The 144179-nt window shown below is 37.1% G+C and overlaps 4 protein-coding genes across 4 annotated transcripts; 1 reads left to right on the top strand and 3 right to left on the bottom strand.

The window, feature by feature from the left end:
* Window positions 1-3344: 3344 nt before the first annotated feature.
* On the bottom strand, window positions 3345-32611 carry LOC140152314 (uncharacterized). Its single transcript, XM_072174616.1, has 16 exons — window positions 32581-32611; window positions 31099-31145; window positions 30751-30852; window positions 16345-16404; window positions 15511-15609; window positions 14989-15048; window positions 12356-12519; window positions 11447-11570; window positions 10571-10636; window positions 9870-9938; window positions 9445-9555; window positions 7934-8009; window positions 7543-7697; window positions 6459-6538; window positions 4091-4150; window positions 3345-3503 (listed from the first exon to the last, which is right to left on the bottom strand). The coding sequence occupies exons 1-16, from the start codon at window positions 32609-32611 to the stop codon at window positions 3455-3457; spliced, it is 1353 nt and encodes a 450-aa protein (XP_072030717.1). The 3' UTR covers window positions 3345-3454.
* A 23315-nt stretch (window positions 32612-55926) lies between these two features.
* On the bottom strand, window positions 55927-90520 carry LOC140153493 (ras-related protein ORAB-1). Its single transcript, XM_072176257.1, has 7 exons — window positions 90348-90520; window positions 75355-75427; window positions 70225-70272; window positions 68610-68657; window positions 67130-67225; window positions 65641-65772; window positions 55927-64409 (listed from the first exon to the last, which is right to left on the bottom strand). Exons 1-7 carry the CDS (start codon window positions 90368-90370, stop codon window positions 64209-64211), a joined length of 621 nt encoding a protein of 206 aa, XP_072032358.1. The 5' UTR covers window positions 90371-90520; the 3' UTR covers window positions 55927-64208.
* A 4900-nt stretch (window positions 90521-95420) lies between these two features.
* Window positions 95421-117965, top strand: LOC140153491 (adenylate kinase 7-like). Its single transcript, XM_072176255.1, is given in 20 exon segments — window positions 95421-95572; window positions 99100-99270; window positions 100345-100453; window positions 102243-102337; window positions 104296-104406; window positions 105653-105736; window positions 106545-106633; window positions 107386-107476; window positions 108406-108483; window positions 110052-110201; window positions 111222-111350; window positions 111846-111957; window positions 112193-112321; window positions 114481-114586; window positions 114588-114617; window positions 114619-114737; window positions 115106-115228; window positions 115231-115334; window positions 115774-115932; window positions 117574-117965. Coding segments are annotated over 20 exon segments (2124 nt in total). The 5' UTR covers window positions 95421-95476; the 3' UTR covers window positions 117613-117965.
* A 13458-nt stretch (window positions 117966-131423) lies between these two features.
* Window positions 131424-141207, bottom strand: LOC140151929 (UDP-galactose transporter senju-like). The gene is given in 6 exon segments (XM_072174238.1): window positions 131424-131655; window positions 131658-132144; window positions 135092-135231; window positions 137350-137396; window positions 139579-139699; window positions 141103-141207. Coding segments are annotated over 6 exon segments (1047 nt in total). The 5' UTR covers window positions 141173-141207; the 3' UTR covers window positions 131424-131473.
* Between the last annotated feature and the right edge of the window lie 2972 nt (window positions 141208-144179).

Here is a 144179-nt window from a genome sequence, read left to right as displayed (position 1 = left end):
AAAAATTGGGGTATTCGGTTTCCCTCGGAAATGCGCTCAAGGCAATGCAAGCAAGACATGGATGATAGGCGCATTTGAGAGATGCACAGAGATGCGACCTGCACGCGATACCAAGACGCTAATGATGAGACGCAGACATTGTTTTCGTTCGTCTCCGCGCACCGTTGGCAAGGACCCGAATAGCCCCAATTTTCTCCCCATGGCTGATGGCATGATTGTACGTGGTGGTATAGTGAGTCCCGGTTCTCCTTCTCTAATTCTGTGGTAAATTCACATACATGCATTATGCCAATAACACATTACGCAAAGCACAACTTGCATAGGCGCTGCGCCCAAATGTATCTTGCCATTCCATTTATAAGACAAACAAAGAATACACATTTAGTTCAAATTCAGCGCTACATGAATACTACTTGGATTTTATGATAAAAACATAGCCACCATGAAATCCTTTATCATACAGCTTTATTTTGATATTGCACCTATTTTTACAGCAACACTGAGTGGTGTAGCAAAGGGCACCCCCCCATGGTTACACCATTGTACAGCAATACTTACATTTTAAAGACATCAGACTCAAATGCTGCTTCACGAGGCACATTTGTCTTAGTTTTAGTTTGGTATGCACTGTGTTTGGGAAAGCGATGTGGTGGAGACAAGCCCATTCTGATAAACACATCACTTGTTCCTGATACAGAAAATAGAATGCGGGGATAAACAGTGATTTAATTGGTAAGACAGTACACCTCTAAATTCAAATAGACTGATTTTAACATTTTTGGAAGAAATGTCAAAGGTGAAAGGAACTAAGTTACAAATAGAGATATCATCAAAGGAACTCATGTAGACAAAAGTGAAAGCAAAAATATTTAAAAAATTATAAAAAAAAAAAGTTCCAAGGGTCTTTATCAAATGCAATTTACCGCTTAAAATGTGTGTAAATTCACTAAAAAAACACATTGCCAACCGCCCTACTCTAATTTTATGTCATGTTACCCCAATCAAACAGTTTTTTAGGCCCAATTAAAATTACTGGTCAATAGTCTGGGGGGGGGGTCATTAGTTTTAACCTAATCCTAAACTTCACCCTAACTCTAGCCTAAGCCTTAAACCCAGTGGCGTAGCTAGAGGTTGTGGCTCCCGGGTCCAAGAAACTCGAGCCTAAGTCCTAAGCCCAGTGGTGTAGCTAGAGGTTGTGGCTCCCGGGTCCAAGAAACTCGAGCCTAAGTCCTAAACCCAGTGGTGTAGCTAGAGGTTGTGGCTCCCGGGTCCAAGAAACTCGAGCCTAAGTCCTAAACCCAGTGGTGTAGCTAGAGGTTGTGGCTCCCGGGTCCAAGAAACTCGAGCCTAAGTCCTAAACCCAGTGGCGTAGCTAGAGGTTGTGGCTCCCGGGTCCAAGAAACTCGAGCCTAAGTCCTAAACCCAGTGGTGTAGCTAGAGGTTGTGGCTCCCGGGCCAAGAAACTCTAGCCTAATCCCTAAACCCAGTGGTGTAGCTAGAGGTTGTGGCTCCCGGGGCCAAAGCCTAAGCCCAGTGGTGTAGCTAGAGGTTGTGGCTCCCGGGTCCAAGAAACTCGAGCCTAAGTCCTAAACCCAGTGGCGTAGCTAGAGGTTGTGGCTCCCGGGTCCAAGAAACTCGAGCCTAAGTCCTAAACCCAGTGGCGTAGCTAGAGGTTGTGGCTCCCGGGTCCAAGAAACTCGAGCCTAAGTCCTAAACCCAGTGGTGTAGCTAGAGGTTGTGGCTCCCAGGGCCAAGAAACTCTAGCCTAAGCCCTAAACCCAGTGGCGTAGCTAGAGGTTGTGGCTCCCGGGGCCAAGGATACATAATGCCCCCCCCCTGCCATTCTTGAAACAATTACTTGCAGAGTGCATGGAAATTTGCACAAATTCCACTAAGTAATTTTGGTTATAGGCCTAATGCCACTGCGGTTCTTACCATCATTATACATTTGCAGTACATTTTCACAGCTAAGGTGTGATACTTGTAAATTCTTAGTATCTTCGTGATAGCTAATCTGAGCCGTTACCATCCCACAGGACATCTCATTATTACCCTGTGTAGGAAACAAAATTGATCAACTTGGAAAAAGAAAATGTAAAGAGCACCTAAAGACAGAACATTGTAGTTCATTTAAGGGGGTACTACACCCCTGCCCAATTTTGTGCCCATTTTTGCATTTTTCTCAAAAAATATAGCACATTGGGGACAAGTAACATATGTATATTATAGGGTCAAGGACTACAACTACTACATGTACACTGGAAATTTTGTTTCAGCACAGACAACAGTTGTGGAGTTACAGTCAAAAATGAGGGAAAACCAATATTTGATCAATAAATCAATAACTACTTGCTTTGAGTTGCTGAATTTTCAGTACAGTAGTTATAGTCCTTGCCCCTATTATATACATATCTTACTTGTCACCAATGTGCTATAATTTTTGAGAAAAATGCAAAAATAGGCACACAATTGGGCAGGGGTGTAGTACCCCCTTAAGACATACCAAATGGAGATTAAGGTGAGGTCCACTACCCTGAATCTTTATGGCCTCTAAGGCCCCCCCAAAGATGTTTGCTTGCCCTCAACCGATGGCATTACTCTGAAAGCCCCTCTGAGTCCCCCGCAGGAACAGATCCTGGACACGCCGGTGCTACTGGTAGGATGGATAAGACGTGCAAGAATTCATAGGAATGTCCAAGTATGAAAGAGACACAGGCAGTGGCGGCACCAAGAATTTTTTTCGGGGTGTGCAAAGTGAATTTCAGGGGAGCAAAATCAACAAATTTTATGCATAAAATTGCTGCAAAAGTATAAATTTACGTAATTTTTTGGGTTTTGCCTCAAAAGTGTGGGGGAACTGGGGGATCAAGAAAAATATTTTTGGAGGGGGAAATGCTCGTAGCACAGCCACTGGACACAAGGAATGTACCCCACCTCAAAATATTGTGACAAAATCAGGGGGCAGATTTAGAGGGGGTGCACCCGGCACGTCCCCCAATTTTTGCAGAGCGATGCCTGACTGTGTATTGTTGCAGAACGGCGCCTGACTTTGTGCGGGCGCCGAGCCGACGTGACAGCGGTGGTGGCTCGGCACCCCCCTATTGAAAATTCCTGGATCCGCCACTGAAAATGGACCAATATTTGCATTATGCATCTTCCTTTATCCCTCTGTTTAGACCAACATTAATCTCTTCCCTAAAATGGCAACTTTTCATGCACTTAGTATTTTCTCCATTGAGGTCATTATAAAGGCAAGTCAGCGGAACACAGTATTGCTCCCATCTGCCATCAAGTAAACTTCCACAAATTTGGTGGACAAAAAATCATACCTGCACATCTATTTTGTGATCCATGTACTTGTTAATTACATCATCAGTTGAAAATTGATGAATATCTATTAACCATAAGATATGCTCTCTCTGACTGCAATGTTTGACATCCACAGCGTGTAGTTCTACTGCACTCTTGCTGCTCCATTGAAAGTCAAAACAGTCTTCACATCTCTTAAATGAGAACATTGATTTTGGCACAAGTTATTTTACTCAGCAGTTCCCAACCAAGAATGGTGCCACTGGGGGGGGTAGGAGGGGATGTCTCCCCCTCCCACACAAGCTGCAGAAGCCCTGAGCTATTGACTCAAAAAACACCTGCTTTTTATGGGCACACATGCCCAGTGTGCCTATGTCTAAATCCAAGCCTGACTAGGCACGCCATACATGCCATGTAACTAAAAAGCATCATTCTGGGTCGCCCTACTATTATACAGGTGCACAACCCTAATTAGCCGATCTAATTAATAATCATTGTAACACTACAGAAGCATTTCTTACATTTGCTTCTAAACTAAGACAATATGAAGAGTTCAGAACATAATCAGGCCCATACGCAGGATTTCATTTGGGGGGTGCTGATTTTGAAAAAGTGGACTTTTTTCCAAGGGGGTGCGATTTTGTGCACAATATTTGGACCTTTTTTTTGCTCCCTACGCTCGTAAATTCTGAAATTTTGGGACTTTTTGTATACTTTTCCAAATTTGGGGGGGGGACACCCCCTGCGTACGGGCCTGGTTATAATGCAATCTCATACTGACCTTGAGCAATTCTTTATAATGTTCTTTGGCTTCTGCAGCATCTCCTTTGATTCTATGCACCTGAAAGTCCAACAAATGAAACATGATGGAAATATTAGTTGAACGTGTACGCAATGTTTATAAAACAGTACCTACAGTACATGGTGTGCGGGTAGTCGAAACATATCAAAAGAACCGACTGGCTCACGTTCAAAGGAGTGGCTCACGTGGAGTGGCTCGCATTGGTGCATTGGTGACATTATGCGCTGGTATTAAATAGCAATTTTCTTTGGATTTTCTCATCTGTTTGGGCCAAAAAGAAAAGAGGATATGGTCGAATCCAACCAAAAGTGTCCACGGGCCAAAAATAAAAGTCCGAAATAAAATGTCTCCACAATTTTTTTTTTTTTTTTATTGATTGATGACATATTGGCCTTATATGAACCAAAAGTGCCATTACTAATCTTGAAAAATAAATCCAGGACGTGTGATAGTAAATGTGATATCGAAACCCAATGTTACCTACTGAATACCACTAGGATGCTTTCACTATCGCAATACTAATCAACCTAAAACAAATGGAATATTCCCATTAACGCTTTTTTTCGTGTAATGTAGACCACAGGGTGTCAGGGAAATGCTAGCTCAACCAGAAAATATTTGTTTTTATTTTTATAACGCGATCAATATGATCTTAGTCAATTTATGCTAGTTTATTTTTGAAAATGAAGTTTAGGTCAGTTTCTGTATTTTATTTATCAAATGAGTATGAATCAATTTACACATTGTATAAGAACGAGTAGGATATATGTTTTCAAGAATATTAGGAATTATACGCATACACCTAACGCTTTATACAATGAAAAGGTGAAGAAACCGGTATTCGTAGGTATCATGAGCGATTTAACAATATCTATATTGAGTTTAGAGGTTTAAATTTTTCTATTATGGTAATGAATTAATAAAATGGTAGTTTTTAGATCTCTTTCAGATGGTACGTCCAAATGAATAAATGCTATTACCTTAGATCAAAAATTTTTGATGCTTTTAGCAAGATTTTGACCACTTCATTTTGATATACAAGTAGTTAATCAGCAATTTTACATAATAAATAATTGTTGAATGAATCCGTATATGGGTAACAGGCCTCGAAATAAGCCAGAATTTCTGAGGGCCATTTGGGCCCTTGATCTTAAATATTTGAGGGCCCTCACAAATTTTTGTGGGCCCAAATTTGGGTCATTGGTTTTAACCTATGAACCCCACAAAAAAGTGAGCAAATTGCCACAAATTTTGCGGGCCATTTGGGCCCGCCGGATGTGTCTTTTGTGGGCCCTCACTGATTTTCGGGGGCCGAGGGCCCTTGGGCCCTCCTTAATTCGAGCCCTGATGGGTAATAATAGTGTCCTGGGGTACCGCTTAAAGTTTTTGACAATTAATTTCCATAGGTAGGGACACTTCATTACACATGTCATGTATTATGCTGTATTCGTAAGTAACATTTCAGTATTTGTAGGTAAGAATTAGACTTTTGGTGGATATCGCAATCAAAACTTCATTTTATAAAGCACTTTGAATGTATTATTTTCTTTATGTAAGTTTATTGATACTTTAGACCCTATCATGTATTAATAATGTCGGTTCACAGCGGTTGAAAGAGGATTGAAGTAAGAAACAAAGGCACTAAAGTGACTTTAATTTGCTTAATTGCACACAAATCACTTAAAACCGTTATTGCAGACTTGTGAAGTCCATCTTGGAGTCAGTTACGTCTTGTGGCCTTTCGTTTGAGGGCAACTACAATTAGCTTTATACCAGGGTCCATCACTGTGTTGTCTAGATCATGAGACAATGAGAACAGTCGTTTTTTCCATGGTATTCGTAGGTAACCTTAGCGAAAACGTCAAAAGTTACCTTCGTTACCATCGTTTTATTCAAAATCTCGGATTTTGACAAAACTACAACACCTAGAGTCTTGATTTTTGCAGGGTATATTGGTTTAATAAAGTACAATATAATCGTGTAAAAAAAATGAATTTTAAAAATCAGTGAGGCGTCCTCCTCAGCAAATGTTATAATATGGCTTTAACTATTAACTGAGAACTTGTTAGAAAAAAAAAGTTATTGTTTAAATAATATACAACTAAACTACCTCTTGAAATGTCTTACCTTCATTTCTTGCTTGACTAAGACTATTAAATATTTCATGACTATATCCCTAATACTCCCTAGCAACCTATAGGTAACAGAAATGGACAAAATCAACAACATTCCAATGAAACATCTTAGAGTGATAGTTCTTACAGTTTAGATGATGATTCTATCAATTTTGACCCAACTATTAAACACTATTTTACCATGTACTTTCAAGACTGACCAAATCTTTTACCTTTTCTGGTTTTCTAGGTTTATCATGCTAACAACTCTATCAATATCACCCAAGAGGTAGTTAGTGAAGTCATCAAATGCCTGCAAACATTTCAAACACAAATTAACTCTGTCAGGCAAACACAAAGTATACGGTTTATAAATTAGTGGAAATATTTCATTATGTGTATAAAAAGTTTTGAAATTTTTGAGCACCTCAAGTTTATTTTGACTGAGTTTAAGTCTGGGTGAAAAACAGGAAAAAAGGAGAGAAATGAAGCTCTTTGCATTCAGGATTTAAAAACTATGCCAGCTCTTGAGGCATACTATTTTTGTTGGGCATTATAATTATCAATTAAAGGAGCATTTACGTGATCCTAGCATCCTCTTTTTATGACATTTTCAGTAGATATCCACGAAAAAGTTCATTCCAAAAATTTCAGTTGATTCCGATTTTGCGTTTGCGAGTTATGCATGATTATGTGTATTACACTGCTCCATAGACAATGTGTTGTAATTTCGTTCTGGTATACCCATGGACGAAAGAGTAACAGACCGCGTACAACCAGTCAAAGTCCCCGTGTATTGTATGCTACCAGTTCTCGCATATTCATGAGGGCCGATTTAGTTCGTTTATTCGCGCCTGACCATCACGCCAGCGTTGCGTGCCTTCGTATATCTGCGATAGAGCGTTGCGTGCTTTTCGCGATTCTGCGATAGACCGTGAAAATCGCGGTAATTGCCTAGCAGTCTCGCCTGGCGCATTTCATGGAACAATCGGCCCTCATTATCGGATGAGGCGGAGACTTTGACTGGTGGTACGCGCTCTGTCTTATCTTACTCCTCTGTGGGTATACCAGAACGAAATTCAAATGTCACGATATCTTTGCTACACGAATTAATCTTGTACATAATTTTAAATTTTTTGTACATTATGTACCCAGAGGTTTCCAGTGATATAAAAATCTCAACTTTTTTTGAGAAAAGTGGGGGGATGAGGTTGTGGATCACGAAATGCCCTTTTAAATAGAAATTATTTTGTGTGGTGATTTAGAGTAAATTCAAGTACTAATCATTTTGAAAAATGCATGAACTGTCCTACTCACACATGACATATCATTTTTGAGATTGTGTGGAACAGCTGTAAGTTTTTTTTCCAGATGTGTTCTCATGTTGTTTGCTACTGTATTAGCAATATCTGCTATCTGGTTCTCAATGTCATCCTCCATTGCTAACACTATGGCACCAGGGTCTGGTAATCCTACAGACGGGTAAAACAACATGCATAACAATAAAAGCTGTTTTCCATTTTTCCCATTATACTTCTGATTCCAAAATATACAGCACTAATTTTTTGGAATTAAAAAAATATTATTTTGTTTTGCCAAATGAAACATAAAATATAGCCTCCCATCGAGTCAAGTCATAGTTTATTTTGCTCTTCAGTTTGCTGTCTTGTTTGCTACTTAGTTCAATTTGAATAGGGAGGCTTCTTACCTAGATATTTCTTCATTTTGATGATATTATGTAGATGATGATTCATTCTCTCAATGTCATTGATTACAAAACATACCTGCAATCAAAAAAACGTAATTCACACATTATTTTAACTAGGATCATATTGAAAACAGGCTTCTGTTATATTTCCACTATTTTTGTTGCATGATACATGCATAATTATACGTTTTGATAAGATACAACCATGAGTTGTCCATAAATTGTAAATTATATAATTATGAAAATGTAGTATGCAAATAAGCTCATTAATATTCATAAATATGCAAATAACATGACACAAAACTATATAGCACATCAGACCACCATATCCAATTACCATACCAAGTTTGAAGTTGATTGGTTATTGCGTTGGCGCTTCACAGTGGATTAATGAATTCCGAACAGACAAACCAAACAATCAAAGAAACAAAGAAGCAACCATTTGGATAAAACATATTATGTGGCGGCCAAAAATGCAGCAATTTTGATGAATGAATTTTGACGAATTTTAGGGTGTTCTGGTTCAGCCCATGGCCTTTAATTCAAGAAAAATAGGCTTTTGGCAATATGGTCCATTATCTGGTGACACTTCATATAAGATGTTAAATGTGTTTCCTGCAAATTGTAAGTAGGCCTATTCTATTTTAAAACAAATCCAATGATAACATTCTGTTTTTAAATATACCTAATAACACATTATTTTTGTTTGTTTGTTTTTGCTTGTTTCTTTGTTTGTTTGTTTTTTATCCAAAAATGAAAAAACAAAATTGAATAAAAGCACTGCACAACTCTAAAACAACACATTTAGTCTTATGGTAATTTACTAAAACATGCACAGTTCTCTATGTTTGTATTTCCCCCTCTTTCTTTCATTTCATACACTCTAAGAACACTAGGTATTTTTTACCCAAATTGGGTATTACTGAACCACTGGGTACCATATGAATAACCTTTGTCGGTTAGGTAAGGTTTTTTTACCAAAAGTTGGGTGATATTTTATCCAACATTTGGTAAATTACTGAAAATAACCCAATGTTTGGTTAAATGTTCCACCAAACAGTTTTTTACTCAGTGTTTTAACAGTGTATTGTAATAATTTCATACACTCCTATATCAAAGCAGCCAATCAGAAAAGCTGTTAGAAAAGTATGAAACATGCATTGATTGTGTATATTGTGCACTCCGCGTACTATGCGCAGTGTTTCGCGCGCGTAGGATTGATTCATTTTTCAGGCGGGTTGATGCATTTATATTTGGTTCTGTTTTCCAACATTTTTAGTGATAATTTGTTATATAAAAAAGTAAAAATCACATGTTTTTTTCTTCTCGTGTATGAAATAGATTAATAAACTTGTATTACTTATTGCTCGAGAAATTAGACAAAATAATGCTTGTGCATTAGACGCATCAACATCAGCGCACATGCATTATTTTGTCTAATTTCTCTCCCAATAAATGTCTACGCGTTCATTAACCTATAAACATATGCCTATAGATCAAATATTGCTTACTTTGTCTGTGAAATCATACTCTTCTGTAATCTTTCTCTCTGATTCAAAGTCTTTGGGTTGCAAACAATCATGAAGTGCGTGTGAATAAAAATCTGCTAACTCTGCAAACTCCTGTATGTGAATGAAATGCAAATTATAGTACCATGTAAGAACTCAACATCATTGTGTCTACTTAGTTTCATACTTTGATATTGACCAAAAAAGGCTTAAGCTATATTTTGTTTAGCTTATAATTGGCAAAAAAGAGACTACATTGTGTATTGATATAGAAAATCATGTATGCTGTTAAGGTCAGCGTTTCACTAGTTGCACGTTGCGTAATGTGTGACTTGCCTTTTATTTTGTTATTCTGTGTCTAAATGATGGTAGAAAAATTTCTGGTAAAAGCTTAAAAGATTTGCTGGTGAGCAAGAAGGACGACTTACGATGGCAAGACGAATACAATATTGCACACTAACTTGCTGCCACTGCAGGGATCTCCACTCCATGGCTGTCTGCATCGAAACAAAAACATGAAGGTGATGAAAAAAAAGTAAAAAAAGTAAAAGATGTTCTTTGTTTTACCTCACTCATTTAATTTTGTTTGGCTCAAAATGAAAACGGGACCAGTGGTGTAGCGTCAAAGGGCATGTGCCCCCAATCGATTTGAAAATTGAGAAAATTCCATAGGAAAAGTTCCAAAACTGGTTTGTGCCTCTAATCAGGCCTGGTGCCCCCAATCACAGTCGGTGCCCCCCAGGATGAATGACTCATGCTACCTTCTGAAGGGGACATATCTGACAGTGAAATCTATTATTTTGTTGGAAAGAAAATACAAATCTATTTTTTATGGAAATGTTACCATATTGCTACAAGATACTTACATAGTCCCTATGCTACACCATATCATTGGCAGTTGCGTATGCTACACCATATCATTGGCAGTTGCGTGCGTGGGTCATCATATTGGGGGGGGCACTGACCATGATTGGGGGGGACCATCAATTTTCCTATGGAATTTTCTAAATTTTGCAATCGAGGGGAGCATGTGGCCCCCTCCCTGTGCCCCTATGACGCTACCCCACTGATCATTGGAATCTGAATTAAGGTAAACATTCTTTTTTTCATATTTGTCCAAGTTACTCACCATCATAAATGACTGGGCTACATCCACCACCGATGTTGTAATGTGAGTTCCTGGAATGGGTTCAAACTAAAATAGAAAGAAACAATTTATTGGTCAATGGTGAGAACATTGATCACAAAATGATAAATCATGTAACCAAACAGTTAAATAAAACTACCACGCAGTTGTAAAATATATGTGACATGATCAAGGGGAATGAGTCGGATGTCGATTCTTTTGTTTTATATTGTTTTCAGCCATTGATAAATTGCTCATAACTCGGTAACCAAATGTCCGATTTTGATGGGTAGCATTTGTAAACTGCCAGAAAGTGATGTAAAAAACTGCTATTGAAAATTGCCGACATGTGACTCATCCCCCTTGATCATGTCACATATGTATTAAAAGTTACATCAATCCGAATGCAGATCCATTTATTTATTTATTTTTATTGAATTATACAAAAATTCATTTATACAAGATTTCCAGTTTCTAGTTTGTATACTAAAAAAAGTCACAGTAATAAGATAGGGAGCATGGTGGCCTAGCGGAACGGGTACTGACTCATAATCGGAAGGTTGCGGTTCGAGCCTCGGCGACGCAATCGTGTTGTGCCCTTGAGTAAGGCACTTTATCTCGATTACTCCTCTCCACCCAGGTGTTTAAATGTGTACCGGCATTCTTAAATGCTGGGAAGGTAACAGACTCGCTGTAGAGGAGGTGTAGCGACCCCCCTATAGCAACATTACATGGAGGAGTCGGCCCAATCGCCAATGAAGAGAGATGGGCACTCCGATCATTGTTTATACAGTATCGTCTCCTTAACTACTTTTTACCTTTTTTTACTTTTTTTTACCTTTACCTTTACTTTTAATAAGAACAGAAAATTAGTCTTACTCGATCCAACTCAACAGCTTTACTTATTCTGAGGTATTCTTCTTCCTTATAAGCTATCAACCAGGCATCAACAGCGGGGTCTACTATATCCCTCAGGATTTCACTATCACTGTATCCATCTTGCCTATAATAAGAAATGCAAATTTATTTAAATTCATTAATAAATTCATTATTGAATTGGAGCAAAATTGCTATTTATGACAGCAAGTACTCAAAGTAGCACACCATTGGAAGTAGCCTACACAATCATGACAATTGTTGTATTCCACAATCAACAGTTGATACAAATTAAGAGTTTGATGACTATGCATAGGATGTTTTGTGGGTATTGTGAAAATAAAAAAATTGGTTATAAAACCCATGGGCGCTCCAAGCGGGAGGAGAGGGGGGGGGCAAATTTTGCCGTCCCTCTATCAACAGCCCGAAAAGTTTGACCCAAATATTTTTTTGATTGTTTAAAAAAGTGAAGAGTGTGAGAGAAATAAAGGATTATAGGCCTAAAAGCAAAAAGTTTTTATGTTTGGTAATATTGGTGTCACAAATTTTAAACCTTTTTCATAATTTTTCCACCCTTTTTTCTTTAATAATTCTTTTTGCCACCCCTTCTTCTCCTGCTGCCTCTTCTTTTTTGCAGCCCCCTGCTTTTACCCCATGGGACTCATGCCCCCAAAGCGCACCCCCCCCCAAATATGTGCATGAAACCATAGGAGATAGCATAGAGACACATCACAGGATATCCATCATTTCTATTTTTTTTTTCAGAACCCCCTCTGTAAATCCTAAAATCAGAAAGTTTTCAGAAATTGAGTACCTCTAACCATGGAAGAAAGAGATTTATCCATGCTCCAACTTTCAAAAATAGAGGTAGCATTATATCTACAATTCTTTCATATATAGTAACATACATACCTAGTACTTCTACTGCGTTGTTTTATATATTGCCTTGCAAATTGCATAATCTTGGCACTGTGCGTCAACCTCTTGGATCTCTCATGATATGATAATGTGTTCACTGGCACACCTTCAATCTCTTCATGGTATTTGTCCAGAGCAGATTTTAAATTGTTTACATCCTTTAAAAATCATTGATAAGAAAGTAGTAAATGTTGTTCTGTTTTTACGATGTTAAAACTAAATATTGTTAAATATTGATACGGCTCAAATAAGATTTTGAATATAAATATTAAACTTATAATTAAGTAGACTTTAACTAAATAATAGATAATAAGTTCATTTAACAATAGAATAATAACTGCATTATATATAGGCCTAGAACTGCAAATTCCTACATAGTGGTAATAAAATGAGAATAATTTTAAATTAAACTTTAATAATTTAAAAATTAGATAGCCGTTACCAAGAAAAACATCAGAGCATTGCCTGATAATGAGCAAGTTCCTCAAAAGTGCTCCTGGTAAGCGCAATAATCAAGAAGTGTTACATTATGTTCTTCAAACGATATGTGCATGTAAATAGGCCTATATCTTAATACTAATTACGGCGTGTCCGTCCGTCCGTCCTCTGTCCGCCCGCTATCGCGTTCGCGTGTTTCGCGTTCACGCGGTGCACTATCGCGTGCTTTCAAGCGCTGCACTATCGCGTGCTCGCGATGCGCTATCGCGGAGTATCAGCGGGAGTGTCGCGGAGTACAGTCCACGCATCGGAAAAGCATTACAGTGTGACTAACAGGTGCATCTCATCGGACCAATAATTATTGACCAAACACGTGCATGTAGGCCTATTTTTATGAGAACATGACTATTTCCGGAAGGCCTATGAACCGTTTTTGCGTTCACGTTTCTCGCGATTGATTTCATTACTTTAGTAACGGCCTATATCCACGTCCAGATACTAATTTCGGTTTCTCTAAATGTGGTAACAGGGCATGGCTTGGAAGAAGCGAATGATTGGTTTCAGATTATGGGTAGGCCTACGAGTAAGCATCACACCTTTAAAACAAACAGAGTTGATTAAGTTGTGTCTTGGGTCTTGATCATTGAGAGACGCATTTCTTAGTAGTTTAAAAAGTCAGGGCAGGTATATGGGTAACGGGTTTGGGTAATTAGAAATAGGCCTATCACGAGAAGCGCCCGACCCGAGAACATGCGAAATCTAGTTAGCTTATATTTGTACATAATAGACTACCTAGGCGAAATGTCAACCGTGCTAGCATGGTCAACCATGGTCAAAACATGGTTGACCATGGTTAACTATGGTCAGCGATGATCAGCCATGGTGGCTTGACCATGGTCAACCATGGTTGCCATGGTCACCATGGTATACCATGGTCGACCATGCTTTAGCATGGCCGAGCATGGTCAGCCATGGTCTTCACCTCACTTGACCATGGTTGACCATGGTCACTTTTAAGTATACCATGGTCAACCATGCTTTATCATGGGTGAGCATGGTCAGCCATGTTCATCACCTCACTTGACCATGGTTGACCATGGTCACTTCAAGTATACCATGGTCAATCCTGCTTTAGCATGGGTGAGCATGGTCAGCCATGGTCATCACCTCACCTGACCATGGTCACTTCAAGTATACCATGGTCAACCATGCTTTAGCATGTGTGAGCATGGTCAGCCATGGTCATCACCTCACCTGACCATGGTTGACCATGGTTACTTCAAGTATACCATGGTCGACCATGCTTTAGCATGGCTGAGCATTGTCAGCCATGGTCATCACCTCACCTGACCATGGTTGACTCTGGGTAGTGAATGAGAAAAAAGCGCCTCTGTTGTTATTAATCGTATTTAATGCGTATTTACAACGTTGTGAATAAATATTTGACACCATAGAATATAAAAACTAGTAATTTGATAAGTTAAAATAAGATTTTTAACGGAATAAATCTAAATAATATGATTATGCAGTTTATTCCGTTAAATATTTACCCCATAATTTCCCTCATTCTTCAGGCCCTGCCCTCTATTGGGTGCTAATTTAAAGTTTAAGCTTGATTGCTATTGTTTCTTTCTATTGTTTCTTCCTTGATTGCTATTGTTTCTTAACCATGGTCAAACATGCACATTTTTGACCATGGTTGACCATGGTCACTTTAGATAGACCATGGTTGACCATGGTCTCTGGCCATGGTGCCATTTTTCAAAAACATGGTTGACCATGGTTGACCATGGTCAAAACATGGTTGACCATGGTCAAAAACATGGTTGACCATGGTCAAAAACATGGTTGACCATGGTCAAAAACATGGTTGACCATGGTCAAAACCCTGGTTGTTGAACTATGGTTGACAATGGTTCAACCATGGTCAAACATGCTAAGTTTTATGGTTTTTATGGTTGACCATGGTCTCTGGCCGTGGTGCCATTTTTCAAAAGCATGGTTGACCATGGTTTGACCATGGTCAAAACCCATGGTTGAACCATGGTTGACCATGGTTAACCATAGTTCAACCATGCCATTTTCGCATAGGTATTATATATAAACATGATCAAGGTAGTCCTTGACTTGTACGAATCCGTATTTGTTATTTTTTGCTTATTTAGTTATCTGTAAGTTGCCATACTCACAATTGATTTTGTTGTGATATCTGCTGCTGAAGAAATGGACATTGTGTCATCATCTTCTTCCTGTGATTTCAAACAGATTCATCAATAGACTTAAACAAAGCAGATTTTTCCCAAATTTCCTTTGCATACAAACACACTCCACCCACACACCCCTACACACACCCCCACACAATTTTCAAGCGGGCAAGGCATAAAGTTAATACAACTGCAGCAGTGGCGGCGCCAGGAATTTTTTTTCGGGGACATTAGGGGCAACGGAATTTCAGGGGGCAAAACAAACAAATTTTATGCAAAATTACCACAAAAAGGGAAGTTTGGTTTTTTTCGGGGGGGCAACAGGGGGCAAGAGTTCTGACTGGGTGTGCATTTTCCCCCCATGCCCCCCGTGGTGCCGTCACTGAACTGCAGTCTTGGGCATGTTGGCCCCAAAAATGCCAATTTCCTAGATTTCTTGTTGTGACTGGGGATGCAAATGGAGAGGGAAACCCTAGATTGGCCTCCCAGCACTGTCACTGCACTTACCTGAGACTTTTTGGGCATGATGACTGGTCCTTTCAACACAGGAGTTGTTATCCTCTCTCCTACATATACAGAAGTATGCATTGCCCTAAACGATGTATGCTGATAAAGATAAAAACAAAAATGGTCAAATCAAATTTACACACAAAGCAACTTAACAATAGAACAACTACATTAATGTAATTTTCTTTCAAACAATTATGTGAACATGAAGCTATGTATGCATTCACCATCGTAATGTGACATCAAAATCAATTGTTGCTAGGTCAACTGGTACACACTATCTGTGTCCAGAACCACAATCAAAATGATCACAACACAAAGTCAATGGGTTGCCAACAGGTGTGCAAACTAAGCATTAGGTATGACATTCACTACAATGGTGAATAACCATGATAAAAGTAGAACGTGTACTAAAGTTAATTTTTTATTACTTCCGTGGTCTGAGCTGTGCGCTAAGCGTAGACGAGCGTACACAGAAGAAATAAACAATCACGCTGATTGGCTGATCAACGCACTTGACAACAAGCCGGTTGACTCATTGGTAATCGGCGCGGCGCGTAGTAGGCGACCTTGTCACTTGTACGCGATCGCAATTCACCAGCGCGTACCCGGACCACGGAAGTAATAAAAAATTAACTTTATTCAATAATAATTTGTTATTTCAGCCTGTTTTTAGTGCACCCTCCCCCGCTGATGCTGGCTGCAGTGATTTGTTGGAATTGATTGTTGATTTTCGTCTAATCTTGCCCCCTTTAAGGTTACCTCGCCCCCGCCTTGCCCCCTCTATCATCCATGCTTATTTTGTTATCAAATTCATTTTACTGTCATACTTACAGTTGATTTTGTTTTGATATCTGCTGCTGAAGAAATGGGTGCTGTATCATCATCATCTTTCTGTGGATTTATAAAAATTGCAGTCCAGTAATTTAGAATTTTTATAGGCAATAGAAATCATATATTTCTTTTTCAAGTTGCTTAGTCGCATACACACCCCCACCCCACACAACCACACACACCCCCAGAAACACCCTTTCCATGTGGATAAAGGACAAAACTAAGCGAAGGTTCCAAAAACCTGGCTGTGGCACTGTTGATATTGGCATTGATAAAGTATCAACTGCTGATGACAGTATAGATGAAGTAGATATAAACTGCTGATATTGGTAATGATAAATTAGCCTTACTTACTTCTGGCATTGGCATTGATAAAGTAGCTATCTACTGCTGATGTTGGTATTGATGAAGTAACTATGACAAGCTATCTACTTTTGATCTTGGCATTGATAAAGTAGCTATCTACTGCTGATGTTGGTATTGATGAAGTAGCTATCTACTGCTGATGTTGGTATTGATGAAGTAGCTATGACAAGCTATCTACTTTTGATCTTGGTATTGATAAAGTAGCTATCTACTGCTGATGTTGGTATTGATGAAGTAGCTATGACAAGCTATCTACTTTTGATCTTGGTATTGATAAAGTAGCTATCTACTGCTGATGTTGGTATTGATGAAGTAGCTATGACAAGCTATCTACTTTTGATCTTGGTATTGATAAAGTAGCTATCTACTGCTGGTGTTGGTATTGATGAAGTAGCTATCTACTGCTGATGTTGGTATTGATGAAGTAGCTATGACAAGCTATCTACTTTTGATCTTGGTATTGATAAAGTAGCTATCTACTGCTGATGTTGGTATTGATGAAGTAGCTATCTACTGCTGATGTTGGTATTGATGAAGTAGCTATGACAAGCTATCTACTTTTGATCTTGGTATTGATAAAGCAGCTATCTACTGCTGATGTTGGTATTGATGAAGTAGCTATCTACTGCTGATGTTGGTATTGATAAAGTAACTATGACAAGCTATCTACTTTTGATCTTGGTATTGATAAAGTAGCTATCTACTGCTGATGTTGGTATTGATGAAGTAACTATCTACTCCTGATGATGGTGTACTGCTGATGTTGGTATTGATGAAATAGCTATCTGCTGTTAATATTGGAAATGATAAAGTAGCTATCTACTACTGATCTTGGTATTGATAAAGTAGCTATACCTACTGCTGATATTGGCATTGATAAAGTATAACTATTTACTTTTTATGTTGGTATTGATAAAGTAGCTATAACTACTACTGGTATTGGCATTGATAAAGTAACTATCTACTGCTGATGTCGGTATTGATGAAGTAGCTATCTACTGCTGATGTTGGCATTGATGAAGTAGCTATCTGCTGCTGATATTGGCATTGATTAAGTAGCTATCTACTGCTAATGTTGGTATTGATGAAGTAGCTATCTGCCATTGTTATCTACTGCTGATATTGGCATTGATAAAATAACTATCTACTGATGATGTTGGCATTGATAAAGTAGCTATCTACTGCTGATGCAGACATTGATGAAGTAGCTGACTACGTTTGATCTTGGTATTGATAAAGTAACTGTACCCACTGCTGGTATTGGCATTGATCAAGTAACTATCTACTGCTGATGTTGGTTTTGATGAAGTAAATATCTACTGCTGATGATGGTGTACTGCTGATGTTGGTATTGCTAAAGTAGAGCTCTATCTACTGTTAATATTGGAAATGATAAAGTAGCTATCTACTACTGATCTTGGTATTGATAAAGTAGCTATACCTACTGCTGATATTGGCATTGATAAAGTAACTATTTACTTTTTATGTTGGTATTGATAAAGTAGCTATAACTACTGCTGGTATTGGCATTGATAAAGTAACTATCTACTGCTGATGTCGGTATTGATGAAGTAGCTATCTACTGCTGATGTTGGCATTGATGAAGTAGCTATCTGCTGCTGATATTGGCATTGATTAAGTAGCTATCTACTGCTAATGTTGGTATTGATGAAGTAGCTATCTACTTTTGATATAGGTGTTGATGAAGTAGCTGCCATTCACCATCGTAATGTGACATCAAAATCAATTGTTGCTAGGTCAACTGGTACACACTATCTGTGTCCAGAACCACAATCAAAATGATCACAACACAAAGTCAATGGGTTGCCAACAGGTGTGCAAACTAAGCATTAGGTATGACATTCACTACAATGGTGAATAACCATGATAAAAGTAGAACGTGTACTAAAGTTAATTTTTTATTACTTCCGTGGTCTGAGCTGTGCGCTAAGCGTAGACGAGCGTACACACAGAAGAAATAAACAATCACGCTGATTGGCTGATCAACGCACTTGACAACAAGCGGTTGACTCATTGGTAATCGGCGCGCGGTAGTAGGCGACCTTGTCACTTGTACGCGAAGTAGCTGCCATTGTTATCTACTGCTGATATTGGCATTGATAAAGTAACTATCTACTGATGATGTTGGCATTGATAAAGCAGTAGCTATCTACTGCTGATGCAGACATTGATGAGTAGCTGACTACGTTTGATCTTGGTATTGATAAAGTAACTGTACCCACTGCTGGTATTGGCATTGATAAAGTAGCTATCTACTGCTGATGTTGGTATTGATGAAGTAAATATCTACTGCTGATGATGGTGTACTGCTGATGTTGGTATTGATAAAGTAGAGCTCTATCTACTGTTAATATTGGAAATGATAAAGTAGCTATCTACTACTGATCTTGGTATTGATAAAGTAGCTATACCTACTGCTGATATTGGCAATGATAAAGTAACTATCTACTGCTGATGTCGGTATTGATGAAGTAGCTGTCTACTGCTGATGTTGGCATTGATGAAGTAGCTATCTACCCAGCAAACAAGAAAACGTTGTTAAAACGTTTTAAATAAGTTATATTTTGGGTTTTGGTTTAGGTAAAAACGTTTTAATAACATTAAAATGTCGGGTTATATAAAGGTCATGAAATCGTTTTAAAACGTTTTGTATGAAAACACACTACAACAATATTTTTCAAATGTTTTCGAAATGTCATTGTAAACTATTTTTGCAAACATTTTTGGCCAAATATTTTGTCAACACATAAATAACATTATGTTAAAATATTTGCACCCAGCAAACGCAGAAATGTTCTTAAAATGTTTTTTACAAAACGTTTTAATAACATTTAAATGTCGGGTTATATAAAGGTCGTGAAAACATTTTAAAAACGTTATTGTAAATATTTTGGGCAAACCTTTTTTTCAAAATATTTTTTCAACCCCAAAATAACATTCTGTTTAGAATGATTTGTACCAAGTTTTCAAAAATGTTTTTGGAATGTTATTAAAACGTTTTTATACCCTTTATATAACCCGACATTTAAATGTTTTCTGTAAAACATTTGTGTTTGCTGTGCAGTAAATTACCAACAAATGTTATTTAATGTTATGAAAACGTTTTATACCATTAATGTACCATTTATATAACCCGACATTTAAACGTTTTCTGACAACCTTTTATAACCTTTTGCGAATGATGTCGAAAACGTTTTGTGTTTGCTGGGTACTGCTGATATTGGCATTGATTAAGTAGCTATCTAATGCTAATGTTGGCATTGATAAAGTAGCTATCTACTTTTGTTGTAGGTGTTAATGAAGTAGCTATCTGCCATTGTTGTCTACTGCTGATATTGGCATTGATAAAGTAACTATCTACTGATGATGTTGGCATTGATAAAGTAGCTATCTACTGCTGATGCAGACATTAATGAAGTAGCTGTCTACATTTGATCTTGGTATTGATAAAGTAACTGTACCTACTGCTGGTATTGGCATTGATAAAGTAGCTTAGCTATCTACTGCTGATGTTGGTATTGATGAAGTAGCTATCTGCCATTGTTGTCTAATGCTGATATTGGCATTGATAGAGCAACTACAGGGTGAGTCAAAAAAACTGCAATAGTGCAAAGAATCAATATTTATGTAAGAACCAAGTCGAACTTTCAAATTATTGAAAGATTCTATAAATACTACACTCAATGTGCACCTTCTGTGAAAATATGAAGTGCATCGCGACTACCGTTTAATTTTTATGAGTCATTTTGCTGCGATACCCAATTTCGTTATTTGTCCACGAGGTACCATGTATTTTGAATGAGAGCACACAGTGCACGGTAAAGACACCAGATCTGAAACTGACTTTAACTTAAATGAGGTTGTTTTTGCGTTATTTTATTTTCTTTTTCTCTGTTCAAACAAACTTTCTAACATTTCTTTAAGTCCTTCATACCTCACTCGACTCCAACACCAGTTTTTTTAAATCCCAATACGTCCAACTTTTTGGATATTTTGAAATTCACTACACTTCAATTTGCGCGCATTTCATTTTGACATTTGAAAAACCCGCCTACAAATTTGTATCTTTTTGATAGAGAATAAACATCTTTAAAGTAAAGGTAAAATGAAAATAACAACAAAATAATAATGTTTCTTGTACTTAAACAAGACCAAGGGCATTAACACTTTGGGTGCTCTATTTTATTTTAATGCCAATGAGGTTAAGAAAATGGCAGTTGTTTCAAATCTACCTAACACAAAGTGGGCTGACATTCAAATTTTAGATGTCTCTTGGACAAACATTAAAATTGGGTAGCACTATAAAATGTGTCATAAAAACAAAACGGTAAATGCTAATTCCTTACTTTTTTCACACAATGTTACTGATGGATATACCATATATAAAATGTTTTAAAACCTTAAAAGTTCAACTGGGTTCTGAAATAAACATGGATTCGTTTCTCTATTGCACTTTTTTTGACTCACCCTGTATCTACTTTTTATGTTGGTATTAATGAAGTAGCTATCTACAGCTGATATTGATAAAGTAGATATCTAACTGCTGATGTTGGTATTGATGAAATAGCTATCTACTGCTGATATTGGCATTGATAAAGTAACTATCTACTGCTGATATTGGTATTGATAAAGTAGCTATCTACTGCTGATGTAGGTGTCGATGAAGTAGCTATCTGCTGCTGATTTTGGTATTGATGAAGTAACTATCTACAGCTGATGTTGGTGTTGATGAAGTAGCTATCTACTGCTGATGTAGGTGTTGATGAAGTAGCTACCTACTGCTGATTTTGGTATTGATGAAGTAACTATCTACTTTTGGTGTTGATGAATCAGTTGTCTACTGCTGATACCGGTATTGATGAAAAAGTTATCTACTTCTGTTAGTATTGATAAAGTAGCTATCTACTGTTGATATACTACTACTGATCTTGGTATTGATAAAGTAGCTATACCTATACTGGTGGTATTGGCATTAATAAAGTAGCTATGTATTGCTGATGCCTTAGTATTGATGAAGTAGCTATCTACTGCTGATATTGGCATTGATAAAGTAACTATCTACTGCTGATGTTGGCATTGATGAAGTAGCTATCTACTGCTGATATTGGCATTGATTAAGTAGCTATCTAGGCCTACTGCTAATGTTGGTATTTATAAAGTAGCTATCTACTTTTGCTGTAGGTGTTAATGAAGTAGCTATCTGCCATTGTTGTCTACTGCTGATATTGGCATAGATAAAGTAACTATCTACTGATGATGTTGGCATTGATAAAGTAGCTATCTACTGCTGATGCAGGCATTGATGAAGTAGCTGTCTACATTTGATCTTGGTATTGATAAAGTAACTGTACCTACTGCTGGTATTGGCATTGATAAAGTAGCTTAGCTATCTACTGCTGATGTTGGTATTGATGAAGTAGCTATCTGCCATTGTTGTCTAATGCTGATATTGGCATTGATAGAGCAACTATCTACTTTTTTATGTTGGTATTAATGAAGTAGCTATCTACAGCTGATATTGATAAAGTAGCTATCTAACTGCTGATGTTGGTATTGATGAAATAGCTATCTTACGGTGTCTGATCTCCGCCAAACTCCCCCTTTTATAATTCATCTCCCCAAATTTTCAGTTTTCCCCTTTTGCGAAATGCTTTCCCCTTTTTCAAATATTTCCCCTTTTAACTTTCCCCTTTTCAAATAGTTCCCCCCTTTTCGACTTTCCCCTTTTCAAATAGTTCCCCTTTTCGACTTTCCCCTTTTCAAATAGTTCCCCCCTTTCGAATTTCCCCCTTTTCATATAGTTTCCCCATTTTCGAATTTCCTCCTTTTCATATAGTTTCCCCCTTTTCGAATTTCCCCCTTTTCATATAGTTCCCCCTTTTCGAATTTCCCCCCTTTCATATAGTTTCCCCCTTTCGAATTTCCCCTTTTCATATAGTTCCCCTTTTCGAATTTCCCCCCTTTTCATATAGTATCCCCTTTTCGAATTTCCCCTTTTCATATAGTTTCCCCCTTTTCATATAGTTTCCCTTTTCGAATTTTCTTTTCACCTTTTACATAATACCATTTTACAGATTTTTCCCCCATTAAAATAGTTTCTCCCTTATTTTTTATTCCTTTTTTTTTACTCCCTTTTTTTTTATTCCCCTTTTCACGATGCGTAGGCTTTACCAGTAGGCACGGACCATCTATAGTACCGTGCATTCACGTCCCATGTACTTCGATATTGAAATAGGTCCGGCCTACACGTTGAAAGCACGTGATTGTCTGATACAAATTCTTGAGCTAAATAAAATGAATAAAATGATACTTATTATGTAATTTATGAATTCTATAGGATATAGATCTACATTTAAGAAAAATCATAATCTGAATTATATCATGCAACTAAATAAAGACCCAGGAAAAGGCCAGGAGATTGGAATTCGAATCAATTAGATTGGCTTATTAATCGTTATTATTTTGGACTTGTCTCGACTTTAAAAAAAGACTAGGCTTAAGGGGTACTACACCCCTGTCCAATTTTGCGCCTATTTTTGCAATTTTCTCAAAAATTATAGCACATTGGTGACAAGTAAGATATGTATATTATAGGGGCAAGGACTACAACTACTGTTTTGAGAATACAGCAACACAAAGCAAGTAGTTATTGATTCATTGATCAAATATTGGTTTTCCCTTATTTTTGACTGTAACTCCACAACTGTTGGCTGTGCTGAAATAAAATTTCCAGTGCAGTAGTTGTAGTCCTTGCCCCTATAATATACATATCTTACTTGTCCCCAATGCGCCATAATTTTTGAGAAAAATGCAAAAATAGGCACACAATTGGGCAGGTGTAGTACCCCTTAATTGCTACTTAATTCTTCATCTAACATATAGGGCCTACTAATTCTTTTAGGATTTTTGAGGCGTGCACCACTGACCGAAGTCCCTGGTTCATTTGTCTGGTTAATTGAATAGATGCCATAGAGCCTTTGATTAGAAAGCACATTTTTATTGTTAACTGGATTGTTGACAAACAAAGAATAGAGAAAATTACTCGGAACTGGCTTAAAAATAAAGTTGCATAAAATCACACAGCCACACTTGTCATAAATATGCAATGCCCATTTTGTCCAGGCCCGTTTTATAAATGTATGCTTTTATTGTCATTTCACTGTTAAGACCGCTTGTTTTAAACTTTGGTGCTAACTTTAAAAAAAACTTTTGAATAATTATATAGCACAAACAATTCTTATTATCTAGGCTTCTGTAACAATGGCATGGCAGCCAGTTGTTTGTTGTCTCTGACATATATCCAAGTTATAGACAAGTTCTTCACAGACTTTCAAACATCATTGCTATGAATTTGACCAGCATAAATATTTATGCATGCCATTTCACCCGTTTAACATTCTGAACATCATTTGGTTTATCAATCATATCGGATTTGCTCTTTGTACAGCCCCTCTATAAACGTGCATAAAAGTTGACGGATCCCTAATCCATTGAATTTAGCGGCGCTTGCACAACAGGCTATAAATCTACCTACGTTGGTATCCAAATTCATGTAGAACGCCTTTCCAATAATGGATGTAGCGAAATGAGCTCTAGTGAGTGCACGGTACTCTCCAGGGTCCAGGCTTACTGGTAAAGCCTACGCACGGAAAACGGGGAGTACCCAAACAAAAAGGGAGAAAAAAAAAAAAAAAGGGAGTAGGCTATTATTTAAAAAGGCAGAAACTATTTAAAATGGGAACCTATTTGTGAAAAGCGGAGGAAAGTTAAAAGGGATTATTTGTAAAAGGGGAACTATTAATTTTACAAAATGGGTGAAAATAAAAAGGGGTAATATTTGTAAAGGGGTAATTTGAAAACGGGGAAACTATTTGAAAAGGGAAATTAAAAAAGGGGGAAACTAGTGAAAAGGGGGGATTCGAAAAGGGGGAAACTATATGAAAAGGGGAAAGTTGAAAAGGGGAAACTATTTGAAAAGGGGGAAAGTCGAAAAGGGAGAAACTATTTGAAAAGGGGAAAAGTCGAAAAGGGGGAAACTATTTGAAAAGGGGTAAGTCGAAAAGGGGAAACTATTTGAAAAGGGGAAAGTCGAAAAGGAGAAACTATTTGAAAAGGGGGCAAGTCGAAAAGGGGTAAAGTCGAAAAGGGGGAAACTATTTGAAAAGGGGTAAGTCGAAAAGGGGGAAAGTCGAAAAGGGGAAACTATTTGAAAACGGGGAAAGTTAAAAGGGGGAAATATTTGAAAAAGGGGAAAGCATTTCGCAAAAGGGGAAAACTAAAAATTTGGGCGGGATATGAATTATAAAAGGGGGAGTTTGGCGGAGATCAGACACCGTACTATCTACTGCTGATATTGGCATTGATAAAGTAACTATCTACTGCTGATATTGGTATTGATGAAGTAGCTATCTACTGCTGATGTTGGTGTTGATGAAGTAGCTATCTGCTGCTGATATTGGTATTGATGAAGTAGCTATCTACTGCTGATGTTGGTGTTGATGAATTAGCTATCTGCTGCTGATTTTGGTATTGATAAAGTAACTATCTACTGCTGATATTGGTATTGATGAAGTAGCTATCTACTGCTGATGTTGTGTTGATGAAGTAGCTATCTACTGCTGATGTTGGTATTGATGAAATAGCTATCTACTGCTGATATTGGCATTGATAAAGTAACTATCTACTGCTGATATTGGTATTGATGAAGTAGCTATCTACTGCTGATGTTGGTGTTGATGAAGTAGCTATCTACTGCTGATGTTGGTGTTGATGAAGTAGCTATCTACTGCTGATTTTGGTATTGATGAAGTAACTATCTACTTTTGGTGTTGATGAATCAGTTGTCTACTGCTGATACCGGTATTGATGAAAAAGTTATCTACTTCTGTTAGTATTGATATAAGTAGCCATCTACTGTTGATATACTACTACTGATCTTGGTATGGATAAAGTAGCTATACCTATACTGGTGGTATTGGCATTAATAAACCCAGCAAACACGTTATATTTTGGCTTTTGGTTTAGGTAAAAACGTTTTAATAACATTAAAATGTCGGGTTATATAATGGTCATGATAACGTTTTAAAACGTTTTGTATGAAAACACACTACAGCAATATTTTTAAATGTTTTCAAAAAATGTTATTGTAAACTATTTTTGCAAACATTTTTGCCAAATATTTTGTCAATACTTCAATAACATTATGTTAAAATATTTGAACCCAGCAAACACAGAAATGTTCTTAAAATGTTTTTTTCAAAACATTTTAATAACATTTAAATGTCGGGTTATATAAAGGTCATGAAAACGTTTTAAAACGTTATTGCAAATATTTTGGGCAAACATTTTTCGCAAAATATTTTATCAACCCCAAAATAACATTCTGTTTAGAATGTTTTGTATCAAGTTTTCAAAATGTTTTTGGAATGTTATCAAAACGTTTTTATACCCTTTATATAACCCGACATATAAACGTTTTCTGTAAAACATTTTTGTTTGCTGAGCAGTAGATTATCAAAAAATGGTTTTTTTAAGGTTATGAAACCGTTTTATACTCTTAATATACCCTTTATATAACCCGACATTTAAACGTTTTCTGGCAACCTTTTATAACCTTTTGCGAATGATGTCGAAAACGTTTTGTGTTTGCTGGGAAGTAGCTTTGTATTGCTGATGTTAGTATTGAGGAAGTAGCTATCTACTGCTGATATTGGCATTGATAAAGTAACTATCTACTGCTGATGTTGGCATTGATGAAGAAGCTATCTTCTTTTAATGTTGGTATTGATGAAGTAAATATCTACTGCTGATGATGGTGTACTGCTGATGTTGGTATTGCTAAAGTAGAGCTCTATCTACTGTTAATATTGGAAATGATAAAGTAGTTATCTACTACTGATCTTGGTATTGATAAAGTAGCTATACCTACTGCTGATATTGGCATTGATAAAGTAACTATCAACTGCTGATGTCGGTATTGATGAAGTAGCTGTCTACTGCTGATGTTGGCATTGATGATGTAGCTATCTACTGCTGATATTGGCATTGATTAAGTAGCTATCTACTGCTAATGTTGGTATTTACAAAGTAGCTATCTACTTTTGTTGTAGGTGTTAATGAAGTAGCTATCTGCCATTGTTGTCTACTGCTGATATTGGAATAGATAAAGTAACTATCTACTGATGATGTTGGCATTGATAAAGTAGCTATCTACTGCTGATGCAGACATTGATGAAGTAGCTGTCTACATTTGATCTTGGTATTGATAAAGTAACTGTACCTACTGCTGGTATTGGCATTGATAAAGTAGCTCAACTATCTACTGCTGATGTTGGTATTGATGAAGTAGCTATCTGCCATTGTTGTCTAATGCTGATATTGGCATTGATAGAGCAACTATCTACTTTTTATGGTGGTATTAATGAAGTAGCTATCTACAGCTGATATTGATAAAGTAGCTATCTAACTGCTGGTGTTGGTATTGATGAAATAGCTATCTACTGCTGATATTGGCATTGATAAAGTAACTATCTACTGCTGATATTGGTATTGATGAAGTAGCTATCTACTGCTGATGTTGGTGTTGATGAAGTAGCTATCTGCTGCTGATTTTGGTATTGATGAAGTAACTATCTACTGCTGATGTTGGTATTGATGAAGTAGCTATCTACTGCTGATTTTGGTGTTGATGAAGTAACTATCTACTGCTGATGTTGGTATTCATGAAGTAGCTATCTACTGCTGATTTTGGCATTGATAAAGTAACTATCTACTGCTGATGTTGGTATTGATAAAGTAGCTATCTACTGCTGATGTTGGTATTGATGAAGTAGCTATCTACTGCTGATGTTGGTGTTGATGAAGTAGCTATCTACTGCTGATGTTGGTGTTGATGAAGTAGCTATCTACTGCTGATTTTGGTATTGATGAAGTAACTGTCTACTTTTGGTGTTGATGAATCAGTTGTCTACTGCTGATACCGGTATTGATGAAAAAGTTATCTACTTCTGTTAGTATTGATAAAGTAGCTATCTACTGTTGATATACTACTACTGATCTTGGTATGGATAAAGTAGCTATACCTATACTGCTGGTATTGGCATTAATAAAGTAGCTATGTATTGCTGATGTTAGTATTGATGAAGTAGCTATCTACTGCTGATATTGGCATTGATAAAGTAACTATCTACTGCTGATGTTGGCATTGATGAAGAAGCTATCTTCTTTTAATGTTGGTATTGATGAAGTAAATATCTACTGCTGATGATGGTGTACTGCTGATGTTGGTATTGATAAAGTAGAGCTCTATCTACTGTTAATATTGGAAATGATAAAGTAGCTATCTACTACTGATCTTGGTATTGATAAAGTAGCTATACCTACTGCTGATGTCGGTATTGATGAAGTAGCTGTCTACTGCTGATGTTGGCATTGATGAAGTAGCTATCTACTGCTGATATTGGCATTGATTAAGTAGTTTAAGTAGCTATCTACTGCTAATGTTGGTATTTATAAAGTAGCTATCTACTTTTGTTGTAAGTGTTAATGAAGTAGCTATCTGCCATTGTTGTCTACTGCTGATATTGGCATAAAGTAACTATCTACTGATGGTGATGGTGCTGGCATTGATAAAGTAGCTATCTACCGCTGATGCAGACATTGATGAAGTAGCTGTCTACATTTGATCTTGGTATTGATAAAGTAACTGTACCTACTGTTGGTATTGGCATTGATAAAGTAGCTTAGCTATCTACTGCTGATGTTGGTATTGATGAAGTAGCTATCTGCCATTGTTGTCTAATGCTGATATTGGCATTGATAGAGCAACTATCTACTTTTTATGTTGGTATTAATGAAGTAGCTATCTATAGCTGATGTTGGTATTGATGAAGTAGCTATCTACTGCTAATGTTGGTATTTATAAAGTAGCTATCTACTTTTGTTGTAACTGTTAATGAAGTAGCTATCTGCCATTGTTGTCTACTGCTGATATTGGCATAAAGTAACTATCTACTGATGATGTTGGCATTGATAAAGTAGCTATCTACCGCTGATCCAGACATTGATGAAGTAGCTGTCTACATTTGATCTTGGTATTGATAAAGTAACTGTACCTACTGCTGGTATTGGCATTGATAAAGTAGCTTAGCTATCTACTGCTGATGTTGGTATTGATGAAGTAGCTATCTGCCATTGTTGTCTAATGCTGATATTGGCATTGATAGAGCAACTATCTACTTTTTATGTTGGTATTAATGAAGTAGCTATCTACAGCTGATATTGATAAAGTAGCTATCTAACTGCTGATGTTGGTATTGATGAAATAGCTATCTACTGCTGATATTGGCATTGATAAAGTAACTATCTACTGCTGATATTGGTATTGATGAAGAAGCTATCTACTGCTGATGTTGGTGTTGATGAAGTAGCTATCTACAGCTGATATTGGTATTGATAAAGTAACTGTACCTACTGCTGGTATTGGCATTGATAAAGTAGCTTAGCTATCTACTGCTGATGCTGGTATTGATGAAGTAGCTATCTACTGCTGATGTTGGTATTGATGAAGTAGCTATCTACTGCTGATGTTGGTGTTGATGAAGTAGCTATCTACTGCTGATGTAGGTGTTGATGAAGTAGCTACCTACTGCTGATTTTGGTATTGATGAAGTAACTATCTACTTTTGGTGTTGATGAATCAGTTGTCTACTGCTGATACCGGTATTGATGAAAAAGTTATCTACTTCTGTTAGTATTGATAAAGTAGCCATCTACTGTTGATATACTACTACTGATCTTGGTATTGATAAAGTAGCTATACCTATACTGCTGGTATTGGCATTAATAAAGTAGCTATGTATTGCTGATGTTAGTATTGATGAAGTAGCTATCTACTGCTGATATTGGCATTGATAAAGAACTATCTACTGCTGATGTTGGCATTGAGGAAGAAGCTATCTTCTTTTAATATTGGTGTTGATGAAGTAGCTATCTTCTTTTAATGTTGGTGTTGATGAAGTAGCTATCTAGTTGTTGTCTAATGCTGATATTGGCATTGATAGAGCAACTATCTACTTTTTATGTTGGTATTAATGAAGTAGCTATCTATAGCTGATATTGATATTGATAAAGTACGGTAGCTATCTAACTGCTGATGCTGGTATTGATGAAATAGTTATCTACTGCTGATATTGGCATTGATAAAGTAACTATCTACTGCTGATGGTGGTATTGATGAAGTAGCTATCTACTGCTGATGCTGGTATTGATGAAGTAGCTATCTACAGCTGATATTGGTATTGATAAAGTAACTATATCTACTGCTGATGTTGGTATTGATGAAGTAGCTATCTACTGCTGATATTGGTATTGATAAAGTAACTATCTACTGCTGATGTTGGTATTGATAAAGCAGCTATCTACTGCTGATATTGGTATGAATAAAGTAGCTATCTACTGCTGATGCAGACATTAATGAAGTAGCTAACTACTGATGAAGTATAGCTTTCTACTGCTGATATTGGAAATGATGAAGTACGGTACAGTAGCTTTCCAGTGCTGATATTGGTATTGACAAAGTAGCTTTTTACCGATGATAGTGGCATTGATAAAGTAGCTATCTGCTGTTGATGCAGGCATTGATGAAGTAGCTATCTACTGCTGATGAAGCAGCTTTCTAATGCTGATATTTGTATTGAAAAAGTAGCTTTCTTCTGCTAATATGGTGCACCTGGTAGTCCATGCCAAATACATAGGCCTCTTACCATGGAAGTTTTCTATCATTATTTTAAACATTTTTTTTCACAAATGACACAAACACACTCAAATAAGTAATAAGAACACCTCCATCCAAAAACAGAAAAAATAGAGAAGATAATAAAAAGTGTAGATACTAAAGTCCAATATGATTTTTGGCCTGAAATGTGTAAATAACTAGATTCCTAATTTTGACTGGGATGCAAATGGAGGGGAAAACCCAGGATTGGGGCCCCAGCCCCAGCACCCTGGCCCCGAACTTACCTCCGACTTTTTCGGCATGACGGCTGGATGTTTCAACACAGGAGTTGTTATCCTCTCTCCTACATGTACTGAAGAAGTATGTGTTGCCCTAAACCATGTATGCTGATGAAGATATATAAAAATGGTGTTAAACTTTGTTTTATACTTTCTAGGCCCTATCAATCAATCAATGAATCAACATTTTAGACACTTTATTTCAATAATCAAATATTTGATTGATGAAGAATTAGTAATAAATACATTTATTTAATTTCGTCATTAAATACCACATGACTATTGCATGACTTATATACGCAATATATCTAGGTGTCTGAGTATACTTTCCATTACTTTGAACTGTAAACTTACAGTTACGTGCTCCGTCATCTTTGATTTACTTTCAGCCTCGGGAGAACCTAAAATGAAGATAAATTATACATTATATCTTGTCTTGTCTGGTACTGAAATGTACAAAATATATTCATCATGCATCGCGTTTGATAACCTAATTAGCTCCAATTTATTCCCTGCAGAAGTTTTTAAAAGAAGCCACATCAGGTGTACTCTTGGTGGTAGTGCATTCCATGTTGGTATTATCCGGGGACCGTACTAACGTGAGAATATAGGCCTAAGCCTATAACAGTCTTTGTTGGAACGTACACAATATAATTCAGTTCATGGGTTTCACAAGTAGTATGCCTGGCTGAAGCATAGGTGATGACTGATGTTTGAAAACTTGGGGGAAAATAATTTAAACAAACAAGTAAATAAACAAACAAAGAAACACACCCCAAGGCAATTCGCTGTCGTAGTGCACGTTCGATTATGACCGTTGTTAGGACAGGTCAACTGGATCGCGCTTTCTTTGTTAAGAACCACTGATCGAAATGGCATATCAAAATTTGGAACAGGTGTATGAGCCCATGCCATGCTTGGAGCAGTAACCAATGGTTACTTACGTGCACTATATACGACAGCGAAGTTTATACCTAAATTATAGGCCTATTACTCAACTATTATTGAAAACTTCCCTTCATTACATGCATTCTGATTCGCAGTATTCATGCCTATCCGAGTAGGTCTGCAGTGTTCCTCACCACCAAAGCTTGAAGTGCATGATTCATGAAAGCCATATTATAACATTTGCTGAGGAGGACGCCCTCACTGAATTTTTTTAATTCATTTTTTTACACGATTAAATTGAACTTTATTAAACCAATATAGCCTGCAAAAATCAAGACTCTAGGTGCTGTAGTTTTGTCAAAATCAGAGATTTTGAATAAAAGGCTGATTCAGCCCTTTATTATTACGATGGAATTGTTAGTCGAACGCATACACGATGTTCATAACACACAGTACTACGCGGCGTGCGCGACGTTGATATACACAACAAAGGGTCGTACCACAACATGACCGAAGGAGTGGTACGTATTGGCGACATGTGCGCTGGTAGTAAATTCCAATTTTCTTTGCTTTGAAGTAGTTGTTCGGCTCAAAAATAAAAGGGGATATATCTGACAGTAAAAGCTAACATTTTATGGCAAAGAAATGCTAATCTATTTTGTTTGAAAATGTTATAATATTGCTTGAAGTGAGAGAAACGAGGATCGGGAAACATTCCCGGGGAAAGATTGTCACAATATTGATAAATCAAGTTCTGACGGTCGTCGCGGTAATGGCGGTATAAGCCTACCCCCGCGGGACTTACCAAAAAACCCGGGCCACAAAATGATGATCATGAGGCCTACTTCAAATTTAGAAATCAGACATTAGGTCTTCATTGTTATTGGGATAGTTTTTGATCTACAATAGCGCTGTTAGATAAATTTGATATAATATTTTTCAACTCACCTGCGACATTTTTCTGACAGTTACGAGCCATTTCAAATCATCCCGTTGTCAGGCCGAATATCATCACTTTTATACCGTACCGTATTTTCCTCTACAAGGGTAGATTTTAGCAACATCAGCAAGTTGTCCCACAAGTTGTTTGCACGCCTTGATCCTTGGTTACAGCGGAGCGGGGCGCAAAGAACGCGCACAGAGTGACACGCACACAGCATGACAAGTGTTGCTCGGTGATGACAAACCACCGAGCACACTGTGACAAACACAGCCGCGCACTTACGCATGCTTGGGCTGACGCAGGCGCGTAGCCAGCATTGTCAGTCGGGGGGGGGCAAACGTCAGTATCGTCCCTATTTCCCCTCTTCTTTTCCCCTCCCTTTCTCTTTCCCAAAATTTCTCTTTTCTCCCCTTCTCGTCCTCATTTTTCCGCTTCTCCGGCAAGAATAGAAGTCAGTGTCAAAAATTAATCAACGGGATGATCTACATGTAGGGTATGGCATTAGGTCTGCATGCTGTATAACGTTGATCCCGGGCTGTTGATTTGCTAGTCTGGTTAAGTTTATAGTGTCACAGAATGTGAACCAGTGTAACATTACATTTTTATTTGAGTTATGAAAATGGATGAGAGCGCTCAGATCTCAAACTCAAGATTTTGACTTACTTCGAAGCACTGCACTGATGGTCGAGTGCAATGGTCAAGTCGACTATATAGGCCTACATTGCCTATACGACTTGGTCTTATGGATATAAACAGGTAGCCATTTGGACTTGTTTTGGGCACCTGGACACTTTTTGTTTATAATAAAAATAGTGTAAAATGGTTCACGAATTAGCTTCAATTTGGTTTTCATTTTGACACATTTTCCGACTTTAGGGAGGGGTATATTATGTGCCTTGCACCCAAAGCATTAAAAATTAGCAAAATACATGCATATTTTTTTTTTTTGGGGCTTTGGGCGCCAACCCCGGGGTAAAAGCAGGGGCGGCCAAAATGAAGGCGGCGGAATGTGCTGCTTTTAGGGCGCTAGCACCTGAAACCCTTTTTTTTTTCTCTCTTCACTTTTTCAAACGACCGAGAAAAAAGGTGGGTCAACCTTTTCGGGCTGTTGAGGAAGGGGCGGCAAAATTGAATTTTGAGGGCGGCCACGGTACGCCACTGAAATATGAGCTTTCTTCTGATACCAGAATATCAGCTTTGTACTCCCGCGACGCCTCTCGAATAGCAGAGAAGCGAGGTATATTGGTGGAATATCTTTGCGCTATCAAAGTACAGCACAGAACCTGCATGCTACATGTACTTTGTTTTAGAAAAATGGGCATGAGGCTGTTGATGGCAGCGCTGCAAAAAATATTTTTCTTTCCCCCAGTTCCCCACCCCCCCTTTTGAGACGAAACCCCAAAATTAAATAAATTTCCACTTTTTGCGGCAATTTTACCCATTCACTTTGCCCCCCCCCCTCCGAAAAAATTCCTGGTTGCCGCCACTGGTCACACCCCTTGAATACATCACCTTGATACTCAATTCTCACTCTCTCACTACACTTTTTGTGGAAACTATTCCATTAAAAACAAGGGGACATGAATTGTTTCTACTTTTAATATTTTATTATAATAACTGGATGGAATGTCCAACATGTTCAATGTTTTAGAAATGCACAAAAATCATATAAAATGCAACGAGTTTAGATGAAAATCTGGCCTTGCCTCCTCAATGGGGGACGAAAATTTGGCTTTGCCCCCTGAAGTCACACCAAAATCCTGGCTACGCCACTGTTTCAAACGAGCAACAAATAAACATTTTCAGTGTTTAAATTGTAAATGTCACTTTTTTCACACAAAAAAAGCATTCAACTGCTTTTGATATTAAGTTTGTTTGGCTTATAATTGGCAAAAAAATTACTCAAAACATTGATACTGCGCAAAAAAGTATCCTTACACTTGGAAAAATAATCACAATTCCAAAACTGAACCATGTTGGAATAAATTCGTCGGGTGCATCACATACTGGTCTATCTTGAATTTTTGACTTTTCTGAGAAAATTGGTATAGTTCTTTTTACTGAAGCTCTTCTAATTCAACAAATTACAGACCTCAATTTTTCCTAAATAATTAGTTATAAAATATTAAATTTGAACTATCTATGATTTTTACAAAATACGGTTTTCACATACTGATCTTGAAAAAACATGCATTTATAGAAAATCTCGATTGAAAGTCTGCGTATTAAGTTTACCTTTCTATAATTTAATTAGATTATGGATTTTCATGAATGTGGTTTTAAATTAAAGCATATACTTAACAGATTTATTTAAGTGGAATCTTTAATAATATTTACGTATGCAATATTGCTTAAAACTACACGTAAGTTGTAGTTCTGTATGTGAAATAGTTAATTTTCCCGATATCATATTTAAAGTGCATTACATACTGGTCTATCTCGATAAGCTTGAGATAGACCAGTATGTGATGCGCCTAAAAAATCACGTCACCGTTAGCGAACTCGAGATAGCCCACAAGATAGACCAGTATGTGATGCACTTTAAATACGATATAGGGAAATTAACTATTTCACATACAGAACTACAACTTTAGTGTAGTTTTAAGCAATATTGCATACGTAAATATAATTCAAGATTCCACTTAAATAAATCTTTTAAGTAAATGATTTAATTTAAAACCACTTTCATGAAAATCCATAGTCTTATTAAATAATAGAAAAGTAAACTTAATACGAAGATTTTCAATTGCGATTTTCTCGAAATGCATGTTTTTAGAGATAGACCAGTATGTGATGCGTCCTACGCACATTATGACACCACATTGAATTCAATGTGACCTCAAGAAGTAAAATTACAAGCAATTGAATAGAAGGTCCAGTTTAAAAGTGACAAACTGGCCTATACAAGGCGCAAAAAGATTCCAACAAGCGCAACAAAGAAACAACACAGTTTCTTCAATGAAGCTTTACTTAAATCAGTTTTTATTTCAGTTTTTACTTCTCTGTACTTTTCATAACTTTAATTTTATTTGTCAGTTCTTTTGTTTCAGTTTTCATTTGTTCCTTTTGTTTCAAATTAAAGGCACGCATAAATTAGCCATTCAACAATTCTTCCTATACCTTTGTACAGACGCCAAGCGTTGTTAATCGGTGATGAATACAGGGTCCAGTAGCGTATACGCGAATGCAAGGTTACGCATACGTGTTACACATGAGCGCGTAAAATTCGTCATGCCTGGAACGTATGCATAAACATGAACTCTCTTATGTTGGCGGTAGCAGCTAAATATTACCGCAGAGAAATACCGCGATCTTCTTGTAAGGTTGAGTGGCAATAACAAACGGACATTCCAAATGAAAGAATCATGTGAATTAGACATCTTTAGCTTGTTTAGCTTGTTTCGTTGTTGAAAGGATTTAATCACTCGCGTCCGGCGGCGTCTGCGTGGTTTACTTGGCGAGGGCAGCTTTAGTAAACCACTCAGACGACGCGGACGCATCGTTGTTAATCGGTGATGAACAACGGTGAAACATGATTGAATCCCTAATTCACCACTCTCAAACCAGATGTCTAGTCATTGGAGTTTTGAAAAGGTCAGTTTGTCACTTTTAAAACTGGACATTTGTCTAATCAAATGCTTGTAACTTTGCTTCTTGAAGTCACATTGCATTCAATGGGGTATCATAATGTGCCGGATAAGGTTGAAAAACAAATTTATTCCAACATGGTTCAGTTTTGGAATTGTAATGATTTTCCAAGTGTAAGAATACTTTTTGGCGTAGGACGTATAGAATGGTGTGCACGCAGTTGGACGCAACACTTACAATTTATGTACGTACGCTAGTTGTGCGTTACAAAATACGTGACTGGCACGGTCTTATGTGAATTTCCACAAGAATAAGTAAGGACTTAATTGATATGCGCAGTAACAAAAACCCGAGTAAATTTTGCCTATTACAAGCTGAACAAACTTTAGGGCTTTGCACATTTCAATCAATAATTTGCAAACAGTTCTTAAATCTTCCCTTTTTTTACTGCTTAAAATGTACTCAAGAATTAACTCCAGAACTCTATACCCTGTGCCAAAACTAAGCACATTTATTCTGAACATTGCTAAACACTTTTCCTATTCTAGAATGCCAATAATTGAAATACATTATACATGTATTGTACGTACGCAACTACTGACACAGTACTACAGAACTACACTTTTAATGCTACAACTAAAGTACACTGAACACCCAGTTTAGCAAAGGAGGTAGACCTAGGTTTAATGGTTAAGGGTTATGGTTCAGAAAGGGAGATATTACACATGTACAGGTACCATGTCACTTGTGAAAAATTGCTCCAATTTTACTGAAAGCCGTTACTATTGTAACAGTGACTTAGTGTACAAATTTGTCCCTGCACGCTATTTTCTGCAACTTTCCAAAATTTGCAGTGTTTTTCCTATTGATCTTTTCAGTATAAATCCCATAAGCCTTTGAGGTTGTACTTTGAGGTTGTTACAGTGTACTTTGAGGTATAAATCACATAAACCTGAAATGTTGTCACACCAATGTACACATCGTTACTGCGCACTTCACGGTTTTGAAATGCGCAGTAGAAATGTTCGCTAAACATGTGCACATCTGCGTGATGTCAAATTATGACATCTCAAGTATACCCACAAAGGCTTATGCGATTTACGGAAAAAGTCAATTGGGATGTTGAGACTACATTAATTTGGATCCATTTTAGCATTGGAACTGCACATTTTGGCACGCATCTGTCCCTGTTGTTAACTTGTTACCTTGTAGGAGCGCGAGCGGATCAGAAGCCTAGGATGACTTTACTATTCCAAATCCCTTTGAAAATTTTGCCTGGTATGCAACTGATTCTATACCATTTAGCTACCATACATGTACATGGGGCCTACATTGTATTTGTAATATGATAGTGCTCAACAATGACTAAATATAAACTTTGTGATATGTTTGATTGAAGATTTCATTTTGTGAAAAACAAAATGATCAGAGCAGAACATAGTAAGTTTCAATACACAATTATTTTAAAAAGGTGAAATTAAAGTAACACCAGAGTCATTCCAGACCTCTTCGATTTTGCTCATATTTGGTATCAAGGCGCATTCAAGTTTAACTAAGATAAGTCCCCCATAAAATATAAACAAAAGCAATGACAGAGCCTTTTGTTTTTTGTTCATCATGTGTATCACCAGTTTTACCAATCCACCAAAAAAAAAGGTCATAGGCTGTACATGTAAGCAGATATAGCACGTTCAAACTGCCTTTGCATTTGCTTTTACATAGAAAAACCCCATTTTTGGCCTTGACGGACGATATTTGCCGAGTCAGAAATAGAAAACGCAAGTGAATTAGAATTTATCCTTTCGGCTTATCTTGGTTAAACTTGAATGCACCTTTATACCAAATATGAGCAAAATCTAAGAGGTATGGTGCCAAAATTATTGAACTGGGCTGGAATGACTCACCAACGAAATTTAAAAAAGCAAAAGATATAAAATATTATCATACATGTATGAACCAAAAAAGAAGTCATTAACAATAAACACTTAAACAACTCTACACTGCACTGTTTTAACATTGAGGGCATGATATAAAATGTGTATATTTCTTCAGTATCTGACATAGATCTTCAAACCCTTGCTCAACAATTCAACCCATAAAAGTTCAGTACACTTATTTGAGGGGGTACTACACCCCTGTGGTAAATTTGTGACTATTTTTGCATTTTTCTCAAAAAAATAATAACACACTGGTAACAAAAGTTATGTATATTATTGGGGCAAGGAATCCAATTACTATACTGAAATTTCAGTGACTCAAGGCAAGCGGTTCAGTATGATTGGAAATGAGGTACATCCTAGCGGTACCTCTTTTCTTATCATAAATAATGAACCGCTTGTCATGGGTCACTGAAATTCCAGTGTAGTATTTTTTATTTATTTATTTTATTACATCATATTTACCCAGGGTAACCCGATCAGCAAAAATGCTGTTCTTACACGGGGCCCTGCATCATATAACAATTGCACAACAGAAATTTAAAATTACATATAATACAACAAAAATTATTAACACATATCAAATCAAACCAGCATGACAAAATAATATAGCACCAACTAGAGGAACAATTATTTGACAAAAAAAAAAAAAAAAAAACCCAAACAATTGAACATCTCTATTATATAAATACACTGTTAAATACATATGAAACCACTAATAACATCATATTATAGCTTAAACCCCGGCTTAAACCATGGAAGTACTTCATTGCTTAAACTTATACATATTCTTAAAACATTGTACATTTGAGGCGTTCCTAACATCATAATCAATTTTGTTCCATACCTCAACACCACTGTACGAGAAAGAAAATTTAAAATATTCGTATCATTACCATTAGAGCAAGGTGGTAGCGCTAGCAGACCAGCTGCAGCTTGTCTTGTATGAATGCCATGATTATCAGATACATATTTACATTTGGAAGAAAGATATGATGGCGCCAGGCCATTTAAAGATTTAAACATCAGCAGTGCTTTAAAATATTTACAACGATCATACAGTGAATTCCATCCTAATACTGGAAACATAACATTAGACGAGGTTTGGGAATTAACGCTCAAAATAATTCTAGCACATCGTTTTTGTAAGACATTGAGTTTGTGTACATCATTTTCATATCGACCAAACCATACAACACAGCAATAGTCAAAACAGGGTTGAATCAATGACTTGTACAAGATATTAAGGGTGTTACTATCAAGAAATGTGCTCAGGCGTCTTAAAAGAGATATTTTACAGAACAATTTCTGAATAACACAATTTACTTGCTTATGCCACAGTAATTCATCATCAATTAAAACACCTAAACATTTAGCCTTGTTAACTCTCTCTAGTTTACAACCATTAACAATTACTGAAAAAGAATCTTCATCCACTTTACGTAATCTTGCACTACTGCCTAATAACATTACTTTAGTCTTATTTGTATTGAGGAAAAGCTTGTTTTATGCAGCCATTTAGTTATCGCCTCAAGATCCTCCGTAGCTTATTTGACATAATGTTAACATCATTTTCATTGACATACAATGTAGTGTCATCAGCATACATAGAAATCTTACCATGTTTTATTACTTTAGGCATATCATTGATGAAAATTATAAACAAAAGTGGGCCAAGGATACTGCCTTGTGGAACACCTGTATTAATGGGTAATGTATCTGAAACAACTCCGTTAAACGACACTCTTTGCATTCTGCCACTCAGATAGGATTTAAACCAATTGAGGGTGTTGTTTGATGCTCCAATATCGTGAAGTTTATTAATCAGGATATCATGATTCACGGTATCGAACGCCTTCCTTAAATCAATAAGGGCCATGCCCGTCATTTTACCAGAATTGATATTAGAGAGCCAGTCGTCCACCATATCAACAAGGGCTGATTCTGTTGAATGCCCAGGACGAAAACCAGACTGGTGCTCATTAAGAATTTCATGTTGCGATACATAAGAATACACATGATTGTGAACGGCCCTCTCAATAATTTTACTGACAACAGGCAAGATAGATATAGGCCTGTAGTTGTTTGTGTCATCAAGATCACCACCTTTGTGCAACGGAATAACTTTAGCCTCTTTCCATGCAGATGGGAACACGCCTGTTGATAAAGAAAGGTTTAGAATGTATGTTAAACTCTCAATTATTGCAGGACGAGCTAACTTTAGAATTCTGCAGCTTAAGTCATCAAGACCAGTTGCCTTGGTTGCACTCATTTTACGAATTTCCTTATCAACAAAATCAGGTGATATGAGAGGTAAGTCAAGGATGGACCTGAACATAAAATTATCATTCTGTTTTTGATCATTATCATTACTCGTATTTGTACTATCGAGACCATTAATCAATTTAGTTGCAACATTTGCAAAATGCGTGTTAAGACCATTTGATATATCATCATCAGATGTTAAAACATTACCTTCAAACACGATGGAAGATGGCTTACAAGTTCTCTTTGATGGGAGGACTCTTTTAAGAGACTGCCAAAGTTTGCTCGAGTCATTACAATTTTGACTGATCAATTCTTTATAATACTCAGTCTTAGCAGATCTTATAAGACTAGTTACCTTATTGCGGGCAGTTTTGTATGCCTTCCAATCAGAACTGTTATTTGACTTAACTGCCTGTCGGTGGAGAGAATCTCTCTTCCACATTTCTTTCTTAATCTCGGCACTTAGCCATTTAGATGGAGAGGTCTTAACACGTTTAACCTTTTTAGGTAAATGATTATTTACGACATCAAAAAACATTTTATCCCACAATTTCAACGCATCATCAATATTATCATGTTTAGTAATATCAAACCATGGCTGTTTGTAAAGATCATTCACAAAATTTGTTCATTGAAATCTTTGAAACAACGGTAATTAATTGACTTGTGGCCATTTTTATAGGCCTTGCTTTACGCACTGCATAAATCATATAATGATCACTGATGGAGGTTTGTATAACACCACTCTCATTATACAGTTCACCTTTTGAGGTAAAAAATAAATCGATGATTGTCCTACTCGTAGGTGTAACACGAGTTGGAACCGTAATTAATTGCTGCAATTGAAACATGTTACAAACAAATTTTAAGTCATTAGTTTGTTTACAATTTACACCAATTGAAACATCACAATTGAAGTCACCAAGCAATGCGATTTCTTTATTCTCAACAGACGCATTTGAAAGCATGGTAGACAGTTTGTTTGAAAACAGGTTGTTTTTGCCGTCTGGGTTATACACTGCACAAATTAAGATTGAACTCATGTGAGGTGGAGTAACCTCAACCCAAATACATATTTGGATTCCTTGCCCCTATAATATGCGTAACTTTTGTTACCGCTGTGTTATTAGTTTTTGAGAAAAATGCAAAAATAGACACAAATTTATCGAGGGGTGTAGAACCCCCTTAAACATAATCACTACGGACAATGTTGAAATACATACACATGCAAGAGCTGTTGGGTCTATTCAGGCTGTATCAAAATGATTGGTACCCATCAAGAAGTTGTGATGTTTATTGAAAAGCCTGTCTCTTCCAAATGCAAGCTTGGATGCTCTCGAATGATTTACTAAACAATTAATCTACAAATGATATGAATCAATGTTGAATTTTGATGTGTCAGACTCATTCATTATTAACTAGCGGGATACCACGCGCTTCGCGCGGGTCCCCGCTAGATGAGTAAATGGGAGCGATCACTAAAACAGGAGGAATTACTGAAAAGGTAGAATCATTGAAAAGGTAAATTTTATTTTTCTAAACTTGTTCCTTCTTGCATTTCCATTTAGCTTCTTTCTTTCTTTCTTTTCAGTTTCTTCTACATGGGTCTAGTTTGTTCCCATTAAAATTGCTATTTAGCTTGGGATTTTCCGTTTCCATGTTATTTATTTATTTAGGCCTAACCGCATTCCCATTATTTTCTAAATCTGTCCTTTCTTACGTTTCCTTTTAGCTTCTTTTTTTATGCTGCTTAGCTTGTGATTTCCCTTCCATGTTATTTATTTAATTCTATTTTCATTATTTTGGCTTCATTTTTCTTATATTTTCTGATTAGTTTTTAATTTTAGCTTTTTTTTCTTACGTTTCCTGATTTCTTTCTTTCCGGAATTCCTTCTTTATTTTGCTCCCGTTTCATTTAGTAACCCGTATAATACCCGTATCTTTTTTGTCTTCCCTTTTTCTTTTTTATTCATTTTATTCTTTCTTTCTTTTCAGTTTCTTCTACATAAATCTATTTTGTTCCAATAGATATATGCTGCTTAGCTTGTGATTTTCCGTTCCCATGTTCTTTATTTATTGATCCCCGTTCCCTTTTATTTTATAAATCTACCCTTACTTACATTTGTCCTTTTAGCTTTAGGGTTTTTTTTTCTATTATTTTGTTCCCATTTTTCATATTTCCTGCTTATTAAGTTATAGCTTGTGATTTCCGTTTGTATTTAATTCTGTTCTCATTATTTTAGCTTCCTTTTTTTTGAATTATTTATTTATTTATTTATTCTTTCATTTTTTAGGTTCCTTCCTTCCTCCCGTATCCTTACGATTTTTATCATTTTGGTAATCTCTTAACCAAACCCAGTACCCCTTTTTGTCCTACTTTATTTTATTTTCTGGCACGGAAAGTTGGCTTATGCATATGCGTCTTCCTTTATTTATATAGATTTATTTATTTATTTATTTACTCTAATCCACAACCCTGTACCCATAACCCATCCATAGTAGGCCTACCTTTTCAGTTTTGTCCTACTTTCTTTTCTTTTCTATTTCTCTGGCACGGAAAGTTGGCCTATGCATATGCGCCCGTGCGTCTGAGTCACATCCCTTGTACGCCAACGCACTAACACCAACGCTGCCAGTTAGTTACGGATGCGCGCTACCACTGAGTTTTGACAATAAAAGGCCCGGAAAAAAATCCGGTTTTAACCATATTTGTTGACCGTTTTCAATTATCAACCAAATAAAGTGCAATGCATTTCCCGTATATATTCCTCAATCTCCGGACGATTCATAGGCCTAGAATAAATAATGAAATTGTACACTGACTGTCTGCACCCCGGGTCTCCACGCAGGCACTATCACCACTCTAGACTACCAGAACACTGTTTCCTACGTTACCTTAGTGATGACGCAAAGACCTGATTCACGCGTCGTAGCCTTAATTTCTTGGCTGCCAACCTTGATGCAGTGGCGGTAAATGGGTAGCGTAGATCTGCGTGAGGGACTAAAAAGCTCGTAAGATCATTATTAAATTATGCGCTGTTGTGCATCTAGATAGCCTGAATCATTTCTTGGCCACCTCGCAGTTGGCAGAAAACGGGCAATGTTGCTCTGCGTATGGTTTTTAATGGAAATATTATTACGCGGTTCACACTGTCCTTATTACCCACAATGCCACTGCGATCGATTTTGCATAGCAACACGACAGTTTTATGTTATTGTCTTAGTTACCACCAATTTTTGCAAAAACGAATGTCCGATGGAAAAATGGCAATATGTACCCGATCAATATACCAATAAATCAAAGCCGAAAGTCTAGGCAATTCGGAGAACACTCGCGCACAAGATGGGCAACCTTCCTTTTATTTATATAGATGAGAACTGATGAATACCAATCACTTTGATACAGCACTGCATAATGGGATAGACCTTTCAGCTGCTGTGGGCAGGAAGGGTCATTCTAAGTGGGAAATTTTAAGCATTGTTATTTTCAACTAGAAATGATGAAAAGTACATACATTTTCAGTTCTAAAGGAAATTATGCAAGGAATTCAATTAGCGCAGTAGATTTCTGACATACGCAGGTTTTTGAGAAAAACATCAAATTTGATTTTTTTTTATACGATATTTGTCCACCATAACATAAAACAAATTGGGACCGTTTTATACTATACATGTACCTTAAAATATCTGAAATTGTAGTCAAAATTGAAAAACAAAAGTTCAATTTTGATCCTTTTAGTTGACTTGGAATGTTGACAAACTCAATTGGTATGGAAAATCAAATTTGGTGCATTACTCAAAATCTGTCCTTTTATAAGGAATTTACTATGCTAGATGGATTCCTTGAGCCATTTCCTTTTTGAAAAGTTTTGAAGATACAATAAAAAACATTATTAAAATTTCCCACAAGTGACACTTCCTGCCCCTTATCAACACCAAAATATTAGACCTCCAAAACTGTCATGGTTAATTTTAAGTGCTATTCACATTCACTAAAACTTACACACCCTGGTACTAACTGGGTGAATAAATGTCAGTAAGTACTAGTACTGTTACACAAAACACAACTTTTCCGACCCAAATACATACTTGCAATTCCATTTGGAATCCACACACCCCCTTTGGAAGACATGCCCTTAATCTCCTACAGGGGGTGAAGATTTCAAATGGATTCACCCATTTAGGTCCTGGATTTAGGTAACCCATATAGATTTAAAATTTAAAATCTATGGATAACCCCATTCGAAATTCATACTCCCTGTCTGAGAGATTTTAAGATCTCATGTCTACCAGAGGGGTGTATGGATTTCAAATTATGGAATAGTAATATTTGTCTCAGGAATAATAGTCCAATGTAGACCTGGGTGCTTTGTCACTAGTATGCTTTTGTGGGAATGTCGGGGGAATGTCCCACTGTGGGAATGTCCCATTTGATCTTTAACGATTTGAAAATTCTTGGGTTCATATAATAGATTGGACCCTGTAAGATTTAATGCCCTTCATAGAGGTATACGTATGTGTTAATATTCAAAACATTTTGTAAACTAAATTCTCCCAAATGGGTGCATCTTTGAAAGGTGGCATTCTGCAAATATTTGGTTACACATGACTGCATTGAATTGAATCTTGGCAGGCCTCTTTGTGGCATATAACAAACCAACCTTTCACCACAATGCTTGTAGCCATAAATATCTGGGGGGGGGGGTGAAAGGATCCCCTATTTATGTCACTGTCTAGTTTATAGAATGCATAAAAATTGTACAGTTTCCAATGTAGATGGTTTGACAGGATAAATAATCATCCACTTTATAATGCCCACAAAAATGAGGAAAGGACTCTGTTGAAAGTGTCAAATATATATGTTATCATGGTTATGCAGGGGGGGTTGGTTATGCCACTGTCTAGCAATTATTATATAGCATGCATAGTCTCATAGTCTATAGAGCAATACTTTGCATTGAGTGAACTTGTAGATGATACCTAACTATTAAAAAAAATATAGTCATCCACTTTTAATGCCCACAAAAATGAGGCACTCGATCCTGCCCCTATAAAAACATGAAACATTTTGAAGCTCAACGCTCATCAACTCTGGTTGCAAATGGAATGGACACAACTTTGGCTTGTCTTGAAGTTCGAGTTCATCTTGACCATGCTTGACCAATACACTAAAAATCACTGAGTTTTCGTATCATAGTTCATCTCCGCCAGTCATCACATCCCAACCTTCATTTCCAATATTTTCTAGACCAAAACGTTCATACTGGTCATAGTACTCATAACAAGCCTCCAATATGTCAAATAACGGTGCATTTTGTTCAGCACGGTTCCTGGCCACTGCACCTTTGTGCCACCCTCCGGCAGCTGGGTTCCTCCACGGGAATCGCTTGGGCCACCAAACAGGTTTCTTCAGCGGATAATCCCACATAGGTTTCTCTCTGTTACACGTCAAAGTTACAAGATGTGGCAAAAGACATGCCAAAGTTCTAGGGCTAAAACGAACCTCCCTTAAATCTGGTAGTAAAGGCATTCCGTTAGTACGAGCTGATGCAGGGGTACCCGAAGGAAACGCTGGCTTTGTATCATGTTCGTGGTCGTCGTGCTCGACAAATTCCTTCCATTTTTGTTGTATGCATTTCATAGCATCAGTTTGAGTTTGAGTTGGTATTGTGCCCGGCATAGCCATAGTTCTGATATGAAATTCAACGTGTGGGATGTGCCCTTGCCTCTTACACGATGTATTCTTATTCTTTCCGTCTGCCATTCTGTTTCTTTTTCACGTTTCAAGGTGTTTCATCGGTGAAAATCAGTGCTGTTGACACACACAAATCAGCTGTTCGATTCGTACCGCAAGTTTTCCCATGTGCACAACATGTACAGAAAGGTCATGTCACCTGTGACGACCCTTGCACAAAACACGTAACACGTTGCATCGGCAATATTGCAATGCTGAATGACTGCTGTAAAACGTAATTTGTGGATGATCCTACAATAAGATTTAAAGGCGATTTTGTATGCAAATTAATTCTTTAGTTTTGTTCAATGGGCAAAACTCAAAAATAATAAATAAACCATGCAAGTCAAGGTCTCTTTTTCATCGAAAATTACCACTGTTTTTAAAATACATCAATTCAAAATTTCAACAGATTTTGATAGAATCATAAATTCATGTCAACAATGATATTTGGCTCTGCACCCCCTGAAAATGAAATAGGCACTGAAAGCTCTGAAGCGGGATTCGAACCGGCGACCTCTGGTTTATTATTACCCGGGATTATTACCCGGTCAGTTTCTCTGTAGGCCTATAGGGTAAATTGGGGTAAATGGAACGGTGGGGTAAATGGAACGCTGAGAATGCAATTCCCTCAATCAAGAAAAAATTGGGCAACATTAAACCGACTGTTCCATTTACCCCAACGCCATACGTTCTGCTTTCGTTTCATACCCCAAGTGTGGGTTTACTCGGTATTTGAGTGGAAGAAAATCTCAAATGTTGTCACTGACCTTGAAGTGGTGCTACGGTTCAGTGAACATTACTAATTTAAGGGTATTGATTCCTAAATATTTGAATGTTGTGCTGAGAGTTGTCTTACAATATTGGCAATATGTTTGTTTTCTACAATAACATAAATGTTTTAAACAATAAAATAGCAGATTTTAATGATGAAATTATGCAAATTAATATGCTAATTAGCTAATTAATTAGTTTGGTGTTCCATTTACCCCACAACAGATCCACTTGGGGTAAATGGAACACGGTTGACTGACTTCAAATATATATAACATGTTAATAATTTTTTTACTAATTGGTTTAATTATTATGAAATTATATACTACAAATAACTAATTCATGGTAGATTAGGCCTCCTATTGATTTTTTAAAAATCTGAAAACCATTTTTTCTGTATGATGTACCGAGAGAAAGTGTTTTTTTACGTGGTATTTTACCATGTTTATAAAAAAAACATGAAAACTAAATTATTTTTGTAAATCTTTTGTTTAGTCACAAAATATATGTTAAATAAAATATTCTGATGTCTTTTCAATGTAAATATAGATATGAATGTAGGCTCCTTGCAAGTAATGCCCCTTGTTCCAATTAATTACCCAGCCCACTGTTCCATTTACCCCAATTTGTTGGGTTAACTGGAACACCATGACCATGCCTGTATTTGGACCGATACAAGAAACAAAGCCATAAAATGGAAGTTTATCTGTTAAAACAAGTTGTAAAAACATATTATCTACTTATTGAAACAAACAAAAATCATATATGGATACCCTCCTGACCACAGAAAGTGATTTATTGCTTAAGCGTTCCATTTACCCCAATTTACCCTATATTGTTTGCTATTAAAATTTAATTGTTTTGCTCTGGCAGGCCTGCCGGGGTGCAGGGTGGGTAGGCGGGGATCAATTTTTGGTGGGGGCTGTGTGCAAAAATCTTGATGACCCCAGGCCCAGGAGCCTATTTATATGCCTATCCCCGGCCGGGGGCCTATCACTCAAACTCAAACACCCATCTGATTTGCCCTGTTTTTAAAAGTTTGCCACTGCAGCTGCACCTCAGTGCACCCCTAGTAGTTTTGACTTGTCAAAATCCCCCCTTTCAACCTGCCTAAAATTGCCCCCCCACACACACCTGGATAGATAATAACTTCCCACAGCGCCTCCATGTTGTTTAATATGTCATTTGGTGAATTTGAACCAAAACATTTGTCTTAATATTTTAGTATCAATTTAAATCTTTTAAGTAGGCCTATATTGAGAAAAACATCCACAAAAAAAAAAAAAATGGGCACATCAGACTTCATTCCAATTTTTTCCCATTACATCAACCAGGTGGTTCTGTGAATGAAAATACTTCTGTTACTTTGTCAGATTAATTTGTCCCCGATTTATTAGCAGTGCTGCAGGACTCCAGTTCTTTTTTTATAGACCTGGGACTCAGACATCAGAAATTGCAGGGCCTCGGACACTAGCCCTACTACAGGGCCTTATTTTCTTTTTTTTTACATACTAGGCCTATATACTCCGAGACATCATGCTATAAACTGAGAACTGCTAAAAACCCAGTGATAGCTCACAACCCACTAACCGCTGTCCCCGAGAAATCATTCTCGGGGACAGCGGTTAGTGGGTTAAGCAGTTCTCGGGGTATAGCGTGTCTCTGAGTATAGCATGTAAAAAAAAAAGAAAATAAGGCCCTGTAGTAGGGCTACTTACTTCTCGGGGACAGCGGTTAGTGGGTTAAGCAGTTCTCGGGGTATAGCGTGTCTCTGAGTATAGCATGTAAAAAAAAAAGAAAATAAGGCCCTGTAGTAGTATAGGGCTATCGGACACCAAGGACTTGGATGAGGAGGGCTCAACTACAGCACTGTTTTAGTAGTGTGATCTCATGTTACAAAATTAGCATGCATGCATGCCCCTACCTGGGCCCCCACCCCTGGAGTGCACCAAATTGTTACTCCCTATCAGTGGCGTAGCCAGTGTGTGTGTGTGTGGGGGGGGGGCAGGGGCCCCTGCTCATAACCACGACCGCGGAGCGCACAATTGTTTCAAGAATGGGGGGTATGTATCCTTAGCCCTGGGTGCTACAACCGCTAGCTACGCCACTGCCTGTGTCTAAGATATTCTCGGGTGGGGGTAGGGGCTCCAAGTTTGTTTCTTGCCCCGGACGCTACCAACCCTAGTTACGCCACTGACCGTCCGGGGAAGCAAGTTGCTCCCTGGCTCAAAGAAGTTGGACAAATTGGCCTCTGTCAGCCCCAAACGTAACCTTATTTTAGGGGCTATGCAATAATTATGAGCACTGGGAGGGGGTGGGGTGGGTACAATTTCCAAACGGCTCGCCAAAAATTGCCTGCACCCCTCTCAGACCGCCAAAAAATATTTGCCCCCCCCCCCTTTGCACATGCCCAATTTTTGGGATCCCAATTTGCAAACCTTAAATGGTCTACATACATGTTGCGAGCATATTAAGCATTTCGTATACTGTTTTCCTAAGCCTTTTTAGAGTGTGTCATTTAAAAGCGCCCCATGATTGTGTGCCAAAAATCGCTTGCCCCTCCTCTCGGCTTGCCAAAAATTGCTTGCCCCCCCACTTTTAGCTCGCCAAATATTTCTTGCCCCCCCCCATGTTAGCATTAGAACAACAAATTTTTGCATGCTCTGTGCGTATTTGTTGCGGGATTTGTTGCCGTAAAATCTTTTAGGGGGATACTCACTCGGACAACTTGAAACTTTTTCCGCATTGAACTGTTGATTTAATTCTCGGGGTGGGGGGGGGGCGGTCACTCTCACACAAAAGTGCTACCCACCCGCGTCCGACCACCTCTGAAATGATGATTTTTCACATAACCAAATTGCACCCCTTGATGGCGAAACACATGCAAAATACTACCTTAAATGGCGTAGCACATGCAAAAACCATACCCTAAATGGCATCCACTGAGAAATATGTAATTTATACCCTAAGTGGGGTAAACAGGAAAATGAGCTAATTTGGTACCCAAGGTGTCTTTTTGATGTTGCAGACCTATAAATACTAAAAAAAACATGCACAAAGGTAACAAGAATCAATTAAAAAGTGGTGATTTTGATCAAATAAAGTGCAAACTCACTCAAACAATAATATTACTAACCCTAAACGTCTAAGGATTTAGCTGAAAAAGGACCCCTAAATGGCGATGCATTCTGAAAAAATACCCTTTTTCAAAAAGATGTCGACGACGCTGTGTGGTGAAAAACATACCCTTTTAGGGCCTAAATGTTTTTCTTGGACGCGGGTGCGTAGCAAGTCAAGTAGTGAGTGACCCCCCGATTTAATTTCATCAAGGTGAGGGATCAAACAAGGGTTCTTTCAATCTTTGGGAAAATTTGATATAAAATAATAAATAACAACAATTTCGTTATTTTGTGTTTGAATTATAAGCGGTTACCTGTATTATTATTAAGCATGTACAACATAGAATAATAACATTAAATTACATAGGAGAAATTAACATGTGGTATCATTTGTTGTTACGACTTATACAATCATAACTTCTACCATTCAAAAATAAAAAATACATGATATGTGTTCCCAAAGCTTTAATACAATTTTGCTTTACAAAAAAACAAAGGCAATTAGTGTCTTTGGGAAATCAGATATCAGATCAAATAATTTATTACTGAATTATTTGATAAACTGATCTTGACAGAAATTAAAAATATAATAAAAATAAAAATGAACCAAATCAAGAAAATGCACCAATCAATCATCCAACTATATTTTACCTGTGATTTACTTTTGTAGGCTTGGGTATGTCCCACCTACCACTATCAAGTTGCCAGTGGCGTAGCTGTGATTTTTTCCAGGGGGGGGCAAGCCTGTATGGGGAAGGGGCCCAAATCCACCAAACAAAAATTTTGCCGCCCCTTCCTCAACAGCCCGAAAAGGTTGACCCAATTTTTTTTCCGGTGGTTTGAAAAAGTGAAGAGCAAAAAAAAAAAAAGGATTATAGGTGCTAGTGCCCTAACAGCAACACTTTTTGATTATATATATAGTACCATTTTTTCCCCTCCTCTCCCTTTTTTCCTCTCTCTCTCCTTTTTCCTCTTTTTTCCTTGCGCTAGGGGGCGGGGGCCCAAATAGCGCTAGGGGGCGGGGGCCCAAACAGGCTATTTTTGCCAGGGGGGCAATTGCCCCCCCTGCCAGCTACGCCACTGCAAGTTGCGTCTCCATACTAGACTATGCCATAGTCGATTTTTGATAAATAAAAATACGTTATTAATCATGATGAACGCATTCAGTTGAACTCGAATTTATACTGATATTTATTACATCAAAATACTAGTATAAAATGGTTATGAAAAAGTTTATATAATTATATTTGTGACAGTAAAAGTAAAGTATACCAGAGAAGATGATAAAAGAGGAGGTCGCTCGCTGCCCACATCAAATAAATAATGTGTGCATCCGCCTATTGATGGAAACAATGATCTAATCCGATTGATCAACTAATACGATAAGTGGCTTTGCGAGTCACGACTGTCTAGCTCTAAACGACGCATGCCCAGATATCAATTTGTTACGTCAGTTGACCGCGAAATATAATTTCTGTATTGTTTGGCATGACTGGCTGCTAAGTTTGACCCGAGATCGCTGTGAAAAAGACCCGCATTTTGGATCCAAATAGCATTTTTGGACACGTTTGGACACAAAACGGGAGTATATGGAGAAACTGACACGAGTTTGAATTACTGATTACACTGGTTTTATGTTTCCGTAAACTGCCGCAAATATTCAAATAGTTATCATTTAAATTTCTTTTCCTTTGACCTTATATTAATTTGACTGGAAAATTAATTATGCTTGACTTTCCATAACTTAACAATTTTTTGATTTTTTTAATGGGAGTTGCAATATATATAATGCTTCTTCACTCGTTTAAAAATCATGGTCACCCTGGTTAGTATTATTTTTTTAAACAAAAAAGCATGATTTGACTGCAAAATTGGGACTTTAACGATGTACTTCCGTGTGTGGAATATTTTCTCCACTGGAGAGAACTACCAAATCAGACGAGCGTGTGGCGGATGAACAGATTACCACAAAGGAAGTTTCAAGTGGTGTTTTAAGTACCCCAAACAAAGAAAAGTGAATAGAGGTTAACTGTGGGTAATCGGATTATATGTTCGAGCGATCTCCTCTTTTCTCATCTTCTCTGAGTATACGTAGGCTTATATTATTGAATGCAACATATCATAATGGCATAACTGTAATGGCACTCCAATACTGAACAATTCTAATTTTAGAATCTGCCAGTTTATTACGATTTAAAATCGACTATGGACTTTCACTTTAAGCAGAACTTTACACCGGGACTCACACACTGTCAATCATACTTGTTTATCAATAAAATCTAACCACAAGACTAAGCATGGTGGTACAATACGCGCTAGATGCATACGTTCATCCACCAGCACAAAAGCGCCGCATTCCCTAGATAGTTGTGTACCATGTATAGTTATAATGGTACCAGTACGCGTCAGGAGGATTTAAACAATAACGAGATCTGGGCGACCAATCACAAGCCAGATTCATTTTAAAGATGCATTACATCATCACCAATTTTAGTTAGGCCAGAAATTGGCCTAACTCTCAAGGCAAAGTCAGTAGTCCACTTGGGAAGCTAACATACAGAGGGAGTACGGTGACTGAAAAGATGATCAGTTGTGAAAATCTATCAATTGTGCACAAATTATTTAAATCGGAGTTTTAAGCTTAAATGCAATATCCAAAGTATGCACATTCATGACAATGGGCAAGTGGACTACGGAGTAGTCTATCTCCATACATGCTTAAATGTGACCTGCTACCGCTAAATGAGCATAAAGTCACAAGTTAGTAGTTTTGAGACATCCTGGCTGCTGCGTTGATGTTATTTGTTTGCCCCACACCTGTACAAGCCAGTAGTATGTTCTTCATGAATTGTCCTCATTCACAAAGGACATACAGACATACTATTAGCTTAGGGACGCACCATTAGATTTTTAGGGTGGGGTAGGAAGTTTTTGAACAAAAAAAAAACTTCACCCACTACATGAGCAAAAAAACAAAACTTTCCCCACCAACACTAAAAAAAAAACACATCCCCACCTAACTGTGTATAATGCATGAAATCAAAAAAAACGAAACTTGCCGCCTTCCTACCCCCCCTGAGTATCAAATGGTACGTCCCTTACACAGGTGCTTGCGAAACAAAGATCACCAATGCAGCACCCAGGACATCTTGAAACTACCAACTCGTAACATTACGCTCATTTTAGTGGTAGCAGGTCACAAATAGTATACTACATGTATTCTGTTCAGAGTGAATAGAAACAGTTGGCTATACAGTGTGTGATAATCATTTCTAATATTATATATCTCTTCCACCCATCTATTTCAGAACCCTAGAATATGTATATACCAATTGTCACCCCGATGTCGCAGTGAAACCAGTGCGCAGCTTCAAATTGAATACCTGAGTGGAAGAAGGGCCCAACTCCAATTTTTTACAAAAACGAGTTAAACCCAGCATTTTATTGCCAGCAGACTGTTCTTGCATTGTGTGTGAAAGATGAGCGAAATTCACTCTCTAAATAGTCTTCCACATACGCGTAGTCATGGTTTTCATGGAAGAAAGGCCCAACTCCATGGAGTTGGGCCCTTCTTCCACAAATATTGAGTTAAAGCGAATTTTGTTCATCCATGAAATCTGCTTTTCACTACAATAAACTTTCTTGCTAATATATTACGTGCTTCTACTTGCGCAATTAATGATGATTACCCAATTTCTGTAGCTATTTATAAAACATCTGCTTACGGAACTGGCCCTTGCAGTATATTAGTGGAAGAAGGGCCCAACTCCAGCTCGTATTAAAACCTGTACCGTTGCCATGGAAACATCATATTTAATTTCGAATGTATGTAATATTGTATGTTCATGTATTAAAGGTCCCCTGAAGATGAAAACATTCTGTCTATAAACCTTTTCCAAATATTAAGTTTTTTCTTAATATCTCAAAAACAGTTTTAATGGAGTTGGGCCCTTCTTCCACTCAGGTATTCAATTGCTCAAAGCACTGGTCTACACACGCACACCGTCACATCATGGTGAAAAATGATATTGAAGTTTAAAACACATAAAATGATGTAATGTGTATAAAACACACAATAATATACTCAGACTGGCCTTACAAGCAGTGTTCGAATTTAGGAAAAATAAATGGTTGTCCCACGGACAACCAGATTACAATTTCTGGTTGTCCGTCTAAGTTTTTGGTTGTCCGTAGGCCTACAAATGTGACTTTTGGCTAGATTTATGGTTGTCCGGCGGACAACCGAATCAGTATTTTTGGTTGTCCGGCGACTTTTTTAGTTGTCCCGGGCAACCGGACAACCAAAATTTCGAACGCTGCTTACAAGGATTACATCTCAACACGGTGATGCTGTTGTACTGAAAATGGAATGATTTATAAGGGGGAAACACATTAAACCGCACAGTCTGCAGATTTGTTACAATTGATATCATAAATACCCGCCTTAGTTCATTAGCACGAAAATAACAGCTCTGATCATATTCTCTATGGCCTTCAGGAAAAAAGAAACCAGACTTTCTCACAACACGTAGACTGTCCCACAGTCTTGGTTCGGTTTTGTATCTGGGTAATGGAACGATTAATTCTGGCCATTCCCCTGGGCTTGGTTTTCATCGATAATAAATTAAGTCCGACCCATCAAAATTCAAAGCAGATCCAAATAATTTGTAGATTAATTGTATAAGGCAAAAAAACAAAACAAAAAAAAAAAACATGTTTGTTTCCTGTAGCAGGTAAAAAAAAAGTCAAATGCGAAGTGCACTTTTTTATTTTTATATTATTATTATAATCCAGGTCTTAAAATGAAAAAAAAAACACCTTTTTTGATGTAAATTGGAATGGAAATTTACAATGGGTCTCTCCGACATACAAAAAAACATATTTCTTCATATTGAAGATTATTTATGATCCCCTTTCAACTTGCAGATTAAAAAAGTTATTGAAATAAAAATGTGTGACGTTTTCTCCAGTAGTTTTTCACTATGTTCGTTTGTTGTGTGATGTGTAAATGTTAACTCCAGTAGTGTTTTACATTATTTTTTGTGACTTTATCCGTTTTTTGGGTTTTTTTTTTTTTGTAAGTGAAAAAAAATTCTAATACGCAAAATAAGCCGTCAAAAACGTAATGCACACGCTACAGGAAACAAACTTGTTTTTTTTTTGCCTAGCAAGTCATAACCTATACATTCTGGGTATTTCAAAAGAATCCAATGTTGCATATGGAAGAGCCAGACTTTTCAATAAATATTAGAATTGATGGGTACCAATTATACTGATAACAGCTTGCATTGTGTTAGGGCAATGGGTGCTGTTCAATGAATGTGCAAATGTATTGGGGTTAAAGAACTGTGCACTGATAGATGAGCATGTTGTGGATCCTAGTGAGAGTGTCGGTACAGACAAACCCCGTGAACACTATAAATCAAAATGTAATTTTGTACCTCATTAGGCCATGTTTAATCTTATCATACCCAAAAATGCAAATATTTTATTTTTGATTTTTTTTTAATTTTCTGATTCAGCTAATCACTGCTAGCGTCTTTAACTGTCAAGTAATGAACCAGTACCACACATGTTTATGATCTACACAGCATATCAACTGCTCAGTGCCAGAAGTGCAATAGCTGCCATATGTAGCTGTCATATGTAGATGAGTACAATATACTGTGTGTAAATTGCCTAATGTTCACATGGCAGCTATTGCACTCACCCACTTTTGGCACTGTGCAGTCGATATATTAACCAAGAAATGAACTTGATAACAATCAATGTCACTGAGCGCACAATTGAGCAATCACATTGTACATGTATGACAAGTTTGTATGCTGTATGAACACGACATAGTACAGCTGGTAACAGCCAGACTTCACCCTTTTTATTCACTCGCATGACAACATTTCAATAAAACTAAACACAATGACACAACCCACATGGAAACAGTTTGATTTTTTTTAATGCTACAAGTTTGTATTAATGCACTGATTGATAATTTTTACAGTCAAAAAAGTTTTAAGCATGTACTTTTTTTTTCACAATGAATATTATTGATATTGAAAACTTTGCAGAAACAGAAGTCACTTTTTTATACATTGTAGAAGGGAAGTAGTCCTGAAAACAAAAATTTTCTTTAAAATGGAAATTAGGACACATTTCGGAAAGACCCAAAGAGGTTATATTAGAGAGTTACAACTCCCCAAATCCCATGCTTAATGCTGCAGTAAATCTGCTATATTGAATTGTAAAGCATAGGGACTAAAATAGTGTGCCTCCGGTATTCATGGGCCAAGGCTTGAGACTGCTTAACAATTGGGGTCTTTAAGCTTGTGCATTACAATGGTTTGCACATGTAGTACTTAGATTGTGCTTACAGCCTTGCACAATTGTAAAGGGCAAGATAGTGAGGCTCTGGATTATTTCACCATGTATATGGTCAACTTGTAAGTATATGCACCCAGTAATCTTGCCCTCCATGAGTGACATGCAAAAATGGCAGAATCCAAACACTGTAATTATAACCTCTTTGGAAAGATTCAAGAAGTCTCAGAGGGTGCTCGGTCTAAAGTAACCGATCGGACAGAAACATTGACAATATCAGCTCATTTCAGATATGATGCACATAAACTATGTCAAACATGTATCCATTAAAAAAAAAATTCATTCAATAACATTTTGTACTTGCAACAACTGCAAAAGAATTTTCTTGAGTTCGGCTTATTTACTATATCTTGATTTAAAAAAAATCCAAACATCCTTTTCTCCTGCCATCATCTAGACCTTTCCTGAGCACCTTTCTCCTACAAGTCCAATAATAATATCATACCAAATAGATACAATCTTCTACCCATAGCCTAAACGTGATATAAGATTACAACAGCTTCCTGCAACCACCATTCAGTTGCCCTATCAACTATAAGCAATGCAAGTTTCTATCAGTAGTGAATTCATTCTATTTGACAGCTACTAAATTTATAACATATTGGTTTTGTAAAATACATGTAGCTACATGTAGATGAGGTAAATTTATGAAACATACAACCAACACTGGGCTGTTCCAGATGAAATCCACACCCGCACAGATGACATGACTTACAATTTTCCACACAGGGAGTGTGAATTTCAAATGGGGTTACTTGAAGGAGTAACTCCATTTGAAGTCACTGATTTCAAGTGGAATAGCCCATTGCAACTATAGGTAAATTAAGTAATTCTTGGGCAAGCTCGAACATACCTGTTGCGTTCATGTAGCATACTAAGTGTGTATGCATTGTAAGGCGTGTGCATGCTTTCTTCTGTACTGCGCTATGTGCGTTCATCGCGGAGCCACTAGTGTTCCGAGTGTTCCAACTTAGCCAAGAATGACTTAATTTACTTGTAGAGGCTGATAGCACAGCCAAAATTCAACATATTACATGATTTGTTGCTCTTGACATGATGTACAGACTGGGGGTACTCGCTTCTTGAAATCAATTTACTGAGTATGTGGAAATTTATCTACACCAACTTTCAGTGGTTGGTATAACCCCCCCCCCAAATTAACAACCCCACAAGAGAGCCAAGAAAATAGTTGAAAAGTAAAAATATCCAAAATGATTGCAGCCTGAAAACCAATTTCTAGAAAGTCTAATACACCAAGGTAACTCACTGTTAACATGTAACTATGTTACATGAACAATTTTAGTGGAAAGGCAAGCTTCAACATTTTCAACCTTTGTATATATTCCCCATGAAGTTTGATAGTAAAAAAACACCCTTGAACAGCATACTATAAACAACAAAAACTTGGGGCATGACCCTAAATTTGTGGCTCAGCAAAATATTAAATAAAATACAATATACATTTTTCAGTTGTTTAGATTCTTATACATGAAGCAGGTAAAACATATAATTCTTTGGGACCTTCATTTTCTTTACATAATGCACTGAAGATGTGCATCATTATTTTGACGACTTTTTTGTGTTTGGTATTTCCTTTTAGTTACTTATTGCTTACCTTCTCAAAAAGTTCACAAAACAAAACAAATATCCATCCACTAGGATCCACAACATGTTCATCTATCAGGGCACAGTTCTTTAACCCCAGTACATTTGTATATTCATTGAATGACCTTTGAAAATTTGAATACAAAAACTCATACTCAAGCAAGCTTGAGATCAAATTTTGCACTATGGTTGTTCAACTGAGGTTATTGAACTATGCCAATGGGATGAGGCCATTGTGGTACAGTGTCAAGATGACTTGAGGCAAGTATAGATTTGATTGTTTGAAAATTCATTAGCCTTTTCCAGGTGTTGAGCATACTAAAGAGTGCAATATTCCAAGTGGGTAAAACCAGGCAACCTCCCAAGATTTTGCCACTAAGCGCCAACCTATTGTGCCCACCATTATATATCTGGGGATGCCAGTGGCCCGAAGTGGCTTTGCAGGAAAAGCCTGAAAAAGTGTGCCAACTTGGGCTATAAACCATAATTTGGGCTATGGCCTCAAAACGGGCTGAAAATAAAAAGTGTGGAAATTTTGTGAGTAACAAAAAGTAGAAAATCGGGCAATTGCCTGATAACTGACATCCCTGTATACCTTTAAGAGCCTAATTCAACAATCCCAATAAAACAACTTTAAACTTCAACAAATGATATTTAGTATCTATTTTTTAATACTTTTTATCAGATTTAACAAGCAATAACTGTGAAATTATATCACATCCATCATTGAATTGTGTGCTACACAAATTATATCAAATCTACAGAAATCCAATTCTTGAGTTTTGTCCTATGTTACAAGAATAGGACAGCGTAAGTGTTGCTGAATAACCATGCTACCAAGACTTCGTTCCGGCTCATAATACTAAGTACTTCCAATTGATCCATTGCAAGATCTCCCATCTTGCTACCAAAGTAAGGTTCTCTATGCAGACACATACGCACAAGTGCATTTATGTTTTTTGTGGGTTTTTTCACAGGTGTATGCACAATACACCATTCCAGTTGAAATCCATACACAACTTATGGAAGACATAACCTTGATCTTCCACACAAGCAGTATGAATTTCAAATGGGGTTACCTGAATAGCTGACTCCATTTGAAATCTACACTCCCTGTGTGAGAGATTTAAGGTCATATCTTCCACAGGGGGTGCATGCCTGTATGAATTTCAACTGGAACAGCCCAATGTGTTAATAGAACCTTGTTTTGAGATGATTGTGCAAAGAGTCTATACCAGGGGGTAGCCAACCTCTTTGGACTTGTGGAGCCACACTGCATATTTCAGACAGTTTGATAGGCTGCATACAATGTTCCTATACCATATTTCACCCTGATGTAGCACTGACAAGACTGTGCATTTCATTGAGGCAACTTCAAATAGCTAGCATTCACTCCAAGTGCTGGTGTACGCACACATGCGCTTAAAGACACTGCATAGATGTGCGTGAAACAGATGCCTCAAGATGCTGACGTCACTGCCATATCAGGGTGAAAAATGGTATAACAGTTTTTTAAATGTATTTTTATATACTCGTAAAGTAAATTTTTTTATGAAGAGATTTAGCAGGTTGCATTGGACCCAGTCAAAGACCACATCTGGCCCACAGGCCACAGGTTAGCTAACTTGAGTCTATGCAGTTTCAAGTTGAAAACACTCTTGGTATTTAAATAACACCATCAAACCATTAATATCCCAGCAGATCCTCTTGAAAACTTCAGTTAAATAGTTACTTTTGCTTGAACGAGTACCAAAAAAATATGCAAGTAGAATTGGATGAAACCAGACAACCAGCCTGAAATAAATATGTGAAAAGTAGCAAAAAACCTAAAAAAGTAGCACACTACATCTCAAGAATCGATTAGCATTCACAATTGCCATGGTTCTGAATATTGGACACATATCATTTCTATTCATGTTAGTGGTCAATTTTTTAATAAAAAACATCTTGATTTTTCGTTCCAGAAAAGTATCTCCTGTCCCGCACATTGGCTTTGTTCCCTGGATACTATCACCATAAATTTCATGCAGCATTTTGCCATCTTTGAGTACATGTCTAAGGTCAGGTTTCCACTGCATGACCTTTCACCTTGCCTTCATGTATATATAAAGAAGTACCATGATACACTACCAGATTCCTATTGCTGACGACCCCATAGGTACACTGCTGCCCAGCTGAGTACTTCATTGGTACTGTGGAGTACCTGTGTGGGTGCTCTAGAGTACACACATCAGAATCGCACGTACATAGCCACAAAGTAGCTGGGCAGCAGTGTACCATGGGGTAGGCCACAATATAAATCTGGTAATGTACATTAGAGTTCTGCATAATATGTGTAACACATGGGCTTGCATGCAAGGTATTGCATCACTGATAAAAATCTCAGGACTTTGTAATCTCGGACACATGTCCCATCTGTCATCCATACCCCTCTTGAGATGACATGCCAAAATTATTCGCCAAATCTGATCGCTACTATTAACCATTTCCGAGTAAAATATGGACGATTTGGAAGTTCTCATTTTTACAAAAAATGTCATTCCCTACATTTTTATCAGAACTCTTTAGCTACTTGTTATTTTTTTCTTCTCAAAATGTTCATTACCATCGTACACTTGTAAACAATAACCATACCACACACTATTGAACTGTACATAATGTTGGCCCATCAGATATATCTGGATTTTGTACACTTGCCATCTTTATTCAACAAAAAAAAAAGTTCCTTGATGTGCAATAATAATAATAACAATAATAATAATAATACTCTGTCCCTTAAATACACAGGTTAATTAAAAAGCCATCTTTGTTTTGTCTCTTAATGATTAAAGTACTACATTAATAGTAATAATTATAATACTAAACCAAAATTGCATTTTGGATTCAATGTACAGGTACCATGCTTTTTTTTTTCTGGAAGAGCACAAATGCATCACTACTTATTTATTAGTAACATTATATAAGACTGGGAAATTATGCCATCACGGCTTGAAACAGGGCAGCATGTTACACAGCAGATCATTTGCAAGAAGCAACCCAGGGCCTAGATTTCGTCTTGGTTTGCGAGAATCAAAATCTATCATAGTCATTGCAATTACTGTATGATACAATGAGAGAAGTTAATTCTCGCAACCAAATCTTGCAAGAATCATTACGAGAATCGATTCTGTGATTCTCGTCGAAATCTAGGCCCTGCAACCCAATTTTCACCTTGGCACAAATGGACTCCATTCTTGCTACTTCTGCTGTATTAAGTAAAAACAAAACGCAGCAGCTGGGCCATTCCATGGGTTTGGGACAAAGGTAGTTAACGCAAATAATGCTTTATCCCTCTCATTGAAGCAGACCATCTGAATTATTGATATCATGACAAGGACAAGACCAGAAGTCTACACCTTGATTCAATATCAAAAAGCATGTGAATCATACAAGAGAGAGGACATAGCATTGGTTGCTCGGGTTACCTACCTTTGTCCGGAAAAAATCGTGGAATGGCCCATCTGCTTTGTTAATTGTGTTTTATTTTGGCGCAGATTGAACCAAAAACGTTAAAAATGTTGCCTCCCATATTGAAACTCAGTATCCGACATGCTATTTACTTGTACACGTAGAAACTGCGTATTCAATTTGGGGCGTGAACCGGTTCAAAAACACCGCTTCCAAGTAAGAAGCAGTATCAGCTATGCAATCCATTTACAGATACCGAGATTTTACTTGGAATGTATACGTGATGCAAAATGCTACCCCTACATACGACGTATCTTATCACACCCATTGCATAGTCAATATTTCCTACACTACACTAGCTTCCAAATAACAACACTCTTGCTCTATTCAATGTGCGCGCCCTGTAATGAGCGACATACACCAGGCTTTGTGTTCCCTTCATGAGTGCCGCTCTGCGTCGAACTGTGAAGCTTCGAAGCTTCGACGCATAATCGGCCAGTCTGTTATGATTGAACAAGCCACGGATATGAGTGCCGTTTTTAGTGAACGCTAGTGTAATACATGAAAATCTACTATGCCAGCTTTGGGCTGTTTAAAAAGTAGCCTCCAAGCTCGGTGTTTACTTCTCAGTGTTTATTTCTCAGTGTTTACTTTTGTTATTTCAAGCCATGAATGTGACATGCAATCTGTTGCAATTAGAATGGAAAATGTAGTTGTACAAATCGTATATGAAGAACCTGTAACACGGATAGTGTTTATCAATTGCAGTTCTAAGAATAATGTACTTTCGTTTATAGACTACATAATTGCAAAAGATTACAATTTCCCAAGTTTACAAATCACAGCAAGGTATTGCTGTCTAGTCTAGTGTACGAGTCCGATGCTTGATACAGTAGGCTTCTCTGTGTACAAACCTCGATACTCACGTCTAGCTTGATATTTTGCGGAAACATGCTGATTGGCAAGATACCCAAGATAGAATTGACAAGCCATGTGGTGATGTAACACTGTGAGCATCTGCATGATTATTGCTCCGTTAAGGATCCAAGATCAGTGTGCTCCACAAAATATGATTCAGCTAGTATCGTAACTGTTCAGAGTTCTGTGGTCCATTTCACTAAACTTTACAAAGCTTCACAAGTCTTAAAATCGTATGCAACATCATGACGAGTCGTAAGTTCTATTTCACAAAACTTACTTACAAACGCTACCCTTTGTAAGTAATATGGATTTACTACAGGGACCTTTTGTAAAGTTACATCTAGAATTGGGTATTCGTAACTTTACGAACAGTTTCTTGAGTTATGAAGGGTTATAAGAGTTTAGTGAAATGGACCCCAAGTATGCATTGGTGATGATGACTATGTGGCCCAGTGCATATTTGCCCAACAAGGTCAGTTGGCCAAATACGATTGGATACACACACACACATTGCCCTCAACGCATGCCAAATAACTAATGACTTCATGGCAAAAACATCTTTAAATGACTTCATGGCCATAACCCGAGGATCAGGCACAATAGGTAGGCCATTTCCCATGTTGTACTGTATCCATCTCCGGACTCCACCTACTGACAAAGCTAGACTTGAACAACAACTTGACATGATTATTTTCATTAATAATCTCTCCCACAGGCATAAAAAAACACTTATCTCACAATGTTATCGTCATCATAAGCTAAGTTTATATTACGACACTTTTTTTTTAATATAACCATCACAATGTTTTTCCTTGTGCATTTTGCATTGCACAAAGCTATCATTTTATAATATCAATATCCGTGGTGTGGCACACTGGCACAGGTGAAAAAAAAATCTGCCAGGTTTTTACTTTTCTTCCTAATTTGTTGAACATATACATGTTTTATACAAAGGGCGAGTTTCATCAGTTGACAGAAACATACGACTGACTGACTGGTCTAAAACTAAGTCACAATTATACACGTAACCAAAAAAATATATTTAACCAAAAAAAGTGGATTACCTAACTGATAATTAACGATTCTCTCTCACTCGCTCTCTCTAAAGGCTACTGTATATTCCAAGACATATATATTTATGTAAAATTTCAATGGTTTAACAGAAAAAAATATATATATTTTAGAAATACTCTTCAAAATGTCAAATGTTTGGTGATTTGAAGAGTACTTCTCAGAAAACAAATAACCCCATTAGTAAAGATTAGACATTCTTTTCAAAAATTACAACAATCACGAAAAAGGAAAACAAGACACATCAACAGTCAGCATAAAATGAGGGGACTGGGGCGGCAACAGAATAATAATAAAAAGAGAGGGCGCTACTGTAGTAGTCGTCATCATACAAACAACATATTCCCAAATTCCCTTTTGGTGCAGATCTCAAAGCATGAAATAGATTTGGTACAGTTTTATACATATATATATATATAAATCTTTTCATTTTTTACGCCTTTTTTTTTTCCTCTATTTTGATTTTTTCACACAAAATATCTACACCGACTTCCTGCGGTTTTCTTCTGCCTCAGGTCACCAGTTAGATATTCCTTTAAGAATCCGCAGTTGATTAGGCATAAGTCTGCCAATGCAAAAACTTTCCATACTTCAACCTGAGACCAATCTCCTTGGTATAAGGTAGCACAAGTTGTTCTTGTTCCAGACGAAGTAGATGCCTTAGTAAGATGTGGAAAAAAAGGAAACATGTGGGACCAAATTTTTTTTTCTCTCTCTCTTTTTAAGTTTTTTGTTTTGATTGCTGTTCTTGGACATTGGTTTCGTGGAATAATACTACAACTACTAAATAGTCTCTATGAGCAGCATCCGCCGCCTCCTGATTTTACTGGCGTGCTACTAGGATTTATTTTTTCGTGGCCTCCTTGTGAGGGTACACTGCCGGGGCCCATGCGATTCTTGATTTCTGCTGCCATGGTCATGAATGCTTGCTCCACATTTGTTGCATTCTTGGCACTTGTTTCAAGGAATGGTATTTCCAACTGATCTGCATACTCCTGCAAAGGGGGGAAGAGAGAGTAAAACAAATAAAATGTTAAGTATTAACAGTACTTAATCTTGGGATTGCAAGCAACACACACAAGGTTTCCAGTGTTTTTTTCTCAGGTTTTCCTCACCCCCCCCCCCCCCAAAAAAAAGAGTTTGTCATGCAAAGAACTGAATTTTGATGATTTCTACAATTTTCGGAATGAATAGGCCTTTAAATTATCATGACCATTTGTATTCAAATGAGATTGTGCAATGTGCTGTTCCATTTAAAATCTACACTATCCCTGTGGAAGATTATGGAAATATAGGGTCCACAACTTATAAGTTCCCCCTAAATACTTTTTTAAATAAATCGAAAAATATTTGACAAAATGCCAATGTGTAAAAAGGTATGGGTATCCGTATTTGTTTTACACATATGGGCCAAATTATAGCATCACACGTCATTGCGTTCAGTCACAATGGTTCATTATGTAAAAAAAGAGACCTGTTTTAAACAGTGTTAAAAGTTGCATCTGAGTCCATAGGGTCAGCTCTCAAACAATACAGTAGGCCAGGTCTATTCATGTGTTTGTTAAAGAAAACCTGACTGCTGTACAGTAGGCCAGGTCTATTCATGTGTTTGTTAAAGAAAACCTGACTGCTATGGACTCAGGTTTAACTTTTAAAACAGCCTCTTTTCTTACACAATTAACCATTGTGACTGAACGCAATGACGTTATAAATCGGTCCACTTGTGTAAAACAAATAGGGCTATACAAATCTTTTTACATTTTTATATTTGGTAAAATATTTTTGAACTTATTCTAAAAAGTATTAGGGGGAACTTATAATTTATGGACCGTAGACAGAGAGAGAATGAATTTCAAATGGAATGAACACATTAGGCAGCTCCACTTGATCTCATACACCCTCTGAGAAAGATTCAATCTCAACCTTCCACTGAAGGAGGGCGAGTTTCAAATGGAGCTGCTAATGTGTTCATTCTATTTGAAATTTGTACTCCCTTCATGAGAATATATTTCAATGATACATGTACACATGAGCTCAAACGCTCAAATCGGTGAACTCAGAATAAAACCAGAGATATCTTCAGGCTTGGTCTTCATAAGGTATTTTAGTACACCATTAGGCATTATAATCATGCAAAAATGAGAAATTTGAGAAAAATTGAGGGCGTCACTGTGGAGCAAACCACTTTTCATTGCTTTAATACCTCATTAATACAATATCACTAACCTTTGCTGTTGTGTAATCAACTACTTTCTTTGTGGTCAAATCACATTTATTACCAACAAGTAGCTTGTTGACATTTTCTGAAGCATACCGATCTATTTCCTGTAGCCATTGTTTGACATTGTTGAAAGATTCCTGAAAAGAAGAAAAACAATATTAAGTAAATCTAAATAAATCGATTTTGCAAAATAAATAGTACTTTCATAGATTAATAATGTCAATTGACTGATTTTCTAGCAGGTTAAAGCCAATACCAGCAAGTAAAGGATGTAAAACATCGCGTATGTTAATTTACTATACTTCCTGCACTCAATGCTTTGCCACCAAGCTAGGACATAAGCAGACTGGAACCAGGAGCAATTTGTTTTTGAACATTACTCCTGGTTCACTGGGATTTTACAAACACCAGGAGCAATATTTGAAGAAATAGGAACAATTTTCAAATAGTAAATCCTTTTCTGCATATACTATATAGCTTTCCAGCATTACTGCATCAAGTGCAAAAATTGGAACCAGGAGCAATTTTCTAAAATAAATTGCTCCTGGTTCATGTGAATTTTACCGCTTTATTTCCAGGCTTGTTTGCCACACACGGTGTGGATACCAGGAATGGGTGCGCAAATCTGTTCAGAAACCCAGCGAGCCATAAATCAAAGACCAATCACAAACCAAAAGCCGGGGTCTCGTGTGTCTCTCTTATAAGCAGGGCCTCTCAGAAAATATCAAGAGATTAAAGAAGCACCGTTATCAGGCACAGTGATTTATAGTGCGCTACGCAGAGGCACAACGCTTAGACGTTGATCCACAAGCCTCAGCACACTTTACAGTTTGTCGCTGACCACTACGGCCCCACATCATTCCATAAACCATTTAATCATTCCATAAACCATCAGGGACTTTGCTGCTACAAGAGCGCACACCCTAGACATTCCATAAATAACCATCGCAACCAGGATCAGCTCCCCGAGTTTCGTACGGGTTACAACGAGACAATTAGCAGTAAGTTCCTTGTCCAGGGAATTTCAAGCTAACTCAATTTTCCACGAGAGCATACTAGGCACCGCCAGGGTTCGAACCCGCAACCTCTCGCACCATAGTCGAACGCCTTAACGATTGAGCTAACTTGACTGCTTCCCTCCATACATATATATGACCAGTTACTAACAGCGCCATCTACATCAGCTACCAACAGGAAGCAACAGATGAGAAAGCTGGTCATTCAATTTGAGAAAGTGCTGAAAGAAACGTCATCGAGGTATGTCAAATTGATTCATGAACGATGCAGAGGTAGATTTCGCTGCAAAACTGCAGTTTCATTACGACATGAATATTTGTAGATTGTTGGAATATCTACCACTAATAAAGAGAATCTCTAAAAGAGGCCTCAAAATATTTTGGGTGGAACTGAGCTATGGTCGGTCAGGGAAACCCTAACCCTATAATTTATTTTCCACAGCCTAGTCATGCATCTGACTTCTTTTGTGTATCTTACCTGGTCTGTTACATCATAGACCACTATGATACCATGTGCACCTCTGTAGTAACTAGATGTGATTGTTCTGAACCTTTCTTGTCCCGCTGTGTCCCACTGCACAAACACAAAATAACAAACATGTTTAGTCATACAAAACATATTTGGGAATTTCACTTGATCTTATATGCGCCCATCCACCACAAACTGGTCGTAAAGTTGGCATTTTCCATTTTGAGATACAATCAAAAACAGTAATTGGATTTCTATGTTGAATATACTAGGAATTTGACCTTTGATGAACTATAACTTCACTTCCAGATGTCCGATGAAGCTGGTTGAGGTGTCATTTTGAAGCTGAGAGTGAATTCTTTCAAAATCTGCAATAAACAGAAAATGATCTAGAGCCGACTTTACTACCACTTCGTGGTGGATGGTCACATATACAGGGCAAGTCTAAATAGCTGCTGACCCTGACCAGGAACTCTCACTCTCGGACCAGTAAACATTCTGCCTAGATGGCCCGACAGGCCAGTAGCTTTTTGAGCTACCAAATATGTAAATTCTGATTAACACATACACACTAATGACCAAAACGAACCCAACATTTCCTCCCATATGTTTTCGTATCTAATTGTGTAGGTACTACTGGTCCCTATTCACTGTTGTAGTGAGTAGCACGTCATACCATACTTACTGCTTGGTTTGCACACCTGTTAGCAACCCATTGATTTTGTGTTGTGATCATTTTGATTGCGGTTCCGAACACAGATAGTGTGAACCAGTTGACCTGGCAACAATCAATTTTAATGTCACACTACGAAAGCAAGTTAGAAACAAGTTGTTAAACTATCGAATCAATGCACACTCTGGACTATAATTCTGTCTGTCTGTTTGTTTCTAAACTCCTAAAAGCATGACAAAAGACTGAGCTGATGATACGCCCATGTACTTCCTCCTGCAGGGTTCGTGCATGAGACGCATCATCTCAGTATGCGTGTATTATTTTGTACAATTTCACTCCCTACAAGTGATACGCATTATCAACCTATTTAATTATCCAACTATTTATACCATTGTTTTAGGACCAAACAAAAGAAACAACATATATGTGACATGATCAAGGGGAACGAGTCGCATGTCGTCAATTTTCAATCAGCAATTTTTACGTCATTTTCTGCCAGTTTACAAATGCTACATTTTGATGCAAACCCCATCAAAATCGAACATCTGGTTACCGAGTTATGAGCAATTTACCAATGGCTGAAAACAATATAAATAAAACAAAAGAATTTGAACACTGTTTTTGCCAATATCTCAAAAACAATATCCGACTCACTCATTTCCTTGATCATGTCACATATCTTTAAATCAATTCAAGACAATTGATGTGACTTCTTTTACCTAATTACATCATAATTAAATTAGTCCATCATGCAGTCTGAATTTTAAATTTAATGTTTGTCCAACAGCAGATCAATCGACATAGAGACACACTTACTATTTGAAGCTTGATAGTTTTGCCATCTAATTCAATGGTTCTGATTTTCTGTGCAAGAGAAGAAAAACAAAATTATTGTTTAAGTCATATTATTATTCTGAGGAAAAAAATACATAATTAAAATGACACTGATATGAAAAAAGTTGCCAAACTCGTGTAAACATTTATCTGATTTTGATTGAAAGTACATGTATGCCATAAAATTATCAAGGAGTCCCAGGTTAATTTTATAATGTTATTATAGAAGCAAATGCAAGCAATCTTCTCCACAGGTTATTAACACTTTTTTCATTTGGGACACTACACCCATTGCATTTTTTGAAGAAATTAGACAAATTTGACAATGTGGTATGCAAAATGAAGGGGCAAATCTTCTTGTTTTATTGGTGGCATCGGTATCAATGTAGCTTACATGCTTTTAAAGATAGAAGCCAAAAAGTGGTACATCACTGATGTACCACTTTTTGACTTGTACCTTTAAAGTGGTACATCACTGCCACTAATAGAACAAGACGATTTACCCCTTCATATTGCATACCACTTTGTCCAATTTTTTTCTCATTTCTTCAAAAAATGCAACAACAAAAATGCAATGCGTGCAGTAGTAGTACCCCCTTAATTTAATCATTTTTATGCTCTAAATTTTAATAGGTTTTGTCTTGGTCTAGATCCAAGGCTAAACCTATACAGTCCTGTGCATTACATTCATACAGAATATACGCTTGAGCTGAGCTATTGAATATATTAACGACAACAATGGGTCACCTTCTATTGTAACAGTTGTTATATAATTGGTTGCAACCAGATATCTACACACATTTCCTCACTTGCAACTTACAGGTTATTTTTTTTTTAATTCTTAAAAACTACTGTTTACAATTCAACCATATTAACTACTAAGCTACAAGTACTGTATTCATTCCCTTAAGGTTTTTAATTCATTTTAATGGGCGATTTTGATTGGTGCTTATTTTGTTCCATTGTTCAAAAACTATTACATCTCCAGGGCTTTCTGTCAGGGTGCTACCAAGCATGGAAATAGTACATGTACCAAGTGATAGTCACCCTTTATGACCTTTGTTGTTTATATTTATAGAGTACTGTATTACAGACAAAAATAATTTGAAAAAAAAAAAATGTTTTGCAGCACAACTTCTTTTTTTGTAGTAAAATATATAGGCCTATATAATTATTTATTTGTGGATTTATTTGTGCAAGCAGTTTTGATAAATCCTTGATTGTCACAATTTTTTCCAAACATAAAATTTTATTTGTGGGAAATTGTGTGTATTACAGTCACAGACTATCCATCAACAGTAAAAGTCCCTGTGCTTTGTATGCTGTGAATTCTCGCATATTCACGAGGGCCGATCATTCGAGTCTAGCAATTGGGTGCCTTCACGTATACGCGATAGAGGGTTGCGACGTTGCGTGTCTTCACGTTTACCGTCCGTAAAAATATGCGGTATGTGCATAATAGTTTCGTCTGTCGCACTTCATGGAACGATCGGCCTTCATTATCCGGTGATGCTGAGACTTTGACTGTTTGTGGTTCATCTATGAATAATTATAGAATCATAGTTCTTTTTGCTATGTTTGTGAAGAAAATACTTACAAAATCTACACCAATTGTACTGATGTAACTTTCTGTGTAGGTGTCATCCTGTATAGGGGGAAAAAGGGTTTAAACAGTCAATCATTGTAGTGAATAAGTTGGAATCAGGGGTGCATTTCCATAACATTTACTATGTACCGAAAGGTCTAAACCTAGGCTAACTTAAGAGAGATAACACAATTTGTTGATGAAAAAGACAAGATAGCAACTGCAAAATGTGATTGGTGGAAATTGGTGAAAATGAACAAAAACATCTGCCCTCCATGGACTCGATAGGCTCTGCCCCAAACGATGCATGAGCAGACCTGGGTGCACGGATGAACAAAAAACATTTCCCTCATAAATCTGCTTTAAAGTATATCACTTGTGTTGTTGCTTGGATGTGCCGGAAAATTGACCTTTTTTGTGCAAATTCAGGCTGGAAAATCAGGTAAACTTACTTAAGGCTTATTCAGTTTTAATGGTTATCCAATTCTGCATACATCCGTATCATCCGACACGCTTACAGTTTTTCTTGGTGGAAATGAATCTTTTTAAAGCGACAAAAGCACTAAAAGCAAAAGTCTTGGCGAGAAATGCGAGATTGCGTTTTCTCTCTACAATGTGGAACCTACAATGTGTCATACACTTGCTATAATAATGTTCGCTAAATTATACTATGTTGCTAATAATTTTTGGTAAATTACAGTTATTCCAAATCATCAGCAATTCAAGTACCTCACAAACCTTATTTTTGAAACTAATTGGCCATTATTATTTCACTCGGATAAAAAAATAGTCAAATATTATACAGTATTGAATGTTTCAATGGTAAGAATATTTTCATGAGGTGAAATATGGAAATAATCAATAGTATAGTTGGCCAATCAAATGACAAGAAACTTTGTATGAGTTAAATATATATATACAGACAAATATTTACATACATACAAAATATCAAGTCATTTTCATACACAATCTGTCAACAAAAGCACCTTGTTTTGATTGATCAGTCTTCCATAATACCAATCAATATTTTTAGCAAAATTATGGCCATTCATTTTTTAACAAAGCATCTTGATAGTATCTGGACAAAATAAATTCTGTACTGAACTCTGTGTACTACAAATTGGGTCAGATAAAGTACAAGCAGTGATGCCAACGCTGCGCCTTAGGCGCACAATTGGGCTACTTGGCGATCACTTGCCGCTACTCAAAAAAGCATGCCGCTACTTGCCTAAAATTGGGCTACTTTTGACAATGTCCGGCCGCGGCAGTAATTTGATGTATTTTCCTTTCAATTTAGCCGATTTATAAAGGTTTTGAGTGTCTAAAGCGCCAAATTGCAATATTTACAATGGGTTTTGTGACCATTTATTGATTGGTCAGTAATTTCCTAACTAAGTACCGGAAGTTTAAAAGTCAATTGCTTTTCCGCCCAATTGGGTGATTTGCGTTCTAAATTCGGATAAATCCGCCCAAATATCCGGTATTGGGCGCTTTTTTGGAAACTTTCAAAATTGGGCTACTTGAGAATCCTTTACCGCGGCCTGGCAAGTCAATGCACCGTGCCTTGTCACTGAAAAGTTTTGGCAACACTGAGTACAAGCCAGGCTGGTAAACAAGGATTGTAAACATGGATGAGCACTAACTACACAGAAATATAATCCTAAATGAGGAAATATAAGCCAGAATTAAGTACTTGCAAGGCAACATTAAGCCAAGGCTGTTGGGATTTGAATGACCACTAACAGATGACACTGGAAAATGAAATTTGTTTTTGTATTTCTCATGACATGATTTTCACTGTAAATAAAACTGAAAGTGTTCAAACATATTTAGCAGAAATATTTGACATTGTGACTTCTGATCAACGAGGCATGAATTAGTGAATATTTTCATGGGAAATTTTCAGAATGATGAATATTTAGCTTAAATTATACCTAAAAATATGCAATATTCTTTAAAAATTATAACACCCAATAACTTGATTTTAATTGTTCTCTGAGAAATATTTTAAAGCCAGTTTCTTTGGTTGATATTTATGAAAGGGAACAATATATTATATACTCGAACCTATGTACCTTTTACTCAACACAAGACTGAGTGTAGGGAATTTTTAATTAAATCAACTACTTTGTATTCCTACATTTTGAGAAATGGGGGATAACATCCCAGTATCACTTTTCAGTACTTAGCATAATTCATGCTGGTGATATTGTAGATATTAATTTATACTAAAATAAAAACATGTGTTTTGTGCTCAACACATCTGTTGGTGGTTTTTTGTGCACTTGCTTTATTGGAAACTACATAATAACCATGGCTATGGATTGCATTGTTAGTAACAGCACAGTGATTGTACTGAAGATGTTCGTGCAAGTACTAAGCAGCAAATGGTCTGTTATCACAGAAGATATCTTACACTTCCCATAATGCATTTCTTCCTTGTACTGATTTACTATTCAGTGCAACATGGGCCAATGGATAAACTACCTCAATAGAGGCCGTAAGCGTGACGTCATTTGCCGCCATCTTGTGGGTACACGCTGTGATGGTCGTTCAATCTCCATGCGTGAGCAGCAAAATCACCTGCTTTGATGCGTGATAACAGCTGCGTGGCAAGGCGCGCACTGCACGTAGTGTCCGACGCATGAACACGCAGATCATTTGTACCCACAAGATGGTGAAAGGCTGACGGCCTCTATTAAAACAGACTGCGTTCATCCAGATCTTGCAATTGAAGTATTTTTGTCACTATCGACCAATGTTGCACTAATCGGCACAGGAAAGAAATACATTGTGGGAAGTATTCTTCTCTGGATTATCATAAAATCAGTTAGACTGCACAATTCACTCTTCAGTGTCATGGGCTAGTTTCTGCTCTGTTTAGTCAAAAATGGAAGATGTATACACTATATTGATTATTGAAAGCAGGTGACCCTTCAGGGTGAACCTGATAATAACCTGATGACGGTCTACCCCTTTCCACGAAATGTGCAAGGTGTATTAGAGCCAGTGTTGTAGGTCTCGAGACCAGGTCTCGGTCTCGAGACCATCTCGAGACCTGATTTTGCAGGTCTCGGGTCTCGGATGTCAAGGTCTCGGTCTCGGTCTGGTCTCGGTCTCGGTCTCGGACATCAAAAGTCTCGGTCTCGGATGATTTTAAGTTCGAGACCTGTCGAGACCTGAAGAAAAAATATAATTTTCTGTTGTTCTTTATAACTTATTTTGTACCTAAATTTCACTGAATGTTGAAAATTGTATTGAAATACACTCAACTTGAATATGTATGAGGCACTACTGTTCATGTTCATAGGCCTACTGCCAATTTTTTAAATGTTTGACTGCATATTAAATCAAAATAGTTTAAATTATGAGAGAGTAATCATGAGTAAAATTGGCAAAAACATGTTTGCCCTAAAATAATAATATTATCATTTCCTATTTTTTAAATTAATTAGTGAAAGTTAATAGGCCTATACTGCATTATTTTGCCATTTTACATAATTATATTATACGGTATGTAAAATGGCAAAATAATGCACTAAATGCAGTATAGGCCCCATTTTACATTTAATTATATTATATGTAAAATGGCAAGATAATGCAATATAGGCCTATTAACTCTGCATTTTTAGCAGAGGGGGCATCATCATGAGGCCTCACCGTGCCCGCCTCTCTGCTAGCATGCTTCAGATTCTAATGTTTCTAAAATGTAATGAGAACATAAACCTTTTCAAGTAAAACTAAGTAAAGTAAAACAAGTGCAGAACTGCATTATACAGTATCATATAGGCCCTATGGTTAAATTTACAAGTTTTAAGTTATCAGTGATATTTTATGCAATCAAAGCAATAGCCAGAGAGGGGTGTCTTTAGGGTGTCCAAAAAGGTCAAAAATACCTTGTTCTACAAAATCAGGGTGGCCACTTCCTATTCACTCCATTATGAAAATCAAAATTTTAGGGTGTCCAAATTGAAAACAGCGCGTCCAAATGACACGGGACACTGACACTTTTGTTGTTGCTTTTAGTGATTTAAAATAAAAATAATGTCTGGAGCTGATGCAACAGCGGAATTCTTACATGGAAGTTGAGTTTCATAAAGAGTAAACATAATTGTTAAGAATAAAGATACAGAAATCATATGATAATAACATGTATGATGAGTTAACAATAAATGGACCAATAAAGCGGTCATGTTCAGGATCAGATGCGAGCTTCCGATATCAGTTCATGAATAAACAAAGGTCTCGGTCTCGGTCTCGGAACTTAGAGGTCTCGGTCTCGGAAGGGATGGTCTTGGTCTCGGAAGGGTTGGTCTCGGTCTCGGTCTCGGTCTCGGATGGGAAGGTCTCGGTCTCGGTCTCGGTCTCGGACATAGAGGTCTTGACTACAACACTGATTAGAGCATCATAATAATTATTCAAATCGCACACTTAATAACAAGTGCATGTGAGCATACTTACTCGTAAATAATATGCTTTAATGCGAACACATGAAGAATAGTTTATTTTGAAAGTGGGGGTGTGTATTCGTGTGTGTATGCATGGGTGTTTTCCTGCAACCGTGGACGTTGGACAGTATGTACTTCGTATAGGCCTACAATGTAAGGGCAGACATCTTTAGACGGCAGCAACCACAGCGTCATCCACAGCTAGGTGGAAAATTAGTACCATACATGGATGTCCTCGTTTAATTTGGCAGTGTGTGTATCACATACTTCCTAGTTTGCCGGTGAATACAAGTAGGGATTCATATTTTGTGTTCATGCATATTTATTATTTATGAATATCAGCTAATAATAATAATAATAATAAAACCATGCTTATAAAGCGCAATACACAATTAAGTCTCAAAGCGCTACATAAAAAACACTGTATACAAATAACAACAGAACAACAAGTTTAAAATGTAACCATGGTTACAGGAATGATATAGAAATGAAGCATTAAACATTTTTAACATTAAACAAGTATGTTTTCACAGAGCATTTGAATTGATCAACAGTCTTAGATATTGTACAGTCAAGTACATTGTTTCTGTGCAGGACTGATATATGTACATGTACTTGTTGCTGGGTCTCACAAGATTGCCAAAACTTCAAATTCAATCAAAACCTTCTTCATCACCACACAAAACATACTTACTGCAAATCGTAAAAGCAGACATGATTTTCCTACGCCTGAATCCCCAATCAATAGGAGTTTAAATAGGTAGTCACTGAAAAGAGACAAAAGTGTTATGAAAAGGTTGTTTAGGAACATACTGTAGTTTGCAACTTATTAGCAGCATTCTTTCCAACTTTATACATTCCATGATTTGATTCTCCTGAAAATATAATGAATTGATGATGGTATGTGTGGATACAAAGTACCAATCTGTCAACATTCATGATGAAACCCTCAATTAGCATTGAAAGAAAAAACTTGTGTACTTCAATGCATGTTGAGACACAGATCCTGTGCATAGGTACAGCAGAATTAATGCCTTACCTTAACATAATCTATTAGTTTTTAGTATGTTATATGTGACATGATCAAGGGAATGAGTCACATGTCGGCAATTTTCAAATGCTACATTTTGATGCAAATCCCATCAAAATCGGACATCTGGTTACCGATTTTTGAGCAATTTATCAATGACTGAAAACAATATAAAACAAAAGAATTTGAACACTGTCTTTGCCAATATCTCAGAAACAATATTCAGACTCATTCCCCTTGATCATGTCACATATTATCATTAAGTTTATTTTGCTACATTTTTCCTTTTCTAGGGTCAACATTCCTCCATGTTTATAATATGAATAACAAGCCATGTTGTAAGAGGTTATCATCATCTTGTGATAAAACACATTTGTAGTGTACACACTATTGGCAATTATTGTAATTTGAGGCAAATCCCATAACATGCTGGCTGACCTACTTGGATAATTGAAGAACAATACCAGTGTTGTGAGTCGGTAAATTACCGGTTAATTTACATGGTAAATTACCGGTAATTTACCGCCATCTTAATTTACCGTGGTAAAATAGGGTAAAATAAGTAAATTAAGTAAAATATGTAATAAAAGGATTTTTTTTTATTAAAACTTCAAATAATATTGTTTTTGTTTGTTTGTTTTATAGTAGATGCCAATTTTGTTTGCAATATTTGCACAACTTACTTGAAATAATGATTTTGTAGACCCCTACTACCTGTAACTGCCCATAGGTCCCATACTGTACTACATAGTGTATAATAGACTAAAGTAGCAAGTAGAGAAAGTGTCAGTGATTGTGCATTCAGCTGATCAACATGTTCATTTACTGCATTTTAACACTCATATGCAAGAAATAAAACAACACCTCATTATGAAAGCACTGAAAGCAGTACCCCCCCCCAAGCCCATTCCCCTTGATGGTACTTCCAAATTTGGAGTGGTTGACCATGGCTTGACTATGTCAGGAGCTTTCAATATTTTATACACATTTTAAGGAACTGTACTACCCAAGATAAAATTAAATTTCCCATACTTTGAACTTGTGACTAAAGAATGGCTGTTTTGATTTCACATCATTCTGAATATAAATGCTCTTTGTCTCTGTTTTACCAAAGTATTCCCTGCATATTTTGGGTACCACTGTAAAACATCATCATTTCATTATACATGTAAGTTGTGATTAGCATCCTTGAAGTATAACTTTTGACAAGTTTACTTTTAACCAGATTCAAATATTATGAATGACCAGGTGCATTACAATCAGTCATGAGATAGGGTCTACAATGGAAATTTCAATTGAATGAACACAGTCTGATAATTTTTTTGGCATTCAATTGAAATTCCTAGCATAAATGTTCTACCAATACCATGTAAAGGAAAACAGAATGTATAGTTTTGTCCAATGTTATAGTCCAGGACTCCTGTGCTAAGTGGCTACACAGGCTGTGTCAGTGCATTGTTTAATATGAGAGAAAACATTGAAACACTTGTTAAAAATGTACGTAAATACTACATGACTTTTGTTTCACTTCTTACAAATTCAGCTTTATTTATGAAGCTGATTTTCATCTGGAAAGGTATATTCAACAAAACAGGACTGTGTTCAAGTATCTATGTAGCTCTTAATATGAAAAGAATTGAATTTTTATTGTTCAATATAACACTTTTATAATTTACTTAATTTACTTATTTTACCATTTTTTACCCGTAATTTACCGTAATTTACCGGTAATTTACCGCCATTTTTAATTTACCGGTAAATTAACAACACTGAACAATACTAGTTTCCGAAATGTACGAGTTTCTGTTTGCATGATCAATGATGGATTGTACACATATCCAGGGCACTTATTTCATCAGGGATAAACTGGAACGTCTTTATCAAAATATGTTTCAAATGTATTCATACAATCTTCCATATTGTATAATTTGTACATCTGCGCAGTAAAATAAGACAATGAATGAAGTAGTGTACAGTACATCCTCTAGTCATCAGACTTCAACCATGATAGATAAGCTGCAGACATCGAAGATGGTCAATTTTAAAGCAATTAAACAAGCCTGCTGTCTCAACGCATTTGTCACAGCTGACGAGTTTTCCATCCCAGAGGAGATTGTGCAGTATAACAGCACAAGTGGTTGTCCAAACCTGAAGGACAGGACAGTCTTTGTTGTTTACTTTTTATAATACTTTTATATCATTTTTTTAACAAGTACAGTGAGCAATTGATTACAAAATAGTCATGATTCCTGTCATTTTATTAGGCATTTAAATGTAGTTACAAATTAGAACTCAAAATTCTAGTGACAAGTAAATTTGATGAGGCTAAAAAAAATTAAGTATAACAGGCATCTGAGAGTTATTTACAGCTCAAGAACAATGCTGTACTGTTAAACCATGCTCAAACACAAGTTATTAAAAAAGGTTCGAGGTTAATAGCTAGATGTACTAGTGAAATATTTTGAAAATTTTGGAAAAGTAATAATAGGTAATTCCTGCTTGTGATCTATTCTAGTTCTACACAGTTTCATTTTTCCTGTTCCTTATTGAATGCCAATTGATCAGTGTTAAATTAAATAGAAGCGAAAATGCTCCCAAAATATTATTTTCAAAAACAAAAAGATAGCCACTGGTCAGGCTCCTGAATACATAATAATGAATCCTCGATGCTTCATAATGTTCAGTTCATTGATATGCATGCAAAATCCAATGCATAGCATAGACAGTACTATGTACTCCAGCTTGGATTTTTACCACTTGTGCATATCATTATTTAAATAAAATAATATTGTCACAAAAATAAACGATGCATGCAAATTTCTCACTTGTTCATGGGGTCTGAATTTATTAAAAATAGCCTGTGTGAGTACAGGCATGGTTAGGAATTAATTGCAATGTGAGCACTGAGCATCAATCAATCCAGATTTTTTCAAATCATTTGATTTGTGCAAAATATCTGCATTGACTGGGGCACAAAAGTTATGTGCCACGGTGCATCAGTACTTGGTCATGCAAGTATCCTGTTGCCCAAACATAAAACTGATCTGATCAATGTTTTTAATAAAAATGCTGAATAAATAAGTCTGATCCTTAAATTTGTTTGAGTGTATGTTGGATAAATTGTAATTATCCCTCAACAGCTTCCCATTGCATCTGGGTGGGGTGAGGCAAGCGAGGTAAAGTGAATCCATAATTGCCCATGTACATAACACGTTGGCGCTGCAGGGACTCGAACCCATGAACACAAGCTACCTCACAATTACTTAGTGCTCAGAGGTTACTAAATTAGAGAAATGCCAATGGAAAATGCCAGGACAGGGATATGGGAAGAGGTTTGATTTCAGAAGCAGGAAGAAAACCGGAGCACCCAGAGAAAAACCTGCGAGGACAAGCATGGATCGACAACCAAACTCACATGTGGCAACACAGGGAATTGGCCCTGCGCCGCAGCAGTGAGACGCGAGTGAGAAGACCACTACACTAACCCGTCCTCCCAAATTATGAGTCAAAGTATATGCTGATGCAACACCGTGCCCTCAAAATGGAACCAAAGATTCTATTTTGTTTTAAATATATAGCTTTATAATCCTTGTCATGATTCAACAGCCTTTCATATAGTTTTACATGCGTGGCAAATGTTTCCTATTTGTTTCATGTACGAACATGTTACTGCAACACCTTTCTCATTTATTCAGTAACAAAACATGGCTTTTGTTCCTTTTTGTTAGCACTACAAAAAACAATTCCACCTCCACAGGTTTAACACCAGCATTTCAATATATCCCAGCTTGCCGTTAGACGTAAGCCCACAGACAACGCTTGGCATCGTAATATTGACAAATGATATATATATTACTAATGCAGTCCCAAAGAGAGTAAAAATGTGATTACATTGTATGTCAACAACATCACATCACAGTTAGCTCTTGATTATCATATGAACCTCATCATGTGACCTGACATAAAAATGGTGCTAAAATAAAGTCTGTCTGCCAAAATACATACATATTCAATTTTTATGAAACATATTTATGTAGGGCTCAAGGGTTTCCACTGAACAATTCCGTGGCTGGCATCATTATGCAGGCTTGCTCTGCAGAGACTGCTTGTTGTTTCTCTGTCTATATCCATCTCAAGCTGCTTGCTTGCCTGATTTGCTGTCAAATGCCCAGGTCTTGAGTGCAACATGGTATTCATGCATATTACTGTGATGTGAACCCCCTAAAAAGCCACAGGGTTGAGAGTGAGTTTGCTCTGTGTCTCTCTAGTTTAGATTATACAGCTACATCATACATGACTCCTCTCTATATTAAAAGTCTGTCTAGAAATTGAGAGTAAATTATGTGAGCCAGTTGCAGAAGTATACTATACTGATGAAACTGAAAGGAAAGATTGAAAAGGAAAGATTGAAAGGCAATTTGCTCCACTGACATCTTAAAACCCTGAAAATTGATGTACTTAATTATTGTAAAATTGAAAGTTAATTTCCAACCTGTTACCCTGTAATGAGGTAAAATTGATTTCCTGCTAAAAAGTACTTTAAAATTTATTGAGTGCATGATGAATTTGGATTATCATAATGACAGCCAGTGTGCAAATAAGGCACGTGGAGATGCTTTCACACCTGACTTGCAAGAGGCACATCGGCCAGAATAATTATTACATTGTTGTAGACCGTCCAGGAAATGGCTCAATTGATTCTGATCATTCATGATGATAGCTTTAAGTTTCCACTTTCCAAAAACTCTTCAGGGAGGTATTGAGGGCAAATCGGAGCATAATATCATGGACGTCAAAAGAAATTTTCTATGGTCCATGATAATAAGGTAAATTTTTAAGATCATGATTAGCTGATTGAATTAGGCACCAGAAACAAATTTGTTTGATCTTCGGATTTGACCGTCGAGGCTGCTTCGATGCTTGTTATTAATAATGAACTATCAACTAAATCAGAAATAATGTTAAATTTATATTGGTCAATATCAATACAGCCAAAAATAACTGTGTTATCACAATTAACAATAGTAAATCAAATGATTTCATAAATATAAAGGATCGACCAAGTATCGATGGTTGATCGAAATATTGAACTAATTTGTTTCTACTGCCTTACATCATAGATTTCTGACATCTCAGATTTTTAGTTGCAGTGCTGATTGTATTACAGGTTATGTAACTGTTTCCCCTATGCTGCTTTCATAACCCTTCCAAATTATCAACAGAAAAGGAATGTTTGAGAATGGCTGTGGCCACTCAGCAATATTCCGCATTTTAATCTACAATCATTTGTTTATAAATGTATGAGCAATTTGATCTTCTTGGTTGGTCATGTCCGTAAGGTTAATTGGCATTTATACTTGGTCCGAGAAAGCTGCAAATGGATTCTTAGAAAGATTCCAGTCAAGTTTTCTTGAGAATCGAACTTGGTATTATAAATTCAAAGTCCATTCAGTAAGAATTACATGATTTAGACTCAAATGAACTTAAAATGACGGTTTTTTTTTTCCAATAGCATCATGGATTCGCGATTAACATAAGGGTTTTTTTTAACCAACATGCGAGTACATACATAAGGAGTGTTTAGCGTGTTTATTCAATTGATCCGATCAGTACAGCACCAAATCAGGTTGAAAGTCTAATTATGTGGCCTCTGATCCAATAACTTTTGCTGAAGGCTTTGTGCGACAGCAAGCTATACAACTACAACAAGAATCAAATTGATTAAATGCAAATGATCTGCCCTGCAGCACGGACTGTAGAAGAAAAAGCAGTCCGTGCCTGCAGTTTTAACTAGTGAGCTATGCCGTATTCAACCAAATTAGCACCCTCCCCTAATAAGTGCCCCCTGCAGCAGAAATTTTCAAGCGACACTGTCTAGAAGTATTACCTTTTTGATGCACATGTGCAACTTAATTTAAACTTCTAGTTTAGTATATTTTGAATGCTTATAATTATGCTGTGTGTAATATTCCCATTGTAACTTCATAATTTTAAGAAGCATCCCTTAAAATGACTCTACTTGAGTGAGCACTTGTGGTGTTAATTACATGTAGATCGATCACAGAAAGAGTAAATTGGTATATTTATCCGAGTTACTTTTGGAAATGATTTCTGCAATGGCTGTATAATCCACGTTATATGCACTAAAATTGCTGCAAATTCATGACTAAATCTACATAATTCACCTGCACATAAAGCTTAAATATCAGGCAACAGGCTACATTTTATAGGTCAGCCAGGGAAGACAATTTGTATACTAAAGACTACTGAGCGGTATATTTTGTGTACGGTAACGGAATCGAATATTGCTGTGGGGGAATCGCCACACCTCCTCCACAGTGAGTCTGTTACCTTCCCAGCATTCAAGAATGCTGGTAGTACCCATTTATACACCTGGGTGGAGAGTAATCGGGATGAAGTGCCTTACACAAGGGCACAACACGATGTTGTCGCTGGGGCTCGAACCCGCAACCTTCAGATTATGAGTTAGAGCACATACTGCTTGACCACTGTGCTCCTTTTGTACAAGAAATACACAATGCAAAACCGGATTAAATCTATCTCCATGCATACTAACACTTCAGGCAAGCACAATATTATTAACACATTCATCGTGAATGGTTATTTTTCCTAATGAGTTTAGTTGTATTGAACAACATTAGGAGCAAATGTTATGGATGTACATCATCATTATCACCCATCACCCAAGTGACAGGTGGTCAGGTTGAATGCATCTAACCTACATTGTATCATGTACCACATTGTTAAAAACAATAAGGAAAGTATTAGATCCAACCAAATGCTAACTAAAATACTGAATTACAGATATTCTGTCAGTCTGACATCCGGGCTATTTCTAGTCTCAGGCCCAAACTGCACATGGCTCACGGTTTGTCATGAATGACCAACTTGGGAGTGAAATTTAATTCCGGAAAAACAACACTCGGCCATTGGAATTATATTTTTTAGATTGTCAGTGTCATGTAGTAATGTGCGTGATTAATTGCAATGCGCTCAAACTAGTAGGCCTCACAGCGGTGCAACGCAGCTATGTCCATAGATTTAAAAGCGCCATGATTGCGAATGTATTTTATTATTGGAATTCACTTTTGAATGTGAGGGCAAAGTAACAAACACGCCTCTTCAATAATGTCCGACCGTGATGTCGTAAAACTATGAAATTCGGGAAGAGGAGAGGGAGGATGGAGACATGAATAAAGGACTGTAAGAATTATTGTAAAATCTTCGCTTGATTGTGTGATTTTTGATGTCTAAGAGAAAAACTATAACATTTCATAGTTTTACTAAGAGAAAAGCCGGCACGAACAAACGTAACAGTCAGTATAATTTAACGGTAAATCAAGTAACTTCCACTCTGCAGACTTAGAAACTTGATTCCACTTAGTCACTTACTATTTGCAATCGAAATGTACACAACACCAATGACAGCAATCATCAACAACAAATCGAATCGAGGACTTGGTTTCACTCGACCGTGAGTCGCATCTTCAACCGGAAGTGATGGTGGAACCAGGGTTTACTTTAACGCACAAAACATTTCAAGATTTCTTGTGTTTATAACAAGATTTCTCTGAAGTGTGTGGACCATTAATCAGTGCTGTACGGTGCAAAAACTGATTGAGGAGCCAATGGCTCCTAACTTTATAAATTTAGGCGCCCAAATTTTGCTCCCAGGTAAAAAATCTGAGGTGCCAACTGAACAGCCACGTGCGTTGAATGTTCATAGCTGCTGTACTCTGATCTACATATTCCCATTGAAGGCTACATACGGTACTTCATACGCAGCATTTACAGTGTAGGCCTATATGTTTTCCAGGAAGTCCCCATTGAGACATCATGATAAATGCATATTCATAGCATACATTTGTACTCTTGAATGCTACATTACATACATGTTTTGTTTTTGGCGATTAAAAGCTTCAGCAGTTGGTCGCCATTGGCGCCAGGGATTGAATATTTAGTCGCCATCAGCAAAAATCTAGTCGCCAATGCGCCTAAAATGGTCGCACCGTACAGCACTGCCATTAATCACAATTGAAACTCTTTTTGTTTTGTTGACTTTTCAAGATTTAGATTTCTCATGTTTATAGCATGAGTGTGTGTGGACCATTAATCATACCAGAAACTGTTTTTGTTTTGATGACAAGAGGGGCCAACTTGAAATACCGTAATCAAAGAAAAGATTTTGACTCTTTATCTTTAAAAGTGAAATTTATCAATGTTTGCGCAAAATGTACGCCCAACATGGAAACGAATGGTAATTCTTTATACAAAGCACAGATTCAAAATGGAGGGTTGCTTTTCAACTTTCACATATAAATTATGTTTAATACACATATTTATTATGCAACAACTGGTGGTGCTATGTATAATGATGAAACTGGCAGTTTTGGGAGTTAACATTCGAAACGCCATACATGTATAATTGTATATCACAGCAAACAGACTTGAAAGTTGAAACATTTGATCAAATTCAATGTTATTTTGAAGAATCTTCAAACTATAACAGTCTTCCGATTATATGACACCTTCCACATATTTTTTAAACAATACTCAAATTTTGACAATTTGTTTCACAGTATTTAATATCTCGGTTTTCTCTCCATTTAAAAAAAAAATACACACACAACATAAGCTGAAAATAAGCATAAGATATCTTGGTTTTCTTTCCTTTTCTTTAGTTCTTCCATGCAATTTAGTCCCGCGTTTACGCTTTACTCAATTCAACTAGAGAACCGGTTCTCGGGTTCTTGTCGAATTTGAAGCCCTGCAGTGGACCTGTGTAAAATTGAAATTTTTTTGTTTTTGTTTTTTTAAAGCAATCAGGGTTGTAGCTACGCTGAGCGGTGGCGGGCGGACCAGCCCGACACTCTTAATTAATTTCCACCCGGCACTCAGGTTAATTTTGAGCCCAAATACCCGGCACTCCAGTCTCAAATGTTTCAAAATCAATGAACAATCAGTATAAAAATTAGCAATTCTTGTCAAATTTTTTTTACCATTTCATATAAATTTCACCCGGCACTAAAATTTGCCTAGCTATAACCCTGAAAGCAATGATATAAATAGTGTAAAAATGATGCACCAAATGGCTTCATTTGGACCATCATTTTGCAAAACACCCCCCTCCCCTCCCCGTAAGGATAAACAACTGGGCATTTTTGCTTCTGTATTGGGCACCCGACACCCGTACCCTTTCCGCTTCTACACCCAGCAATTAATGTTTAAAGCAATAATTTATACAATAACAGTGGGAACTTGTCCATAAATGGCTTCAATTCGGCTGTCAAATTTTTGGCTTTTTAAAACCAAAATTTTACACAATAATAATGCCAAACAGGTCAACCAAATGGCTTCAATTAGGTCTTCATTTTGCGAAAGTTTCTCACTGTTTCTCACCTCTTCAGTCGCCCAGGCTCGCCCCCCCTCTGCAACGTACAAGCGCGATGCCCACTTTGCGGCCATTTTTTTATTTTATAAAAACAGAATTAAGCAATGTTCAGTAGTCTCGTCCCGACAAGCAAGGCAAGAATGCATCATTTCGGAATTCGGGTAGACCCTCCTTTGGGTCCATGAATAATGACGACTGGTAATGTAGACTATGGGTGGGACAGACAAGATTTAGGGGTTCGCACATGTACATACTTAACAGTGTGTGTGTGATTGGTCGAGAACCAGGTATCATTAAGCAACATTCATGCCTAGCTGCTTTAGCATGATGATTTCGGTAACAAAAAACACACAGTAACATCACATTTTTACGAATGGTAATTGGTATCTTAAAATGCAGAAGGCCGGGCATTAATTAACAATGTTTGGTCATGAAAATACAATGAAATATATTACGCCAAGTAAAAAAATAAATAATATCGTCCAGACTTACTCAAAATTTGGTGATACAAGCCTGTATTATTTGCTTATTTCTTACAATTTACTATTTATTTCTGTGTAAAATTGCAAAGGATTTGTACATGACCATAAATGGGGATGTGCCACAAACATGGGTAGCATTTTCAGCCTTTAGCTAGAGACCCATTTGGACGGCCTGTCACAATGGACGGCCTTACACTTAGATTTGATGGGTTAAAATTATAGGTTTAAGCCTTTTAGTTCCCCATAAGAGTCTTAGCCAGAAATCAGAAACCACCCACCCAATCTACATGTATACCAAAATTTGACCCTCAAATATAAAATAATACACAGTGTTGTAGTCGAGACCGGCCTAGCCGAGACCAACACCAAGACCGCGACCAGGCAGTCCGAGACCGAGACCAAGACAGAGACCGGCTGGTCCAAGACCGAGACCAAGACCGAGACCGGCAGGTCCGAGACCAAGACCAAGACTGGGCTTGAAAGTAATATTATTAATAAATAAATAAATGAGGTTAATTTGGTCAGAAACCCACATACAGGCATCAACATGGGGGGGAGGGGGGATGATTGTATGGACCATCCCCGCTGGCAAAATATTGGGGGAGGGATTTATCCCCCCAATGATTGGGTGGATTTTTCCCACCGGATCTAGGCCTATGATATTGGGCCCAAAAGTTATAAAAGAATGCACATACTCATGCTCATAAAGCTCCATGATGCAATGCACCTTAAATTTGATCATGGTGCATTAAGTTGAATGTAGCATTATCTGCTATCCCTGCCACAATGTCTAAGTATGGGGAATTTGAAACAAAATAGATCCTCATTCCTCATACCCAAAGAAATAATAAATGCACTGAAGTCATTCGTATCATATTGCGAGTTCATTTCTCAGAAAATATGCAACATGTTGAAACGTTAAAATGTTAGAGAACAGTTTCCCAAAAAGTTGTAAAATGCTTTGAAAACTTTAGCCTTTAATGTAGACTTTGGGAAAGATTTTAAAATAATAAAATTGATCAAAAATATTATAAAAATGTTGTCTAAATATTATTGTTACATGTATGTTCTGTTTTTTGCCAAAAGTTAATGTTAAATGTTTTTTCAACTTTACAATAACAATACGTACAACAAAATCGGTAATGCTATTGTAAAATATTATGAAAACTCTTCATAACCATTACTAGAATGTACATTTTACCATGGTAAGTATATACGGCAAAATGTACCGATGAAATTGGTAATTTAAGGGGACTCGATCTTTTGTGCGTAATTATAGAGGGCCAGGGGATTCACTCTATCATTTAAAAAATTATTTGAAGCAGTTAAAGAGCCCTAAGAATAAAAAACTGTAGTGTAATTCACGCCAGACACAATTTCTTTATGACAAAAATTAATTTTTGTAATCGAACAAAAAACAAACGTTTTATATCAATTTTAAATTTAGCCTGAATCGGTAAATATGGTACCTCTCGCCTTTTTTAGGTCAAGGCTGTTTTTACCATTATGCAGCGAACCATTGTTGAAGCTATTTCACATACATGTACAAAACATTCTAGAGAAAGAATGAGGCCATATACTGTTGAAACATCTTTTGTTGATGTCGCATGATAATGTCATGAAGTCGTAAATTTTAAGGTCAAATTCCTAAAACCAAAACAAAACAAACATTGCGACGCAGATATTTCCCGACGTCGCAATTTCATCATCACATCAGTGTCTTTATTATTTGTTTGAAACCTTTCCCAAACGTTCGTGCTATTTATGCATAAAACGGCTAATCTATCTTTACAAAACGCGTCTTTTTTAGTAAACAAAAGGCTAAAGATGGCATTATGAGATTTATCATTTATCATTACACTCCTCCACTCAACTGCCACCGTGGCCGAGAGGTAAAGCGCTAGACGCGTAATCAAAGGAAGTTCCGAATCGCTGGTTCGAATCCCAACGAAGCCTGTGGAAACTTTTTTTTTCAAAATTCATGATCGCATTCGAAATGAGTCACTTGTCGGTAAATCATGTATCGTATCCTTAACAGAATTGGATTCTGGAGATTGAGATAGAGTTTGTTTACAATGAATTTATACAATGTTTTGAACAATTACTAATTGGATCTGATTGAAATTAAATGAGTAGACCTGATGTAATTCAATTGATGAAAAATGTCTTCAGGAGCAGAATTGCTGCCATGTAACCAAACTGGTACTATTTTGTCGGTCTCGGACCGAGACCTCGAGACCAGGAGGGCAGAGACCCGAGACCAGAAGGTCTGAGACCGAGACCAGCCTTAGCTGGTCTCGGTTGTCTATACCCATGGAAGGGTCACTGGGTTCAAATATGTCCTGATTTGGCCTTTACAATGTCATATTGAATTAGTCCCAAGTTCATATACCCTTAAAATAATCTGTTTTAGAGCTATCACATCTGTAAAATTAAAAAAAATATACCCGTCTTAAATTAGATTAGCCCGTCTAAAAAGATGGCTGGCTAAGACCTTGTTCCCCATATCCATTCTTGCTCCAAAGGCGGTCCAAAAATACATAAACACAAACCACTGTTATGTCTTATGAGCCTCTAAATGTCTATAAAACGGCACTTTTTGATGCATTAATCGCAAGAACGACCTTCGATGGGCTCCGTTTTGTTTAACTTGTTTACTTCCTGGTTTGGTGAATAGCCCGATTTGGGCCGTTGGCGGCGCCCTTCCAGATCCCAGACTGGGTTGGACGCCATACTTTCAAATCCTGGCTAATGCCCCTTTTTCTAGGCCAATTTCGGTATGCATGTTGGATGGGTCCTTTTTCACAAATTTCTCAATTTTTTCTGAAAATAGCCTAATTTTGTCTCACTGTATACTGTAGCAAACATTTTTGAAATTTCTCCAAAATTTGGAGGAAAATTTGTGAAATCTAGACAATTTTTGTTATATTTGGGTAATTTGGCATAAAATTTTGAATTTTCGTATATCGATGGGTCCAAATTTCTTGAAAAATTGGTACATGTATGGGTCCCCTTCCAAATTCTCAGCATCACACCCCTTACCCAAACCAAACTTGTAATGAGTACACCCACCCCCCCCCCCCCTGGATTTCTGGCTTTCAGATTCGTGTAGCGCGTCAAGAAGGAAGAACAACAAAAGTTCAAAAAATATTATTCATTTTACTTGGACTTAAATATATGAAACCTGTTCATAAAAACCACCGTTGTATAGTATTCTGAGTGAGACCCAACACTTGTACTGACTGTGCAGCAATGTGGTCAGTCACTTCTCACTATTCAATTTCAAATGTCACCCACTTGTGAAAAAATGTTTTGTTTACTTGCTCAGTTCACCTATTTGAAAGCACATGAACATCAAGTACCGGTACATGTACTGTAACATCACTCGAACGCGTCGCGCTTGCTTTTGTGTAAAGTGCGCACTAAGCCTCATGTGCACCACACTTATAAAAGCGACGTACTAATTAGAGAATATCTAGACTATCCTCTACCGTGTGATAGATGACATCGACAGGCAGGTACAATATTTTGAGTAGTGGATGCCGCCGCAGCCTGTATCCACTACGATAAAAATATTGGACCTGCCTGTCGTCTATCATAGGTAGAGGATAGTCAAAATAAAAATTCCTATCGTTTATATTCTCATTCTTAGTTATTATTTTAATAACTGCAAACTATTTTTTAAAGCAAAAATTAAGTTAACGTCATAAAAAACTCCCCTTTTTTCTAAAATGAACGAAACTTGTTTACAACTTCAGATCTTTTGTTGAGTGTACTGCTAGTGCATGTAAGTACTCCACACATACAATGTGATACATACGCGCACCTCTATGAGCATGTTACGCATTATCAACACTCATGATGACGTGGGGTTGTCTACAGCCCGATAGACGCCACCCCAAATCATGCGATCAGATTATGTGTTTACGTAATAGACCACTCCCACTGACTAAAAATATTCATTGTACATGTACATTGCATTGCGTCCATGCATGGTTCTAGCGCGGCTTGTTTACAACTGGAAAACAGGGAAATAGTTTATGCCCTGCTCTCTAACAATCACACACTCTTATTAATACGGTAAGTGTTGGATCGGGCGATGTGAGGAGGTCCCTATGATCTCAATCTCTCATAAATCTCACTGCCCAGACCCAGTTATTATGTCTGTACAGCCATGAGCAATCAAAGTATGGAGTGTACATCTACATCCAATGACATCAGGATACGTCAGTCAGTATGTATTTGTAAAATTGATCCATTCAGTCATGCATTGCAATTTGCATGCATGAAGCAAAGCCAAGAATTGCATTGCCTGGGGAATTGTCCATCTATTTCACTTAATACAATCATGTATCATCGCCCTATGTATGACCATGGCCTTCCTTGTGAATTGACATGGCCAGCTATGATTTGACATTGTGCAACAAATCCAATGAAATTGCACTATCATCATGATCATGGCGTCTTGTTTACACCCATTTTTGAAACGCCGGTTGTTTAGTTCTCAGTACACAAAAAACACTACGTACACCATCAAAGGAATATTAGAGGCATTTGCCTCTATAGCCTCCGATCATATGTCCAAATTTCTTCAGGAAACCTCGGTTTGCTCATTTGAGTAAACAACAATAAGCATACAAAATTATGTATACAGTGCAATGAGTGTCGCAACAACCGGTGATAGTATCCTTATTTTCTGTACTAAAATATTGAGTATCAAGCCCATCTTGGACGATTGTGGAGCGTTATATTTTGATACTTACTATTCAGGATTCATTGTGGACATGGCAAGTAAAACACAGACTATAAAGAGTAGTTTCTCCTTTCTTTTATGATCACAAATCAATGAAAAATTAAAATAAATCAGTGACGGCGATTCCCTATTTTCCGGGTGGAAGTTCCAATATGGCTGCCTTCTAACGTGAAGAATATAATCGACATCCGTAGGGGGTGTATCATTGGATAGCGGTGACGTCATGAACCGACGTGGCATCAGCTGACTTTGAAACAGGGAATTTCTGACAGAGGGCGATCAGTACTTTTAGGATCAGATCAGGGATGATTACATCATGTTTTGATCAATTTTGTTGATAATTTTGGCAACAAATAAAATTTATTGCATTTTCTGAACACGAAGTATGCATCGATGGTCGATGGAGCTTTGTAAAATGATGATTTTTATGCCTATCATTTTCATCTGAAGTATTTTCATCAGTGATGATGTAGATGACAGGCTCAATGCATGATGATGATGATCCGGGTGATGATCAGGGATGTATTGATTATGTCTGATGATCATGATGATCATGATGATGACTGATGATCATGATGACTCTGATGATGATTACTATAAAAACAAAACATACAAAGCATTTATATTTATGTTGTGTTGAAATGTGTTCTATAGCTTTGAAATAAAGATAGGCCTAATTGCAATAAGGCATAAAAGTGGTCGATGGAAATAGTTGTCAACGATAATGTCACTGTGACTTTCTCCCAATTTTTAATGAAAAAAGCGCTTTATTTGAATTTTCCCTCAAAGCACGCACAAATTATGAACCACAATAATCATGGTACCCCCTTTTACCAAGTCCAAAACTTCTATAAACCAACAGTGTTTTTGTTTTTCAGTGTTGAAACTTACGACATGATATTTAAAAATGTACCGTCGACGTAACGTTACCATAGTTTGGATGCAATATGACTGGACAAAATAGGCCTAGGCCTATATTGCTTAGTTCTTCATATTATAGTAAACTCAAACTTACAGTCATAATTTTTGGGAAAATAGTGAAATAAAATCATTACAAAGTCAAAATCATTTATTATTTTTGATTTATTCAATCAAACATTTTGGTGCTGCCATTTACCATCATAATGTTACCATGTTTTTTAAACCCTTCTTCTGTGTAATATATTTTCTAATGCCTTGGTTGATTATAAGATTGACAATAAGACACCCCATTACTGTAACATGAAACCGTGACAAGAATCACAAGATGACATGCTTTTGACGTTTATTGAAAGACCTGCCTCGTCCAAATACAACATTGGATCATCTTGATATAATCTAGAACTGAATGTATGGCTTATGTTTAATTTATAGTAAGGCTCGTCCATTATGAATGACAAACTGATGGGTACCAATCATTTTGATACATCTTGTATTAGGCTATTATATTTGCGATGTTTTCGAATTTGAAGCACACGGAAAAAAAGTAAAAAACAACAACAACAACAACAACAATAACACAAAACAAGATAATGAGTAGGCTATATATTCAGTATGATGCCGCCCCCCCGGATTTCCCCTAACACCGAAATAAGTCTAGTCAGTCAGATTCTTCCTTAAATGATCTTTGTATCATCTTAGATTGATCGGCATTAAATTTGTTGTCGAGATCGAGATCTCGGCCTCTTGACTTTTTCTCAGTCATTTGAAAAATGTCACAAAAAGAGGATGACATGTAGGATCACGAAATCCTCCTTTAAGTTATACTGAACCATTATAGCAATACATTAACATTTATTTCCTGAAGCACTTATCAATTTAGAGTTTAAAAAACGCGGTAAGTTAGACCTAATGACTTTCTCATAATAAAGAAGATCAGAAAATTTTACGCGTGTCATTAAAAAGAACACTATCCGTGATCCACATTTCATGAAAAAGAAATCGAGATTTCAAACATTGTCAAATAGGCTTATGCCTACTTTTGAATTTTGTCCAACCCCCACAAAATCAACAACAACAACAACAAACAAACAAACAAACAAACAAAAACAAAAACAAAAATTTTTGTTGTTGATTTCTGTCGTATTGTTCTAAAATCAAAAACCAAACTCTTATGACCATGCAGCGGCTGACAATGTGCCCGCCTATACGTCGAATATGTCCATGCCATGTCCATCACAAAGCTAGCAACGTGGAAATGAAGTCACTGTCTTTTATAGTGCAATGTCATCATCAATCATGCCAATTTTTATTTACTGGTACTGGTTGACAACTAAAAGTCATCCGTCCGTTCATGCTCCTGATGATCCAGTCTAGGCCCGGTTCATATTATTTTATTATATAGGCCTAACTAGGATTCGTTATAATGTTATATGTTATTCCATTTCCATGTTTCCATTCTTTTCCAGTGGCTCCGGAATCAGGGGTCCCAATAATTTTGGCGGGCCCAATATAGGGCCCAATAATCTTCGGTAAAATTCATATTTTCAGGGTAAAATTCATAATTTTTGGAGAGAATTCATAATTGGTCAAACTAATTTTAGAGTATAATTCAAAATGTAAGCCTATAGTTGATTGCCACTGCACCCGGGGAGGGCACTCATAAAAATGGTAACGCCGGATGTGCGTGGCCACATTAACCCCCATTTCACTCAATGACCACCTTTGACTGAATTCACTCTCACCCAATGACCCCATTTTTTTGTTACCAAAAGACCTCCTTTTTCAAGAATTCTGGACAATTGAATTTCTGATAACCTCTACCGAACGACCCCGGGTTGTTTATTATTATTATTAATATTATCATTTTCTTAATATTTTTCAAAAATGTTCAAAATTTGATGGCTTTTTGAAAATTTTGTATCCGGCTACTTTTATATTTTGACCCAAAATTTTTCCCAGTCTCACGGAAAGACCCCTTTTTTTGGTATACACTTTTCCCCAGTCTCATGAAAAGACCCCGTTTCCCGGCCCCGTTTTCAGAGCCTTCTCACCGAAAGATCCCCTTTTTTGGTGTCTAGGCTCTAGATGAGTTTTGAACTGCGGGTCATGATTCCAAAGTCGAGTGCACCCCCGGGTGTAGGCCTATAGGCCCTATGCATTTCAAAAACTTCCGCGAGTGGCAGACCGGCGCCTCCCGCACCCACCACCCTCTCTGGCGTTTCTCGCATCGCAGCAGGCCAACCCCCCCCCCCCCATTCAAAATCTTTCGGAGCCTCTGTTTAGACTGTTTTCCTGTCCCTTTTAACTTCTCTTCTGAAGGACTGTTTACATATAATTTCCACAAGATACGGTATTCGACGCGACGTCAATTCCTCCCGTTCTCTCTTCCTTCCCCTTCCATTAAATTGCTTCCCACTCAATTAGGCCTACTTCCCCTTCTCTTCCTTAAGTTCCCCTTCCTTCTCTTTCCATCTTCTTCATGTTCTTCATATTCTTCAATTTTCCCCTTTCTCTCATTCCTTTCCCCTTCCATTAAACTCAATTACTTCCCCGTCAAATCACTTCCCAATTCCTTTCCTTTCTGAATTGCTTCCCCACAATAAACATGCAAGTTGGTTCCTTTACCCTTTTCCCCTCTTTCGTTCCCCTTTGCACTTCCCCCGTCCCTCTTAGGGGGATGTAATTTTCTTCGGCAAGGGGGGGGGGGATCATGAATATGTCGGTGAAGTAATTTTTGCCCCCCCCCCCCCGCGAAATTTTTTTTACGACCCGGTACCCCCTATCTTGGGTCGAAAATTTTGATGCCTACACATGTATTTGAATGGGACTTGAACCCGGGGATATGAGACAACTCTTATACAAATTGACAATAATGACATTTTTAATAATGGGGTCTTTGGGTGAGCCGGCATTGCACATTGAATTTCTATAGGCCTAAGGGCCCTAGTTCTGGTTTGTTATTTCAAAGTAAGATAAAATCAGTGATAATAATTAAAACGTGTCACCTCCAAAGCGGGAGTGTCCCCCGGGGTGAGATCAGGTGGTTGAGAATCATGCACATGGCACTCTTACTTAGAAAAGAAAGGTGCAACTTTTGCTTTTTTTTGGTACTGTATGCAGAACCCTAAGCACAAGGTTATGCTCTGCGTGCTAGCCATGCGCTTCAATGGAAAAAGTTCAAGTTTTAAAATATTTTCTCAAAATATTAAGAGCTATCTTAAGAACTACTGAATCAATACTAGGCTTGTTTGTACTCATTTTAATGCATTTGTCATGCTGATTCCAAATATGGTCATGAAAATTAACATTTATGAAATTTTTGAAGTAAACATTTTATTTTGAAACTTGTCGTCTGCAGTCGACACCCGAGTGAAGAGAGTTAAAACTATATAAACAACCTAAAGATTTAAATAGGCCTAGTAGCATGGAGGTAGGCCTATATAAATGCCAAAGTTAAGAAAAGTACCGGTAAGTAGTTAGGCCTAGGCCTTTTCGGTAGGCCCATTTTCTTGGATAAATCCGGGGGATAAATAACCTTTTTTCTGTTCTCACTTAAAACCCTTTGAGGGTTCTCTCTTAATGGTTCCTTAAAGTCAATTAGCAATTTTCGCTTGACAAAACCAGTTACTGGTTTTGTCAAGCGAAAATTGCTATAATTTAACATGTTTTACAAACCTGATGAATCTATTCACTGACACTGAGGTTCTTCAAGCTTTAGGTTCTACAAGAACACTTTTTTTTCTTGGCTACAGCGTACAGAACATTTTTTAGTTCAACAAAGAACCCCAAAACACTGGTTCTTTGTAGAACTTTTTAAGGTTATACAGGACCAAAAGTCTATTAAGTTGTATTTTTTTAAGAGTGCAGGCCCAGTGTTTAATTTTTATGCTCATGGCCCGTGTTCAAAAACCTCTTTAACCTCCCCTTTAGATGATCAACACTTTTACCCAACCTTCTCTCTCTCTCTTTTTTTTTTAGAAGTCCAAAACTTTTTCTGGACTTTTCAAATCCACCTGAAACATAACCATAACATAGGCCTACGCCTAATTAGTAGTTTTCCCAGTTTTTGCATAATATCAAAAGCCCACAAGCCGACCACAGGCCGACCGTAATTTTATTGGTCATAGCGCCCTCTAAAATCTATCTTAGCGACGGACTCTCTGCGCATGTAAACAATCTTTTTCTGCGCAAATTTTCGGTGGTGCAGAATTCGTGAAAATGGCTGAGGAAGAATCAGAAGGCACCGCAAAGGCGTCTGGAAAGCGCATTTTTGTGAATCATGTTGACTGCTATACAGGCAAAAACATAGGAAAGGTAATGGGGTACATATTGGTGCAACATTTTTCGTTGATCGTGTCTTACAATCGTGTTACAGTAGCCCTAAAATTTCCTAAATGTAAGCTTACTTATTTATTTATACCAGGCATTGCATGTGTACATCATGCCATGATTCTTCTGCTTCTACATTAAAGGAAGGTGACATTTGGAAAATCGAATTCTTTAAAACTTTATACGTATAATATACAAATACAACATGTTTTGAGGGGAAGTAGTCAAAACTACTGGTCCCGAGGTGTTGGATGATTTGACTACTTCCCGACGTGTCAGCGTGTGCGCGTAATTGCACAGGCGCGGGGAAGTAGTCAAAATACCGTACTCGGACGATGGCGTTATTTAGAGAATAAATTATAGGATTTTGTCTTTTGCCTATCCAATATTGTGTCATAATGGATGGGCTGGCCAATATTTTGACTACTGCGTTGGCATGGTTGGATTCACTTCCACGTTACTCACGCACAGTTTCACACGCTGTTGCTGGCGTACATCGCAGTGTACACAAATGTTTGTCACGCTAGCTATTGAAAGCGGCGTTCATTCAATTGGAATTTCCACTATAGTTTACACATTGTATAGTAAATGTGACTAATCCCTGATTCCCTGTGGCTGTGCTGCCTGTGCAGTGCCGTACTATTACGCTCACTTTCCTATTCGGCGAAGATGACAATATTGACCTCTCATCAGGGTTCACAGTTTATCGCGTTTTCGCGTCCAGGACGCTTTTTGAACTCACTGGACCCGGAAAAAGTAAGATTATGTAACCTGAATGGGTCCAGCAGGCTGTGCTTGGACCCGGAAAAAATCCCATCCAAGAAATAGAAAATGTCATCATATATCGTCATTGTGCAATAACCCAGCTCTCAATCGGCTCACAGCACATTTTTAAACAACTTTTCATTCATAAATTACATACATGTACAATTACAAATATCGCTGCAACATGATACACACCTCATCGCTATTTCATGCACAGATATTTGATCAGTGATACGAGGGGAACTGTGGGAGAGGTTGACTTGCGATATTTTTTCGGATCGTGCAAATATTATGTTACAAATACTGTCAACAAAACAGGGTCAATTCCTGGTGACATCGCGAAAACACGTTTTTGCGGTAGTTGTATATTTCAACCGAGCAAATAAAACAAAATAACCAAATAATTAGATGAGTAAAGTAGTGCATGTTATTAGGTAGTAATTGTAGTTCTTTATGTGAAAGTCGACCGATCGCGGAAAGTCTCTTTTACCCAGTAATTTGACTTCGACTTTGGTAAGTTTTGGGTGCGAATTCGCATACTTTCATATTTATCGTTTAGCCAGTACTGAAAATACATTTCCGGTGTTTCTGAAGTTTCAGTACATAAGTACAATTTGGACCCACAAAAATCAATTTGGGACCCGCAAATTTCAACTAAATGGGATCTGAATGGGTCCAGCATAAAAAAGTGGACCCGGTTATTTGAGAGCAAACTGTGAACCCTGCCTCTCATCTGTTTACAAACAGAGAGGTAGACAAAAGGCCTGTCAAAACTGTTCCGCTTGTCCAAACACTCAAGTATCAGAAGGATGGTCCACAATCAATAGAGCGATTCACCGTTCACGCAACATGAAATTGATGAATAGAGGATTAAAAAACTGTGAAGTAGGACTTCATGGGTACCACTGGAATGGGTACCACTCAAGGAGAGACGGGAAACATCTAGACTCACCATGCTACATAAAATCAACAGCACTCAGGTGGCCATTCCAGCGCGAACATTCTTGCAGCCGGTCCAGACGTGCAGCTCATCCCGGCTGAACCATAACAAATCATTCAAGAAACTAAGTGGCAGAACCAACTACTATAACTTTTCATACTTCCCAAACACCATAAACAATTGGAACAGTCTACCAGAGCACATAGTAAACATAGAGGACACAAATATATTCAAGGAAACCCTGGCTAACTATATCAGCCAGCGAAAAGACGTGGACTAATTATATTCTTGCGCACACCATATCTTCTCGGTTGGCTTCGAATGAGAAGCGTTGAGAATATTCTTCAGATTCAGATTCAGAGACCATGTGCTTCTTTTGTTCAATTTGCCATCAAGATTTTGAATGGAAACAGTTCAGACCCAGAACATGATCATGTTAGAAATTAATATTTTGTTCTGGGACTGATTATTTGGACTATGTGCTGTGTCGTTAAATGGTTTATGGAATCATGTGGGGCGGTAGTGGTCAGTGAAAACCTGTAAAGTGTGCCCGTTATCGATTGTCGAAAGTATCGATAGTCGGCAAATTCTAAGACTTCTGACATGTTGGTACACTCAATGGTAGTATCGATACACAAATGATATGGCACACATGCTTAGATTATCCCAAATTACCGTCTCCCAATTCCAAGCTGAGCCATCATGCCGTCTCAAACTCCTCCAGAAGATCCAAAAAAAGACTTTGCACTGTCGTTTTGTTATGTTGGGGGCCTATTCGTTTGTATTTTGTAACATTGAAGAAACGTAAATTGCACCTTGAAAATGTGTCAATATATTGATACTGCATCGATATGTCGCATAATTTGCTTCCGATATATCGACTTCAAAAAAATGTATCGATAAACAGGCCTAGTGCTGAGGTTTTTTTATGGAATTTACTAACATTTATACAGAGTGAACATGGTAGTACACTGTTTTTATAACCGTAATGATAGTTATCATGATCATGTGGCGATTTTTTCCTTTAGACCACCCTCGCTATATAGGGACTAAATTATTACTTTTGCATCAAGGTTTACTTTTGCATCAAGGTTAAACAGTTGCCAAACACTTTGAAATCAAGGTTTAATGTATTGGAAGGAGGGCAGGGCTTCGATAAATGAGGAAAATTATGGGGTAAAAGACAAGGTTAAAACAACTTTTTGACTACAAGTGAAAACAGCTATTCTGCTAAGAAGTTTTTGTCTCAAAAAACAATTTAAAAATTATTGAAAAAACAAGAAACATCCCTTCATAAAATCAGCATCACTTCAGTCACATAAAAAGGTGATCAGATATGAGTGGAAAGTGGCAAATGAGGGAATTTTTAAAAGTAAAATACATTGTGTTTTTTGAGAAATTTGCCATCTTGAATAAATGCAAAATTACGTCATACAGTAAAATACTGTTAAATAAGGCAGTGACTCAAGCCCGGATATTCGGGTATCCGCCCGTTCTTTCCCTACCCGGATATAAATTCCATTTACAGATAACCCGAATAATTTATTTTTATTTATTTTTTCGGCTTTGTAGTGTCCCTGGACCGATATTGTTGACCTAAACAATGCAAAAAATAAGCGCCCACCTAAAATGACTTTGTTAAGCACCATGGGCGGTTAATGGAACAAATACGGTACCTCTCTCACTGCATCTGGTATCAAACTTTTCCGATCTTGATTTGAAATGGTCTAGTCCATGTCCCAAGTTGTGGGACAGTAACTCTAGTCCCAGACTCTAGTAGTAACCCTTTCCTTCTTTTCTTTTACAGTATTTAGCGCATGCTATCGTTGGGTCTTCCTTAGAGGAAGTAGAGGAGGAAGAGGATACAGCTTCCGTCATTAGCGATGGGCTTCCACCAAAGGATGGGACATATAAGATCATTGGTACAATGAAGAACCCCAATAGAGCCAAACCAGACTGGGTGCATGAGGTCATAGATGTGAGTATCATGATGTAAATTTGTAGTATAGTCGTTTAACTACAAATACCGTATAATTCCATCTACAAGCTTATAGGCCTATGCCTCTAAGGGGCTGTGCAATAATTATGAACCCAGGAGTAAAATTTCCAAACGACTTGCCAAAAATTGCCAAAAATTTTACCCTAGCTCCCACAACCCCTAAATGAGAGGGCTTTCTTTGACGAAAGAGACAAAAGGCAGGTTTATTTGGAGTTTGAGCAACTATATAACTGATACAGGCAGCTGTACAAACGTATTATTGTAAAACCAATCTATTGTATTATTGATGAGATTCATCAGGATCGTTTAAAGTCAAGTTAAAATATTGAGATTCTGGTAACAGATCCAAGAAAATGAAGTACTCACTCAATACATTTCAGTTCCAATCAGGAACATTGTTCACTCTGCAATGACTGTAAGAAGTGTAACAGTCATCAGAGTGACATGTTAGCAGAGTGAACAAGGTTCCTGATTGGAACTGAAATATATCGAGTGAGTATTTCATTTTCTTGGATCTGTTACCAGAATCTCAATATTTTAACAATCTATTGTACTTGAAAGGTCCATCCGCTCGTGGAACAGGTTTTTTTTTTATCGCCTTATAAAATGTAATAAATTGCTGCAATTGTTACCTAAATTGCTATATTTGTCCTTTTTTAGAAGTGGGGGTTAATGCACAAAATTAGTGATCTGAAGGCTATTTTTGTAGCCAAAAAAAAAGCTTTAAACAAAAACAAACAGTTCTAACTCGCACACAATTTCTAACATTTTAATCGTATGTTAGTTCACAGAAAAGCATTTAATCTGGACTGCAACCACAGATCCTTATTTCCAGGATCTGTGCCGCAACCAAGAAAAAATGGCTTTGCACTGTAAAAAGTTAACAATGTCGCTCTCTGTTCTTGATACCAAGGGGGGTTCGGACAGTCAGACACAGATGATTTATCGTAGTTGACTGTCAGCTTTTTGTCATTATGCGTTGATCCACAGCAATTAACATAAAGCAGTAAATTTTGCCTATGTTTTTTTTTCTTTCCCCTCCTTTTTTACCAGTTCCCAGAGAAAGAGCAGATGTTGGAGCATCTTGCTGAGTGTGACATTGTTGTTTATGACATCACAGGAGATTCAGATCAGATAGATGAAGCCACATGGGCAGTCTCGGGTAAGATTACTGGGAGCGATTGCCGAATAGGGTGCAACTCTACTAGTCTTAATAGAAGACTGCCCCACCCCAACCCTAAACCCTAACCCTAAACTCTGTAAACGAGGACTGGACTCAAGTCTAGCAAGTTGCACCCTATTCGGTAATCGTACCGATTACTGCTTTGTGTTCTGGCTACATAGGCTTCAACATGAAAAGTCAGAGTTTTGAGTTATTTTACTCAAAATATTAAGAGCTATCCCAAGAATCACTGAACCAATACTGGGCTTGTTTGTACTTATTTTAAGGGGGTACTACACCCCTGTCCAATTTTGTGCCTATTTTTGCATTTTTCTCAAAAATCATAGCACATTGGTGACAAGTAAGATATGTATATTATAGGGGCAAGGACTACAACTACTGCACTGAATATTCAGCAACTCAAGGCAAGTAGTTATTGATTTATTGATCAAATACTGGTTTTCCCTCATTTTTGACTGTAACTCCACAACTGTTGTCTGTGCTGATATAAAATTTACAGTGCAGTAGTTGTAGTCCTTGCCCCTATAATATACATATCTTACTTGTCACCAATGCGCTATAATTTTTAAGAAAAATGCAAATATAGGCACAAAATTGGCAAGGGGTGTAGTACCCCCTTAATGCATTTTTCATGCTGTTTCCAAAAATGGTCATTCAGATGTACAATTCTTGAATTTTAAAAAGAGTTCTGCCTGGGGGCATTTGCACCCCATGCCTCCTGTGGCACTGCCACTGGAGTCATCGCAGTCCGAGTCCAAGTCCATTAGAACTTGGTATTCTTTATAGTCTCTTCCATACACATGTTGCAACTTTGCAGGAGAATTTATAAACTTGTGAATGACATTTAAAAGTGAACAGCTATATCAATCCATGTAGATAAATGAAGTTAATACGGAAATAAACCAAAAGATCAATAAAGCCATTTAAACAAAACTAGTTTTAACAGGAAGCTGACTGACTACCTCCCTCCTTCCGTCTCTATCTTTTTAAAATGAAACCAGAAATCAATGGATTTTTGAGAGTGTATCTGTAAGAAATGTAGTAGCGAGGGTTGAGAGCTAGAAAGCCTTAACTCACAATCGCCTGCTCTCACAAAATGAGCATAAAGTCGCCAGTCCATTAATCATGACAGAATTCAATAGAAAACAAAAGACATTGTGAAGAAAATATTGATTTTTGAAGACCAAAGCAAGGAGCCAACTTTATGCTCATTTTGTGAGAGCTGGTCATAGTGAGTTACGGCTTTCTGGTTCCGAACCCTCGATATTAAAGCCATATTATAACATTTTCAAACAAATTAGATTAGCATTTCTTTGCCATAAAATGTTAGCTTTTACTGTCAGATATATCCCTTTTATTTTTGAGCGAACAACTACGGCAAAGCAAAGAAAATTGGAATTTACTACCAGTGCACATGTCGCCAATACGTACCACTCCTTCGGCCATGTTGTGGTACGACCCTTTGTTGTGTATATCATAGTCCTGCACGCCGTGTACGTACTGTGTGTTATGAACATCGTGTATGCGTTCGACTAATAATTCCATCGTAATAATAAAGCGCCGGTTCCGGCGTTTTATTCAAGATCTCGGATTTTGACAAAACTACAGCACCTAGAGTCTTGATTTTTTGCAGGGTATATTGGTTTAATAAAGTACAATTTAATCGTGTAAAAAAAGGAATTTAAAAAATTCAGTGAGGGTGTCTTTCTCAGCAAATAGATGTTCAGTGATCATTTCATTAAATACTCTTCTGATTTTTATTCTACAGCTCTTCATGCAGAAATTGAGCGATTTGAATCGCCAAAGATGTTTGTCCTCATCTCAACCATTATGTCATGGGCTAAGAGTAAACCCGTAGACCCTGTAAGTATTTACCATAAGATTGTGTAAACCAAATTCCAAAGATGGTCCAAAATTAAAAGGTGTACTTTTTTATTTGTCTTTGGAAATAAATCAGGGCTGAACATTGGTTTTAACCTAACTGTTACAAACGTGTCAAGAAATTAATGAAGGCCATCAATTAGCTGTTTGAAATCCTTCACTGAACAGGTAATTTAGCCTTCAGATAGTAGCTGTTATTTAGCATGTACTAAGCCTTCAAAATGATGAATTATGTAAATTAGGTACAGCTAGTGACAGCCTTCACTAGCCTTCACTAGCTGTTCAATAATAGCCTTCACTAGCTGTTCAATAATAGCCTTCACTAGCTGTTCAATAATAGCCTTCACTTAGCATGTACTAAGCCTGCAAAATGATGAATTTTGTAAATTAGGTACAGCTAGCGCAAGCCTTCACTAGCTGTTACATAACAGCTAGTGATATTTAAGCTTAACTATACTTACATTATCCATGATGTGGCATATATTATTGCACACATAGATAACTACATGCATTACATATGATAGTCCACATAACATACATCCCAAATGTAAAAAGTGAAAAACAAGGCCTATTTATATATAAAGCTGGAAACATCCAAAGGATTAAGATTCCATCTATTCATCCACACCAGTTCAAAATGGTAGTTAGAAATATATTCCCATCATGCACCTATTTGACCCTTGGGTCAACCACTGAGGTAGTGAAGGCTATAACTGGCTAACAGCTATAAGCCAAGTCCAAAAACTAGCTGTTCAAAAATGTGAAGGCTAAATTATAGCTGTTCCAAGCATGTAGCAGATAAGCTACTGGCTGTTCAAACTTACAACTGCTGAGTAACAGCCCAGTGAAGGCTTAATTAGCTGTTCACTTTGGTAAGGGTAGGTAAAATATTACTCACAGGCACTCATTAATCCACAGAGAGTAGAGCTACTGTCTATGATTTTATCATAATTAAATAATAAAAAGAATTTCATGTATCCATGAAAATGATGTCAAAGAATTGATCAATTTGGTTATTCCAACTGAACCCCATACACCCCGTATGGAAGACAATATGACCTTAATCTTTCACAATCTTATTCACACAAGGAGTGTGAATTTCAAATGAGGTTACCTGAATGGGTGACTCCATTTGAAACCCACACCCCCTGCATAGGAGATTAAGGTCATGTCTTCCGTAGAGGGTGTATGGATGTCAACTGGAATAACCCATTGTACCATACCATTTTTCACCCTGATGTGGCAGTGATGTCATAGTGCAGTGTGCATTTCATTAGGCGCAACTTCAAGTATAATCAAATTAAGTAATTCTTGGCCAAACTGGAACACTGTGAACGCTAGTGGCTCCGCGATAAACACACGCGAATATAGCGCGGTACAGAAGAAAGTATACACACGCCTTACACTGCGTACACGCTTAGTACACTACATGGACGCAACACGCATGTTCCAGTTTGGCCAAGAATTACTTAATTTGATTATAGCTAGCGGATGCTCAAAGCGCTGGCGTACGAATGCACACGCTTACAAATGCCTCATAGATGCGCGTGCAAAAAATCTGCCTCAACACGTTGATATCACTGCCACATCAGGGTGAAAAATATTATAGCAGTGATTCTTTTGATCTTTACTTAGTTACATCCAGGGTTGTAGCTACGCTGGGCGGTGGCGGGCGGCCCTGACCAGCACTCTTAATTTCCACCCGGCTCTCAAGTTAATTTTGAGCCCAAATACCCGGCACTCCAGTCTCAAATGTTTAAAAATCAATGAATAATCAGTATATAAAAGTTAGCAATTCTTATCAAAATTTCAATTTTTTTACCATTTCATATAAATTTTACCCAGCACCAAAATTTGCCTAGCTATAACCCTGGTTACATCACTATCTTTGGTGATAAATTCATCCATAACAAATTTTTGTATTTTTTTTTAAATTGCAGGATGATACAGAGATTCCATTCACAGAGGAAGACTACAGAAGAAGGAAACCACACCCTAACTTCAAGCCACACATCAGTGCGGAGAAACTAGTCATCAAACTAGGGAAAACGGTAAGTAGACTATGCCATAGTCAAATTTTGATAAAAAAATATGTTATTATTAATAATGATGAACGCATTCCGTTACATCATGGCCAATTTTAGTTAGGCTAGAAATTGGCCTAACTCTCCATAGAGTCCTGTGTTAAAATTTTTAACCGCAAGTCAAAAGTAAGTAGTCCACTTGGGAAGCTAACAAACAGAGGGAGTACGGTGACTGAAAATATCAGATGTGAAAATCTATCAATTGCACACAAATTAATACAAATCAGCGTTTTACGCTTAAATGTAATAGCCAGAGTAAAATGGGCAAGTGGACTACGGAGAAGTCTAAACAGTAAGTTGCTACCAAAAGAGAACTTGATAATTCACCTTGTTCTGAACCAGTCGCTAGTTTTGCAAAATTAATAGAGGTAGTCATCGTGACATCAACGCCGCCATCTTGTGGGTATGGAGTGCCTTGTTTCTAAGATCACCACGTTGACGCTTGACTGAAGATGTGCGTCACGCACTGCGACTTCCGCGTAATCAGGGGCGTAATGTCTAACGCATGACATGCAGAACAGCAGTACCCACAAGATGGCGGATCCTGCAGGAAAGGCTGACGTCTTCTATTATAATTCATATTTTTCATTCTATAAAGCAACTGCTTTAAGTTTGGGTGTAAGATCGTAGGCAAGTCTTTAAAGATTTGTCTCAGCCTGAATGACATAGTTTTAAAAAATTGGTATCTTTGTTTGTTGTCATGTTGTTTAAAATAAATTGGCAAGGGAACAAGCTGAAAAATTGAGAGAGCCTTTGGACAAACACGACAAATAGGGAATGAACCAAAAGCTCTGTCTTATAAACAAAAGTCCTTTCGTTAAGAGGTCAAATAATCCGATTACATTTGGTAAAATTAGTCAGTCAAAGTTGAACTTTTGGGTAAGTTGGAATTTCTAACATTTCATACTCACGCTTCAGGGAGGGAGGGAGGGGGTCAGCTTCCTAACAAAGAGATTTTCGCTTATAGGGTATCATCAAACTTTTGGTTTGTTCCCTTAATGAGGCAGGGAGTTAAAAATGTTAATATATTTCTAGCATTCTCCACTTGCATTTCCTTTGGCGAGTGAAGGAGGGAGGGAGTAAGCTTCATAACAAAACTAGTTAATAAGGCTTCATCATTCTTTTTATTTTTTCATAGTAAATCATACTTTTTGGTTTGTTCTCTATCTCAAAAGAGATTCTTTCACATTTGTAATTCCTTTTATCATTTCAGAATAAAGCCAAGTTTGTAACCTACGTAGTAGCTGCAGGCCTGGTCTATGGCGCAGGTGAAAATATATTCCACTATCTATTCAAGGTAAACACTTAGTAGATTATGTTCATGAAAGTTCATCTGTGTTATTAATGATGATTGAAGAAGGTTTAACTTTGGATCCAAACAAAAAAATGTATTCTTATCTTGGAATTTTCAGATGCCACTCCATAATTGGAATGGATTGTCATTATTCTGAGGTAGGAATAAATGTTTGTGTTTGGATCTAAATTTAAACATTCAATCACTAGAAGTATATGATGCGTGCATCCTGTTTGAGCATGTTTGACAACACCAGAGAAACATTGCATATGAAATCTTATGTTTACTCTTCTATATCATGGATCACACCACTAAATTAATTGTCCAGTCACAATCATTTAGCAACAGTTTACTGATGCCAGCTGTCAGGACTTGTCTTGTCTTCAACAGTTGCAGCACCACAAGGGGCATGGGTGGACAAATGCCCTCCAGTCTCCCCTCCAGTTGTCTCCACAATAGAAACGAACAAAATTACAAAATTGTTGCGGAAATTTCATAACTTTTGACCCCTTTGAAATTCACTTCCCCCCCTTGTGCCGCACCGGATTTCAAGCTTGTCCATGTACAAGGAGTTTTAATAAGTATATAAAAAAAGATGGATATATTTGAAAGTGTACTTTGAAATGCCTCAACATCTTAGTAGCATCTCTGGCAATCAATGGAAGGCATGAGGTGAATATGTGCCATCACTAATGATTGAATAACTATAAAATCTGTGATAAGTGGTCACATGTGTAGACACAAATTCCATTCCAAATCAGTTGAAGATGGAGCAATAATTCCAATATGTGTCTTGTGTTTTCCATTATAGACTGCCTGGCATGGAGAAGAAGATGCATTACAATGCTTTGGTAATGGAATGAATGTACTACCTACTATCCATGTCAAAGACTTAGCTGCGTAAGTATGGAAGGATTCGACTCTGTGAGATTTATCTCTCTGTCCAGTCTGTGTATCTGTATGTCTCTGTCAATCTCTCTTTCTTTGGGTGGGTGTGTGTGTGTGTGGGGGGGAGGGTGTATATGTGTGTGACACAGTCCTTTGATAATGGAATGCAGAGATGGCACTTTTCCTTCATTTGTCTGAATTGCTTTTTATAATCTAACCCTAACCCGACTGAAACTCACTAAAGCTCGCTATGAAAACCACTGTGCATGCATGCATTCCACGTGATGTGATGACACAATCAGCCCAAGTCATATACGATCATGGAATTGCTGGCCGGGCCAGGGAAGCCCTGTGGCTACAGGTTGGTGATCTTCTGCGAGGCATGCAAGGGGTCTGAGGTTCGAATCCCAGGGGTACCAAGTGACTTATTTGTTCATCTTCTCTCCTTTTTTTGTTTCTTCTTTCCTTCTGATAGTAAAAAATTCATGGGTTGAGTTAGAGTTAGAGCTCAAATTTCCTCACTTTTGATATTTTCAGCAAACTTTTTTTTTTACCTAAACTGTACATGTTATATCAGGCTTTTTTAGCGGTACTGAGTAGCATCTCTGGAATTCAATATCCGAAAATGTAATTGTGTATGTATGTAACAATTATCAGTTTAAATTAAATTACAATAATTCTTCAAACAAAAGAAAGCAAAAGAACCTGGTTAAAGATATTTTATACTTAATCATTGATAATGTTGAATATTTTGAATCCCACAGAGTGATACAGAACATAGCTGATAGTAGACCTAAGACACGATACCTGCTGGCTGTGGATGATTCACAGAGTACACTGGAGGAAATTGTCAAGGTCAGTGAGTCCCAAACAAGGCTGAACATTATCAGGATATATGTGTACATCCATATCAAAATGATGCACTTGTCGGCTGCTACGTGTTTCTCTTTTTAAGTGATAGTTAGGAATAAATACCAGACTCATCTCAAGTGGAGATCACTTCAAATCATCCCCAAGTCACATGGTTTAGGAATATAGAGAACACTCTTTAACCATGTGTATTCATGGATGTTTTGAAGTGACCTCCACTTGAGATGAGTCTGGTATTTATTCCTAGTTATTATGTGAAATGAGACACATGTAGCAGCTGACAAGTACTTCGTATTGATATGGATGAACAGATATCATAAAAGAAATGATAGGCATTGGTTGTAAATAATAAGCTATTCCATTTGAAATCCATACACCCCCATATGGAAGACATGACCTTAATCTCCCACACAAGGGGTGTGAATTTCAAATGGGGTTACCTGAATGGGTGACTCCATTTGAAAGCTACACCCCCTGTGTGGGAGATTAAGGTCATGTGTTCTATAGGGTGTGTATGGATTACAACTGGAATAGCCCAATAGGGATTCGTAACAGGAACCAATCATTGCTGTTGTAACTTTTTTTCAATTTTAAATGATATGAGGGTGAGATGGCCAAGTGAGGCACTGCACGAGTTCAAGCTTTAGGCTTGCCTTAGATGAGAATGCTCTTCTCTAAAATGTTCAGCATTCATACCATTATGTGTTGGACTGTACCCACCCTGTAACGGACCCTTATAGAAATAAACTTCACAAGAGGCTTTCTTGGGTTATCAAGGGTTGTCATACTGAACATTTAAACAATAAGATTAAGTTGTGATTGTTTTCCTTCTGCTTGTGCCACCAATGCCCACCATTACTCCCCTCAACAGTTCTTTTACAATTACTGGACCTCTTACATTCTCTCTCTTTCAGTGTGTCAGTTCCAATCTAGGCAATGCTAAAGTGAAGCATATCACCAAGGAGGAGGCACTATTAGATAAGATCTTAGAGGTAAGAACTAATAGGCAATGCTAAAGTGAAGCATATCAACAAGGAGGAGGCACTATTAGATAAGGTCTTAGAGGTAAGAACTAATAGGCAATGCTAAAGTGAAGCATATCACCAAGGAGGAAGCACTATTAGATAAGGTCTTAGAGGTCAGAACTAATAGGCAATGCTAAAGTGAAGCATATCACCAAGGAGGAGGCACTATTAGATTAGGTCTTAGAGGTAAGAACTAATAGGCAATGCTAAAGTGAATCATATCACCAAGGAGGAGGCTCTATTAGATAAGGTCTTAGACAGTGGCGTAACTCCTATGGGCTCTGGGGGGGCGTGCCCCCGGGCACCCGGGCTAAGGGGCACCCAAGCCTGGATAGCCTTTGACACGATAGTACTTTGTTATAGGAAAGAAGTGGAAACCTTTACCCACCATGCATTGAATTACTCTTCATTTGGGTGCCCTTCAACACAAAATGTTTGGCAAGCCATTGCATTACAACTATATAAATTGTCATTTTAAAGACCTAAATTCAACTTGATTTAATACCAAATTAGTGGTATTTTTGCACGCCTGCACTCACTTGGTTTAGGAAGAGGGGGCATTTTGTATTCTTGCCCTGGGTGCCATATGCTACGTCACTGCAGCTAGTGACGAGTCTCCAAAGTAAAGACATTAGAGAATATGAAAACATTTTGTTTTATTAACATGAACTGCATTGAAACATGAAAATAAATTTAATCTGAAACACTTCGTAAGTTATTCGGTAGGTAAGTTATTTCGATACTAAAATTGATTAGCTCTGCACCATGTTGGTCAGGGGCACCCGAACTACTTTCGCCCCCGGGCACCCTGACCCAAAGTTACGCCACTGGTCTTAGAGGTAAGAACTAATAGGCAATGCTAAAGTGAAGCATATCACCAAGGAGGAGGCACTATTAGATAAGGTCTAATCAAAGAAACAAGTGCTTTGTCTTATTTGAAAATTTGCTGCCTACGATTCTAACAATCACTGTACTGTATGTAGCTTAAGAATTTGGTTTGTAGAAAGTTGTTAAAAAGCTCTGTAAGTTATTGCTGATTGGTAATCTATTATAGGTTTATGAACCATCATGGAGAAATGTGTTATCTATGGTCATATGAGGCTCCAGTATCCAATACTCAAAATATTGGACCTGCATGTCTTTTATAACATGATAGTAGATGCTGAAAACACAAATTCCTATTGCAATATTGTTGTCCCTATGGTTTAAGGAATGATATGGGGCTGTAGTGGTCAGCGACAACCTGTAAAGTGCGCTGAGGCTTGTGGATCAACATCTAGGTGTTGTGCCTGTGCGTAGTGCATTATAATAAATCACTGCACTTAAAAAAAATTATAGAGATGCTTACTCGGTCTTTGATATGCATTTTGAAATTCCATTTTGTCAATGTTGACACTCACAGAGATATGTTTAATACAAAATAATATTGTAAGCAAAGCAAAATACACATTGGAAAGTTTAACATGACCTTAACTTAAAACCCATAAGCAGATGAAAAAAATGATTACTTTTTCTACATTTTATTCCCTTTTCAGCAATCTAACTTTGATCAGCTGCTGGCTAATCTTCGCATGGATGGTGTTTACATCAAGGAGAACATGAACATCCGCTGGGTGTCTGAGCGAGGTTTGCTGGAGAACATCAGCTCTATCATACAGGAATACAAGACTACTAGACAACTCTTGGTATGTACTGAATTTAACATTCATTTTTGTCACTGTAAATCAGCCCCCAAAATATACAATATAGGGAAACATAGTGATTTATAACCCCATGAGGGTACTCAGTACAAATGACCATATGGGGACATGTTGCAAACATGGGTAGCATTTTTGGCCTTTTGGTATATCAATGACCCCTTCTATGTCAATTTTAGTATATGGATGGGTCCTTTTTTGTCAAAGTTTTTAGGAAATAGCTCAATTTTGCCTAACTGTAGCCAAAGACAATTTGTGTTCAAGTTGTCCAAAAATTTTGACTTTTGGTTTATTGATGGGTCCAAATTTCTTACAAAATTAATAATAATAATAATATGCACATATTTATTAAGCGCTTACAAAATTAATCTCGAAGCGCTGTACAAAGCATTATTGATGGGTCCACTTTCAAATTCTAGGCAGCACACCCCTACCCAAACCAAACTTGAGTACTGCCCTCCCCCGGTTACAGCAAGTAAGACTGCTCATCAGGTTACAATAAGTTACTAATTCATAATGGGTTTAAGCTTTTTTGAAAATCTGATGAGTTGTTGCTGGAATATTGTATTCTTCCTAGACCCAGTCTGTTCCCCACAATACATTGTAGTTGAAAAGAAGTTATAGACGAATCCGACGAGCCACATTCCTACACCTCACTGGCGGCCAAAACTGGGGGCCATCCTTCAATTTTACGCGACGCCAGTATCATAGGCGTGCAGCGTTTACTGCTCCTGTGACGCGGCGCAAGTGCTACGTGCTCCGATGCCCTCACGACAGTGGGCGTCTTGGATCACAATCCAAACAAAGCCAGTTTGATGCGGATGGCCCCCAGATATGTCCGACTTAATCCTGACCATCACTTGGCTTGTCGGATTCGTCTATACATTTATATGACCAAGGATTGCATGCTATTGGAATGTGTGGCAAAGACAACAAGTTACTTAAAAGCTTCAGAGGTGTATTACACTTTGAAACAATAATAACCCATATTTTTCTTTTTCTGCACAGCCAATGAGAGCATGTGTGTTGGGACCACCAGCTGTAGGCAAGACCTCAATAGTAGCAGCTCTGTGTAAGCATTACAAGCTGCATCACATCCTGATTAAAGATGTTATTAATGAAGCCATTGAGGCATTGGTAAGTACAAGAGATGGCCCCTTCTCGTTATGATAATAATAAAGCACTTATTGACTTTCTTGCATTCAACTGTGGGAATGGGTGTAGGTGCTGAGATACAGACATATGATGCTTTTATTGAACATTTTCTTAGCTTTATCTGCTTTACACTGCAAAAATATTACTGGATATTAAATATTAATGAATCCCAGTAAGTTTTCTGCACAGCCTGCTAGGAGATTGGAGCCAACATGACATGGTGCACTGCACAGCTGTTTTGCTCATGCGGTGCCATTGCTCATGCGGTAGCGCGATGGATGCCCATATGATAAAGGACACGACAGTGGGATGTATCTCACTAGAAGAGTCTTGCTCAATCCCACTTTCAGATGCACTAAAATGTGTGACCTCCCAATTTACCAACATTGAGATAGAGTTGACTATAATAAAAATGTTGATCTTTCAAACACTACTATACAAACATCTCAAATTTAAAATGCTAACTTTTTTTAACAGGAAAAGAGTGCAGCTCGTGCTGAAGGTGATGAGAATGAAGATGACGATGGCAAAGCACAGGAGGACCAGGAACTATTGGATTCAATCATGGAAAGCAAGGAACAGAATAATGGTAAGATGCCTTGAATACTTTGAAGGCATACCTAATCAATATTTCAACATTTTTGCTGAAGTAACAAAAAAATCAGTATTATAGCTAGCCACCCACTCACGCATCATTTTGGACACAGTTTGAATAAATTTGTAATCATTAGAACGTGGTAATGCAGGACATGATTGCGACAGAATCTGCTGGCATGTTATCTAATGTTTCATTAAACATACATCTTGTTTTTCTTTGGTCGCAGGTCGTATAGAGGACCAGTACATCATTCGCTTCTACAGAGACAAGCTGCATTCCATGCCATGTCAGAACCAAGGATTTATCTTAGATGGGTTCCCCAAGACAATTGACCAGGCAAAAGAGTTATTTGCAGGTATGTGTATTAAAGATGGCTATGTAAATTAATGTTCTATTTGATTTGATTTGATTTGATTTGATTTGATTTGATTTTGACAACCCTGGATAACCCAAGAAAGCCTCTGTTGAAGCTTATTTCCATTGGGGTCCATTTGAACACCGGGACGGGTTGGGAACAGTCAGGGGTTAACACCCTACTCTTTTCGAAACTGGCTGCGAGATACATGTACAGGTATGGCTCTCTGTACACAGGACCGACGGCTTAACGTCCCCTCCGAAGGACGGAGTACTTTCACGATTCATTTACCCAATTCTAAATGAACCATGGGGAGAGCGAAAGTCTGAATTTAATCTACAGAAGTTGCCAATTAATTTCAGACTCTTTTTCCAAGTCAATATCCCAGCAAATCGCCACCGCCGGGAATCAAACCCGGGACCTCATGCACTAAAGGCAAGTACCCTAACCATTGCACCACGCTCTCCCTCTTGCGCCACGCTCTCCCTCTAGGAAATATTGTGACCTGCTACCACAAAATGAGCGTAAAGTTCCAATTGGGTAGTTTAAAAGACATCCTGGCTGCTGTGTTGATGTTTTTTGTTAGCCTGTGCACATGTACAAGCCACAAGTTTGTCCTTTGTGAATGGCACATTGTGCCCACATTCACTAAAGATAAACATCATCATCATCATAAATGCTTCTCGTCAGCAGTTTGACATAGCGCCATCAATAAAGTTTTTCCAAGTAGGTCTCTCTCTCTCGAAAGTTCAGTCGCTAAACAGATAAACAGACATACTATAATTGGCTTGAACAGGTGCGTGTGAAACAATGAACACCAACACAACAGCCAGGAGATCTCGAAATTGAAACTACCCACTTAATGCTCATTTTGTGGTAGCCAGGTCACAATTAGACTTGCTGAATATGAAGGCATGTATGTTCCATTGAGAACACTTATGTATTACTAGCAGGACACCCGCGCTTCGCGCGGGTCCCCGCTAGAAGCGCGATCCCCGCTAGATGAGCAAATGGGAGTGTTCACTAAAAAGGAGGAATAACTGAACAGGTATAATCATTGAAAAGGTAAATTTTATTTATCTGAACCTAACCCTCGGCCTCATTAGGCCTACATTTCCACTTGAGCTTCTTTCTTCTTAGTTTCATCTACGTGGGCCAATTTTGTTCCTTTTAAAAATTTTTTTACTGCTAAGCTTGCGATTTGCCGTTTCCGTGTTTTTTAAATTTATTTAATCCCGTTCCCGTTATTTTCTAAATTTTCTAAATCTGTCCTTTCTTACATTTCCCCTTTAGCGTCTTTTTATTTGCTGCTTAGCTTGTGATTTCCCGTTTCCATGTTATTTATTTAATTATGTTCTCAGTTTAATAGCTTTTTAAATTTATATTTCCTGATCTTATTTTAGCTTTTTTTTTCTTATACATTTCCTGATTAGTTTCTTTCTTTCCTTCTTTAGCCTATTTTATTCCCGTTTTCATTTTCTTACTGTGACTATAACCCATATAGGCCTACCCGTACCTTTTTGTTGTTTGTACTTTTTAACAAACACACATCTTTTTCCCGTAGGCCTATTTATTACGTCTCATTGCGTGTCTACGGTCATTCACCCGTAATATCATTACGTTGCTGTGCGTCGTTTATGCGAGCGATGGCGTAGTGCTGCGTTACCGTCATGGTATCGCTGCGCTACACGCACGTCTCGGCGTTAGATATGCCATTTCGACGCGAGTGGGTAGCTTAGCAACTGAATATTTTTCTTTGTTTACCCAGGATGGCAACCGACCACATTTTCACTGATTTTGAGACCAATTCTTAACTGTTTTCAACCAAATAAAGTTTAAACACGTCCACATATATTCCTCAATCTCCCATATAAATTTGGCGACATTTGGATCGAAACTGACGGAGCTTTTGGGTTCACAAACCCACAACATTCGCCTATTTATAGTAAGATTTGCAAGGAATAATTGAGCGTAAAGTCACAATTTGATAGTTTCAAATGTGTTAAAATTGCACAATGTTTGTGTTACCTTTTAAAAATGATCATGGATAAATTAACCAGCCCTCATATTTTAATATATATGATGTTGCACCCCTTAAATTATATCATGGGTAAAATCAACATCCCTAATTATATCATACGTAAACATTTTCCTCACAGTTGATGACGAAGAAGAACAAGAGGAAGGAAGTAAAGTTCCCGTTTACGACAAAGCCACTATGCCAGAGTGGGTCATCTCCTTAGAATCACCAGATGAATTCCTCAAAGAGAGTGATGAATTTGCCTGAGAACGTAGTAGGGCACGCATAACACCGAGGACGGATTGCTGAGGCGTCTAGTAGAATTCAGGGCAAACGAGGAAGATTCCACTGTGCTGAACTACTTTGACGAGCTTGAGATTCACCCTACACATATTGGTGAGTATTAGTTTTTAGAGTCTGTGATTCAGTCAGGGCCAGTATAATATAGTTCCATGTTTTACATGCATTAAATTTTTCCATTGCAATATTTAAAGAGTGGAAATCCTCTTACAAGAGTTCAGAAGAAAATCAAAAGTTGAAAACCACAGCCAAGAATCATAAGTCAAACTGAGTAGCTTCACACTGCCTCTAAAACATTGGGTTATCAAGTTGAAATCCATACATTTCTTATGGAAGACATAACCTTAATCTTCCACTCAGGGAGTGTAAACTTCAAAACGGGGTTACCTAAATGGTTGACTCCATTGTGTGTGTGTATTTCAACTGAAATATCCTATTTGATCTGCAATTTCATCTCTTTGCAGATGTCAGCAAGGAACTCCCTGATAAAGAGAACATGAACACCAACTTGGTTGAGAACACCATCAAAACCATGGGCAACCCAAGAAATTATGGCCCTACCAGGGAGGAACTAGGCGAGAAAGAGAAATGGAAACTGAGAAGAAACTCAAGAAAGAAAATGAAGAGAGGGAAGAACGATAGAGGAGGGAAGCAGAAGAATCCGCTCTCAGGCAACAAAGGGAGATGGAATGGGTGAGTTGATTTTATACTATATCATGGACAGCATCTTAGCTAGGATTTGACAAGTGTACCAAAACTAAAATTTTAGTAGGTGTGTGCGGCACTCCGCCCCAAACGTTGGGAACTAAGAACTGATTTTGGGGCAAAATAGGGCTTGATAAACTGAAATTTCAATATTTTGGTGGGGTCTGTGGAGTAAAATTAGGCTAAATTATAGGCTTTGGAGCTTTAAAAAAAAAATCAATTTTTTTCTTCAAATTTGAGTCTTTAGTACTGTTTTAGTGAACACTCCCATTTACCCAGCTAGCGGGAGGCCTGCGGGGAACGCAGGTATCCTGCAAGTAGGTTTAACCCAAAACTTAGTTAAAATTGCTGTTATCAGTTTAAACTTTGAGATTCTATTTTTAGTTCTGTAGCAGATAATTAATATGTTGTCTTTTCATTTTTACAGTCTGAGAGACTTGAGGAAGTTAAGAAACAAGAGCAAGAGCTTCTAGAGAACCAGTCTATCCAACTACGGAATTACCTGATGAAGCATGTGATGCCTACACTCACACAGGGTCTTATAGAAAGCTGTAAGGTCAGACCTGATGATGCTATTGACTACTTGGTAAGTACCTGTCACTGGCATGTTGTCACTGGGCGGGAAAAACCTCATAATACTTTTTGCCCTTGAACATGGATGAAGCAAACCATTAAATATAAAGTCTACACCTAAAAGGCTTTATCCATGTTCAAGGGCCACAAGTACATACAGAAAACACCTGCATGTACTTTTGGCCCTTGAACATGGATGAAGCAACATCTTCAATACAAAGTCTACACCTACAAGGCTTTATCAATGTTCAAGGGCCAAAAGTACATATGAGGTTTTTCCTGCCCAGTAATGATGTACAGTACCGTAGAATTCCATCTGCAAGAATATATGCCGTAAATGAGGGCTTTTTTGGACAAGAGGAGAAAGACAGAGGCCTCCACAGAAACATTATGTTTGGTCTTACAATTATACTTGTTTGTATAGCTGTCTGTATCGGTTATATAGTTGCTCAAACTCCAACTGACGTTTTTGTGGAGGGCGTCTGCCTTTGTCTCTTTCATCCAAAAACTCATTTATATTCTGTATACCTTCCTCGAGTCAGAAAGTAAAATCAAATTTTAAGATTTTCTTAAAATTATAAATTTTTGCAGGAATCTGTTATGCTAGGTGGATTCCTTGCATCATTTCCTTTCTGAAAATGTATACTATACTTCTCGTCATTACATTTAGAGAAATAATAACAAACAATTATCCAAATTACTGACTCGAGAAAGGTATACAGACTATAGAGGCATTTGTACTTCCAATTAAAACTGCGGTACCTACACTTTTCATCGGCGTTCCTTCACATGTATGGTCCTGATTGGCTAATTGAAATAATTATATCATATATCATCAGCACGTAACTTCGTTGAACACTGCGTAGCATAGTGTGACCTTGTTCTTTTATGCGATACATGGCACAAGAGTAGCGTGTCTCATCTCAAGTTGAGAGTAACACCATGTTGGATTACACACGCTAAGGGGGCACTGAATAGTAACCTTCCGCGACCGGAAGTGTAACGTCTGTATAGTTCCTTAGAAACATAAAATTTAGGCCAAATATGTGCGTATTTCCACCAAAATGTGCGTATGACATCATTGTAGGGTGTTATGTTAAAGCTGAGATGTTCTTGTTGCCCATGGATGCGAAAAAAATCACTTGAATCTTGTTTTGTGATGTGTAAGATATCCCACAATGCAATGCATCAAGAACCCGATTTTGAGAGGTGAAACGCTTACAAAATACGGGTTGAGTTAAGAAAGTGAAATTTGTGAAAAACTGACACTGTCGATCTATGTGCAAAAAAAGATATATTAAATTTAAGGAGTGTTGCTCCATCACCAAACAGTTCAAATAACCCCATCTATTGCACGGACTTGGCAATAGCTCGTTCTTTTAGGCCCTCTGCGCATGTATTTTCAATGGCGACACTTACTGTTCAGTGCCCCCCTAACCTTATCCCATGGGGCATATACACACGCGTAGAAGGCGATTTTCCATAAGCAGGCATTAAAACTTATGCGCCCTGCTGTGTTTTGTCTTGTTCATTGCGATAGCGATCAAGCAAACAGTCATGATCACCAGCGCTTACGAAACTCATTTATGATACTGGCTTTATTAGTTGATATGAAATATAGCAACTAATTTGATCTTCTTTTCCCTATTTACAGGCCGAGTACTTGTTTCGCTACAACCCTCAAGTGGATTAATAGGAAGGACACAGGTCTATCATAATGATATTAAATGCAGTTTATAACTTTTAAGTTGATTATTCTTTGGTTGATTTAACTAAATATCAAATTAAAATAGAAAATATTCAAAAGGGTAAGATGCTTAATAAAGTGGGGGGGGTGCTGATACTAGCAAAACTGTTACTGTGTCTACTTCTATGTATCATTTATTGTGTGTACATATTTGCCTATTGTCTAGTCATGAATGGGCCATTCCATATAAAATCCATACTATAATTTGGTTCACCTCAAGTTTGGAGCGACGTCAATGCTCTTTTGCGGTTGCGCCGCAAGCGTGCTGACAAACCGCCCCTGTGCGCGTCGTGCGTGTACACTCAGGCGTTTAACTTTGCAGCGATTCGATACTGCGACTAGCGAAATACGCACCTCGTCACTACCGAACTTGAGATGAACCAAATCATACACCTGTGGTAGATATTGGAAATAACTTCCACATGGGGAGTATGTTTTTCAAATGTAATTGGTCAGGGTTAATCATTTTGAAACCCACATTCCCCCTGTATATGGCTATACCTATATATTCCACAACTGGAGTGAGTATTTCAAATGGAAGTTACCCAACTGTTTATTCTATTCAAAACTCATACTCCCTCTGTGGAATACTTTAGCTAAATCTTCCACTGGGGCAGTGTGGATTTTAAATGGAATAGCCCAATATGCTTATTGATAAGAAACAGGTGTCACAAGACAACAGGTGTTGGACAATTATTCAATAATTGTATTCAATTTAAAGTTCATATTCCTGCTAATTATTATTTTGTGAAGTATTAGGCTAATGGAAATACAGGTGCATCAAAGTGATGAACTAGATTGCCACATCAAAATTCAGCATAACAGCCACCTTATTTGTAGATTTATGTATAAAAAGGTAATAAAACTCAGGCGGTGGCTGACACGATGAGCGAATTTCAAAATAAGCCCATTCAATTACACGGTTGACAACAGAAATGTACTGAATTTAGAGAATTTGTGGCGCTCACCACCTGATAAAACTATTCATTGTTGTAATTTCAAAAGGATCGTAAGCTGAATTTGGAAGAAGCAGGTGTTTCATTAGACAATAAAGCTGATGGGTACCAATAATTTTTATACACCCTGTAACATCAGTGGCCTAGATTTCTTTTTTTGATATTGGGGGATGGGGTTGGAAAAATTTCTTGGAAGTATAATGAATCAAGCACCTTTTGACGACAGAATAAGTTAATGGTACAAATGCGTGTAAATGAATATATTTTATTGTTATGGAATTTGTGCTATTATAAAAGGCTGTATTCTCTGTGTACATGACTGTACTATAAACTTGACTTAATCTAACCATTCTGTACTTCCAATGCATCAATTTCAAACTTCCATATAAAAGAGTCCGTCCAATATGTTCTCATCATGATGGTTTCAATTTGGTCATTTTTAAAGGAATCATATCTTGCACAAGTTTGTAAATTTAACTAGAATAAACACATTTCTCCAATGTGCTGATTAATGTTGAACATTCTTGATGAGAATCTTTAAATAAATCTGGTAAATTCTCATTTAATTTGAACCATGAGTTGTTGAATTTTCTTCCGTTACTATTGTACCAAATCGATAGTTTTCTTCCTAAGAAATCTGTAGAAATTGTAATATAGAATATAGTATTTACAAACCTAAGCAGGGTTGTAGCTAGACCAAGTTGAGTGCCAGCTAATTTTACTATCAAATTAGAGTGCTGGCTCGGGGCACAATCTTTTTAGCGAACATGAGGGATCGGGGAATAGGATAGCAAATTGTTTTTTGGGTTTTTACTCTTTTTATGATGAATAAATAATTTGTGGGGGACCCCTGACCGGCGTGGCTACAACCCTGAACTATTAATGCAAAACATGATCGACTTTTGCAGTTAACAGAAACATGTAGTACAAATTAATTCCGTCCATAAGTTTTCAAGATTTGTAAATAATAAAATGCTTATCACATTGAACAAGTTCAACTTTGTTACAAGTTATTAATTTGAGTGTATGTGTTTAACATTAGAGTGAAACAATACCAGTATGCTTAGACTATATTTATAAATCGCACATGACCCATGGGCACGACATACCAAGACCGACAAGTGTGACCAAATCATCGAAAGTCATTGAAAGGATAGGAATTCTTTAGATAAATATCATCAAATTTAAGTATTAATTGAATTTCCGAATTTGTAATAATATGTTATCAAAAATAACATTTGAAAGTATTTGCCAATGGAAACAAATATTTATCGATAGAAACGTTTACAATATAATCAAACAATAGACAATTTTGCTGCACAGTCTCATGTTGTTTACCGCCTTTGTCATGTTTGCATTCAAATGCCTAGGTGATCACATGCGTATTTATAAATACGTATTTGTAAATGTAGTTGAAGCATACTGAATACAGACCATTCTATAAACTCAGCCTGCACTACATTTTGTTTCACCGAGTTTGGTATAGTAGTGATGTCAGTATTTTTACGTGCCAACAAACTACATTTGAATAGGGGGCATATGCCCTACAGGGTTAGGTTAGCCATTTGTTGCTGTGACCAGTGAAAGGCACAGTCACAGAGGACTACAGAGCGCGTACCACCAGTCAGTCTCCGCCTCATCCGATAATGAGGGCCGATTGTTCCATGAAATGCGACAGGCGAGACTGCTACGCAATTACCGCGTATTTTCATGGTCTATTGCGTAATTGCGAAAGCATGCAACGCCACGCTGCGCTGGCGTGATTGTTTGACACGGCACGATCGAACAATCGGCCCTCATGAATATTCGAGAACTGGTAGCATACAATACACGGGGACTTTGACTGGTGGTACTTTTTCTGTTTTATCTTACTCCTCTGTGGGCGCAGTATAGATAAATAACCAAAATGAGAAAAACTGACACTGTCGATCTATGTGCAAAAAAAGATATATTAAATTTAAGGAGTGTTGCTCCATCACCAAACAGTTCAAATAACCCCATCTATTGCACGGACTTGGCAATAGCTCGTTCTTTTAGGCCCTCGGCGCATGTATTTTCAATGGCGACACTTACTGTTCAGTGCCCCCCTAACCTTATCCCATGGGGCATATACACACGCAGCGTGAAAGCGATTTTCCATAAGCAGGCATTAAAACTTATAAGCCCTGCTGTGTTTTGTCTTGTTCATTGCGATAGCGATCAAGCAAACAGTCATGATCACCAGCGCTTACGAAACTCATTTATGATACTGGCTTTATTAGTTGATATGAAATATAGCAACTAATTTGATCTTCTTTTCCCTATTTACAGGCCGAGTACTTGTTTCAGAACAACCCTCAAGTGGATTAATAGGAAGGACACAGGTCTATCATAATGATATTAAATGCAGTTTATAACTTTTAAGTTGATTATTCTTTGGTTGATTTAACTAAATATCAAATTAAAATAGAAAATATTCAAAAGGGGTAAGATGCTTAATAAAGTGGGGGGGGGGTGCTGATACTAGCAAAACTGTTACTGTGTCTACTTCTATGTATCATTTATTGTGTGTACATATTTGCCTATTGTCTAGTCATGAATGGGCCATTCCATATAAAATCCATACTATAATTTGGTTCACCTCAAGTTTGGAGCGACGTCAATGCTCTTTTGCGGTTGCGCCGCAAGCGTGCTGACAAACCGCCCCCTGTGCGCGTGCGTGTACACTCAGGGCGTTTAACTTTACGCGCGCGATTCGATACTGCGGCTAGCGAAATACGCACCTACGTCACTACCGAACTTGAGATGAACCAAATCATACACCTGTGGTAGATATTGGAAATAACTTCCACATGGGGAGTATGTTTTTCAAATGTAATTGGTCAGGGTTAATCATTTTGAAACCCACATTCCCCCGGTATATGGCTATACCTATATATTCCACAACTGGGTGAGTATTTCAAATGGAAGTTACCCAACTGTTTATTCTATTCAAAACTCATACTCCCTCTGTGGAATACTTTAGCTAAATCTTCCACTGGGGCAGTGTGGATTTTAAATGGAATAGCCCAATATGCTTATTGATAAGAAACAGGTGTCACAAGACAACAGGTGTTGGACAATTATTCAATAATTGTATTCAATTTAAAGTTCATATTCCTGCTAATTATTATTTTGTGAAGTATTAGGCTAATGGAAATACAGGTGCATCAAAGTGATGAACTAGATTGCCACATCAAAATTCAGCATAACAGCCACCTTATTTGTAGATTTATGTATAAAAAAGGTAATAAAACTCAGGCGGTGAGCGGCACGATGAGCGGAATTTCAAAATAAGCCCATTCAATTACACGGTTGACAACAGAAATGTACTGAATTTAGAGAATTTGTGGCGCTCACCACCTGATAAAACTATTCATTGTTGTAATTTCAAAAGGATCGTAAGCTGAATTTGGAAGAAGCAGGTGTTTCATTAGACAATAAAGCTGATGGGTACCAATAATTTTTATACACCCTGTAACATCAGTGGCCTAGATTTCTTTTTGATATTGGGGGGATGGGGTTGGAAAAATTTCTTGGAAGTATAATGAATCAAGCACCTTTTGACGACAGAATAAGTTAATGGTACAAATGCGTGTAAATGAATATATTTTATTGTTATGGAATTTGTGCTATTATAAAAGGCTGTATTCTCTGTGTACATGACTGTACTATAAACTTGACTTAATCTAACCATTCTGTACTTCCAATGCATCAATTTCAAACTTCCATATAAAAGAGTCCGTCCAATATGTTCTCATCATGATGGTTTCAATTTGGTCATTTTTTAAAGGAATCATATCTTGCACAAGTTTGTAAATTTAACTAGAATAAACACATTTCTCCAATGTGCTGATTAATGTTGAACATTCTTGATGAGAATCTTTAAATAAATCTGGTAAATTCTCATTTAATTTGAACCATGAGTTGTTGAATTTTCTTCCGTTACTATTGTACCAAATCGATAGTTTTCTTCCTAAGAAATCTGTAGAAATTGTAATATAGAATATAGTATTTACAAACCTAAGCAGGGTTGTAGCTAGACCAAGTTGAGTGCCAGCTAATTTTACTATCAAATTAGAGTGCTGGCTCAAGGGGCACAATCTTTTAGCGAACATGAGGGATCGGGAATAGGATAGCAAATTGTTTTTGGGTTTTTACTCTTTTTATGATGAATAAATAATTTGTGGGGACCCCTGACCAAGGCGTGGCTACAACCCTGAACTATTAATGCAAAACATGATCGACTTTTGCAGTTAACAGAAACATGTAGTACAAATTAATTCCGTCCATAAGTTTTCAAGATTTGTAAATAATAAAATGCTTATCACATTGAACAAGTTCAACTTTGTTACAAGTTATTAATTTGAGTGTATGTGTTTAACATTAGAGTGAAACAATACCAGTATGCTTAGACTATATTTATAAATACGCACATGACCCATGGGCACGACATACCAAGACCGACAAGTGTGACCAAATCATCGAAAGTCATTGAAAGGATAGGAATTCTTTAGATAAATATCATCAAATTTAAGTATTAATTGAATTTCCGAATTTGTAATAATATGTTATCAAAAATAACATTTGAAAGTATTTGCCAATGGAAACAAATATTTATCGATAGAAAGCGTTTACAATATAATCAAACAATAGACAATTTTGCTGCACAGTCTCATGTTGTTTACCGCCTTTGTCATGTTTGCATTCAAATGCCTAGGTGATCACATGCGTATTTATAAATACGTATTTGTAAATGTAGTTGAAGCATACTGAATACAGACCATTCTATAAACTCAGCCTGCACTACATTTTGTTTCACGAGTTTGGTATAGTAGTGATGTCAGTATTTTTACGTGCCAACAAACTACATTTGAATAGGGGGCATATGCCCTACAGGGTTAGGTTAGCCATTTGTTGCTGTGACCAGTGAAAGGCACAGTCACAGAGGACTACAGAGCGCGTACCACCAGTCAGTCTCCGCCTCATCCGATAATGAGGGCCGATTGTTCCATGAAATGCGACAGGCGAGACTGCTACGCAATTACCGCGTATTTTCATGGTCTATTGCGTAATTGCGAAAGCATGCAACGCCACGCTGCGCTGGCGTGATTGTTTGACACGGCACGATCGAACAATCGGCCCTCATGAATATTCGAGAACTGGTAGCATACAATACACGGGGACTTTGACTGGTGGTACTTTTTCTGTTTTATCTTACTCCTCTGTGGGCGCAGTATAGATAAATAACCAAAATGAGAGTCTTACCTTGCCAGCTAAGCGAAATAAACACAACACAAGAAATATGTCCCCCTGTCAACATTTCGTCATAACGTTGTAAGGTTTCGTTTTGTACCAATAAAACTAACTTTGAAATAATTATATGACTGTTTACTAAGTGTTGTGTGGAAATGAAAGATGTCCATGACTTCAGGGCTGAATGAGCCCAAATTGAAGACAAAAACTGTCCTTTTCAAAAGTCACAAAGTAGGCCTGTGCTTGTTACAAAAGTTGATACATGACTTGTTACTAATGGAAAAACCCATGTGGTTGAGTGCAGTTTAAAATCCTCACCAAGTGAATGTGTATCCATTCTTGATCATTCAACCATGCCAATCCCCTTCTTGGTGCAGAGTTCAGTCCAGTGAGTTGTAAGATTGCCAGTCACATTCCTTGTCCCAATACATCTTGCAGTTAACAAGCATAGGCCTACTTTGTGACTTTTGGAAAGGGCAGTTTTTGTCTTAAATTTGGGCTCATTCAGCTATGAATTCATGGACATCTTTCATTTTCGCACAACACTTAGTAAACAGTCATATAATTATTTCTAAGTTAGTTTTATTGGTACAAAATTTCACTTTACAATGTTATGGCAAAATTTTGAGAGGAGGACTTATTTCTTTCGATGTGTTTAGGAAAAGAAGCAAAAAATACAACAAACAAACTTCCTTTAATGTATTTGAATGTTTTATTGCATTATTTAGAATCTTGTGTCCAATGTATGTCCATTACAAAAAATATTACATCGCTAACATTTTCAAGAAAATGAATACTGGTACTATAGTTTTCGGCAAGGCTTTACAGCGGTCTGCTGATTTGGTGCTGAATACAGCGTAAACACGGAAATGGGGTTCTGATTGGCAAATTGAATCACGTCATCATCACGTTGCTGATCAAACTGCCAGTTGGACACTGCTGAAGGTCCTTGTTATTGTAGTACTGGTATTGATCTTTTACAAAAGGCCTTTTGTATTTGTCCCAGGAAATTTGTATTTCAAAATGAGACCTTGATCTACATTTTTTGTCATATCTTTAGTTTCCCAAATACTTAAGGGATGGGGTATGAACGTTTGGACAGTAAATTTTGTGGGACATGAGAGCAGATCAGACATATCGAATTGCATTCTGAATACGAAAAATGTCCTTCTGATATCAGTTTTTAAAATTCACGATTTAATACACATTTTACAGCAAATGATTAAAAATTGATATTTTTGATATTTAACAGTCCTCAAAGTTAAAGTTAATTTCTTTAAACTTCCGTGGTCCGAGCTGTGCCAAGCGTCTCTGACGTACACACAGAAAAAATAAGCAATCACGCTGATTGGCTGATCAATGCACTTGACAACAAGTCGGTTGACCCATTGGTTGTCTGTTCGGTAGCGTAGTAGGCGACCTTGTCACTTTTACGCGATCGCAATTCACCAGCGCGTACCCCGACCACGGAAGTTTAAAGAAAACAACTTTAACTTTATAAATCTTATGATATGTACTTAATGTGTAAGGAGCTGGGATCAAAAGCTGACAATCAACTGAAAATTTTGCTCTTTCATATTGAAGATGTGGATTTTTTCCCCATATCTTCAAATCCATATCTTCAACACAAAAGGCCACAATGTTGAATTGATCGTCGGCTTTTCATCCCCGCTATATACACTTGAATTATATATCATTAGATTTAGAAAGTGTACTTTGAGGACTGTAAGTATCAGAGTGCAATTCGATATGTCTGATGTGCTCTCATGTCCCACAAAAAATACTGTCGAAACGCTCATAACAGAGCCCTTAACTGATTGCAAAACACACAAACTCTTCTCTTGACATAGGAGAACCTTTGGCATTGTAAAGGTATCATTCCCCCACCCCTAAAATGACTGATTTTGACATTATTATAGGGTTCTCTGAAAGAACTGTACCGTCAGAAAAGTACATTTGTGGGTATTTTATACAATATATTTAATTTCATATATTTTAGGTATATTTTCAACTGAGACAAATATTTTCAAAAACACTCAAATAGTAGCCAGAATGGCTGAATTACATGGTAAATAACAAATTCATAAAGATAGACAAATAATGATAAAATACATAAAATGATCATTATTGCAGGCAAATTGTTGAATTATTCCACAATGTATGCTCACTGAAATAATATTAAAAGTACATCAAAAATAACATTCAGATAAGGTTGTAGCTCATACTCAACCATACACACCCCAACACCATATCTCAAACACATCCCCACACCCCATGCACACCCCACCCCCTACACATCCAATGATGCATTCCCACACTCATCGTTGCACAAAAACTCAACCTATTAATTAAAGCCATATTATAACATTTGCTGAGGAGGACGCCCGAACTGAATTTTTAAAATTCTTTTTTACACGATTATATTGTACTTTATTAAACCAATATACCCTGCAAAAATCAAGACTCTATGTGCTGTAGTTTTGTCAAAATCCGAGATTTTGAATATAACGCCGGAACCGGCGTTTTATTATTACGATGGAATTATTAGTCGAACGCACACACGATGTTCATAACACACAGTACGTACACGGCGTGCGGGATGGTGATATACACAACAAAGGGTCGTACCATAACATGACCGAAGGAGTTGTACATATTGGCGACATGTGCGCTAGTAGTAAATTCCAATTTTCTTTGCTTTGCCGTAATTATTTGGCTCAAAAATAAAAGGGGATATATCTGAGAGTAAAAGCTAACATTTTATGGCAAAGACATGCTAATCTATTTTGTTTGAAAATGTTATAATATGGCTTTAAAGGAGTATTTTGTGATCCTAGCATCCTCTTTTTATGACATTTTAAAGTAGATATCCGCGAAAAAAGCTTATTCCCAAAATTTCAGTTGATTCCGATTTTGCGTTTGCGAGTACTGCATGATTATGTGTATTACACTACTCCATAGACAATGTGTTGTAATTTCGTTCTGGTATACCATAACGAAATTTAAATTTCACGATATCTCTGCTAAACAAATTAATCTGCAAGAAATCTTTTGTACATAAACATTATGTATCCAGAGGTTTCCAGTGATATAAGTGAGAAAAGTGGAGGGATGATGCTGTGGATCATGAAATGCCCTTTTAAAATATCAATGTGACAACATAATAAAAAATATCACACCAGCCCCTCCTATCCATCCATATAATGCCCATTTGTACAATAAAATGATTCAAATAAATCACTAGATGGACAGGAGAACTCTTAAACCTGATTCAGGAGTTCAGTACCAATTAGAAGCATAAAAAACTATAAAATACAAAAGAAAATACACATCACAAAACCAAGTATGCTAGACCTTTGGGTCCGATTTCTCGAAGCTTAGCTAGTGGTCAGGCTCCCTAAGCCAGTAGGCTAGTCCTACCAATGTGGATCTATTTTATTGATTTATCTTTCTAGGTGATGTATAGCTATGTATGATGTGAAAATGTAAACACTGGTATATAGGACTAATTGGGCTTAAGACTGATGGCCTAGGAAGCCTGACCACTAACCATGCTTCGAGAAACCGGCCCTTTGACGCTATTATTGACCATGTGGGCAACTTGGTAAGCTTACTACACAAGATAGCATGGAAATTCGGCAATTTTTAAACATCTTGGTTGAAAAAGTGGTGGGGGCGTTTATTTGGGGGGGGGGCGACTATTTGACGAAATACGGTATCTATATTTTATATATTCTATTGCATAAGGGAACAACCCAAATGTTCGATGAAGCCCTATAAACGAAAGTCCTTTCGTTAGAAGGCTGACCCCCTCCCCCCCTCTAACGTAAGTGTCAAATATCGAAAATTCCAACCCGTATTCATTGGGCACAGGGCCGTTGCTATGGTCAATGGGGTTGTGGAGGGGTACGACATTGCTAGCATATTGATCACGTTTAAGAAACAACAATTCTATTTTATTTTGAAATATTTTTCTTCATAAAAATTTAGGACTTGCTGGATTTTCAAATAAAAAAGAATCAAAGTGCGGTACAGCTGCTTTAAAAAACGAACTTACAAGTTGCAGGTTGCGAGTACTGCACTCTATATTTATTTGAAATCATTTTGAAGCAACCACTTAAAAATGTCAATATCGTACTTCAGAAAATACTAAAATTTTACAATTATATATTAAATCCTTAAAAAAGATCAGCTTTGACCGATGTTTTAACTACTTCTTTACAAACGTAATCAGATTTTTTGACCCCCTCCCTCCCTAACGAAAGGGCTTTTGTTTATAGGGCTTCATCGAACTTTTGGGTTGTTCCCTAATATACATTTTGAATTTTCATATTGATGATCACTTCCTAGTTGAAATATAGCAGTTTATGATATTACACAATTTCCAATACATTCCATGAATTCAATAGACCTTTTCAAAGATCGGAAAAGCGCAGTATTTATTCAGTAAGCTAGGTGGTCAAATTGGTGCACAATGAATCAAGCGGAGTCACATACCCTTTAGAGTAAAAATACAAAGTATTTAGCCAAAAGCAACATGAGTCATCACAGAGAAATATTTTCTAAAGGTATTGAACTAACACATCCACTATTTGGCACTTCACAATGTGACAGTAAAAGAAAGAAAAATGCAGATGTTTGGCGTCTGCGGAACATTTGGTTTGGTCTTTGTGTGGTCTTTGCAATATAAATATCAATCTCTTGCACAAGCCGTACCCAACGCTTGACTGTGTCTTTCACACAGATTTGTGTTGCGTTTGCGTTAGCGTTGATGACCCGGAATTGTAAACGGGGTCATCTATAACAAACTTCGGAAAACTTAGATTTGAAAAGGTCTCTTTAATCAATAATCTGCACCCGAAATATGAATCACTGAGCATGAATTATGTATTGTTCAATGTAAACATCTCAAAAAAGTAACTAACCCCCTTAAATAATGGCCATTATTTATTTGTCTTATAATTCAAGAATGGGGCAGTCAGTTGTAAAAGTGTTTTATGTCCCAATGGTATAAACTATAGTCTTGTCTCAAGTTGAGAGTAATGCCATGTTGGATTTCGCATTGGCAGATTCAAATTGCGCACACTAACCTAATCCTGCGAGGCATATACACACATTTGTTTGTACACTGGCAACGCACTGCTTAAATGCACAAATCTGCCACTGTAAAATCAAACATGGTGTTACTCCAAACTTGAGACGAGACGAGACGAGACACTATATTTTGTTTGGTTTGGTTTGGGCATTAAAATACTCAAACATTTAATTTTATGATGGTACAGTTATTTCTGAGACTCCCTCTATGAAGCACAGCAGTGGTTTAACATACCATATTTACTCTATTAAAGGCAGGGGGGCATTGCAATTTCGAAAAAGGGTAGAAATTATTAGAATTAAAAGCACATATTGGAAAATACTACCAAATTAGATGCATTGTAAGTGCATTGTTTATGCAAGAATGTGATTTATTTAGCCAACCTCTCTTATCCGGACCTCTTATATGGACCTCTCCGTTATCCGGCTGTGAAATCTTCACGGGAAAATATGTTTTTAATCAATTGACTTCTTAATTCCATGCACTGAATGCTTAGAATGGCATACATCTATGTTGCATAAAGCACTCAAATGCCATTTTTTAGTGTTATTTTTTAGTGTTAGTGTTATTTTTTAATGCCATGTTGAAACTATCTTTTCTAGTCACAATTTCAGTACTTGGGACAGTCAATGCAGAATTACATGTAATTCATTTATCCGGATTTTTAACTTATCCCGACCATGCTTGGTCCCATCATGGCTGGATAAAAGAGGTTGGACTGTAGTTAAATATCTGAACTTTCTACTATAATGTGATGATGAAGGGGATGTAAATGTAAGTTAGAATAGGATTTGTTCATTCAATTTCGAAAATCATGACATGCCAGTTTTAAGCTTACTTATGAACGATGTTTACATGCTATAGCATGGAAATTTTCTGCATTTCCGTCACTTTTCTTTGAAAAAAGATGGTGGCATTTAATAGAAGGGGAGCATTTAATAAAGTCAAAACAGTAGTTTCAAATGACAAGCCTTATGCTGTAATTGTAACAAAATCTAATGGGCTATTCCATTTAAAATCCAGACTACCCCTGTGGAAGATTTTGGAAATATCTCCCAAAGTGGGAGTATGTTTTTCAAATGTAATTGGTCAGAGTTAATCATTGTGAAACCCATACTCCCTTTGTATTATGACTTTACCTATATCTTCCACAACTGGAGCCAGTATTTCAAATAGAAGTTACCCAATTGTCTATTCTATTCGAAACCCATTCTCCCTCTGTGGAAGGCTTTAGCTAAATCTTCCAGAGAGGTAGTGTGGATTTTAAATGGAATAGCCCAATTTGTGTGTTTTATTGTGAGATCCAAAAGTAAATTAGCCACCTGCCAGACATACATAATGACTTGTAATTATGCAGCTGTTTTTCTCATTAATTTGACGTAATTATGTAATCATTAGTTTATGGAAAAACAAAATAAAAAACACATGAGGATGGTTACATAAGCGACGTTCCATAACATGTACAACTGCAGAAGCACATACTCAACATAGTAATATGTGACGTGTCATGTCAAAAGCAGACACTTTTGGGCAGGATCGTAAATGGAGAAATAGCCAAAAATCTGCCCGTGGGTGATTTTTTCACAATTTGGGTTTGTTGCAAATTTGTGATGTTATTAATGTTAAAAATATTGTCTGATAGTTTCAGACCAGAATATAACTGTCATCTTGTATTTTTTGAGACATTTTTCAAGGTAATTCCTACTCTCAACATTGTCAATAATATATTTAAAGGCCGATATCTCAATTTCCAATTTTATAATACCATAACTTACAAACTCAATATTTTCGCTTAGGAATGTCCGATTTCATTGGGGAAAACAGCGTTGTGGAGCAAAATATCTCTATATTTAAGATATGTAAACATCTCAAAATTGATAACCTGCCCAAAAGTGTCTGCTTTTGACATGACACGTCACATATGTATTACTTGCTGCAGGAAAATAATCATATTACTTTAAAAATAATTATTTTGTATAACAATTTTGGAAAGGCTGCACTAATATTCACTTTTGAGCTAATGCTTTTCCAAAAATGTTTTTTTCCTTCAATTCTTGAATTAATATTATGGGGGCACGTATGCAAGATCACATATTCTAAATATGGAATTCTAAACATTGTTGAATTGTATTTTTAAAAGTAATGGTGCTACGTACATACATTTTCAGAAAGCAATCCAACTAGCTCGGCAGATTTCTGAAAAAAGAAGCAGTTTTTGGGAAAAGTGCCAAATTTGATTTTCCATGCCAATTTTTTTTTGTCCACCACAACAACTTACCTTAAATTCCCAAATATATGAAAACTGCATATTTATGTTCTAAAGACGCAAAACTAGAAATTTTAGAATTTTTTCCTAATTCTATAAAAATTCAATAAAACCATTTCTAGTTTTGCGACTTTAGAACATAAATAAATATGCTATTTTTATTTGGAAATTTAGCGTAAGTTGTCATGGTGGATGAAAACAAACTGGCATGGAAAATCAAATTTGGATTTGACCCCTTGAGGACTCAGAAACTACAGACTCTACTCTGGATGATGTGGTGGACTCGACTACTTTCACACCACTGGCAACTGGATTCCTAGAGTATAACTGGATAGCAAACCCTACTGCTAATGTTGACACTATGGCACATGGGGTCACCGGTATACCAAATATAATAACGATAGTACCATGGTTACAACAATTTCTAATGAACTGGCAAAGGTTTTCAGAATTGTATTCAAATGCTTCAAAAATATACTTGTGATCAATCCCACTATTGCATTGTTAAAAATGACTAAAACTACTTTCATTTGCAAAACAGATTGGACACTCTCCCACTGCAATACCGTTCCTAGACGTTGTGAAAATAATAAAAATACCACAAGGCACAAAATCGAGTTTACGTACATAAAAATGTTTTGAATCCAAATATCTACCTCGCCACAGCTTGTGTACCCTTTAAGTAGATACTCTGTGTAGACTCCGGCGAAACAAGAGCACAAGACTTGTGCAATAATGAGGAGGATGCTTGGACTGAAGAAGAGGTTAAAGAGGTTCAAGGATTCACCTTGAATCTGCTGGTGGTCAAGTTCTTTGATCATGCAGCCCACTGTTAAAATGATCATAGACAACCATTGTATTTTGGTCAGTTTTCTTTTGAAAAGTACCTGCAATATAAAAAGAAAGAAGTCACATTGTAGACATTTGACTTACTTATACATATATTTCAGGCCCGGCGCAGGGAATTTAAAAGTGGTGCGGTGCTTGCAATATGTGACCGTCCACGGCGAATGAGCCGTAAATTCCTCCCCGGTCAATTTTGTTTTATTTCGTGTTTAAAAATAAACATCATAAACTTAAAAATGGTATATCATTTGACTTCAAACGATATCCAGAAGCGGGGTTATGGTTTGTTAAACTTTGCTCCTGCAACAAAATTATAGCTTTTTTCGTTTCTACGTGTGTCTCTTTTTCCACATTGCTGGCAATAAATATCAAACAGTCATAATTGGCGGTCATTTCAAAACATCCCCAAGTCAACGAGGTTTAAGAAGGTTCTCTCATTGTTAATTGTTGATTATGCATACCTATACAAAATACAATGCCTGGTAACCCACCACCTGAAAAGGATTTAGCAAAAGCAAACAAAGACCAGAGCTAATAAAAGTTCTATAGCCATCTAAGGTAGAAGCTTATTATCCACTTCAATAATAGGATTATTGATTGGTGTTGTGACTATCGAAATAAGACAGATGTCGCGCCAGCTTAAGTTACCGATGAATATGACCTTCGTACACATTTTACACCGTAACTCAGAATACAATTTAGGGAATTTACGGCTCGTTTGTGCTGCCGGGTCACATACACTTCAATTCGAGCACAGCGGGCCTCTTGAAAATGTTTGTTTCTGGAAGTGCTTAGAGGCCGTTTCCTATTATCTTTTTAAACAATATTACGGATATTCTAGGTTTATAAATGGTCATAAAAAACATTTTTAAAATGTTGTATATATGCAAGTACACTACGACATTCACAACATTATTAGTATTTGATGTTCATTTTTTAAATTGCTTCTAAATAGGAGAAATAGGCTTAATGCTTTTTTCTAATACTTTCTTTTCTCTGGTCAGGCGACGATCGCCTGACCAATCGCATATGTTGCGCCGGCCTTGTATTTTTCATGCTGATTCCAAATATGGTCATGAAAATGTACTATTCAGAAATTTTTAAAGAAAATTTGGAATTTGTCTTCTCTTTCGACACTCGCATGGAGAGAATTAAGGTTAGAGTTAACAGTCTATAATATCGAATTGATTAATTCAAATTAAACAATTCATCGAGTGGCCATGGGCAGCGCCATTATACTTAAATTTTAACAATAATGTTAAATTATTTGCAGTGGGTTATCAAAAGATGTTTTTGAATGTTATGAAAATTTTTTATGCCCTTATTTATATATTAAACGTTTTCTAGCAACCTTTTCTAACCTCTTGCGAATGATGTCAAAAACGTTTTGTGTTTGCTGGGATGTTGACATCAATGGAAGTGTCACAGATTGTGGTTCAATTTAACATCGAACCATTATTCACCATATGGCTTAATGCTTTTAAGCATTCGGTAATTGTACCAAATAAACTATTAAAATAGTTTATTTGGTACAATTATTGAATAGGGTGCAACTTGCTAGACTTGAGTCTAGTCCTTGTTTACAGAGTTTAGGGTTAGGGTTTAGGGATCATGGGGTAGGGCAGTATTGTAATAAGACTAGTAGAGTTGCACCCTATTCAGTAATCGCTCTGTCTATTTAAAGGACTGAGCACTTTGTGATTCACAGCCTCATCCCCCCAACTTACACCCATAAAGTTTTTTATACCATCAGAAAACTGGGCCTAAATAATGAATACGTGCATAAGCTTTCCAGGCTTGCAGATTCGATCGTTGGACTAAGATATCATAAATTTTGTATTTTCGTGCTATTGACAACTCAAAATTACAAAACTGTTGCCTTATGGGGTGCTGTAATACATGTAATTATGCATAACCCACTGAAATTTTGGTAATAACTCTCTTAAATTGCCCGACTGAATATTCAATCAAAAAGATTGAATTTTCAATTTCGCTGTTCCAAATTAGGGACAAATCGTTTTCGACTGTTCCAGTCAGGTGATTATTATTTTTCAAACCTTTTTTTTTTCAATCAAAAGGAGTGATTCTCAATCATTTACAATCTGTTAGCGATTAAAGTTATGGGCAAATCTTTTTCGATTGAATTTTCAGTAGAAAGGATTGATTTTCATTGTTTTTCAATCTTTTGCCGTCCCAAATTAGGGACAAGTCTTTTCCAGTTGAAAAAAGGATTGAAAATGCTCACTCTAAGATAGTTTGAAATCTCATTCCAAACATATGCAACACATGTCATTTGGCAGTACATTAGGAGTAACACTTGATTAGATAGTGAAATCAGTCTACAAAAAGAGTTAGAGTGAAAACAAAAAAAAAACATTTCAATCTATTTTTCAATCTATTTAGATTGATTCCTATCATCAATCGTTAAAACATTGACATATTTCAATCGGCCAATTTAAGAGAGAAGCTTTTTTTTGTGGAAATCTATCAAACAATACCATAAATAGAGGATGCTTAATTCACAAAATAACCCTTCCTTTAAGGGTAGACGAGGTATTGTTGGTCGAAGCAACCTAAAAATCGATTTTCATTATCTAGATCAATATATTATTGAAAAATAACACCTTGATGTTTTGCAAAAGTTCATTCTACAAATTGTATACTTTGCAAACTTGCTTAAGTTATTGTTGTTAATGAGTTATGTACGTTTTACAAAAGTGTTGTTGTTTCAGCCCTCTTTACAACGTAACTCAAGAACCGCAACACCTATAAAAGTATATCTGTGATATTTTAATTCTTCTACACACTCTCTATGAATTGAGCAATGCAGTTTTTGCCAAAGCTCACTACCATTCGTAAGATGCTGTGAACTACCAAATCACAACAGTTTAAAATAATTAATAACCTTAAGCTCCCATGGCGCCAAATAGGCCAATAACCGGAATGATAGTTGCCTATTTGTTACAGATGTTGTGGCTGATGCCTTACCTGATATATAATGCCTGAAATCACCACTCTTAACTGCAGTAAAATAAAATAGCTGGTAGGATCATACTTGGACAAGTTGACAAATGTTAAGTTGTTGTAAACACTGTATAGAAACGCTGGAACAAAGTATAAAAACATCGCTGCGGGAGAAAAACAAAATACAATCATAAAAATGTGACCGATTGAAACATTAAGTAAAGGCAGACTTACATATCTAATATTAAGGGGAGTTTCAGAGATCAGTTAAGGTCCAAAAAATCTGTAACGTTTTCTTAAGTTCCTTAAAGGAGTATTTCGTGATCTTAGCATCCTCTTTTTATTACATTTTTCAGTAGATATCCACGAAATTATTCCCAAAATTTCAGTTGATTCCGATTTTGCGTTTGCGAGTTATGCATGATTATGTGTATTACATTGCTCCATAGACAATGTGTTGTAATTTTGTTTTTCAAATTTCGAGATATCTTTGCTAAACGAATTAAACTGCAAGAAAATTTTGTATATAAACATTGTGTATCCAGTGATATAAAAATCTCAACTTTTTTTGTGAAAAGTGGGGGAATAATGCTGTGGATCACGAAATGCCCCTTTAAAATAAATTAGAATTTGGGAAATTATTTTCAGATTTTGTTACAAATGTCATCCATGCTTAAATACATTTTGAATGTTATGAAAACTGTTTTATGCCCTTTATATAGCCCAACATTTAAATGTTTTCTGGCAACTTTTTCTAACCTTTTGCGAATGATGTCAAAAATGATTTGTGTTTGCTAGGAAAACATGACATCAATGAAAGTGTCACAGATTGTGGTTCAATTTAACACCAACCCATATTTCACCATTATGGCTTAATGCTTAATAGTTTTAAATATATTATGCAGCACAAATTAATTCTTTTTTCATTGTGTCTATAGCAGGGGCAGAGACAGGGGGACTTCCCCCACAGAAAAGTTTCAGGGACACAATGAGGATGGTAAAGAGTACAGTGTTCTTAAAATGACTAAAAATGGGGCACAAAATTGACAGGACAAACATTTGGTTTTGCCTCATCACACCAAAATCCTGGCTACGCTACTACACTCTACAATACATAAAATTTGAATACAAATTAATATATGCGACCTGGCACATTGAAACATGGCAAACTGTCAGAAACTCCTATATAAAGAAAGTATATGCATAAAATATAAAGAGAATAATCAGGAATTTGTATTATATTTATCACATAAAATCAATATTTGTATTCTACAACATGTGTGAGATTTAAAGCAAAAATGCATTACATTTCTAGGAAATCTATAACATTTCGACGACAATGCTATTTATTGATGTGATGGGTCACATGTGGTGTGATCAAGTACAGTATGCATAAAAATTAAGAGAATAATCAGGAATTTGTATTTTAGTTATCACATAAAATCAAATCAATACCGGTATTCTACAACATGTGTGAGATTTTAAAGCAAAAATGCATTTCTAGGATATCTAAATTAACATTATTTTTCAAAGACAATGACAAAATATTTATTGCTGTAATGGGTCACATGTGGTGTGATCAAGCAAAATCAGTCTGAAGTCGGCTATATATTCAATTGTCAGTTTTCTACATGATTGTATAAAGCATTTGCAAATGTACATTTTGCAGAAAACCCCATTGAAATCGAACATTTGGGACGTGTCATGTCAAAAGCAGACACTTTTGGGCAGGATCGTAAATGGAGAAATAGCCAAAAATCTGCCTGGGGCTAATTTTTCACAATTTGGGTTTGTTCTTGAATTTGTGATATTATTGATGTTAAAAATACTGTCTGATAGTTTCAGACCAAAATATAACTGGCATCTTGTATTTTTTGGGATGCGTTTCAAGGTAAATCCTCCTCTCAACATTGTCAATTATATTTTTAAAGGCCGATATCTCAATTTCCAATTTTATAAAACCATAACTTACGATCTCAATATCTTCTCTTAGGAATGTCCTATTTCATTGGGGAAAACAGCATTGTGGAGCAAAATATCTCTATATTTAAGACATGTAAAAACCTCAAAATTGATAACCTGCCCACAAGTGTCTGCTTTTGACAGGACACATATATGAACAATTGAAGTGTATCCAAAACTGTAGACAACAAAAGAAATATTTTCCTTTGTTTGTCTATATCTAGAAATCAATATTTCCGACTTCCGACTGATTTTGCTTGATCACATCACACACAATCCCAATGCCACGCCAACAACAATAAACTTGTTTGTGAGCTTACCTTTATAACTTTTACCAATTGTCTGAAACATTGTAATCACTGATTTACTGTAGGATAAAAAGTAACAAACAACATAACATCCATTTCAATATCAAACTATTTTCATAATGACAGTGAAACTATACTTCCCAATTTTCCCAGACTGGTGTTGCAGAAGAATAGGTAGGGCAAACTGGGGAGTGTTCACTCTATTTTTTCTGACTAGCCTAGCGATTTTAAGGTTAGAAGGCCCTGATTGGCCCATGTGAAAGTCCTATATAGGTCTTTGCTACATACGACCCTAATCTCAGGACTGAAAGCCTTACAATAGCAACAGAACTAGCAAACACCTTCCGAATTAATATACAAACGAAAACCGTCTCAGTAATGTCTTGAAATTATTACAATATCAGTTCAAAAAGGGTAAACTGCCTTCACCCTGCACAGATGTCGGACTGTCTTGTTTTCTTGGGTACTTAGCTGTGACGCGATATCGCATGCTCGCGTTGTGATATCACATGCTCGCGTTGTGATATCACATGCTCGCGTTGTGATATCACATGCTCGCGTTGTGCTATCGCGGAGTATCAACGGGGGTGTGCGCAGAGCCCAGACAAACAGGTATGTCAATGGCGCAGAGTACCGCACTGCGCATCGGAAAGCATTACAGTGTGACTAACAGGTGCATCTAATCGGACCAATAGGCCTATTTTCAAGACATGATTATAACATAAAAATCATCAGTTATGATAAGGCCTATATAACCCATTTGCGTTTACATTTCTCCCGCTTGAATTGACGGCATACATTCAGATACTACTAGAATTTCGGGGTATTTTTGGGTCCTCCAATGTGGTAGCAGGACAGGGCTTGGAAGAGGCGAACGATGGGTTTTCAGATTATGGGTACCGAAGTAAGCGTCACAGCTACAAAACAGAGTTGATTTAAGTTGTGTCTTAATCATTGAGAGACATCTATCGTAGTAGTTTGAAAGGTCAGGACAAGTATTATGGGTAACGGGTGTTGGGTAATTAGAGATAGGCCTATCACGAGAACCGCCCAACCCGAGAACTGCAAAATCTATAGTAGTATATACCGCTTCATGTTGTTTATACTTTTTAACAAACACACATCTTTTCCCTGTATTTATTACGTCCGCCTCTCATAGCGCGTCTATGGTCGTTCACCCATAATATCATTACGTGGCTCTGTGTCGTTTACGTGCACTATGGCGTAGTGCTCCATTACCCGCACGGTATTACTGCATTACGCAAGCGGCACAGTTACGCCCGTTTTGTAGGACTCGTGTGGCTACTACTTTTCTCTGTTTAGGATAGCAACCGACTACATTTTCACTGATTTTGAGGCCAATTCTTGACTGTTTTCAACCAAATTTTTGCATAACCATCTCGGTATATTCCTCGATCTCCCATATGAATTTGGCGACATTTGGACTGACGGAGCCTTTCTGGACATACCCACATAGTTAGTCACAACATTTTGCTATTTATAGTAAGATTGTCTCATATTTTTAGTGCTGTCAATTATTTTATTTGTTTAGATTTTTACAACTTTTATAATCTTTATGATTAATCAAAAAAGAAGACACATAAAACCCAACAACTGGGTCCATAACAATATGACATGAGAACAGATTTAAAATCAGGGCTGTGATTGCAGGTTTTAAAAAAAGCCTAAAGGTGAAGCGTAGCAAGCGGAGCTTTCGCCCCTCATGGCTGGGGATCCAAGGGCCCGGGTCCAGGGGCGAGGGGGAAAAGCCCCCTGAAGCCAGAGGGTTTCTGCACATTTTGCACCACAGGAGATGCCATTTTATGGGGTAACTTGCAAGTAAAATGTTATGTAAATACTCCTTTACTTTAACAATCTTCCATTTGGAAAAATTAAAAATACATGCTCCAACCTATTTAGAAGTTGTCAAAAAATGCTCTAAAAGAGAGATACAGGCATTTGAAATGTTCAGTTTCCTATACTTTTGTACATAAAAGACATTCTTAAAATGGCACTCCTGCTCATGAACTACATGGTCAATATTGATATACATGATGGACAATATCAAAATAATACCAGTTTTTGAAGGTTTTCCCCAAGTTAGGTGGGCAAAAAATCCATTAATTATGCAAATGAGACCTAGAACTAAATGCTAGGATCATTCATGATGAATGATAAATCCGGATAAATCACAGCCCTGTAAAATATATTTTTAACAGATAAAATATCATATAATCTTACTTTTGGTATAAATACAATGCCACACATGTGATGAGTTTAAGGCACTCCACTAATAGTACTACTGTGGTTGGGTTGAAATTGTACTGGTTATTCTTGTCTTTAGTAGCTGTCACAAGTAGACCTAGCAAACAATGCACAAACATTTCATATTGTTAACTAATTGATGTACTTAATTAATATCATAAACATTTGCCTAATGGTACACCTGGGCTCCTCTGCCTTGGGGTACAAATAGAGAGCCCCCTCTTCTAAAAATCCCAACAAGAATTAAGGGTATGTGCTCTTATTTGCTGGTGGGATTTTTACAGGAGGGCACTTTTAGTTTGTGTCTAAAATTCCAGTTATGTCAAGGGAGCCCATAGCACCACTAGGCGAATGCTTACAGTATTTCATTTCGCCTCAAATTCGGTAGTGACAAACATACGTACTCACGTTGCTGGTCGCAGTATTGAATGCACAAACCTAATCATGCAAAGTGGACACACTCATTTACAAGGAGGGGTGTCAATGAGCTTTTTTTTTGGGGGGGGTGCACTTTTAAGTTTCATAGTGTACACATGCACGACCAGAGATTTTCAAAACATACCCTAAAACAGGATTTGCCCTTTTGAGCTAAAATCACCCAAAACAGGAATTTAACTTGGTTTTGTAACAAAATTGACCCCCTAAATAGATATCTGAAAATGGTACCACTAGCCTAGTAGGTTTTTTAAATAAAATACACCTCTTTTGCATGTTCTTATCATTTTCTAATATTTATGTTTTGGGGATGGTCCTGGAATTAAAAAACAACTCTTTTTCTGGAAAACAGGCATTCCCTACATGGGATTCATGCTAAATTACCTGAAAAGGATGATTTTTCATGTTTTTCTAGTTACGCATGTACAAATATTAAGTGCCTCCCAGGAGAGCTTACCGTTCACGTCCACAGATGTCTCTACCAAACTTGAGATGGAACACAAAGAGTAGAAAAATGCACTTTCTCACAATACAGAAATAAGTAGCACATAATTTATGATTCCTCATGCAGGTGCCACAGGATATAGCCTATAAGCTCACTGTTTACTGCAATTGCCCCTCCCCCCTGCAATATCTGCAATTTTAAGAATTTGCCATTTCACATAGTGATGTATTTGCGTATTTGCGCGACTTGCACAGAAAAATTGCAGTTTTGTCCTTTTTTCACATAGTGACATATTTGCGCAACTGTTTCACATATTGACGTATTTACATGATGTATTTTATTTGATACTGATTTTTTGCAGACTAAGTTATGTTCTGATAGTGATAAGTGAATTACATTGAAAATATGGTATATTTTCAAGACTTAACCCAGTTTTAATCGACAATAATGTTTTAATCAAGATTAATGCACCAAATGAAAATCGCTAAATTTTCGAATTCGATTTTCTCGAAACACATATTTTGCAAATACGTCAGTATGTGATATATACAGCCGATGAAATGGGGGCACAAGTCTATGTCACAAGGATAATTCATGAACTACCTTGCATGCTTACGTACCTTGGCTGACACAAAATGTTATGTATGAGATAAATATTACCCAGCTGTGAAAGTCTACCAGACCCAACATGTTGTCCTATTTCTTCCTATAGCTGATCAAAACCTGCAACATTTTACACAACAAATAATATTTAATAGAGGTTGTCCACTTTACTCATATGTGACTTCTAACAAAAGGCGATGGTTCCCGTAGTATTCCTCATTCAAACCAATTCAATGCACGACCTCAGAGTTACCTGCATGACTTTGGCGGGGCTATTTTGAAACAGTCATGGTTGCACATGCAGGTACTTCTTTTGAAAGTCCTAAACAAGGTATAGCAGTCGCTGATAGGATATGCAGCTTATAGAACACGGATAACCTCTATTCAATGCACGACCCTGGAGTTACCTGCATGACTTTGGCGGGCTATTTTGAAACAGTCATGGTTGCACATGTAGGTACTTCTTTTGAAAGTCCTAAACAAGGTATAGCAGTCGCTGGTAGGATATGCAGCTTATAGAACACGGATAACCTCTATATTGTGACCCACTCTTACAAAATTTATCTCATTATATGAGCCATTCCAAGAGATTTATTTTGCTGAAAACCTCATCGTAAGTAGACTAATGCTGGTTTCATACTACCCTGCCGCTTGCCGCTGAGCGGCGTGGCGCACACGCATTGCAGACAAACAGACACAATAAAGGCTTGTCATTGGTTGAAACGCCCTGCCGCTTGCCGCAGCGGCAGGAAAGTATACTGGAGGCTTAATGGTTCCAGAGATATGGCCCTTTTGTGTTGCACAGAACAATAGAATATAAAGGAAGTTGAATACTATTATTGATTATATGTCAAAATCAATATTCCCGACTTCCGACTCATTTTGCTTGATCGCATCACATTTTTGCCTAATAATAGCTTTTCTGAGAAATGGGCCAATTAGTTTTCTGCTTTACACAGAATTGAAGCGATTATCCTAGTTCAATTATGCCTCAAATCATTAATTTATTGTAAGATCAGTGCAGAGTAGGTTAGATATGAAAATGGAAAGTTAGAACAAATTACTATACACCTGATCCGTGAACTGTATTTTTGAAAGTCCATTTAGTCCCACAGTCAAAAACCATGAAATTAAGAATTTCAAAATTAGATTTTTTTAAATGGGAATATTATCTTTAGAAGCCTATAACTCAATAACATGTCTGGCAACTTGATCTGGGTTTTGTTGGAGTGGGTCATATATTTATTGAATGAGCAAAAACAAAAAAGTGTTTACAATTGTGTATCATAAGTTTGCTAAGATTTTTTTAATTCTGCAGGTTTCTAATCCCAAAACATGCATTCCAAAGTTTGTAAGGAATATCAAAGTATATATGTGACCCCTCGGCACAACTGAGCCCTGAAGTCGCCAATCATCATTTTTGAGATATTCAACCAAAATATTCTGCTTGAAATTAGCTTTAAAATGATGTATATCATGTCTATAGTACTTGACATTTAAGTAGTGAAAAATCAATAAAACAGTCAATAAATCCTTTGTTTCCTATTGTTTATTGTTAAGTTCGATGGAGCATATCTCAATAGTGGCAGTGGCGACATCCGGGCTCAGTTGTGCCGAGGGGTCACATTATCACATATATATGATTTTTTGAATTATGACTTTCCAGACTTCCAGAATAAAAGTTACAAAATTACCATTATTATTATAAGGATCCAAAAAAATAAAACACTACTTTCTTTTTTCTTTTTTTTTTTTATTAAAAAAATATTTTGCCATATGAAACATAGTTAATCCTAATCCTTTAGCTAGTTCTAACTGGCAATAAAAGACAATTCTTAAAATTTTGCCAATTTTTCGAAATAAGGGCCCAAAACATGCATTTTTAGGGTGTTTTTCATGTGCTGTGACAATCAAGCACAAAGACTTCTACTAAGACTAATTTCAAGTTATGCATACCAATTTTTGGAAAACACATTTTCTTATATCTATAACATAAAATATTGCATATACTACAGATTTTTAATGTTTAGGCTTGTGCCAAGTTGTTGAATTTTGTGACTGAAATGGTCAGAAATCATGCAAAATTGCATGTTTTTACCCATTTCCCCTGAAATTGCCAGTTAGAACTAACTAAAGGATTAAGATATAGTTATGCTTCATTTGGTGAAACAGGATATTTTTTTAATCCAAAAAAAACCTGTGCTGTACTTTTTTTGAATGGGGAGTGCACTAACACAATACACTAACAAAAAGACTACTTCATTAAAATGAACAAATTTGGTGGATAAAACTCACCAACAGATGTAGGGGCAGATCCAGGAATTTTCAATAGGGGGCGCCATATGCTTTTGTGAACTCAGCGCCGTGCCCGCACAAAGTCTGGTGCCGCTCTACTAAAATTAGGGGGGCAGGGGCCCCCTAAATTCATCTCTGAGATGCCAGTAATTATACCGTATCTGCTTTTCTGTTGTGGTTCATCAATACAACTTTCCTACTCACATCTGCTTGACCTTGATACAAATTTCATTTTACTTCTTCTGTAACACCAGAGTTAGTTATTTGTCTACATGCTATCTACTGAAGATAGCACATCCACACATTGTTATAGTTAGTCTACTGTTGAGGATATAACTTCTTTTATACCATTTGTATCACATTTGTCACAACCTGATGTATTTAGCAGTGTTAAAGCCATAATGTGTGATTTGCTTCACAGCGACGCCCTCAATTTTACTCGGATTTCTACTTTTTGCATAATTATAATGCCCAGTGGTACACTAAAATACCACATATAAGACTAAGCCTGAAGTGCTTTAATAACAGTAAAATTTAACTTTTTATATTAAAACTGGGTGACCCGGTTTTATTCAGAGTTCATCGATCGACTGCTTGCTAACATCTCCAGTGGATGTCAGCTTATGTGTACACACGTCGAGCGCGATGCTCCGTGCAGTTACATGTAATACGATCGGCGAGCGTAGTACACGCATTGTAGGCGCTGGAATGAAATCCCAATTTTCTTTGTTATATCTCATTAGTTTGGCTCGAATTAAAAGGGGATACTGTGATCAGTGAAAACAAACATTTAAATAGG

This window comes from Amphiura filiformis, chromosome 5, assembly GCF_039555335.1.
Source record: "Amphiura filiformis chromosome 5, Afil_fr2py, whole genome shotgun sequence".
NCBI lineage: Eukaryota > Metazoa > Echinodermata > Ophiuroidea > Amphilepidida > Amphiuridae > Amphiura > Amphiura filiformis.
Note: the sequence above shows the minus strand (reverse complement) of the source record. Positions and strands in the feature narration are given on the sequence as shown.

Excerpts from the sequence above, each read along its gene's own strand:
- LOC140152314 (XM_072174616.1), bottom strand. The coding sequence starts at position 32,611 with ATGGCTCGTAACTGTCAGAAAAATGTCGCAG. Across the intron at positions 15,049-15,510 it reads TCATGCCCAAAAAGTCTCAG|GAAGAAGATGATGACACAAT; the intron begins GTAAGTGCAGTG and ends TTGAAATCACAG. Across the intron at positions 12,520-14,988 it reads ATATCACAACAAAATCAATT|GATGTAAACAATTTAAAATC; the intron begins GTGAGTATGGCA and ends TGATTTTTAAAG.
- LOC140153493 (XM_072176257.1), bottom strand. The coding sequence starts at position 90,370 with ATGTCCACAATGAATCCTGAATA. Across the intron at positions 70,273-75,354 it reads GTCTGCTTTTACGATTTGCA|GATGACACCTACACAGAAAG; the intron begins GTAAGTATGTTT and ends CCCCCTATACAG. Across the intron at positions 64,410-65,640 it reads TTGATTACACAACAGCAAAG|GAGTATGCAGATCAGTTGGA; the intron begins GTTAGTGATATT and ends CCCCCTTTGCAG.